At 36.7% G+C, this 144179-nt stretch overlaps 2 protein-coding genes, 1 long non-coding RNA gene and 5 other non-coding genes across 9 annotated transcripts; 6 read left to right on the forward strand and 2 right to left on the reverse strand.

Moving 5' to 3' along the window:
• Positions 1 to 8797: 8797 nt before the first annotated feature.
• LOC149078432 (leucine-rich repeat-containing protein 49-like) lies at positions 8798 to 38323 on the reverse strand. 2 transcript variants are annotated; one of them, XM_089242067.1, is made up of 19 exons: positions 38230 to 38323; positions 31807 to 31909; positions 28492 to 28566; positions 27451 to 27520; positions 26402 to 26686; positions 26173 to 26275; positions 25186 to 25389; positions 24561 to 24627; positions 24286 to 24429; positions 18523 to 18584; positions 17702 to 17849; positions 17510 to 17593; positions 16874 to 17070; positions 16097 to 16234; positions 15741 to 15984; positions 15361 to 15543; positions 14634 to 14743; positions 10256 to 10376; positions 8798 to 9490 (listed from the first exon to the last, which is right to left on the reverse strand). In XM_089242067.1, the coding sequence occupies exons 2-19, from the start codon at positions 31852 to 31854 to the stop codon at positions 9254 to 9256; spliced, it is 2520 nt and encodes an 839-aa protein (XP_089098193.1). In that variant the 5' UTR covers positions 31855 to 31909; positions 38230 to 38323; the 3' UTR covers positions 8798 to 9253. The 2 variants fall into 2 exon arrangements, with proteins under 2 accessions (XP_089098193.1, XP_089098192.1); XM_089242066.1 differs by having other exon boundaries at positions 9110 to 9490; positions 26402 to 26689.
• LOC149078433 (uncharacterized) lies at positions 20255 to 23579 on the reverse strand. Its single transcript, XR_016193892.1, has 3 exons — positions 23140 to 23579; positions 21979 to 22055; positions 20255 to 20399 (listed from the first exon to the last, which is right to left on the reverse strand). It is a non-coding gene; the product is annotated as an uncharacterized LOC149078433 (long non-coding RNA).
• Positions 38324 to 38755: 432 nt separating the features above from the next.
• RpS17 (ribosomal protein S17) lies at positions 38756 to 61638 on the forward strand. Its single transcript, XM_089242068.1, has 4 exons — positions 38756 to 38882; positions 40078 to 40229; positions 60026 to 60197; positions 61548 to 61638. The coding sequence occupies exons 1-4, from the start codon at positions 38880 to 38882 to the stop codon at positions 61608 to 61610; spliced, it is 390 nt and encodes a 129-aa protein (XP_089098194.1). The 5' UTR covers positions 38756 to 38879; the 3' UTR covers positions 61611 to 61638.
• Positions 40901 to 40975, forward strand: LOC149078435 (small nucleolar RNA SNORD24). Its single transcript, XR_016193942.1, has one exon. It is a non-coding gene; the product is annotated as a small nucleolar RNA SNORD24 (small nucleolar RNA).
• LOC149078436 (small nucleolar RNA SNORD36) lies at positions 52603 to 52671 on the forward strand. The gene has a single exon (XR_016193938.1). It is a non-coding gene; the product is annotated as a small nucleolar RNA SNORD36 (small nucleolar RNA).
• Positions 53912 to 53983, forward strand: LOC149078437 (small nucleolar RNA SNORD36). The gene has a single exon (XR_016193928.1). It is a non-coding gene; the product is annotated as a small nucleolar RNA SNORD36 (small nucleolar RNA).
• Positions 54060 to 54130, forward strand: LOC149078438 (small nucleolar RNA snR61/Z1/Z11). Its single transcript, XR_016193943.1, has one exon. It is a non-coding gene; the product is annotated as a small nucleolar RNA snR61/Z1/Z11 (small nucleolar RNA).
• On the forward strand, positions 57655 to 57726 carry LOC149078439 (small nucleolar RNA SNORD36). The gene has a single exon (XR_016193941.1). It is a non-coding gene; the product is annotated as a small nucleolar RNA SNORD36 (small nucleolar RNA).
• Positions 61639 to 144179: the final 82541 nt, after the last annotated feature.

Raw genomic sequence — 144179 nt, forward strand, 5'->3', positions numbered from 1 at the left:
CAGGAAAATGTGCTTGATAATTTCCCTGAGCAAAAATCCTGGAGCAAGAAATATAATTAAAAATCTTGGCCTTGCGAATTTAGAGCCCCCCCTTCACAGAACTTTTTCTTTTGATTTCTATCAAATATTTGTACATCTCCTTCACTTTCGCCAAATTTTCCTTGACTTTCCCTAACTATTTTTCATTACCCTGACTTTCCAGGTCGATGGGAACCTTGCAATGAAACCAAGATTGCTTGATTGTATTGAGAACATTTCCATTAGATATTGATGGAGTAAAACAATCTCATGAATCTGAAGAGTTTGATACAGTGACGTGGCATATAAGTACTTTGCCCATGTGTACCATGCTGTGTTATTTTTGGGGTATAAAGCATTGGGGGAACTGCCAGGTAAAGATCTTATCACAAAGCCTCGTTAGAAAAGTTATATGGCAACTTCTGATTCAACAGTCGCTATTAGCAAAAATCCCCCCCCCCTTCCACAATGATATTTCAATAATTATGAAAACGCAAAGGACTTACTAAAGTTGACTTCCATCGCTTTGCATTATTATATTACTATTTCTGACGAAAAAAAATAAAACAATATCAGCATTTGATACTTTCAGGGAAATTTCTTTAACGCAACAATAAAACTGGAAGAGGACATGCCAGAGAAAGACAGAAAGAGAAAGAAATCAGTGATTTATGAATAATATAATGAGCTGAATCATGATTGTCACACAAAAAACATGAAAACATATTTAGAACAGAGAGAGAGAAATAAACATCGGGGAATGATTTCTTGTTTCTGTAATATTATAATTCTAAAGATATCAACCTGTAGTAAATCTTATTAGTACAGTAAAAAATTCCTCTTCAATTACAGTAAAGTTGAAAGGTTTTTTTTTTTATTCGTTACATAAGTGCAATTTTTTCTGTCACGAGCTGCAAGTGCTCTCTCGTTTATATATATATAGTCTCAGCTTCCATAGCTGCACATTTTTATAAAGCCATTTTCATTTATATGATCAGTTTTTTAGCCAGTGCTGTGCAGGAGAATTTTTCGAATAGTTTATTTTTTCGTAATTAAATGCTATAAGACAGTCAAAAATCACTCTTGACAATTATCTGTACAATAATAGCACTTGAAAGATATTACAATCACTATATAATATATATATATATGCGTGTCAATCTTACCACTGTACATTACTGCCAAGTACAAAGAAAATTCTGTGTACAATCATCCAATGTGCCTAAATATCGTAAATTAACATGTACGAACTGAGTAATTGTTTTTGTGGTTCACAAATCCTATTTTTGTTTTACTGCTAGGTATAATAGGTAACAAAAGTTCCAGGACTTCTAAATTCAGTTATCAACTGGGATGGAAGACTGTAACAAAAATTTATATAAGCAGAGAAGTTGCTGATTAAATTGACTGAATGCAATAACATTATCCAATCAACCTTACAAAGTAGAAAGAGATTTTCTCCAAGCTGCCAATCAAGAGCGTTAAGAACATGTAACTTCAAGCATGTATACTCAATCAAGTACAAGCACCCAAAATTTTTGTTTTGACACCACATGGTACAAGAATGCTGCCTAAGCACCAGTTTGTACTTGGAATATGTCAAGCTCATGCAATGGCGAGCATGCTTTGCCCTTGCATACAGAAGAAAAATGTAAAATGTGATGTGAAGAATGACAAACAAGGTTTGTACAAGCATACATAATACAAATTCATTCAATCTTCATGCTGCAAATGCTCAAACATGATTGTATATGCATGCTTGTCAAGCTTGAAGTTACATGTGTAGCCAACTTCATACCCAAACCAGGATCTTTTTTTTAGATTCAATAAAAATCTTGGAAAATCCAGAACACCTACCAAGATCTCTACTTAGAAGTAACCTTTTCTGATTACCCAAGTTTTCAGTAATCTGAAGAGTTCTCGGGCCTGTTCACCTAGGATTAGTAAGACTCAACTGTAAATAAAATACGAAATATAATTTACCCGAGAAACAAGTGTTCATTTACAGATGACCCAAATAGTTCACCAATTTTGCCAACTTCCCTCTATTTAGCTGCAATATTTACTTTGCTTTGTTTCTTTATCAAATTAACCAAATCGCAACAAACAAAATATAAGGGGGAGCCCAATTTTAAACACTTTCTGGTAAGAAAAGTGTTCCAAACACCATCATGCCAATAAGGTTGCATTGAATACCCACATTTAACCACTAATCTCTCTCCATCTATCTCAAAAGTAACCTGAGATTACAGCCAATACATAGGGGGCTCACCCCATGAATCAGAAATACAAAATGATAGTTCTGCTCCATAAAATATGGGACCTATATTTGTCACACGCCCTTTTATACTCCTGATTCATCTTCCCTGATCGTTATTGTATCATTATTATATATCCCAGATATTGTCCTGGATCAGTGCCTACATTACATATTTATTTTATGGGATGAAAAAGAGAAAGTTTTTACATTACAACCTTCTATAAAAATTGAACCTACCTACTTAATGTAGAGTCAGAGAATACTTGGAACGTATTGTATAAAATAACCAATATAAGGAAAATTGTAAAAACAAAATTAATCAATTGGCAACATAACAATAAATCAAATTTTCACATAGATTTACAATAAAAAAAGAATAATTTGTCAGTTTTGTGGAGCATATTTTTACAAGTATATAAAAAAAATTGCCAAAAACAGCAAAGCTTATTTGTTACGAGTAAGATTTAAGAAGAGATCTTCATATAAAATAAAGCTGCTGTTATTTTCTCATTAATTACAACCACTGTTAGACATGTTAAGAAGCTTGAACAGTATGTGCCCAAACATGGCTCTTTCGCATCAAAATATTTCAAAGATATAATTATATACTCAATTTCAAATTAATGCTAAATTTGAGTCGTCATCCAATGCCTCAAAAAAAAGTTTACAGCTACTATAGCTGATTTTTATCAGTGACAGGGTTGTAAGTAAATAGAATGTACTTGGTTATGGCAGGACAACTGAACAGAAATAATAAAACAAGATGTTTCATTGTTATGTCTTGCATTCAAATTGCAAACATAATTGTATCTAAAATGCATATATCACATCATAAGTGAAAGGAAAAAACAATGCTTGAACACATCAGCGATATCTGAACAAAGGCACTTAAAAAAAAAATAAAACCTTTGCATGTCTATTACAAAAAAAAACCAAAAAAGGAACTTGCATCAAACATTGGATTATGTTCCCTGAGTAAATGTTTTGCATTTAGTTTCACACACTGAACGAACATAAAATTACAAAAAAGCATCAATTGAATAACAAAGTTTTAATCAACGAATAAATTAATTCCATAAACATGTCACAAAAAATATAAAATCAATCATGGGGCCTTATTCACAGAAAATGCAGTGATTATACTTTTATGGTTGATTCACTAATGGACCTATTGAGGTCAGGGGTGTGTGTGTGGCCAACCTTTTCCAACCGTGTCACTATCAACAACAAAACTGTTATAGTTGCCACACTCCTTCCATATTTTAGAAAAAAATATCCTACCGATCCAAAAATTGGAATTAAACTTAAAAACATGTGTGTGAGCTGCTTTTTCCTTTAAAAAGTACTTTTCAAATCCTTTGAATATTGACTTGCAAACAGTTTCCGGGTTATTAGGCCATGGTCTAGGAGATTTTCTTCCTGACGTTTCGCCCATATCTGTGGCAGGCATCATCTGAGGTTATTTGGACGTAAGTCTCCGCGGCAAGCGAGAAAGGCTTCGTACATCTACTGTCATCGACTTGTTCTCTATATGCATTTCTGAGACTTGATTGGCCGCAGAAGAACCGCATTGGTTGGCTTGTGTGGATGTGTTGTGCGCCGATTGGCTGCAAGCAGTGTCTGGCGACGATTGGCTGTCGAGGTCATTTTCTCTCTGGCATTCATTGGGAGCACATCTCGACTCTCTGCGCCGCTGAAGTACCGGGACCCAAGTGTGATGCACCTTCATCGTCTCCTCCTTTCGATTCATGTTGTGGTGCTTGAATATTTCAATGGCTTCTCTATGAAGACAAGCATAGTAGTGCACCTCCGACGATATTACCTTGGTCTTTTCAAATTTAATTTTGTGGCCGGTTTCCCGCATATGTTCTGCAACGGCTGAACTTTCCGTTTTACCCAGGCGGCAGCTCCTCTGGTGTTCCTTTATTCTTGCAGCAGTACTTCTTTTTGTTGTTCCTATGAAGGTGCATCCCACTTGGGTCCCGGTACTTCAGCGGCGCAGAGAGTCGAGATGTGCTCCCAATGAATGCCAGAGAAAATGACCTCGACAGCCAATCATCGCCCGACACCACTTGCAGCCAATCGGCGCACAACACATCCACACAAGCCAACCAATGTGGTTCTTCTGCAGCCGATCAAGTCTCAGAAATGCATATAGAGAACAAGTCGATGACAGTAGATGTACGAAGCCTTTCTCGCTTGCCGCGGAGACTTACGTCCAAATAACCTCAGATGATGCCTGCCACAGATATGGGCGAAACGTCAGGAAGAAAATCTCCTAGACCATGGCCTAATAACCCGGAAACCGTTTGCAAGTCATTTAACGTCGGCCATGAAAGCCTCAGACAATATTCCTTTGAATATTGTCACTAATTCATTGCATGGGCTTGTCAAGTATAGTTGGTGTATAGTATCCTACACTGCATTGACATCAGAAAACGAATATTTTTGCTATACAGAGATTAAAAAAACAGTATACAAAAATTCTCTGCCTTTCGATAAATTTCACTACTTGAAACATTTGTGACAAGCATTCGTGTACCACTATGAGTAAGGGTGGCCAACCTGTGGCATAACCAATGACCTATCATAGGACTATTTTGCTATCTTCAACTATTGTCATTGAAAAAAAACAGATTATGAACTAAAATTAATCAATCATTCAGGTCAGTATCAATTAATATTTTGATCATAATTATTCAAGTTATTCGTATGAGAGAAAGTGTCTTCCAGTGTGAGTCCGAAATTTTCAGTTTGTCATTTTGAAGCCCTTCCTCTTATCCAAAATAAGAAATATTTCTCGAATTGTACATGAGACCTACAACAAATGATCGATCAATCTAAACATTGGATGAACATACCAATGGAAAAAATCTATAACCACTATAAATCCCTTTAAAAAAAATTATGACAGGCAATACCAATCTCCCATCTAGTAAATCCCCTAGTTACAGAAAGGCAAATTTTAGTAAACTGTAAATTCAGAGAAAGGGGAAGGGAAATGCCATTCTGGAATGAATGTCAATTTGGTACAAGATAAATATTTGATTACGAGATAAACCAATAAAAACAAATTCGCACAGATTTCGGTAATTAACAAGCTCTTTTCTGTTGATAAAGAAAAATTTGTTTTTCTATAGCTGAATATTTTTATGGAAAACTTATTCAAAACCACACCATTAAAAAAGTTTCAGCAATTATTCTAAAAAATAACCACTTTTAGAAAGTTTACAGAAGAAATAAACACTACTCTATTTAATTTACATATATACACAAGAAAGGCAGTGAAATATATATTTATATTTCGCATAGCACTTTGTGCATACAATTCACTGCTAATTAATAACAGTCCTCAAAAGGGCTGAACTACATCATGCATGAATTAAATCACAATTTATGGTACTTTAGGGAGGGGGAACTTTACAGACGTGTACAAGATTGTATTTCTTTGGAAGCCAAATTGTACCCCAATCTGATCAAAGAAGAAATTTCCTTCTTGTTCTCATTTCAACCATTCTCCCGAATCAGAGTGTTATCATGTTGTATAAAAAAAAACTGGTAAATGGCATAAATATCAAATTTTCTACTGTTTAATTATATTAATTTTTTAAATCTTTCAATATTTGGCAACAAAATAAATGTCTAATGAGACAAGAACACTCTATTATCATTGTTTTTTTTAATCTCCAAATTAGCACTGGGTCAATGGAATACTATGGTAGAAAAAATATTTAAAAAAAAAATAAAAATGTAGAAAGTGAAAACAAAAATAGCAAAATTGAAAAATACCAACAAGCAATCGGTGCCATTACTTAAAGCAGGGGGTTCCTAACAATTTGTGCCACATGGACACTAAAAATAAGATGAAAGCTATGGGGACCCCGTACCAATTAAATACATACAAACAAAACCTTTAACAGAATAATAAATGCATATACTCGTAATTAATGTAAAAACATTAATTTTTCTTATCCAAGCTCATGGACCCCCCTTAAAATCTCTCCAAGGACATCTGATTAAGAACCCCTGATCTAAAGTATGTATTGAAACAACCTATTCTTGAAAATTAAGAATTCCACTAGGGTTCATTCATCTAAGACAAGAAAATAAAAAATTGAAGAATAAAATTAAAATCCAAAATTTTGATTTAAAAAAATCTTTTGTAAACCTCAATATTATGAACTTGGATAATGATCGCTCAGCTATCATGCCCATACAATTTAAGCTTTTATGTCACGTTGGGCAATACACTTACTGAATATTATAGCTTTACTGAAATATTACAAGAGGCAAAAAACATAGCTTGCCATTTAACCCATTTTTCAAGACACAACTTTTGGCCATGAAAGTTGTAATACCTCACCTAGTATAGTTTCCTGAAATTGTTTAAAAAACGCAAAGCTCACCACATATACTGAAAGTTAGGGTTTCTGAAAATTAAATTGGAACAACTTAGTATCAATTTCAAACAAAAAGAATGTCAAAAAATTATGTCAACATTTTGAAGTTATTACGATACACAACATTGAATTAGTTAAAATAACTAAAATAATCTCTCGCATCAAAGTTTTCAAAACTATATTACACACGGTTCCTGCCCAATAATAGTTGAAATTTCATCTGAAACAATTTCATGACCCACCAGACACATAAACATTAATATGTATAATCATATCAGTTACATGCCTGTCAGCTTAAGCTTACACACAGTAAAATAATTCCATCTCATTCAACAGATCTAAAAATAAATAAATAAACAGAAAATGTCAGATAAAATAAAAACGAATAATTTAAAACACTGATCAACACACAAAAAATGACTAGTATCTCCTATCTTCAATACTTTGAGTGACAAGAGACAAAAATCCTTTTCTTTTATTACAATTAGGTAATAAGATATTATTATTAGTATCTTATTTGTTTTTGGGAGAATTTCAAAGTTAACAGCACACACTGAGAAGTACCTTTATCCACCTTATTTTTTTGTTCTGAACAAATTTATATACATTGTTTATAATGTCCATATACTGTATTGATCTTGAAAAAAGTTTTTTTTTGTAGATAAAGCTTAATGAAATGAGCATACATATAAAGTTTGTGATTCCGCATAATCACCTTCAACCTCTCATTCCTTTTTTGCGTATGAATTTTTAAAACAAGCAGGTGCTTATTTCACTGCTGTTTTTAAACAAGCAATAAATCATGTATAGGAATGATTTTTTTTTGTGACTAATAAAAATGACCATGTGGAAATCTGCATAGTTTTTAAACTTTGAGAAATGGAGGTTAGATCACATTGCAATAATTACATACATATAGGTTAAGGGTTGCATCATTTTTCAATGACACAAATATAAATGTAAAAATGATTTGATTAACAAAATTCATACTTGTGATGACCAGTATCTTAGAGTGCATAATCATTCATTTCCCAAAATTTTCAGTTACTAATTGTTGCTGCATATACACACACTGCAGACAGAATGCTGCAAAAAGAATCAATCAGTTTTCAAGTTCCCATGCACCATGCATTTCAGTATATAGTAGAACATCAATATGCCTTAGAACCATCTCTCATCATCAACTTTTTGAAAATAAATGTCCTCCCCCCCATTTCTTGTCCACAATGTGTAAAGAAATAAGCTATGAGTGTACGAAAAAGATACAAATTTGCGACACGCACACTTGTCACACATTTATCACTTGTATTGGTTTATCTGAGCAGCGTGAAATATAGCAAATGTGTATTGTATTGCATATATTGTGATATACACATTTACAAGTGTATCACAAAATAGACTGGCATGTTCCAGTTTAATAATTGACAAAATTATGGAATACCTTAAACTTTTGCTGTCTTAGAAGCGGTGAGGGGGGGGGGGAATAGAAAATGTTCTATAACACCAAAATACAAAATAATGCTTACATATGCCAAACCAGAATGAAAAAAAAAAAACATTGGTTTGAAGAAAATGCAATGAGCTAATAAATAAATGTAGATGATCATTGAAATAGAAGATAAGCACACAACAAACATAAAATGAACAACACAATTTCAGATCGCAGAAATGCTCCAATAAAATTATAAATTAATCATGTACATACATACATCAAGTCAAGCATTGAAAGGAATACTATAGACAACGTCTCCCTCCCCACATTACAGTAATCATCATTAGATAAGAACTAAAGGCAAGTGGCCATTCAAGTATTATGTTAGCAAATTTTTAGCCATTTTTGATCCCCCGCCCTCCCCTGTCAGCAGCTTAGAATATTCCATATCTTCAAAAAGGGTGCTTGATGATGTAAGCAAACTTTGAATCCCAACTCCCCGTCAACAAATCAGAACCTCTCCCCCAATGCTGACATAATACTTGAATGACCCCTAACTACAACTTGAGGTATTACAATTTTTTCCCCAAGTGTATTCTTAGGGGTGGGGGAAAGAACACTTCATAATTGTAACACTTCAAGTTGCCTGTGCCCTATAATAAAAATGTATTACATTACACCAAGAATAAGGTATACAAAATTTAGTTTAATCACAATAAGGTATTGCAAAAATAAAAACAAAAAAGTTATCACTGGACTTCAATGAGAAATCTTTAGCTATGTTTTCTTCCCATTCTCACATTACATGTCATACAAGTCTTTCATTAGAAGACATTCCTTGCAAAAGCAGCAGTACATAGTAATTAAAAAAAGGTTCTTATAAAAATGCCTTGTAACATTATAAAATGTTTTGCTGAGAGTATGGGTGTAAATCATAAATCGTGCAGGGAAGATAATTTACTTTTTTTTAAATTTATAAATTGTGTACTATATCGCCAAGGCATTTTTAACGATAAATGGACATTGAAGAATAAATTCAGGCACAAAAATCTCAATGGAAAGCACTGGCTGGTTCGAAGGAAAAAAAATCATCTCTTCTTTCTTTCGATTTCAAAGAAGGTTTTGGTTCTTCGATATTTTGATTCAATCGTTAGCATCTTCACGACTCTTGGTCTTGCATTTCTTCACCAAGCTCAGCATGGACAGTTTCATGTGGCGATTGAGGTCGGTATAATCTTCCAAAGCATCGTTGACTATATCTAAAAACATGGACGGCCACAGCCGCTGGAAAAAGAGGCGTTTTTTCAAAGCTTCACTCGAATGGGACAGGTTCTTCTCCAGGATTTTTCTGGCAGACGTTTTGTATGCAGGCTGCATGCACTTTAAAATAATAATAATATAAGCATATGTAAGTGATAAAATGTGGAATATAAATGTTTATAAACTGAGATAGGCATGATTTATTAGCGATGCCATGAGCGCCTATCGCCCCTTTTATGCCAGAACATGAATGTGCAAATTTCCAAAAACTGGGAAATGTTTGAATTTTCTCTACCTATGTTACTCTGTGAATATAATTTTTTTTAATGTTTTGTAACATGTTTTTCAATAAAGAATACACATTCACATTTCTGGCAAAACTTAGATAGCAAAATAAGTTATCCAAGCCCAAGAAGTGATGAACCCCAAAAGTTAAAATTTGACATTCATGTCGTCATAAGGGGAATGACACACAAAATAGAAATAGAATACATGTTATTATCCTATTCTAACTCTCCTGGATCTCTGGAAACCAGGTTTTAAAAGAACATGGGTTCTTAACAAGTATAAGTATACTTTGGGATTTGTAATTTAACTTTTACACAATAATTTTTTTTTTAATTTCGGGTATTTGAAACGCTGTAGTCACATCAGTGACATCACTGATGTGACTACATGATGAACCAACACAAATCCAATTCACTTAAATCTATAATTTTAGCCTCCAATCGAAACCTCAGGGACCTCATTTCTACCCAAAAAACCAAATACCTATCATATTCACTACCCTATTCAAAAACAAATCCTACAAAGTTTTGGAGCTACCTTAAACCTAAATCTGTGGTTATTGCACAAAATAATAGTTGACTTTTCTTGTTTACTTACCTCGAAATCTGGATTATACGTAAGAGTGACTTTCACCACATCAGATGCTAATTGACTGTCTGGTGGCCGTTGCAAACTGTTTGGGGAATAGCCTTTCTCTTTCAAGAAGATCTGTCGAACCCTAAAATATATAAATCAGTCAACACACTAACACTCAAAAGATATAAAATATAATTTTATGTATTGAGAAAACCGGAAGTATACTCAAATTCAGGAACATTCAGTCCAAACAGGGTAAATTCAAATTTTATACTTTTTAGTACAAAATGGTTTAACGAAGGAAGGACGTACAGTAGATGCATCTCCCACAAGATGATTAAAAACAAAAACGACCTTATAAGTTACGGACCAGGGGGTGAACAATCCCATTGTCCTTAGAACCAGTTTTTTCCTTAAGCATGCTGTTTGCCGTAATTTAACAAAAAAGGGAAAATTTCTGCACACTCCGTTCGCCTTTCCCTAAAAAAGGAATTTTTTCCCCTCATATAACAACAGCGATAATGACAAAGAAGCCCCTCTCGTTAGCTCGTAACGACAACTTTTTTCTCTGTAATGGCACCGCGATATGCGCTCAGATGGAAGATATTTCAGATTCATAAAATTCCTGCGTTTTTCCATGATATTAATGCTTGATACATGCATTTAATGTAAATAAATATATATATATTTAGGGTAACGAAAAATACAGCCAGTTATTCGAAGAGTTTGAGCCAAAGATGAAGACAAGAGTTGCTGTTGAGTGGAAGGTAGGTGTTAACTTATGATATTTGAAATCAACTTTTTTTAATTTTTCTTAACATGACATTTCACCCATTTTAAATGAATGTTGATGTTTTATTAATACTCAAGGCTTTAGGGAAAAATCTTACTGACTGACCTCGTAAAATGTGTACACACAGGGCCGTAACTAGGATTTTTGCTCCCCGGGTTAGACATAATTTTGCTGCCCCTACAACTTTAAAATTCGATAATTTTATAAATTTCTTTTGTTCCCACCTAAAAAATAGCCACCCCCTTAAATTTCGCTGCCCGGGGCAATTGCCCCCTCTAGCTCCGGCCCTGTGTATAAATAGCGAGATTGATCATATATGCAAGCTATATTCGTAAATATTAAATTCGTTCATAAACATGGAAAACATGTATTGCAATAACAATGTATTATGTTTGGCCTATATCGATAAGGTCACATTTTATATTTGTGTGTTAGTACATATTTTTGTGCTGTCTTAAAAGTGTTGTCAATTCCCCCCCCCCCCCTCCGGGCCGAGTGATTTTTCTGAAGGCCCCTCTGACCAATTTATATACTTGCTGTCAAAAATTACATACAGATCTCATTTGCACTACTAAACCACACACCTCCAGATTCTCTGCGGAACTTCTAATTAAATTACTGCAGCACTCTTGATAGATTGGTTGCAGACACAGATTGAAAAATTTTCAATATTATCAGTTCTGTATTAAATCTTTTGATATACTGTACAGTATAACCAGAGGTGCCGACATGAAGAAAACATTGAGGGGGAGCTGAAACTTGAGAGTCATCTTGTATATATGGGACTCGAGCACGTATGCAGGAGAGGGAAGGCATATTGCATTATTTTTTCAGAAATTATTGGGGGCTCAAGTGGCCTCAGCCCCCTAGGTTCCGGCACCTATGAGTAAAATATAATATATGTCATTTGCATTGAATGATGCATTTAAAATTGGCCTATACAATTTTATTTTATGCACTTGTTCAAATCACTGAAGGAGATGGATTTCAAGTTTGGGGTTCTTCTGACGATCCATCCCCCCCCCCCCCCGTGAGATATAAGCATTAAACATAATAAATTATAAAGAACAAATTCTTGATATTAATGGGTCTGTAGAGAAATTTGAGGAAACAATAATTGTCTGTACTACTGTGTTACACTTATTAAGTAGGAACACGGTTACAAGTGTTCAATGTAGTTGTTCGAATGGTATAATTGACTTGAGGGTGGGTCATTCATTGGTTATTGCTCCTAGGTATATTTTTTCTCCTATTTAACAAATGCATATATACACACAAAAACAAAGGCTACAACACACGAAATGCCCAACAAGGTGGCTGAAAAATATATATATATATCTGTCCATGGAGAACAGATTGACCCTTAATATAGTACTCAGAGACCACAAAAATTCAAGCACCTGTCATCATCACTTTCAGTATGGAAAATAGATGGTAGCATGTCGAACATGAAACATGCATACCTCAGGTATTGCAATAAATTTGCTAGGGACACAAAAACTTATGTATACACATAACACTTTCCAAGACATGTCAATTAGAAATTCCTCAGAAAAATATTTATCATGTATATTTGTGGTTTAGTAGTACTAGCAGTTTGTTGGCAAATTGTTTTAGTTGACGTTATTTTATTCCATCACACCGCTAATACATTGAAATACGTTTGGTGCTATTATTTATATATTTTGGTGCTATTATTTATATATTTTGGTGCTATTATTTATATATTTTGGTACTTTGTTATATACTATTTGAAATACTTATTAGGTTCTTGCCTATTTACTAAAATGAGAGTCACAAAGTGAAGACATTACATCCCTGTTGAAGACAGAAATCGGTGCTGATGGAGTGTACTTACGTACTGATGGGTTTAACCAGTTTTCTTGGGTAAGTTGAATCTTTTTCATTTTTATCTTCAGAATGTTTTTATGACGTGCACAAAAATCAATACTCAAAAAACATCATACAATTTACCCCCCCCCCCCCAATTTCAGGTAAAAATGTTGAATGCAACAACACAAGTTATGCCCTACCAGTGTAAAACTAGAAATTGTTTGTTTTGAGCAACAACTATTTTAACCAGCACCTATATGCATATTCATACATAGCCACAATCATATATGAGTATGAAATACTGTACACACATTTATATAATAAATTTATACATGATCGCAAGCAGTAAATGAGTGTTTGTTTTCTTTGTGATTGTAATTAGATAAAATGTTTACGAATGTTACATTTTTGTACTACAATAAAACACAGTTAAATTATTAGAATAAGTGTTTTTTTTATTTGCATATGTTATATAATATGTATAAAAATATTGGATCCCGCTTATAATATTCACATTTAGAGTGACTTATTTTTATAGACTCATCAAAATTTTCTGTCCAAAATGTTTTCCTGCTTACAAAGTTTCTCATGACAGTTTTTCAAAAACATAAGCGAGATCCACTGCATTTGATAACTTATGTTGTCAAAAAATTTAATGAAACAGTTGAAGTATTGGAAAGAAATTAAAATTTTATTGCGAGATATGAAGAATGACATATGGCTCTAGTAATATCAAAATATATATTATCAAATACTTGCCAAACATGTATATAAGGGGGGAGGGGGGGGAATAGCTATAGTTCCAACATGTCAAGACTTGATGGACATAAGAAATCTCAATACATTTTCTTCAGTGAGAAAATCATTAATATTAAAACATGAGCATTAAATTCATAGACTTGGAAAATCAATATCTCCCCCCCGACTGAGCATGACACTTGCTGTATTAACCTCTAACTGGTAATATGTCACCAGAAGTTAAAATTATAATCTTTCAGAAAAAATTGTAATTTAAGATTTCTAATAAAAAAACCTTGAATCGTCTCTAAAAAAATCTATATATCTAATAAGAAAATTATTAAAATATCTTATTATAAGAAAGTTATTAAAAATGAGAGGAAACTTGCGCATGCCAATGTAAAAATAATTTTTTTTTTTAAATTCACAAAAAAATAAAGTAAATAAAGCAATTGTTGCCACCATGTTGAAGAAATATTGATTTTTAATATGTAGTAGTAGTTGTGAACTTTTTGCTTTGCTTTACGTTGATTGGTTGAACTGTAGAACCGAAAGACTGGTTTTTCCATCTGCAACCTGCCACGTGATCCTAAGGACAATGTTCAACGTAAAGGGGAAAGTGTGGCTTAAGGAATTTTCCTTAGCAGCTTACTTAAAGACAATTGCGGAACGAGCGTTATATAAGGAAAGTGAGATCGTTTGATACGTGAAAGTTGATATGTTTGATATCATTTCACATATCAGACCCCTGATTTGTGGAAATGACTATTGCTCATGGGTCACAAACCAGTGTACTTATGTTGTGTGAACTGAGAGATGCTTTGTTTATTAATATCTTTTGAGGGCCAGATAGAACCTTTTGGCACATTGTACTTGGCTAGCATGCTAGAGGTTGTACACCTTGATTTAAACTATGCTCCTTTCCTAGAGTGGATTTTATGCGCTTCTTTACATTTACATCATTAGTAAACTTGAAATACAAGCACGCGAAATCGGGAAAAGCTACATAGATTACATAAATAAAAAAATAAAAACCTTGGGCTATTCAAGAGCAAAGACAAACGATACTTCGGCAGCAGCGATGAAGCAGCCAATCCTAAACCTCCGAATATATCCTCTGCTTTCACTCTTTCCAACTGAGTTACCTGTAAAGACAAATGTGTTGAGAACTTATGAATAATATTTAAATTATTAATAATTACTCTTCATTTAGAACATGGTTTTTTAAATTTTTAGTTTATCCTCCCCCCCATTATTCTTCTCACTGCCCCCTCCCCTCCTAAGAGATTTCGCAAGATCCTATATTGTACATTAACTATTATCGCCAAACTTCATTGCTCCCAAAAACACAGATTTTTAGAACAATGAATAAAAAAAATTTCACAACACAATAAAACCTAGTAAAACTCTTTATTAAAATGAGTTTATCCAAGGAAAGATTCATAAAAATGAGGAAAAACTCTCATAGCCCTCGTGTCTAATTTGTCATTTTGTATCAAATTAAATAACATAATGATAAAAAATAATATACAAATTTTTATCACGAAAACTGATTTGAATGCATTGTCTAGCAGAACAAGCAGTTGTTTGTGCTCTGCAGTGCTGCTCCTTTTGATTAATGACTGGGTATACGACTGAGTTAAAATATTGATTATAAGTTTATTTAAAAAAAAAAAAAAATGGATTAAAATTTAAAAGAAATTTTTTTACTATATATAAGTTTGTTTCTTAAAACTATATATAAGTTGGACAAATGACTTACTGTCACATCATTAATAGTAGCTATTGCTGGCCCAAGTCTATAAATTGCATAAAGCCGCCACAAAGAAAGCTGCAGTACAGAATTTCCTTCGCTACCTATGTTAACGGTTTGAAGGCCAGAGATTTGTCCTAAGGCATTTAACTGTGGCAAAGACTCCAAACAAGTGCATTCAAACGTAGCTGCCTGAATATATATAACACAATGAGAAAGAATTTAAAATATAATATATTCTACATTTAAAATAATCAAAACATATTATCAAATGATTCTTTCTGTGAGTTGCTGTTTGTTATTTTCTCTCATTTCAAATGTTGAAAAACAAATTGACTTGAGGAAAGATTACAATTTTAATTATAGACTAAAAGTTGAAAAAAACTCACAACAACATTAGGAAACTGAGCTTTAACTTTCCCTAAAAGATGAGAGATGCTGTCAAAAACTATAAAATGGAAGCACACAGTATGAATGGCAGAAACCGTCTGTGGAGGCCAAGAGCTGCTAATAGCTGCAGCAACTGCACCAGGACCATAAAGCTGCAGGTTCCCGTCTTCCAGCTCTGCCAGGTACGTCAAGCGCGCATCTGCTACTTCAAGCTCCACTGGTGCAGAACTTTTACTTTTCTTGCTGCAATGACATTGTTATTTGATGTACTGCTCTGAAATATACTGAAGGCTGTAAAATAACAAACAATTTATAGCAAAACATATCTGCATGTGGTACAATCAATATTATATACCTTGATCGAGTTGTACCCTCCCAACATTTCTTTGGGGTCCTTTGTTTAGACTTCTTTGATTTTTGACGAAGTCTGCTGCTGCTGATAGCTCTAGGTCTACCGCCATCACACTGATCACAGTTATTTCCTTGCCCACCACTATAAATAGACAAATATAAATATGCTTTATGCAATACAAGCTCAAGACAAAAATAAATTTTAAAATATATATAAAAATACTGTTTTTGGTCTGTTTCAATAATTCCAAATTAGCTATTTAATATGGGAACTTATTAAATGTCTCTGGGATCCTTTTTTGTATAACTCATCAGGCTATAAAAATTTCTTATTTCAAAATAAAATGTAGAAATATATAAAAAAAATGAGCATTTTTAAGAATTTCATAAGTAAAAAAGAAAAATATATGCATATGCTCATGAAATTTAAAAAAAAAAATTGAATTTATTTATTTATACCATTGTTTCCCAAAGTGGGCAATATCGCCCTCTGGTGGGCAATGGAATGGTCCCGGGGGAAGCTACGAGTATAATATAGGATCTTATGGGTTCACTTGAGAGTTGGGGGGGGGGGGGGAAGATGAGAAAAAATTTTGGAAGAAGGGGACATGGGACAAAAAAAACTGATTTATACAATATTGTTTGACCGAGGCCTATACAAGAGGATGCAGTGATGGGATAGGCCTGTAAAACAAAAACTGAAAAGAAAATTTCAAATTTTTTGCACATTAAAAAAATTCAAAATTATTCCTACATTATGATATTATATACAGCTACTAACCAGCAAGAACAAGAAGGGTCCTCCTCTTCTTCGCTGAATAGTTGCACAGAACGAGAGGCAAGCATATGTAAGGGTACTGCTGAAGAAGGAGGGGATGGGATAACTGGGTCATGCTGTACAGATGAGGGAGACTTTGGTTCCTTACAGGCAGCTTCCCACATCTGGCGGGCAGTAGCTTTTGCTTTTTCTTTTGTTTCCTGAGTGAATGAGAATGGTAAAAACAATAAAACAATGTGTCTATATATTAAAAAAGTTATAGCAATAATGTCATGAAAAAATTTACAAGATTCAACATTAAATCTCCATATCTCCAAGATACCAATGCTACCAAGATAAAAATAACCAAAACATGTTTCTTGAAAAATATTAAAGTGTATTTATCATTTCAACTGAATTCAATAGGAGCATGCTCTCTTAAATGTTACTATATTTAATTATCCAAATGTATGGAAAAAATCTATGCTTTTATAAAGTAATTACACCAATAGGAAGTGCATGATTATTTACAGATCTCCAAAAAATAATACATTTTAAATCTTAGCTGCTTCTGACAACAAATGTTTTTATCTTTATGTTACTTTATGAATTTTTAACATTCATTTAATGTTACTTTATTAATTTAGAAGTATAGGTCACCTTGATTTTAGCCAATCTAATCCCTTCTTGTCTTTTTGCTTCCTCTTTTTTCATAACAAACTGAGAGGTACGTTTTTCTTCATCCTATATAAAAAATACTATAATTATAGATATTGAAAATATTAAAGATACAAACATGATCAAAACTAAAATCACAGCTATAAATGATTAATAATAATTGAGATGCCATACCAGAACACGCCTCATATCCAAAAATTTTAGCTGTGGAAGGCGAAACAATACAGAATAACGGTAATTTGGACGCATTGCAAGAGGACAGCCTTCAAGGCTAATCTCTGTCAAGGACGAAATATTGAACAAGCAACCTAAATCTTCAAATCTGCAAAATAAATAAGACATTACTTATAGAGAATAGAGAAAATACAGTATCTCTAATGTTGGTACTGATGAGAGATAATTAATGCTGGTACTGGTGAATTACTTATCAAAACATAACATACTATTCCATAGACAGGGCTGTTTTGCCTCATGGCCATTAGAATGAACCCCCATTCATCATATTTATATGGTTTTTTTTCCGGACTATGCAATGATAAGTTTCAGTAAGTATTTGATTGGTGTTACAGTATAACCTCTCACATGAATTTGCTCAAGTGAGCATACTATACATCAAATTCTGGCCAGTCCATTTGGGATAATATGGTAACTGATTTGACTTACTCTTTTAAATTAATAACAAGCCCGGATAATGTTGCACGGATATATTTAATGTAAAAAAAACTTAAATCGTTGCAGAAAACTTCAAGTCAAGCGAAGTACATAGCTGAATTTAGTTTGGAGTTTATTTTTTATACTTCCTTGATGTAAAAACTGAGACAACTCAACACAAATGAAGATACAACACAGATCTTTATATTGGCAAGTTATTTTTCTGCGTGGTTTATTATGGAAATTAGTGCAATTCTAATAAATTCACATTGAAATATTGGTTTCTTCGTTCCTGAATTGCTCAAATATATGAAGATACACACAAAACAAACAAAGCTATTTACCTTTCAAAAGAATTCTGTGCTAAAAACAACCTTTGTAGAAGAGGCAACATTTCAACTTCGGACTGAAAACACAAAATTACATGTTTTTGTACAAGGATATTTTTTAATGGTAAAATTAATGCATCAGTGGTTCCCAATGAAGGAAGAAAATTAAAAAGAAGAAGCAAATTAAAAAATTAGTTCTTAACAGTGTATGTTTTGCATTTCTTTAAGATCTGTGGAGGGGGGGGGGGGGAGAATACATAGAATACAGAAATATATCATGTTGTGAGCACTTTTGTTAAAAAAAAGAATTGAATTTTCAATTTAATATAATATTTTGCAAGACTAGTCTGCATAAGGACAGCCATTGGTATGCTTTTTCAAACTAGAGTACTTTTAGAGTGATGCTATCCTGGGGGTGAACTATCTCTGCAGTCCTTAGTAACTACTAGTCCTAATGAACTACCGGTCGGAGGACTGAAGCTAAGGACCGCTTCAACTACTAGTAGTTAAGAGGTACTATGTACTACCAGTCCTTAAGGTCACGTGACGTGAAACAGTAGTTAGAGGGGGAGAAAATTTTTGGTTTCGAGAGTAACAGATCTCTAACCAATCGGGATGCTGTTTGAAGCCTACAACTACTACTAATTATTTAATAATCGTTTTTCCGCAGTGGGTTGTGGCAGCGATTTCATGTTTACAAACAAACATGTTGTAAACAAACTTTTTCCGAGGGACTCGCCATACATTTTTTTGTCACCCGTGTTTTGCAATTTTTTTTGCTCTAATATCGCTGGCTAGTTTAATTATTTTGTAAACGTATGAGGACGTTGCATTTTTCATCTTGCGACTTCTTTTTAGAATAAGATTCAGTATATAATAATAGTCAAAGTATTTTTCTTGTCCGAGCTCATGGACCCCACTTTTAGATGATTGAAGAAGCGAGTATATGGGACCCCAGCTGCATATATGTGGGTCGCATACTGATGAAATCAAAATTTAAAAAAAAAAATTCTTACAACAAAACGTAAGATTTTAAATTAAGGTTACCGGCACTAGTTGAGCCTATGGCCGTAATGTGCCTTTTCGGGGCAGACTTTCCCTTTTTTTTTTTGGGGGGGGGGGGGGGGGGGGGCTTCTTCTTGAAAGGGTTATTATGCAAAATAATTATAGAATTTTTGGGCCCCCTATTCACATCGGGAGCCCTACTTGAGGCCCCAGCTGAATACTATTTTTAATATTGAGTGTCACTTTTTTTTAAAGACCAATTTGTTAAATGATTTTTTATTATCCATTTTTATTCCTTTTAAATTCATTGAAACAACGAATTGCAAATTCTTTCTGGAGCAACTAAAATAATAAATTATTGATAATTTTACAAGATAATTATTTTCAATTTTATAATTAAAAGAATTAACTGCCTTGCTGCGTATTGTAGTTCTGTATTTTAAACTATGGATTTCTCCTCAGTATTAAAAAATACTATCAGAACATGATTCTCTATGAATGAGCACTTACCTGTTAATGCAAGTGAATACTTCAATATTTAAAAGATATATACCTCTATATTAAAGATCTTTCATCAATTTATCCGTTTCATATTTAGCTTCCAACAAATAACTTCACCTGCTGATAACTTTCATTTGATCGTATATTTCATTTCAGTTGATTAGAAGATGAATGATTGATTGAAGTTGATTAATAGAAACATGAATTGAATAACAACTTACACACATGATTTGTCATACAAACACATTTTATTTCAAACATATATTCATAGAAAGTTATCATAATCACAATTTATTTGTTGTACTTTTCTTAGAAATCGCACCTTTCAAGAATATAATTTTTTGAGATTCATTAATTTTCATCTGCATCTTCAAATGTTGATTTACCTGAAATTAGAAAGAGGAAGAAAAAAACACTTTTATTATGCTTATCAATCTTTAAATGTACTGTATATTTTATTTCAAATTATAACAATCTTTAGTTGCATAAGTAGAGATAATTCGTGCACAATAGCACTTTGTAGACTCGCCACCATTTTATCACAGTAGGATCCAAAATACATCAACTGTGTTTTACAAGAGAGGCCTGGCATTGCACACAGATGCACTTGTTCATGTCTAGATGTATTTACCTAGGGCTTCACAAATCTTAGGAGCCAACATTGCAAAAAAGAAAATCATACTGACACCTAAAATTTTCTATGCAGATCGCAAAATATTTGGAGTTTATGTCTGCATCTTCCAATATGTGAAGATTATCACTAAGTGCTGAAAAAGTTGAATATAATTTTTTTTTACTTTAGATTATTTCTCCTAAAAATATGCTTGGCTGCGAAGAAATTTGGCCGGCGCCAAAAATGTTTTTCAATTTTTCGAGCCATGTTTCTACCCTAAAATTTTGGTCAGACAGATGAAGTGAAAAAACCTATTGGCACGCAGCTTACTTAATATTTTCACTCCTTTCAGCTTCGCTCTAGAACACATCCTTAGCAACCTCTTGTAGATCGGAGAACCCCTATTTAAATTAACATACAAATTTTGCAGTGTTGTATGGTCTCGCTAGTAAAAAGTATATTATTATTTGTCGTCAACTATATTAATTGTTTTAATATTTCCATTCACAAAATTTGCTAATCAGTAAATATGATAATAACATTTTCAAAGAATTAATATTGCTTTTCAGTTAGCAAAGCTTCTAAAGGTTTTTTTTAATGTCCTCTCCTCTCATTTATACGTATAGCCAAGACAAGTTTTTCAACAGTACATGTTTTTACTTGCACTGGTCAAATTTTGAGTGGTACAGGTAGCCATTAAGAAATCTATCTTAATTTGCTCAATTCAATTATGTCAAAAAGAGTTGTTCTTTCAATAGTATCTGAAAAAATTATGATTATAAAGAAAATTACTCATAGCAAGATATTTCTCGAGAAAAGCCAATAAAGTATGGACTAAAAACAATGCCACCTTTCCCCCCCCCCCTGCTTATTTTGTTTTTGCACATATAAAATGTGTTGCTGAAATTACAATAATTTCAGAGGGAAGTATGTTTCTGTTAAGTTTTATATTGAGAAATATTCAAGTGATTTTACAGTTTACAATTTTTATGAATTTTCTCAACTCAAAATTGAATGTGTATAAAATAGGTAATTTTATTCATCATGCAACATAAATGAGACACTGAAATACATTTCTTAATAAACATGTGAATTTATGTAATACAGCCTCTCCGAAACGCTATTATGTCTGCGATCTGATATAACGCCAAAATTCTTTGGGTGGGATGGTGGCATTAAATCGGGGGTTCGACTGTATATGTTCCACTAGGGTTGTTGATACAAATGAAATCAGTGAAAATGATGCGACATAATGTTAAAATTTATGTTATTAAATCATGCATGGAAATATTTTACATGAAAATAATAATGGAAACTGTTGCTCAAAGTCAAATACAAAGAATTAAAATTACCTTTGTTTGCTCTGGTAGAATTTTTAGGTAACCTTGAAAACCTTCACATAACTTTGTAGCTTCCTACAGCCAAGTTCCTGGGAAACAAAATTTTTCAAGAGTTAGAAAAGTCTCACAAATGTATATACAATATATATATCAGCTGTTTACTAACAACATCGTTAAAAAATAAATGCTTGTTTAAAGTTTAAATGTTAAAAGTTTCAGTTCCATAGCATCTCAAAATGTTATATTTTAAAGTTCTTAAGTATTCGACATGGAAATTTTTTTTCTGTCGTTACCCATACACACAAAATCAAAAACAATTTTTGGCAAAAAATTAAATTTGAACACACACAGTAAGGCCATAACCCAAATACTGCAGTAGTAATATGTTTCAAACACGAATCTGCTTCCTTTCATTATAATATATATACCTCAGCACTAAAAACTGTGCCTGAAATTAAAACTTTGTTTTTTAGTCCCATTGTACGAATTTGATTTTTTATATCAACAAAACAATATAATGATTCCTTATTAAATATTCATCTCAGAGCGAGTTACAGAGTGCAATTTTTAAAGTAGTAGCATATGATTTTTTTCTGAAAATTTAACTTTCACTAAGTATTACAATATTGTTCATTTGAACAGTTCAAAATATCAAATCTATATTTTAATCCTTTACACTAAATTTAGTGCATGAGTTTTACAAAATTTAATATTTAACATTACTGCCAATTTTTACCATGCGTTATTTCAATTTCACCATTACTCATCACAAAAAAATTAATTAAAATTTTTGTCATTTAGGTGCTATAATTTATTATCAATGAATTGTATTTGTAATTATTTATTTACACATGTGCTCAATTCATTTAGACATAATTTTTCATTAAAAAAAATTAATGTAGCAGAAAACATAGAATGTAAAATTTCAATTTGATATTATCGTAATTGAAGATTCATCTTTCATTCGCCATGTAAATATTTTCAATACAACCCAAAATATACATGGGCTATTTGATAATTTTCAGCATTACCAAGTGACATCCATTGCCCTATTGATTGCGTGACATTATGCCCATTTATATTTTTAAATAACGCATTTACCGAGCAAAAAAATATTAATAATATCTCTAACACTTTTCTTATATAGTTCGATAGCAATAAAATAATTCTTACCTCAGTAATGAACATGCTAGCACTTCGTCGTGGCTTCGATCGCCGATGTCAATATACACGTATACGACAGCAGGTTTTTGAGGATATAACGATGAATCACTTCAACTTTGATGACACCGAAGATATAATCCAAGTTTTATCTGTCATTATTATCGTAAAAAAATTTTTAATTCGAAAAAAAAACAGCATATTTCATCGCTAAATATCACAGCGAGAACTCGCGGCCAGAGACGAAATTTCCTCTTTTCCAAGATGGCCGCCGTGAACTACTTTTCTTGCTGCTTTAGGACTGGTGCTAGGCAGTCCTTAGCAGCGGTCCTAAGTAACTACTAAAAAAAAGTCCTTAGCTTAGAGATAGTACCGAAAAGTCAAACTACTGGCCATCTAAGGACAAATCGGGGCTTAACTACTTTTTTTCGGCTAAGGACCGCAGAGATAGTTCACCCCCTGGCATTTTTATTTGTGCTTTATGATTTAAGTGGCCATTTATTTGTATCCTAGTATATCAGTCCTAAAGGTTGTTTCGAATGTTACATTTATATACACAGTATTTTTAACTGTGAAACTGTCTAAAATTAGTTTCTGCTCACAGATGAGCATGAATAAATTACTGCCAAATGTTGGTAGTAGCACATCTATAAGTAATTTTAAGGTCTCTGTGAGCATTTTGTTGTTTGGTGTCTCCCACAGGTGATGCAGGAATTAAGAAGGGTTAACCACTGAACCCCCCATATAAGGCTTGGCTTGTATTTTCATCACCAAAAGCTATACCGCTGACTGACCAAAACACATTTTAATAATTTTTTTGAATAAACAGAATTTTAAGTCAGAGACATTAATATTTTAAAGATGCTTAGGTGGGACATGGTCCATTGGAAATTACTGACATACACCTACAGTTTCTTGCCTCACATTCATGACAACAAATCAATTTCAAAAGGAAAAAGTTTAACAACCATTCATAGGCATAAACATGTATTGTGCTCTATTTGCCTGAGGTCACCACATCAATATTTTATCAAGATTACCATGATGCCTATATAAATATTGGGTTTGAAGCACCCCCCCCCCCCCCACAATATTAACAATAACTTCATGCCTATTCAACATTAATATATTAAAATCAACAATTAATTTGAACCTTACCAGGATAGTGAGTAAATTTTTGCTCAGGTTCAATTCTATGAGCGAATCTAAACCTTTCAGATTACTAATATTGCTCAATTGATTCGATGATAGATTAAGGACACGTAGTTCTCGAAGATGGCTCACATTTGTTATCTCTTGAATCTGCGAAATACATTAAAAAAAAAACAGATTTCACAAACTACTATTCATATGGACTTGAAATATGCAAGAAAATAATACTAATAAGACATTTGAATGGCAACAAATACAGTCAATCTTGGAGAAAAACATACCTCATTCCCACTCAGATCCAAAAAATCAAGATGTACTAGTGCTGTTAATCCTTCAATTGCTTGAATCCTAAAATACTCATACATTAAGTGTTCTGGCATTTAAGACAAGATATTTATTTTCAATAAACATCAATACAAACACAAAGCAAAGCTTGCAAACCAAACTTATGTTTCATTTTGTCTTTGTATTAGTTTTTTCTTAATACACTTGCCACTCGTTTTCATGAACTCGACCAGATTTGAATAATTATTTCATGAAATTAAAAGTTTGTAAAGAGGGAAAGACATTCAAATTAAATGAGATATTCTATTGGGACAAGTTCATAAAATGCAGAACTGTAATGACAGACAAATCGACTCGAATGAATGCCAAATGCAAAGTAATAAACCTGTCAAATTGAAATTTTATGTGATAACCTATAACAGTTACCAGAAATTAAAGAAAATGCATACTAGTGCCATCATTTCTTAGATTTCATTGGGAAAATGATAACAATGTTAAAAATGTTTCAATTAGAAAGAAAAGTAAATATCCTTTTCTATAAGCAAGTATTTCATTCAGCATATGTAATTACAGACATGAAACAAAATAATAAGTAAAAGAAATTTAAGAAACAATGTTCACCTATTTCTGGAAAGAATAAGTACCCTCAGGAAGTGAAGCATTTCCAAACTGCTGATATGTTCTATCATGTTGTCGGATAAATCAAGAAAAACTAAATTTGCCACCAAATGCAAATTTGCGATCTGTGTAATTTGGTTGTGCTGCAAATTTAAAAGTCGGAGTTGATCTTCCCCATCTATTACGGGACATGTTTTCAAACTGCACCTGGTTTATGAAATATAACAATTAAGACACGCAATAACAACAAAGAGAAAGATTTTATGCACTCAATATGTAAGTAAAACTTTACCAGAATTAAACCTAGCCTTTGATTAATAAAAGCTCTCAAAAATTTTCAAGCAAAAATTTCCTAAAGAATCACCTCCTAAAAAAACTTTGTTAATGGATGTATTGCTTGCTTTAAAGTATACATAAGGGTAACACTTCTTTGTTATGACCAGGATGCATTTTTCATTTTTGATATCATTGGGGGTTTTTAATCTTTTTTCATATCCTTGCATTTGTTCTATTTTTTGTTACTTCATGCCACCCACATTAAGATGAGGGATAACCTATAAATTGAAAATAATTTCCTTAACCTTCTAATTGGCGAGAGTACCTCAAAGGTGATTGTTATGATTGCAAAGAATACCTTTTGAAGCAGTAGTAACATTTTGAAACTCATTAAAATTTATTATTTATTGATTCCTTGGTATAAAAACTCATTAATCATAAAAATTATCAAGCACCAGAATGTTAATTACAAAGTAAAGTGTAAAAGCACCTCACAGGTACAATGCACCAATCAGTGTTTGGAAAAGAGATGCACCTTCTGGAAAAATAAGGTTAATGCACAAAAAAAATATCTGAAGGTATCTACTCTGAGAAAAGAAATTAGCATAGTTAATCAACACCAATTTCTTGTTTTTAAAGTAATTTTTGGCAGTAACAAAAATATCAACACCGCATCAAAAGCTATTGATAAGAACAACAATAATCAATACTGACCGGTCAATTATAAGCCTATCTGGATCAAGACTTTTATCCTCAGAGCACCTTCTAATATAAACTGAACCATCTTCTCTGTGCCGTATGGTTACCTTGGATTTTCCTTATTTTAAGAAAAACAATAAAGCACAAGTTATTTAATCAACATAAATTTAATATGCGCAAGACTAAAAACAAACAGCTCATAATAATAATCACTGAAATAAACTAAAAAAAATTTTTTTTTTACCTTGTAAATCACTATGTCTAGATCTGCCAGACAATTTCCTAATATGTGGTGTGTAGGAACGACTAAATGGCGGAGCCGAGTTGATCGGCGAAGACATGGCACCAGATGCTGCCGCTGCTGCAGCACCGACAGTGACATCATCAAGCTTAGCTGCAGCAGAAGATGAATGAGCTTCACAACCATACGAAGAGGCCGATATGGGACTAGAGGAAGCTTGACTAGAACCCCTGGATGGAGAAGGCGACTGATGGCGATGGTAAGTAATCTGAGCATGCTTCAAGTCATCTGCTTATTAATGCAAAAGGAGCAAACATTACATAATTCCAAAATATAGTAATTTGTCATAAGAATATCAAATCTTCAGATATTATACGTTTTCATTACTCAACCTATAATGTGTAAAACTAGTGAAACATTTTCTTAGAACTAAATGAAATTGAGTATTGATTGAAATGAAAAGCCCCGTAATTAATTGATAATGCCTGTCCTACAAAACCAGGGGAATCACAGATATGCTATAGCATGTTGAGTACCTGAATTTTTAAAAATGAAGTAAAAATTTAATGCATGCATTCCACAGCAGTTACTTTTGGTAAAAGTTTCTATAACCACCATGTTCCAGGGACCCAGACAAGTTAGAATAGTGTGACTTCATCAATGACAGTAGACAGAATCGTCAAGTTTTTCTACTTTTCATGTGGCAAATTTAGAACATAGCTTTTATTAGCTGTAAAGCCCCTTATTTTAGCCCTTTTATAGAGATATGTTCTCACATCAGAAATTCTTCATAAATTTTTTCAGTTCAGATAAGAAAGGTTCTACTACAGTTTTTATGGGGCTATACAAAAATTTAGAAAGAAAAAAAACGGCCCATTTTCATGAAAAAAACTGAAATATGTTGCAAAATATGTTCACACGTTTTATATGTTTCACAAAAAAAAAAAATTGCCTGTAACAAAACACACAAGGCAAATTAAATTTTTCATTAAAAAATAGAATGCAAGACCAATCAGAAACGAAAAAATTATTGATTAGTGCAGTGATCTAACCTGTTCTAGACTGAACTTTTCGTCTAGGTGATGCTTTAGATGATTGGGGTTTTGAAGGCTTTGAAGACGTCTGAGGTTGAGAGACAGGAAGAAGAAAACATTGTTAATGTTAAAAAAAAGCAAAAATTCAAACTGTTAGACAACATATCAGTGTTCTCTTCAGAGCCATTCTACTGGGTGAATCACCTGGTCATTTAATCAAATGTCTGGCTTAAATTTCACCGTTAAATTGAAGAATTGCAGTGTGTGTATTAGTTTTCAGTTTGACTGAAGCTATGTTTCCCTCTACCCCCACTATATGGCCAGTAAACAGTTCCGGGGAGAACACTGCACGTGAAAATTAATTTGTGAAGTTACTATGCAGTAAGGTGCAAATCATGCATGCAGTAAAATTAATGGGATTAAATGTCAGTGATGCATAAAGAAGTTCTTGTTATTTAATAGTTATAAGGAAGAAATAAAGCTGTACATACTACCTATACTAAAATACTATTATTTCCAGAAAATAAGTTGTGATTTATACTTCAATAACTTATGCAATAAATAAAAATGCTCTACTGAGTGTTGATGAATCAACAAAACTGGGAATGTAAACCAGATCCAAAAGCAACATGTTTGTAAAGTCTGTTTTGAGAAAATCAGAATGAAAATGTAGCAAGTAATTAGGACACGCCTTGGGGAGGGAGGGATCATAAGTATTTTTTACTAATAAAAAAACTTGAAACATTCATTGTTATGGGGAGACTAGGTTAGAAGTATCAGTTTACTAAATTACATACTTACCCTTGAAAATCAAAATAATAGATTTCATTATCATGAGAGACATTTGCTAAGACAACTTGTGAAGAATATTGATAAATAATTTCATTTAAAGGTAAAATTTTGGTTCGTAGTCTCAACTAGGTGAAGGCCTAAACAAAGGTACACTACTTTTACAATAAAAGTGTTTTTTTAGGTGGCCAATCTATACAGCAATATCAGTGTGTCTTATCTTCTGGAAAACTAAGTAATTGCGAACTACTATTCAGACTATAATGTCACCTGTTTACTCTTCTCACTAGAATTCACCTTGGCTTGAGTTGTTAAATTAGTAGAACCTGAAATCTGCACGTCACCCTTGAAACCAGAAAAAAAAATAGTTGAGTGTGATAATTGCAAAAAAAACTAAAATTATCTAAAATCAATAAACTAAATTACGTCACATCAATATCTGATTATTATGTCAGGTGACTACTTGTAGTATATTTCCAGTACCATTTTACTGCAAATTTCATTTATATATTACGGATATGTTTTTAACATCGGTACCAGAACTTGGACACTCCAGCTGCTCAACCCTTTGCACTCTTTTTTCAGCAAAATTCCTAAGCTATTCAAACAATGCAAAATCTAATATCCAGAGACCTTCCGGTAACTGTGATTGTGTAGGCACTATGAAAAATACAAATTATTAAATACCAACGAAGTACAGAAAAAAACCTCTGGAGAAAAGGATTAAATGCAACCCCTTCCTCCAAACTTTATAAAGAGGCTGAAGCCAGTGGTGTAATCGGAAAGAGGGTGGCAAGTAGATTGGTCCTATTCCCCTAAATGATTTTTGATCTCCAAAAAATTGGATTTTTTTTTTCATTTTCTACCTTTATTGATTAAAATGGAAAAAAAAAAAATCTATTTACATATGCATGCGCCTCTCAATTTCAGTGATTGGGTTTGTACTATTTATTTTAGAGAAGAGAAAAGTAGAGGTTTCATTATCATTTTTGAAAATCGCTCTCAAGCTCTTCAAATGAAATCATGTTCAGAGCAACCCCTGTTCCTGCCTTTATTGAAGGACAAAATCTTGCCCATTTCTTGGTGTAACTTTTTTTTTTTGCCCGATATTGGTTATTCCTGGTAGAGCTCCTTGAAATACCTTTGATAGGTACTTCAGATCTGAAGATATGGCGTTCACCAAAAGCTCGTTCTGTTGTGAAAGGCCACCAAGAGCTTTGATTAAGGTACCTTCTGAAAAAATTAGGCACAGGAACCTATTGTGGTGAGACCACTGAACCTATGAAGCAATAGCTAGGATTCAAGCTCCAAGAAGTATCGCCTTTTCTTTGGGTACATTAGTTAGAGCTTGAGATCCTAGAAATACCACCTTATGTATAAGAGAATTGGCTAGATTTAGAGTGCCTAGAAGGCACTTATTTAGAATGACTACAAGGTTACTAGATTTTTTATAGCCGATTCCTCAAATAAATATAAAGGGTCATTCAAGTATTACGTTAACATCGAAGGGGGAGGGAGGATGGATTATGCTTATGTCATCAACCACCTTTCATAAAGATATGAAATATTCTTAATGACACGTTACTCAGTATGCCAAAAATGAGAAAAACCTTTCGCTAGTTTGTAGGCACCTAAACTAACATTCTCCCTATTTATAAGTCCTCTATAGAGCCACTTTAATGATTTCTAAATGTTTTGCTGATCCAAGTGATCTGGAATTATGTCTGGGCCACTTAAGTGATCTAAAACTGTGCCACACATCACTCAGATGATCCATAATTATGCCCCGGATAACTTGAGTGATGTAGAACTGCAATGGGGGCCGCTTAAGTGCTTTAAAATCTCACTCGAGGGATATCTAAATGTTTCAGGGATTGCTTGAGTGTTATGGTACTCTGTCACAAGTCACTCAAGTGATCTGAAAATGTGCAATGGGCCTACTTGAGCAATCTGAAAATGTGCCATGGGTCGCTTAAATGCTCTGGAATTGTGTCATGGGTCACCTAAGCGATGTGCAACTGTGCTGCTTAGTTCATTTTTACAAAATTAGGTTTGAGTGGGCAGGCCACATCAGATAACCCCCAGGACCACATTTGGTCCACGGGCTTACCATATATGGCTTAGGAGGGGGGTATAAAATGAATTTTTGAAAAATAAATTTTGAGTTATTAACCTTCAAATAACATTAAAACTAACAAATTGATTATAATGGCATATAAAGGTATTTTCTTACGAAATTGTAATTAATATATATATATATATATTGCATTAAAAAATTAATTTTTGATCATCTGTGGGGGGCCACGAGTCCCCCCCCCCCGCACGTATGTCTCTGATTCCACCAATATGTGTTAGGAGGCGGGGAGCAGGGATGACAAAATTTTGCTGACAGGGGGGGGGGGGGAAAGAGTTAAAAATGACTAAAAATTTGCTGACGTAATACTTGAACACCCCTAATCCAAATTTCTTGCCAAAACTTTATTCGTGAAGTGGTTAATGGAGTTATATAGAGTTATTTGTTTTTTCAAAAAAAGAGAAAACTTTACAGAACTACCTATTAAAATTTTTGAGAGAAACAAAATTGCTCTTCAAGATTGTTCTTTTTGATGACACTGGAAGTCTTGCCCTTTCACACCTGAGCCAAAACTGAGTATTAGAAAAAACGTTTTTTGATTGACTTGTGTTTATTGTATGTCAAAAATGACCTTTCAAAAAGAAAAAATAACTTCCAATTAATTCATTACTTAATTGAGATTGACATCTTTACTAGGCCCATTCGAGCTGTGTACACATATGTGTACCTCTGAAGAAAAGAGATGAAAAAATTGTAAATTTTTTTTTCTAAAAACACAAGCAACAACCTCTTTTTTTATTGCTTAAGATTCCATTAGTGGCGACACAGAAATAGTCAGAAATATGAATGTGCAGATTACAAGCAACAACAGAATATGTATAAAAAAAAATTTTCACCTCAAAGAGTGAAACTTGAATAAGTGCAAATAATTCACAGCCACATATTTATAGGTGCGAAATCACAATCCTAAATGTAGAGTGCACATATTCCACTATCTTTAGCAACATTGTCTGTTTTTTAGTAGCACTTACATCTTGGCCACGGCAGAGGCTCACCTGAGCCAACAAGCCAATGAGGGAAAACGTGGTTCAGGACCTGGCGCTTGGCCACAGAGAAAAACAAAGGGCTCAAGCTCATTAAAGCTAAAACAGACATCAGAAGAGCTCATCAGAATAAATTGTATATTGTATAATAGAAATATTTAAATCTGTATATAAATTTTTTTTGTTTTTTAATAATGTGTTTTTATATTCAATGTTCATGTATTTCATATTTTTATATGCATAATAAAGCACCCGACATCGCCCAGCCCCCTCATCCGGGGCAATGGCTAAAATTGACAATGGTCGATAGAGCCTGGGCGGTGCACGGAATGAAAAAAAAAAAGCACTTACATCTTGCACACTTTCTTAGACTAATAAGTTAATCACTAATAAGAGACCTTGATTCCATTCATCCCAAAGATTATCAAAAAACCAATTTTTTCCCCCTATAACAATTTTGATAATTACCTCTTTAGCTGTTTTGGAAGCTTTGTCATGGTTTTTCCGAGATTGCATCTATGCCAACACATCCAGCTGTCATCACAAGACTAGAATTTTTTGGATCACCAACCTAAAAACAATAAAGTTATAAAGTTAATCTCTTTCGTACGAGATTAATTGTGTGCAATCATTTAACCCCCATACAGGGGATTCCAACCCAATATAAATGAATGATAAAAAAAATGTCTGTGAGTGTATCTGAACACTGTTTCGTCACTGTGGTGGTCGAATGATCATAGTGACGGATTCGCATGGCAAAGGTCTCAGTTCAAACTCCACCATTGCCACAGTGGTGGTCGGCTGAAATTGGTTTTCTGTGGTTCCCAACTTCGGGGAGTAAATGTGAGCCATTCTTCCCTTTAAAAAGCCTTGCCACAGAGAGCAACAAATGATACAAATGTAATTCAATCATTACACTCACTTCACTTCTGAAAAATAGGTGTCAGCACTGAAAAATCAAACACACTCCTAGATATGCACTGACTGTTAGGTACACACATTTACACTTCTGGCACAACTCACTAGGTAGTAAATTGCCCAAAGATGGCGATAGACCTGAGTTGTGTTTGAAAGACAGAAAAGTGTATCTGAACATGGTCATTAAAGCAAAGGTTTGAAATGCATTTTTTAAATATGATTTTTTTCCCCACAAGGAATTTTCATTTAGTCATAAAATGGAATGACAGTGAAGAGAGAGAGAGGTTTTACTGTATAGTATAAGGAATGTTCTGGTGGGGATACATACTAAAGTGCATGGCAAATCGTTTTAGATATGCAAGAATCAACTCTTTTGAATTAAGATTTTTCAGATTAGACTAGAGACTAGATTCAGACTACAGAAAACTAACTAGACATTTTAAAGAAACAAATCCTTATTAGGTATAATAAAAATGTTTTTAGAGTAAGAATATTAATTAAAAAGATAAAAACATTTCTGTGAAACATTCAGTTTTGATCCTTCTATTATGCAAAGCATAAAATAATTCTGTCACATACTAATCAAGTAATTATGCAGTATTAAATAAAATCACCTCTGACCTCCTAGGGATAGAAGGCCTCTCCACTGTTTGCCATAAACGTCATTCAGACTACCTAGCAAGTTTGCTACATTTTGAAACACAGCATCCTATTTCGTTTCTTCTTATTTTGGCGTAGAATATTCCTGATTGGCCAACAAATACCGCATAGTGATTGGATGTGGGGCATAGAAATCGGCAATTCTGAGCCCGATCATTTCTTTTCCTCACAATAATGATACTGGCACGAGCAGGGAATTTTTTTCCCCTGAATATTCTGAGGGAAAATGGACTACTTACTTGACGTCACAAGCAGAGTGCGAAGGCCTATCTCCAGGAGGTGTTGCTTAGACACAGATCCAACCCAGCACCCTGTATGTAGAAAAGTCCTCTCCACTTGATAATACAAGATTTCTTGAAAGACTGGTTATATTTTTGGAGATGATTATATTATATATGTTGTATGGCTCCATACATGTACAGCGGCAGCCATCAACTAATAACTCGTGAATGACAGGCCACCAAATGGCGACATGTATGTAGAAAAGTCCTCTCCACTTGACAATACAAGATCACAAGGTTTCTTGAAAGACTTTAGATAAAGACGTTGAGCTATTAAGTGATTGCTACCGCTGTCCATGTACGGAGCCTTTCAACATATATATATATATGCTCAAAGGGAGAAATATTCTGTTTCCATAGCTTAGTTCGTAGAGCACTCATCCGGCAAACGAGAGACCAGGGTTAGTGTCCCGGAGATGAATTTTCTTAATTGTAATCATCTCCAAAAATATAACCAGTCTTTCGAGAAATCTTGTAACATCACCCTGGATCTGTGCTTTTGCACTGACCTAGCCCTGAATGCCCATGAACACTTATTCTGATTCGATAATACCCCACCTTGATTTATAAGTCGTTTATGAAAGATGTGAAATGAAATTATGAAATATTATGAAAAATTATGAAATGAAATTATGAAAGACGTTATTGAAAGATGTGATTAGATAAAGCACGGAAAATCTTTCATCCAGCTTTTGGAATGTAAATATAACTGCTATAGTAATATTCAGTTTTTCCCATATAAATACCTATTTTAATCACTTTATCAGAGCACACTAGGTGCAACATTAGGACAGGTTCGCAATTTCAATTCAGTAGGAGAATTTTTTTTTTCCAGTTGTCAGCTAAGTAACTAAGGATTATGTTAAGGCTAATGATCAAATTGTTGTTAAGGTCACACTATGGTCATATCTGTATGTATTTTGCAGAGGGGCTCAAATTCAGACTCTTAAAGAGGAAGTCTCAGTGTATTATTCAACATCCAAGACCTATGATGCTAAGATAGCCAGGCAATCAATCTGATATTTAAGAATAGAACACTCACAGAATAGCAGTACCACTCGAGGTTTGGCGATATGTGGATAGGTTATGCATCTCTGTCAGCCATGACTTTAATATTTGGCAGTCATCATCACCATTCCATGCAAGTGTTTTATAAGGATTGGTAAGAATGATGATGGCTCCCATTCAAAAAATTGGAAAAAGTAGGACGGGCGGGAAGAGGGGGAGCACCCCTCCCCCCCAGACAACATAGTCATAGCATAATTTAAAAAAAAATCCCTCAAAACTTTTTCTCTTAAAAAGTTTTTTTTATAGCACTATTTCAGTATCCTGTAAGATTGACTGGGTATGAGTGACCACAGATAATTATTTTCTGTCTCTCCTCACAACATATATCTATATATCATTTTTTTTTTTTTCGGAATCTTCCGCAGTCCAATCTGTCAATTCTCTTTGACAATGCACACAGCAAATTATAAAGGCATACATTTTTTTTGAGAATGACACTCTTTCGAGACCACTTCCCGAAGAACAGGGCAAAATGTGCCAAGGTCTGATATAAATAAGTCATGGTGGACCAGGTGGTGTTTTCCTGCATTGTCCATCCGTTTTAAAAGGATTTGTCTAAATTTTAGTGTTCAATGCTAGTGTAGGCCTAATAGTTTTTTGACAAATGAAGCACTTTCATTTCTAGCTTTTTTTTGCTGAGTATTGTAAACATTGTTTATGCCTCTGCATGCCCTGAGAATACAGAAGACAATTGAATGCTACAAACCTAGAATAGGTCTATGTAGGCTGCCAATCTGCCAAATATATAGGCCTATCCAACTGCTTTGTTATAAAAACTGTTGTATCACCTATACGCAAAATGTGCACCATAATTTTGAATGATGAATGTCAGTTCCTGTCCAAGACCATGAAATAGTAAATACAAAATTACTTTTTTTTTCAACCAAGCAGAAGTTTTTAACCACTACTCTACTTATTGAACCCTCAAACTAAGCAAATAAAAAATTAATAAACCACCAAATGGTCCACATACACCCCAACCAAATAACTTTAAAAATAATAATTTCTGCTTTGGCAGAATCATTAATTGCAATCTACATTGGTATTATTTGGCCTTCTCAATTAAAATCAATTACAAAAATTTTGTTGACAGGTTTTGGTAGAAAAGTAGGACAAAAACTAGAAAGTAAAACATTTCACCAAACAGTAGGAAAAGTAGGACGAGTGGGAGCCCTGTACTGAGCCCCTTAAATTGGAAAAAGTGTAAAGTATGGCATTTTGGGGCTCTTCAAAAGTCAGGGGAGCCCAGTGAGGGCGCCGTTAAATCCTCCTCTGGCATATTACCAGAATCATGTTTTACACCTAGGTCTTTTTTTTTTTCCATTACAATATTCCCTTCTTTACCAGATTGGACATTGGTTTTTCACGCTGACCCTTCTATTATTTGAAATGAAGTCCCAGTTTTTACAGAAAACCAAGACTTTATTATTCCGGGATAGTGTTTTTATTTTTTGCCCATTGTTCATTTTATAATATGTTGCTTCATTTTCAATGTTGATCCTGTACCAGGTCTAAGATGTGATGTTTTTAATCTCGATCCTTATTAAGTCCAACCATATTGTTCTGTTTGTCATTGTTTTTGTAGTTTTTTATAATTTTTTCATCATAACAGCCATAATAGAACTGAACCGTTTTCTGAACTTTTTTTTTACAAGAAAGATGTCTGAAAGCATGACTCCCCCTTCACTTCTTGGTAACTCCTGTCATGCTTTCGTTTTACCCACCAAAGAAAAAAAACTACAGCTATAGTATAATTACAAAGGTTTTTAACAGCTGGCTAATGCTGATATATATTTAGAAAATATAGAAAATTCTACTGCCCTCAAGGGGGATCGAAACTACGTGCTTTTTCTTGCAGGGAGAGTGCCCTAGACCACTAGACTACAAAAGCAACCAATATCTAAATTTTTCCTTGGAGCTCCTGTGCACTGAATGGGACCGTACATGGACGGTCATACCTAATTCAGGTCAAAGCTCACAACTGCCGACACTGCTACTAGATGACCACTCGTGTGATTCGGATAAGTCGCCATTGTGGGTTTGATTCTCTGCAAGGGTAGCAGAATTTTCTCTTTGCTACATATACCTCCGCATTAGCCAGCTGTTTTTTTAAAAACCTTCGTATGGATAGCGGAAAAGAAGTGACATCCTCGGATATAGTATAATTCCATTTTTTTCTCTGACAATTTCAATTCTAACCTGTTCAATATTGTTAAAATAGCTAAACGATTAACCAGGCATTAAAAAAAAAACTATTGATGCCCCCTTGATTATATGGATATACATCACCATCAGCTGTGACTTGACAGTTTAATATTTTGGAGTTAGTACTACCATTTCATGAAATAGGTGAGAATGGTTTTAGTTAAGTAAATTGTAAAATCTCAAGCGGCACCGCTATAGGTGTTCTCAAAACTGAGGGAGATTATATCAGGCTTCGAGTACTACTACTAAACCATATCTCATATTTCTCTATGGAATTTCTAACAAGTACATGTTGGAATGTCTGTGTATGTATAGTAAACCTAATGTGAAGTTTGTTTCTGTGTAATTCCTGCTCTAGTGTTGCCAGCTGCCATCTACGTTTTTTGAACTGTTTTCCAAAGTTAAGTGTAATGATTAAATACTTGTTTCGTTTAGGCCTGTTGCTCTCTGTGGTGAGACTTTTTTAACAGGAAGATCAGCTCACATTCGAGCCTTAAAGTAGGGAACCAACAAAAACAAATTTCACCTGACTGCAACTGTGGCGCCAGTGGGATTCGAACACAGGTCCTTAAGATGCGAGACCACCACAGCAGCGCAGGCTTTGATTATCCCCAGTAACACACCAATATAGAATGACATAGAGATTTTGATATTATTAGACGTAGAAATGGTATACATTTGTCGACGCAGTTCGACATAGAGAAAATTAGATTGTTTGAAAAGGGACCAATTATCGTACAAGACATTCTTTTTCGAAACGAAATGCTGTAAAAATTATAGTAAAACTATTTTAGACAAAAAAGATATTTTGGAGATTTTTATTGAGTGAATACATTTTTACTATATCGTTCAATATCGGACACGTAAAAATTTCCGACCTCTTTCCGACGTTTGGTATTCATTCACTGTTCTGACCGATATCCTAACAATATTGTTGTGCTCAGCTGTAACAAGAATTTTTTGCCGCCCCCTACAACTTCAAAATTCGATAATTTTATAATGGTTTTCTTTGCTCCCACCTAAAATCTTGCCGCCCATGGCAGTTGCCCCCCCCCCCTTCTGGTTTCAGCTCTGGTTGTGCTACTGGGGTACACTCCTTTGAAATAAAGGATCCTCTTTCAGCCTAGAATCCCTACTATATAATAAATCCCTTCATATTAGTGATCTAATATGACTCGCTTCAAACCGTACACGCAATAACTGCAATCAAACAGGCACTAGAGTTTGTAGTCAAGTCCAAACAGGTGCTGAATTGCCTATGCACCCAAGCTGTGAACCAAAACTAAGCTTCTCGAACAGAGATTAAATCGCCCTAATTACATTACTATTAAGCTGTGGTAATTAGTGTAACAACAAATGCATTGAAAGCTCTATAAACGAATCAAATCAAACTGAATACAAAGAAATCTTAGAGAAATATCTACAAACATATAGAAGCAGCGCCAATCCATGGTAAACGGACCGCCCTTCCCTTCCGGATCCGTAGGTCCCGGCCCTACATAGTGATGAATAAATAAGGGCCGTTCTGAATTAATTTTAAATAATAGTTTACGATTTAAGGAGCTTTAATTTTGAGAAAAGGAATATGACTATAGCGAAATTATTCATTGAAAGAAATGAAATCAAAGTCGTACGAGCTTCTTACGACTACTTTGGTATCGAGCTTTCTCACGGCTTTACAGAACCATCGACATCCAAAGTGGTGACGGGAAACGATTGTTTGTTAACTAATCGGTGAAGAAAATGAATCAATATTCACCTAGATGAAAGATTTATCAGACGATTAATATATTTCCAGCAAAAGCAGCAGTCATAGGCGGTAGACACATGTCAATTTTCGGCGAACGTGTTGCCAGATACTCGTTGAAATTTTGGTTTCCCTTTTTCAGGTCACTCCAAGTATGCAAGTCAAACACTCTCGAGAGGACGCTTTCGAAAAACCACATACGTAGATACCATTTGTGGGTGTTACTATTTTTGTTTTAGATTTTTCACGAACGATTCTTATTCTAATTACTAAATTCGCTGACCATAGTATAAATATCCCAAATTAGTGAAGTTAGTTAGTTTTTTTCGTATATGAGTTTAATTCAAATAAAAAATGAGTTTATTTCAAATTCATTTTGATTTACTGTGATTTCCAGTAGTGCATTTCCTACCATTTGGCTATTTTCCCAGTGATTTCAGTGATAATCAAACATTTTGCTCATCCTTGGCATTATTTTTGGCAACAATGGCGATTTCCTACGCACCCGTATTTTTGTGGGGGAAATATAGTCAAAAAATACTATACGTTATTGCTGCTCCATTTCGATTTCACTATCCTCTGTGAAAAGTTTACTTCAAATTTATTGGCAACATAGGTACCATTATTGTTGATCAGATGCTGTGAAAATAACGTTGAGAGAAATGGTAAGTTATGAATCTAATTTAATCGCTATGAAACAAGTGAAATATTGAATACATAATTTGTTTTCTTTATAAAAGGTCTTCCATAATTCCTTTTGTAATATTTTTACCTCAATTAGGATGAGATATATGTTTACTTGAGATCGAAATAGTTGACAACCCAGAGGCATGTTATAGTGCCGTGAGCAATGTATTTTATAATAATGTGATTAATTTATTTGAGAATTATTGTTTTTATGCTTGTAAGAAATAATACTCATGTTGACAATCATGCAAATGTTCACATTGCAAGGTAATGGTTTATTTACGCCGTACTAAAGTACAACGTTATTGCAATATTTTTACCCGCTGAAATAGAATTTTACTTAATACGCAATACACTCGTTGTTAATTGGTAAAAGTTTTAGTTTATTATACGTTCACTTATTAAATTTAGCTTAAGTGTCGAAAACACGTGGGTTTTTTTTTTTTGTTAACTTGCTGCAGGGGTAGGTGATGTATTTATACGTGTTTTATCCCATGTGCCTTCACAATACAGTCAAATCGGTGTAACATAACCCTTGGGGGACAGTAAGAAAACTTAAAGCGAAGTCACAATCGGTTAATTATGTTATCGTTTAACTTCTCTCAACTCTTAATAACATCCGTTTTTGAAGTTGATGGATGGTGTGCAAGGTCCGGCGAGATTAGTCACAAGAGGCCTTGACCAAGCGAAGTGGTTGCAAAAATATTATTCCTAGTTCATGTATCATTAGTTTGTCTCCTACTGTTGGTCATGTGCCCAGTGTGGTCATACTTTGTTTTTGTATTCTGATTACAAGTAATTTTAATCGTTAATTCTAGCGAGTGTCACCTACACAAAGTTGTTTCCTGTGTCTATAATCATTAGCTCAACTCAAGACTGCTCAAGAAACTTTGTTGTCTCTAGTCTGTGGTATAATCTCTATCTCAGGATTCCTCGTGAATCAGGAGCTCACATTTCCACCAAGATTCTGTGGCATTATCCCTTGCATTGCATTGTATATCTAGATGAATTACACATTAGTTTTGTAATTTATCATAAGTGCATAGTGGCCATAAGATGTATGTTATCAGTGATTTTAAATCAGTTTATGAATGCTTTCTACTGGAAAAAGCCAAAGCATCCTCACCAGCATAAAGGTTATCTTATGTAATATTTTTCCATTTATTTAAATAGGGTCGTGTGAGAACAAAAACTGTGAAGAAAGCGTCTCGGGTGATCATCGAGAAGTATTACACACGGCTCACCTTGGACTTTCATACCAACAAAAGGATATGTGAAGAAATCGCTTCCATTCCCAGCAAGAAACTTAGAAATAAAATTGCAGGGTAAGTATAAATTTTTGTCAAAGTTTTTTTAATCCCTTTAGTTCCTAAAGCAGAATATATTTACGGTGTATGTTTTAGAATAATCAGTGCTAACGCAGAACAATCTAGGAATTTTAAGAAAAATGAAAACATTGGTATGGGAATTTTTACTGCAGCACATTTTCAGTCAGCCGAGGGTTTGTTGCAGAACAATGTAAAACATTCTGCCCCCAAAGCAGAATATGCCGAAATGTGCAACGTACGTCGCAAAACATCCAGTGCTGTTGAAGAGCAATCTGAAAGAATTTTTAAGAAAAGTGTAAAAAAAAACCGCTATTATGTAAATGCAAATTTTTACTGCAGAACATTTTCAGTCAGCTGAGGGCTTGTTGCACAACATCACAAAACATTCTGCTTTAGGGATCTAAGTGTCTGGTGGTAATTGAAAACATGTTTACCCTGGTGCTGTCTTAATGCATAGACCCGCCCAGGCACTGCTGAGACAGCCCTGGCTTACACCGTTTATATTAAAAGTTAGTGCACAAAGCTGTATATATTTCTGGTCAAACATTTCTAATTCTCATCTCATGGCAATTTAAGACCAAATATATATATTTAGAATGAATCTTAAGAATTTTCAGTTGTATTTGGTGCAGATATTATGCACCGAGATATCTGGCCATCCTGGATAAAGCATATGATGACAATTTGCTACTATTGATGTCGATGATGCAAAATCACAACCACCAATACCTTTGTCTGATGCTTTATATGAATCTAGTAAAATTGATGTAATTTGTTGTTAAAGTGGATTTTCTTATTGAATATTTTGATTTTTAGCCTGTGGTATGTAAAATAAAAAGTGTATCAAAGACAAAGTGTTGAGCATATGATGACTTTTTGCTACTATTGATTTCCATGATTTTAATCATAACCACCAGTATTTTTGTCTGATGCCTGAGCCATATCAAGTTTTTTTAAAAAAGAATTAAATGTGTGTACATACATAGTGCTGGGTGTGTGTTCTGTGTACAGCAGAAGACTATAAGCGGAGGTGACTTTGACTTTTGAAGCTAATAATGGTTTTATTATAATTTCTAGCGGTATCTAAAATTATCCGAGTTGGTAGCGTGGGCGATCAGCATGTTGTTCGAATTCAGATTCATCGTTTTTTTATATTTATTTTCATTGTGATTATGTTTGGTATTTAGTATTATGTCACAGGCAAATTTTAAAATTGGCAGTGACATAACATTAAAAGGTTTCCGAAATCTTTATTTAAAATTTTTGAAACCCCTCACTATGACAGAATTATTCTTGGAACATTCTTGAACAGCGAAAACAGAATTATATATATATACATAGTCTTTTAAAAGATATAACAGTCCCAGTGATGGCGTTTCTGTTGTGTCCTCAACGTTTTTATAAAGCTTATATTTAGCGAAGCGTGTGATGATTTTTTGCTACTATTGATTTTCATGATGCAAATTATAACCACCAATGTCTTTGTCTGATGCTTCTTTGAACCCACGAAGAAATTCCAAATACGCAACTTGTTGGTGTTTTATTGTATGAAATAAATCAATGCTAGAACTTTGATTTATTGTAATTTATTCAGTATAATCATGATAGAGTGTAAGCATCTTTTTGGCTTGGTAGTTCACGGTTCGTATGGGTCGGGGAAAGTGGCCCATTTTTATTTTATAACATCATAAATATTGATAATTCGTAAAATATTGCAATATAGACTATAGACTCTGTGGAGGAGGAACGAGAATATCGTAAGTCTGCTTGGAAAAGCGTATTGCTATTGCTACGACCTTATCGTAACTGTGTCTAGTGTTTCCAGAAACATAACCACGCATCGTAGAAAGCCATGGGTACAAAGCTGTGTTGCGATAATTTCGTAAGGATGACGCGCATGTATATTTTGATTTCCCACGTGGGCATTTTCATTTGAAAACAATGTGTTATAAAAAAAAACTTGTGTGGGTGGATAAAAACCTGAATCGTCATTATGCTGATTGGATCGAAGCAGTCGAAAATGACCCGTAAAAGCATGATGGCAGCTTTGCTGCAAAACTCGCAACATGGGCAGATAAGTTATCCAGAACCATGCCAAGCATGTTAAATCAGGAGTTCATGAACAATCCCCTGATTGCTAAACTTCTCTGTTCTAGCGCTTACGCGAGTGCAAGCCAACTGTAAAGAATTTTGATGCGGTGAGTGAGTGAAACCAACTACATCTTTGACAAATTATGTCACAAAGGAAACAACAGTAAAGGCTTAATCTTGTGGTCATTGAATTTGCAGAAAAGGGAAATCTTTCATTTCTCAATTGTGTTTCATTTTTCTTCATCAGGAGTATTTGAAAAGTATAAATGCGTGTAAAAGTCTACGATTGTGATGTCATTATGATATTGTGATCAAAATTATTAATTTTATAATTATATATAAATAACTTCATAATATTATACATTTTTTGTAAATTTTTATTAATTTAGAAACCATTCAATTTTTTTATTTAAAAACTGGAATTTTTATGAAAATGCGTAGTTTAAGTTTAGATTACTATTTTATTAGTCTAAACTCAGATTCAGGGAGTTTGGTATTTACTGGTTTTAGCTGCTTTTTTTGTGTTCCTTCAAGTTTACAGGGGTGGGAACTCTGCGCCAAAACTAATATCTTGCGCCATCCTGCTCCAATAGCGTATTTTTGCATTTTTCTGCACCAAATAGCAAATTTTGCTTCCGAATGCCCGGAATTTCAGAAAGGGCGGCAAAAAATTTTTGTTCCTGCTAGCCATGAAACGTTTCTTTACGAGAAGAGCTTGTTTTATTCCACTATACTTGAACTATCGGCCCCTGATTGGGCTTTCCATCGCGAAACCCCGATATTGTCCGTGATCGTGGAACTGAAGATGGTTTGCAATGCCTTTCAGCTTTAAAGTGCAAATTCGAGTGTTTCCGTTTAAAAAAAAAAAGTCGTCACTGGAAGCAGCAGAAATTATTGTAGTCGATTGTCATTGTGTTAAATCCAGATGTTTCGTGAAAAAAAAATTTCATACTAAGTTTGTATAGAGCACAGCTATAGAGAGTACAATCTTTTTTCTTTGGCAATTTCCATTCTATCCTGGCTCTTTTCTCTCTTTTATTATATTTTTTGGTAGTTTGTACGTTGTACCGTATACACCTTTTTTCAATGTGTTATATTGTTTTCCTTGTTGAAATATCTTATTTTCTCAAGTTGCACTTTTCATATTTCCATTTTATTAATTTTTTTGCATATTAGCCATTATAGTTTTAATACTGCAGTCATGTTTTTATTGAACCCAGAGATACTTTGCCCTCACCTTTTTATTTAAAAGTCTAGGTTTTTATTTCTATTCCATAGAGTGTGTATGGAAAGGGACACATTATTTAAGAGTCCCAATTTTTTTTTTTTTTTTTAATATAAATCCAGTATCTAGTCTAGGGTGTTATATTTTTAATATCCATCCCATATTTGGTCTAGAATATTTTATTGTTTTTATTGTCATTTTTTTGTTTTTCACAGTATTTCTTTTTGGGAATTATGGAGTTTCTTCTTCTGCAAGAAAGAAGTGGACTCTGTTCCTTTCTTGGCGAAAGCCTATAACAGGGGTGCAAGAGCTGTGCCAAACTGCGCCGAAACGGTTCTCTTGCTACATGGTGCGCCAAGGCGCCGAATCCCTGCGCATTTGCGCCAATTCTTGTTTGTGGTTCACGGAGGTACCGCTAATGCACTGTAGTACGTCAAATACCCTTAATTAAACAAAAATCCGCATGAAAATGTTGTTCACGGGACGCGTTCTTTCCGAGACACGGAAAAAGATACGGGGGGGGGGAGAAACTTCAATTTTTTTCCCACTTCCCACCATCTACCACAATCGCGTTATCTCGTGACCTTGGAAAGTAGTTATACTACCTTGAAGTATAAAGTCATAAAGTCCTGTACTGTTATTGGTATAACCGGCGTGCTATCAAAGTCCCTGAATAAATATGCTGAATTTTCGATTTCGGAGACCGTTTTTTCTCCTGCTGGTTATAGGTTATATACTGAAAATAACGGTAATTTCGTGGCTGCCACCTTGCGTTCTAAGACGGCATGCATCGAAAAGAGGATTGGCTTACTCGTTTAAATTACCGAAATTTTTCGGAGATCGTTGGGAAAAAATAGAATCTGTAAAAACTCCAGCTAAAATATTCATAGTTTTGTCATCTAGCCACTATGAGGTCATGTGGTTATCGTCGGCGGTTGCCGATCGTAACAATTTCACATCGCGAAAATCCGGATTTGGCGAACGGGGCCGGCTCGAGAGAAAAAAATCTCTAGCCATGCAGAACCTTTTTTTGGCGCTAATGACCACGTTTTTTTTGGTCGACAAACCTTTTTCACCCTTTCAACTCCATTTGGCACCCCTCCTTGAGCGGCGCCCAATAAGGCCGCACGGTCCGCCACTGCATTGGTGGGGGAGGGGCATGCTCTTAACAATAGTCAGAGGAAGGAGTTTGTACTAGGGCATGCTCATTTTACATAACTTCTGTGAGATACCTAATATATATTAATGTCCTACTTTTCCAAAACATGTTGGAGAGAATGAAATATTTTCACCCTTTCTTGTTTTTCGGACTCCCTCTCGTGCATTGCTGGGATGGTACATTACTCCCTCACGTATTGCTGGGATGTTGTTTAACATTGTATCACCAACAGAACTATTGATTATGTGTGATGAATGGGTTGCACTACAATCCAAACAATTACAAGAAGTGAAATCAGTTCAGAGAATAGATAGATATTGGGCAGACATATTCAAACTTTGTAACTTTGAAAGCTGCCCAAAGTTCAAAATTTTGCCAGTTTTGGTGAAGACTTTTTTTATCTTCAGCACATGGTAACACAGACAGTGAAAAAGAGAAAGACAATGACAAGATGTTTGTCATTGTTAACAAATAAATAAAAGTCTGTTCGAACATTGAAAAATCTGTCCATGCAATGCTTTAATGTTCAATGTAATAAGACATACAAAATCTTATGTTCAAGTGCATAAAAAATTGGAAAAAAATAGTCATTGAGATGCTGTACTTCTGAAAGCGAATCGTGATTTGTAATCTATTAAAATGCTATTAGGTTGAGAAATTCTTTAAGTAAATAAGGTATTTATATTTTTCTCATTTTTTGCATTTTGCTTTTAAATTTAATAATTCCTTTAAATTCTGTGAGAAGCCAATTTTTTTTTTTTTTTTCACGGAAACTCTTATTATATTCTGCACGCACTTTTTTTGCTATATCAGGAGGAATAAGATTTTGGTGTTCAAGCAGCAGAAATTCTTGCTGCCTAGGTTTTCAGTATGCATGTTGCTTAATTTGAAAAGAGTAATAATTTATATTCGTCATTTCAGTAATAAACGTTTTATTAATGACAGGTAAGATAATTCAGAAAAAATTTAAATGGATTTTAATTTGTGAATGGAATTTATTTAGAATTATTTGTTTCAACCATTTTTGGCAAAACTTTTCACATTTCACGGAAAAATTACTCCTTATATTGCAGATATAGTTCGTGTTTAGTTCTGCTCCATTTTCAAAATTTCTGCTCCAAAAATGAAATTTGCTGCTCCGAAATGGATGAGGGACACTTGCCCCCCCCCCCCCCCCCCCCCACCCTGCTATAACAAGTTATGCTTTTGGATATTTTTCCCCCAAAAGGGATTATACTATAGCTATTCAGTTTTCACAGTATGTTTTTGTAGATCAGAAAGGGGGTATTCATTGTCTATGATGAGCATAAAATTTGTCAGTTCTGCTGCTGAGATCTGATGTTAACTTTTGTATCTCTGAGACTTGTTCATTATAAAAAGCAAAATCACAAAACATTTTTTTTAACTGATGTGTATACAGATTTATTCATTTTTTTTGTATTGTTTTATAAATTTCCGTGTTATATAAATGCCTTCCAAACTTCTTTGTCTCGTCGCCTCTTTCAACGGAAAAAAAATTTCCATCACTTTCTCACTTAGGCCAGAATTACACTATAAAAGTTTTGTCAACCAATAAGATCACCAGTTGCAGTTACTCGAATGTAACATGCACTTATTGGTTAAATTTTTCAAGTTTTATAAAAGATCTTTTATCAGACTTATAGTGTAATCCCGGCCTGGAGCCCTAATCCACAGGGTTCAATTGTATCTTTAGCTTCTATTCTCCTTCACTCTGGTTCTGTTCAATTTCTTCTCTTCCCCCCCCCCCCCCCCAGGGGCGATATCATCCACTTTCAGAAGCAGTACTTTATAGCAGCGGTTTTCAATCTTTTTGACTCGTGGAGCCCTTTCAAGTAAAAAATTCTATGCGGAGCCCCAATAGACTATTTTTTTAATTATTCATTGAAGTTTGACTTATTTTTACTATTTAAAAATATTGATAACTTTTTTTTTAATTTTATCAATTTTTAGTTTCCTAGAGTGGCTGCAGAGTCCCTGGAGAGCACAAGGAGCCCCCAAGGGCTCTGCGGAGCACCTGTTGAGAACCACTGCTTTATAAGAACCTCTTATCTTCTAATTTCTTTTAACGTATGTTTTTTGTATGTCTGTGATGAGTATAATTGTCATTTCTGCTGCTGAGATCTGATGTCAACTTTTAAATCTCTGAGACTTCCTTCTTATAAATTCTCATGCTCGTGCTCTCTCTAATAACCTTCCAGACTTATTTTTCTAATTGATTTTTTTGCAAGAAGTCAATCTATAGGGTCTCCTGTTGTATTTGTAGCTTCTACCACCCGTCTAGTCTGTTTTATTATCCTCTGCCGGAGGCAATATCATGCCTCCAGCATGATGCAGAGCAGTGTTGCCTCTGGCAACATTGCTCAGTAAGAACATTTTATCTATCAATTTGCATTTAAAGTTTGAAGCAGGGGCCTCAACCTTTTTACGGTCATGAGCACTGCCTGTACCCATCATCAAAAGATCACTGTTACTTATGCATGAAATGAGGATTTCAATCCTCGAATGCATTATGTAAAAGGTGTTTAATTGATTGCATTGAGCACTGGGTATTTCAGGGAACACTGTGTGCCTGGTGTAAAGGGTGTGTTTTTGTGAACAAATTGTCTGTGACGAGTACAATTTTGTCAGTTCTGCTGCTGAGATTTGATGTAAACTTGCATTATATCTGAGACAGGCTTGTTCATGATCGAAAGCGAAGTTTGCGCCCATTAACCAGGTTTTTCTTTCATATATGCATCTTGTATAGGGGCTTATCCATGGGATCTTGTGTTGTATCTGTGGTCCACTACCACACTAGTTTGTTCAACTTCTCCCAGAAGGTAATATTATACTTTTTAGGGAAACAGTTGCCAACTTTCCGGATTTCACGACATTCCTCAGGGCTTCCAGATTATGAATTGAAATTGCCGGTTTTCAATTATTGCCAGCATCTTAAAACTTATAAAAGCATGAAGAAAAGAGATCAAGATTGCAGTTTTTGCTGCAAAGTTTTTATTTTTAGAAAGTGATTTCCATCCCCATTACATGCAGACCTGCCAACTCTCCCGATTTAGGCTGGAGACTCTGGATTTTTCATCCTTCCTCCCGCTCTCCGGATTTGTTAAAATTTCTCAGGATTTTGGCAGAAACTTAGATAGATTTTACGTGAGCTTTCACGCTGTCGTGGCGTCGATGATTACCGTTGTCGTTAGGGAAAACACCCATAGAGGACAGCCGTAGTCATTTCCATCGAGCAGCCGTAAAAAAGTCTCTGACCGCATTTAACTAACTGGCAAAGACGCGACTTCGTTTTCGTAGCGTTTATCAGCAATCATTTATCAGGGGCATGACCTTGGTTGCCGAAATTCCTGTATAATCGTATTTCATTAACAGCCATGCGGTAAATAGGTTTTTTTCGTCCGCAGCTTTGTAATTTGAATTTTTTTTAAATCGTTTCTCGCGATTAAACATCTTCGGAAAGAAAATGTAAAACTTTAAGCTATATAAGCTAAATATAAAGCTTTCAAGAATTCATATGCCCAAGATTATCAATCACTGATAGCATCCACGAAAGGAAACACTTATACTTTATGAACATTATGTAAATGTGATTTCTCTATTCTGCATGGACATGGGCGGAGCATTGCTCCCCAACTGTCAAAGGTGGAGTCGACTGATCTAATGTATATATGAGCTGACATCGTCATCGTGTCTCCCCCCCCCCCCCCCAGACTTCCAAGTCAATCTCCGCCTATGTGCATGGAAAGACTGACATGCAATGCAATTAAATTCTTCTCGGGGGCAACGTAGAATCTGCCTTGGGGGGGGGGTGTAACTTTTTCTTAATTTATTATAAAAAAAATCTATTTTTTTTTTCCATGCACTTCTTTTTTGATCGTGTCTATGAGTGTCGGGGGGGGGGGAATCTGGATTTCAAAAGTTGGCGCGTCTGTACATGAAAATTCTCTTGTAATTTCACACCACCCAGATTTAAGGTGCAGTAGCCTGTATGAATAGGGTGTAACAAACATGGCCAGTTCGCACGTAAACTTTATCAGGGTTCGTATGGTGCTTGAAAACTCCTTAAAAAGTCATTAATTTTCATTTCTTTTTTTAAGGGTCCTTAAAATCCTTCCAGCTGTTTCTAAAAAAAGTTGACTTTCCCCCCCCCCCCCTCGATTTTGTCCTGAAAATCGGATTGTGGTAACTGCAGCTCCTTATTCAAATTATCGGGCTTTTCATCGTAAAACCCTGATCATATCCTTGATCGTACAGCTGAAGATGGTTTACTCTTAGTAAGAAAGTCGACACTGCAAGCAGCAGAAATTACAGTGGTCGATCGTCATTGTGTCAAATCCCGATGTTTCGTGGGAGAAAAAATTCATTTCATGAATAAGCGCTAGTCCGTCGAATTATGAGTGTTAATTTGTAAATTTCGCCAAATGATGAGTGTTAAATCGCCAAACATTGTGTTGCATGTCCTGAAATTTGCTCTCATTTTGCAACAATTTCTTTCTGAGTATAACTGAAAAACAAGAAGGAAAATTGAAAAACTTAATTTTAAGGAATTTGTGTATGTGTTGATCCACTTTGAGCGAGAGATGAATAAAGAGTTGCTGCAAATATATAATTTTGTAAGAAAAATCTTTTGTCAGCTGTTGATTTTTATTTTGAATAATTGGGGAGGGGGAATGAATATCACTTATAGAATTTTTGTAATTTATGTGATGCTGTTACGAGTTATATTTTTGCATGAAACTTGCAAGTTTTAGATTACTTTAGTGACAACAGAAAAGTATGTATGTAGATTGATTATTTTAGGAATTCTTATGATGTTGGGTAACAAATCAAAAGTTTTAATTTCTGCACCACTTCTACATCTATATTTTTGAGAAGTGGGAAAATTTGTTTGGCAAATGAAAAATAAATTTGCCCCGCTCCATTTTTTGCTGTAAAACTTATAAGTTATGGAGTTTGCCATGACTCCTTAAAAACTGCTTGAAACTCCTTAAAAAGTCCTTAATTTTTGTTTAGGGTATTTTGTATGAACCCTGTTTATGTATGGTGTTTAATCGGAAAATGGCGGGTAGATAATTTGATAGCTATATTTTCTTTATTATTACTCTGACCATGGCCCCCACATCCTGAAGCAGGGCCCCTAGGCTGGGATCTTTTACGGGGCCCCCTTTATGAGGAATTTATAGTGTGAAAAACAAAAAATGATTAAAATCCTCCCGTGCCCCAGGGCTGGAGCCTTGTCAGCCCACCCCTTGTGCTGGCCATGACTCTGACCATATTCCAGAATAGAAATTACAAAAAAAATCTGGATTTTTATACCGGAAAATATGGAACATTGTCAGTTGTGAGCATAGTTCTTAATTTATTATTGAAAATTGTTGATGGGTGGGAAATTGAGGGCTTCTACAAATCTGTCAATTAAAATTATTTCGCGAAATGAAAAAAAACCATTCCTATAGCAAAAATACCCAGTAAATATAAAATTCATGAAAGCGCTGTTAAAGAAACTGGACATTTCTTTAGAGTAGTCAGGCACCAAATGATACCGACAAACACTGCTATGTTTTGTGAAATATGGGTAACACGGTACCTCTTATGTATTATTACTTATTTTAACTCTAATTATGCCCATAGAGCATTTTAAACATTCAAAGGTACATTTGCTAGACTTTTTAAGTAAATAGCCAGATTTTCTCATTAGTTATACTTTTATTTACTGGAGGTTGGGGCATCGTTTTTTTGGAAATGCTGTTCTTTAAGAATGGCTCATCCATCAACAATGTGTCAAATTCAAAGAATGTTTTTATAATTAAATTGTCTGTGATGAGAGTAACTTGGTCAGTTCTGCTGCTGAGATCTGATGTTGACTTCTGAATCTGAGACGACTTCTGTATAAATTCTCATGCTGGTGTTCTATAACAGCTTTTCAAACTTATTTTTCACAGGAACTTCTACCCTTCCCCCGAACCAATCTATAAGACCTGTGCTGTATATGTAGCCTCTACCACCAGTCTGGCCTGTTTTATTGCCCTCTGCCAGGGGTAGTATTAGGCATTTTTCGAAACACTGTTCGGTAAGAACATTAACAACTGCTTTTAAAGTTTAAAGTAGAGGTCTTCATCCTTTTTCCAGTAGCGAGCACTGCCTTTACCCATTGTTAAAAGAAACCCCTTGTGGCAAGTTTGCCATACAAATGCATGAAAGGAAAATTTCAATCCTTGTATGTACTTTGTACAATATGTTTAATTGGAACATTGATCAAGTGCTCTGGAGCATGAAATTGAACTGGAGCATTGAGCACTCTGGGTAATTCAGGGAGCACTGTGTTGAAGGTACCTGGTGTAAAGGGTGGTTTTTTTATGAACAAATTGTCTGTGATGAGTAATTTTGTCAGTTCTGCTGCTGAGATTTGATGTAAATTTACGCATGTCTGAGACTTGTTCATGATTGAAAGCAAAATTTACTCCTATTAACTAGGTTTTTCTTTCAAATGTGTATTGGGGCTTACCAATGGGATTGTGTTGGATCTGTATGGTCTACCACGCTGGTTTGATCTACTGCTCACGGGGGTGATATTGCACTTTTTTGGGAGACACTGTTCTTTAAGAATGTCTTATCTATCAACAATGTTTCAACTTCAAAATTTTTTTATAATCAAATTGTCTGTGATGAGTATAACTCTGTCAGTTCTGCTACTGAGATCTGATGTTAACTTCCGAATCTCTGAGACTCTTGTTCTTATAAATTCTCATGCCTGTGCTTTATAATAACCTTTCAAATTTATTAATTTTTTTTGGGAGAACTGCCTCTCCCAAATCCAATCTATGGGATCCTGTGTTGTATTTGTAGCTTCTACCACCCGTCTGGTCTGTTTTATTGTCCTCTGCCGGAGCAATATTGCCATTTTCAGACACATTGCTCTGTAAGAACAGATCTGTCGACTGTTTTTGAAGTTTAAAGCAGATGGCGCCAACCTTTTCCCAGTCGTGATCACTTTCTGTATCCATTATTGAAAGATCACCTTTGCAGCAAGTTTGCCACACAAATGCATGAAATGAAGACTATTTCTATCCTTGAATGCAATTTGTACAACGTTTAATTTGAACATCGATCAAGTGCTCGGGAGCATGTAATTGAACTGGAGCATTGAGCACTCTGGGTACTTCAGGGTACGTGTTGAAGGTACCTGGTGTAAAGGGTGGTTTTTTATGAACAAATTGTCTGTGATGAGTAATTTTGTCAGTTCTGCTGCTGAGATTTGATGTAAATTTACGCATGTCTGAGACTTGTTCATGATTGAAAGCAAAATTTACTCCTACTAACTAGGTTTTTCTTTCAAATGTGTATTGTGTATCAGGGCTTACCAATGGGATTGTGTTGGATCTGTATGGTCTACCACGCTGGTTTGATCTAGTGCTCACGGGGGTGATATTTCACTTTTTTGGGAGACACTATTCTTTAAGAATGTCTTATCTATCAACAATGTTTCAAATTCAAAATTTTTTTATTATCAAATTGTCTGTGATGAGTATAACTTTGTCGGTTCTGCTGCTGAGATCTGATGTAAACTTTTGAAACTCTGAGACTTGCTGTTAAAAGTAAAATAATAAAACAGATTTTCTTTCTAATATATATCATAAGGTCTTATATTGTAAGACCCTTATATGATACATGTTAGAAAGAAAATCTTGTTGATTATCAACTTTTGGGAAAGTGTTTTTAAAACGATTGGTGAAGGAACACCTTCTAGTATGTAGAATACTTAGTTCCTGCACCAGCCTAGTAGGCAGCATGATTTTTGAGATTACTGGTCACTTTTTCTGATGTGTTCTGATTGGCAGACTTTTTTTACAAAAAAAATTGGTCTCTTTTTAAATTTGCTATGATGTGATCTTGAATTTCTTCACCTGAAAATTTTGTGGAAGAAAATATAGCTACTGAGCAATACATAAGTGATGGATGGAGCCTATTTAAAAACTTACGTTTTAATCATTGAGTCCATTCGGAGGCTTCAATTTAAAAAAAAAAAATGCAGAAATGGATTTGGCATGATGATAAATTACATAGTGATGTTTTGTGATCTGTGTAAATTAGCTCTATCTGAACATTCGTTTCTGCATACAAATAATATCTCATAGCTGCCAAGTCTCCCAAATTTCTACTATCTCCCGGACTCCCGAAAAATTTGTAATCTCCCAAATTTCACCCGTGATTGTAAAAATACCTACATTTAAGAGAAAAAAATATTCCCCAAAAATTTACCTTAAAAAAACTTGCTTCATTAGCATTGTGTAAATTGTCGCCATTTCGCCAAATCACAAAAAAAATCCATTTTTGGGGAGAAAAAACAATTAGCCTATCATCAATCCAGTCTTTTTCGAAATCAAAAATTGGCACAATCGCATGTATCTGCTTTATCCATATGTCCCGTTTCTGGCCCGCCTGAGATTTTTTGGTTTGCGAGAATTGATTTTTGAGAAGTATTTAACAAGCATTTTTCCTAGAGTTAGAAATCCTCCACGCGGATTGCCATAAACATCATTCAGATATTCTAGCAGGTCTGCCACATTTTAAAACATAGCATCCTATTTCTCTTCTTATTTTGGTGTAGAATCTTCCTGGTTGGCTCGCAAATATCGCATGGTAATTGGATGTGGTGCATAGAAATTGGCAATTCTGAGCCTGGTGATTTTTTTCTGCACAACTATGATACTGGCACGAGCAGGGAATTTTTTCCCCTGAATATTCTGAGGGGAAATGGACTTGCTGACAACATGGCCAGCATGCAGGTGCATTAAAGCCAAGATTTAACCTACTGGTTGACCATGATTGGTGATGGCTTGCACGGTGTCAGTTTTTGCAACAAGAAAATATCCCTGAAATTTCCCTTTTGCATTTATTTTTGTACGGAATTTGGATCTGTGTGAAAACCTCCCGAATTCTTGTTCTTCAGAGTTTGGCAGCTATGATATCTTGGCAGGGGCGACTTGAGGGCCACACCAATGCTCTAGGAGCCAGATCTTGGGGAAAAAAGAGCATAATTGACCATAGAAATATCCAACTGTTTATTTAAAAAAATTGAATATCTATCTAGGTTTGTGGTGATGTATTTTTTCAAATTGGTCTCAGTCAGTGTGTGTTGATATTTTTAATGTGGCTATTTTAATTTTAAATAGCTTTTTCTTTTTGCTGTGATGTGATACTGAATTTCTTCACCTGAAGATTTTATGGGAGAAAATGATTTTATTCCTGAGCAATAAATAAGTATTGAAGTTTAAAATACATGTATCAGTTTTTTTTTCCCTTTTATTGATTTCAATGCTGAGTGGAAGTTTGTCAATGATGAGTAATATTTGTCAGTTCTGCTGCTGATGAACTTGATGGATAACATAACTACTCTGAGATCTGTTGTTTTATGCTGGTGTACATGTGGTACGAAGTAGCATATATATTCGAAATAAGCAAGCTTATTGAAGAGCATGCTACTGAATCGCAGGACTGTTTTTTGTTCTTTTAAACGTGCGGTTAATGAGAAAGAAGCTGATAAACACGTCTAAACACATGTGTGCGGGTTCTACAAGCTAGTTTTGTCATTGCTGTGTAACAATGGTTCTGAGGTGATTTAAAAACTTTTGAAATTTATTATTTTTGATAAAAACATTGAGTTGACTACAATACTAATTTCTCAATGACTGTTCATTTTTGTGTAGGAATAATTGATCAGAAAATATAGTACAAATAAATTTTTGTGACAATTTTAAGTGTCAGAACATAGCTCCCAGCTTTTATTACTTATTTTGGCTTAAAAAATGTAAATTAATTGAGATGTGTGGAAAAGTGGTGGGTCCCAAAGCAGATTGTGCCGAAATCTGCGACGTTCGTCGCAGAACAATTTGGAAGAATTTTAAGAAAAAGTGCAAAAAACACATGTATGGGGACATTTCTGGTCAGGCGAGGGCTCGTTGCTGAACAGTACTAAACATTCTGCTTTGGGGGTGGTGGGAATCAAATTTTCATATTCATTCATGAAAACTGACACACGTGTCGCATTTATCACATCTATTTCTTACATGTGAAAAATTACTTATCCTTATTCATCCGGAGTATTGAGTATGGCAAACACACAAAACAATGCATAAATCAAAAGTATACCTATAACAAGCAAGCCTCTGGTTGCTTGTTATAGGTATACGTACATGTATACTCTTGGCGAGCATACTACTTAGTAGCAAATAAACCTGCCTTTTTTAGTAGCATGTGTATAACGGGCCAGATTGTCAATTTCATGAAGCTTGTAGACTTATGACCTTGTAAAACATGTAACGATGCAACTTTTTTAAGGTAGTCTGGGCAGTAACTAAATAATGTTAATTGAATCGGCAGTTTTAAGAAGATCAAGTTTTTGAGAAATTGAAAAACTATTGGGGGTGCATTGACATAGCTGCCAAGTCTCCCGAATTTTAGCTTTATCACTCGACCTCCCGAAAAGTTCTTAAATCTCCCGAATTTTTAAGAAAATCACAAAAAATCCCTAATTGTCCCTAAACATTCCCTACTTCATTAAAAAAAAAAAAAAATTCCCGCTTATGAAAACAATCCCTAAGGAATTTCTTGTGGGGCATGAACTTTTCCCCTTTCGAAATGACGTCACACGTCGTAAATGGGGAAATTCCCTTTTTAAGGAAGTTTTGCAAACCCTCTGATGGTAACAAGAAAGTTGTTTGTCTTATCGCGCAGGGAAATGGCTTAGCAGCCAATAGTCCTGGATAATAATTGAAGATTATAGTGGCACGCGTATGGTCAAAATTTCTTTTGAAGTTACCTTCGTGCGATATAACAAAACATGAACACTGATAAGCAAAAAATATTTAATCAATTTTAAAGATACTTATTCTGATGAATTTGCTTTCATCAAACGTTCCAGAAGAGGGCAGACTTTTTCTTTTTGTACAAGTTGTTTTGCGGACATAAACATTGGTTATGAAAAGACTGCCATCATCACTCATGTGGAATGAAAAAAAACATCAAGCAAGTGTCACAAAAAGTTGGTGTTCTTCAAAAATTGTTGCTTTTTTCCTTTATCTTCCGGTGATTTTGGGGTCATTCGCGCAGAAAGTTTGTTCGCAGCATTTCTGATTGAACACAATATTTTTACATCATTGAAGTTTTGGCCTCCAATTTCACTTGTTTTTCGCGTACGAATTTTATTCCCAAGGGTTTAACTTCCATGTGTGTAAAATCCCTATTTTAATTTGACTTCAGTTTTTGAGTAGGGATTTTATTCCCTATGCTTTAACTTTTATGTTTGGGAAATCCCTATTTTATTTGGAAAAATCCCTATTGTATTTATTAGGGAGTGGTTTAAGCATAAAATACGGGTTTGCGCGAAAATCTCCCAAATTTTCATTTTCAAACGTTGGCAGCTATGCGTTAACTTCTTAAACCTTACACTTTTTCAGGGTCCTGTATCTGCCTCTGGGGACTAGTTTGTGTTTTTTCTTACCATTCACGTGTAGAGCCTGATTTAGTTCTTTTTGCTATCGCCAAATAATGAGTGTAGAATTCTCAAAAATTCTCCCATTTTATAATAATTTTTTTCCAAGTATAAAAAAATTGAAAACTTGACAAATTTTAGCCTATTTAAACTACTGTTCCAGGCAGCAAATAGTGCCCTCAGTAAGCAAAAAATGTGTTCTCTTAAATAGACTGGTGTGAAAAATTTTATGATGGCCGCCATTCAGACAAGGTGTCAAATTATCTTGAAACACCAAAAACAAACAAGCTGATGAAATGATGTTTTATAACAAAAGACAGTGCAGTTATATTTTGAAAAGGGGTGGGGGTATGCCGCTGTGGTGGTCGAGTGGTTATAGTGACGGACTCGCGATGCGAGAATCCGGGTTCGAACCCCACAGTGGTGGTCGGCTGAAGTTGGTTTTCTGTGGTTCCCAACTTCAAGGCGCAAATGCGAGCCGATCTCCCTGTTAAAAAGTCTCGCCACAGAGAGCAACAGTCCTACATCGACAAATCATTCAATCATAACACTTCACTCATAGTTAGAAAAAAAACTGGTGGCAGATGGCAGCACTACACATAACAAACATTACACAGAAACAAACTTTACATCAGGTTGCACTACACGTACACGCACATTCCCGCATGTACGGGTTCGTTGGGGGGGGGGTTCCGCGGGGTGGTGCATTTGGGGTGTAGCAGTAGTAGGTAGGGCCTCCAAAAAATGGCTCGGGGATCCATGATGTTCTTAAGGCAGCCACCTCGTTGGGCAATTTGCCTGTTGTGGCGTTGTATTTGTATAAATATTCTAAAGTATAAATTTGTAAGTTAATTTCGCTCTTCCAATTTATAAATAACTGTTCCGAATCCTATATTTTGCTGCTCCAAAATGGACTTCGTCACTTCTCACCCCTGAAAATGACTTTTTACAGACTTGATTGATTACCATCTAGATAAAAGAATGGATAAAAATACTCCTAGCATATGTTTTTCTGTGCCAAGAGACATTGATTTAATAGGATTGGATCATATGATGTATAACTTGAATGACTTTTTGTGATATGGTAATTGGCTCTATCTGATCATCTGATTCTTGAAAATAGCTGTTTTGGCAATGTGAGAAAAAGTGTGTTCTGTATAAAAAAAATCGCATAGGCATTATATTTAAAGATTTGTCTATGATTATCATTTGTCAGTTCTGCTGCTGAGACCTGATGTAAATTTTCACTTCTCTGAGGCTTGTCCGTTATTAAAAAATGAGGTGTCGTGATCTCTCTTACATATACTATGTTCTGGTGTTTGATAACTTGGTAAATTTTTAGCTGTAGTGTTGATTAGTATAAAAATTTAATTATCCACTGAGGTCTTTGTTTTGCGGCACTAATTGAATATGAAACCACTTTTTTCTCTTGCTTGTGCTGTGATGTGAAGATATTGAATTTCTTCACCTGATGATCTTTTGAAGAAAACCTTTTTCTCTGAGCACTTGCATATATGATAATCATTTTTTCGGACAATCTAATATGCATCAATTTAAGAGATGCAGCTAATCGTCTGTGCTAATTATAATCAAAACGACGTGGCGAATCCCAGGCATTAGATTGCCATGGCAACTAATAGAATTGGTATCCACTTAGAACTTTGTATGCATGTTTAATAAATTGGTATCTAAGGACAAAACCAAGTTTTCAGAATTAATGTTGTCGTTTCGTAAATGAAAAGGAGTTCCAGAGATGTGGGGAGATTATTTTTGGATTTTTTCCCTTTTGTGGGGAAAAGAAATTTCCCAAAGACTGAAGAATTCAAATGAGTGCCTAAAATTTTATTTGTATCAAGGGAAAATACGAATACAGTGATCTCGGTTATAAGGCTCTGGTCAAAGATATGGGTAAATAATATTCACTTGTATGCCTTTCTCACTTATGCTTCTCTTTTCTTTGTTCCGTGCACAAACGCAGAAGTGAGATGTCACTATAGTTGATAAAAGTCAAGAAAACTAAAAAAAAAAACTACAAAAATTATTATTCAAAATATTCTTCTGGCGTTTTGGTCAGGGAAATGATCAAGCTGATTTTGCTGGAAACCTTGAAATAGCAATGTTCTCTGTTGGTTTGACCATGCAATGAAGGTCTTTGAGAAATCTTACGATACAGATTAGATTGAGGTGTGGAATATATGTGGGCATGAAAATATATATAGTTACGAGAACATTCCTTTGAATATCCGCATCACTTTATGCTTACAGGCTGGAAAAGTTTTTTCCCAATTTTCGTTGTCTATAATGAGTTTTTGTCATGTCAGTTCTGCTACTGAAAAGTCTGATGTACAAATATGGCTCTGAGGCTGTTGGATTTCACTGAGATGTATGGTCTGAAGGCCATTTCGCTGTACCTGACAACTGGGAAGGAATTTTTCCAAATTTATTGTCTATGATGAGTTTTTTCATGTCTGTTCTGCTACTGAGAAATCTGATGTAGAAATATGGCTCTGAGACTGTTGAAGTTGAATGACACTGTTCAAAGGTTCTTATTTAATTACTGTATTAGCCGGCATACTGTAAAACAGTCAGGGTGTCCAGCCTGTCTGGCAATTTGAATCCCATATTCTGGAAAATTAAGTGGGCTTTTTCAACCAACTTCCAGTAATCCGTCGCACCTTGGTCTGATATGTGCTGGATTAGCGAGAGTCTACTATGTATGGACGCTAATCCTTCGTTTTATAAACTGCATCGAGATAGTTCAAATTTCATATTATTTGCTTTTGCTATCATAAATCTTGGTTTTGCATAAAATTAGAAAAGGTCGTATACTAAGATACATTCTCATAGATTAAGTGAGGTAAATAGAAAAATCGATAGATTGCAAAGTATTTACGTATTCTTTCATGTGTTTGAAATTTAAATTAGAAAAGCAAGAAAAGGGGAAATGTAAAGCAAAACATGATATTTTAATACAAGTGCGACAGGATGCTTCTTCAATTTCTGAGTGTGCAAAAAAACTTCAAAACACTGTATCTGTATTTCATATTATACTGGGGATAATCAGGTTACGTCAATAAGTATATGCTCAATTTCCATTATCGTTGTGATATTCTTAGACAAAACAAGAGTTTGCTAAAGTGAAAAATACTTTATTTAATATAGATGTAGGTCCTCTCAATGTGTCACTTGATTCTCATTGAACCTTCTTTTTCCGGTGTGCCGGGAATGGACAAGACTCAGACATTCAAAAAGTTGGTGTCTTTCATTTTTATGCCATGCCGGGGGAGGATACAATTATCTTTTACTTTTATCATACCTGGCAACAGGTTTTAATTTTATAGTCAGTGATGATTTTTTTTTGTCAGTTCTGCTACTGAGAATGTTGACAAATGGGTTGCTCTGAGACTAGAAGTCTGCAGTCAACTACACGGATGTTCATAATTACCTACCTAATTACATGCCCAAGAAAACTTTTTTTATTGATAATAGAAACTCTCCTAAGTAATGAATTGTGGCAGAGACTTTGATCTGCTAGCTGAAAAATATTCTACTGTAGTAAGAAAAACATGAAAAGGATTTCTTCTCGATTCACACGGTCTGTGATTAGTATGCCTCTGTCAGTTATGCTACTAAGTAGACTGATGTCATAGGGTTGCGATCTGAGACCTGAAGCTCAAATAACTAAAAAAATGTGTATTCATCGTCATGGGTTTCATTATTTGATATATACATTGATTGATAATAGATATAGATTTCATACTTGGTGTTAATTTGGGGAAAATTTGAATTTCTTGTTTCCCTCATAGGTTCGTGACGCATTTGATGAAGCGTATACAGAGAGGTCCCGTGCGTGGAATCTCCATCAAGCTGCAGGAAGAGGAGCGTGAACGAAGGGATAACTACGTTCCAGAAGTGTCTGCTATTGATATGGATGTCATTGAAGTTGATCCAGATACTGAAGAAATGTTGAAACAGATGGTAATTTTTTTTTCTTCTCTTTCCCTGCGTTCGTTGTTTTGACAATGTTTGTTGTTTGAAACAGGTTTTTCTTGAGTATCACACTAGCGAGTCATTCTGCTTCAAGATGCGAATGGGTTAGTTTTTGAAATGTTATATATGAGAATTGAAGATAGATGCAACAAGCAGTTTTGTTGGCAACAAGATCCGCATTGAGTGTGGGTCTATACAAAGTAGTCATAAAATAACTTGGCTGATATAAGTCCCAAACAACTGCAAAAAATCTACAAATGAAATTCAAGGTATAGGTGTTTCAGATTACGCGCTCAGAGTGAGAAGAAAAGCGAAAAACTGGCTTTTTTACTATTACTGTCTCAACGTTTTTTCCCCACCTCTCCCTAAGGGGTTAGTGCACCAACCCCTTGATGGGATCTTTCTTTCTCTGGGTTCTGTGCCGGCGTTTGTGATGCTACTGGTGCTGCTCTAATTCCATTCATGGTCTTTTGCCGTGTGGATCACTTAGCAATGCATTAAAGTGAGTGTTGCTATTTGAATATGTTGGAATTTTGTTGCTGTGACCCTAGCCATGAGGGCTTTTTTTTTTTCAAACGAGCACAACTCTGGTCTATTGTCATGGACAATTTATTGCCTAGTGAGTTGTGCCGGAAGTGTGAGTGTGTATCTAGTGTTGTCTGATTTTTCAGTGCGGTCATCTATATTTCAGAAGTGAAGTTTAATGTCTGTATATTTGAACTGTTTGTAGGCTTGTTCTCTGTGGAGACACTTTTTTAAAATGTGAGATCGGCTCGCATTTGCTCCCACATAAAGCCCGCTTCGGCCGGCCACCATTGTGGCAACGCGAACCTAGAACCCTGCAATGCGAGTCGGTCACTATGTCCACCACAGAGGCAACCTTGAGGGCTAGAGTTTCGTTTTTCTCTTCATTATCCAGTGCATGATTTGAGAAACCTGTATCTCTAATTTCATTCGCATTCGTTGATTCTTGTGGCCTTTAAAGTCTTGTATGTCTGCAGGGTTATTTTATGACCATCCTGTATGCCCCCCCCCCCCCACTATATTTGCGATTGTCTGCAACATTTATTTTATTTAAATGCTGCCTTCCATCAAATCGGAAGTGATCAATCGGAAGTAGCAGTTGCATGAATTTATGGTGTTTGTGGGTCTGCCTACTCATCTTTAAGATTTGAGGGCAGAATGGCTCACTTCTGTGATTTGATAATCATGTGGCCATACATTGATCTTATATATTGACAATTACAATGATCGTGAAAATGCTGATCAAATGAAATTTGTACTATATTGATAAAATAAGCCATGTTCATGAAACATTTTTCGGTTTTTATTCTCCAGGACATTGGCAAGATCCCCGGACTTCAGGTTGCAATGCCGTTCGCTGGTGGACCAAGGGTGTAGATCTAGATAATAAACAACTTTATATCAACCACTGTTTTTTTTACTTTTTATTTTACTTTAGCCATGTATTATTGGTATTTAAATTTTGGTAAGAGTCATTTGAATATATGAAGTTCCATTCAAAATGCTGAAATGAAAGTGTGAGAAGCTTTCATTTTAAATTAAGCTCATACAGCGGCCTTGTCCTTTTTACCACATGCACTATTTAAACATGAACTTTTTAGCATATTTTGACATTTACACCTGACTATTTTGACAATGACTGGCTGCAGAGCGCCAGACCAACTAGGATCTCCATCTTAGGAATCATGGATGGCGTGGTCCTTAGCATCATCAGTGAGACCCAAGATGTGGGCCCTAGTTGGTCTGTTATTCTATATCAACTGGGTTGTGGTCAGACGAGTGCGGTGTGTGTTGAAAGATGCTGAAAAGTTAGTGTTTTAGTAGTGCAAAGGGGGGAGGGGGGAGGTTGCTATAAAGGGGCATTGCTCGCTCTTCTAATTTTCAGATTTTCTGAGTTATTTCTGGTGGCTTGAATTCTTAAATTGCAAAACTCATTCCAGTTCACGTCCTTTATAGGAGGGCTAGACAAATCCCAGGTGATCGTGGTGACTAAAAATGGGCACTGAAAATTTTATTTGTATATCTATTAAGTTGCAGGCTGAGAGCAGCACAAAATGTTTGAAATTTGTAGCAGCGTATCTGGCAATATGAAAGTGTCCTGAAAAAGTCAAAAGCAGCATTATTTTGGATCTTTCTCTTTGGGTAGAAAATTTTTAGTGCCTAGATTTTTTTGAGATTTTTACCAGCCCTACTTTATAGGATAGCCTGTTGTGAAAACACTAACTTGATTTATTTATAGTGCATTAAGAAGTATCAAATGTTTAAAATTCTGTGTGATCGTTCAAAAGAATTTTGCATTGCCTTAATTCCCCTCTGCTGTAACCGGTTCCAAACATCTCGTGAGAAATAAAAATATGAATCGCCTGATTTTATTTTCGTGATGCCTTTGGTGTCCCAAAGCTGAATATATGAAAATCTATAAATCATGCCGCAGAGGAATCTCGAGGGAAATAACTCGGGTGCGCAAAACAGGTCGCTTGTGGATACACAATATTGTTCGTTTTGCCATCTGGTATGTAGATGTACAAATTTTTGGGATTACCAACATGCGACGAAAAGCTGTCCGTGAGAAATACAGGGCTCAAGTAGGTTGATACCTGCCACTGCTAAAGACTGGTCTTGCGCTTTGTTGATTGTCATGGCAAACGTTGAACGAATCGGGAACTGTAATCGATTTAAATTGAATGGCATTTCTTCAGTGATAATTGGATGGAGCCATTCAAGTATTACGTAAGCAGATTTTCAGCCATTTTTGACTTTGGATTTTCACGTACGACCATTTCACGAGTGTACCGTGAATATCGGGAATCGGGTAAAAAATTAAATCTACGACATCGCTGCGGCCGGAAAAAGATCATGCGAGAACGGGACCAACGACGACTGACGAGAATCATTAAACGTGACAGACGTGCAACCCTTCCGCAAATTGCTGCAGATTTCAATGCTGGGCCATCAACAAGTGTCAGCGTGCGAACCATTCAACGAAACATCATCGATATGGGCTTTCGGAGCCGAAGGCCCACTCGTGTCTGCACGACACAAAGCTTTACGCCTCACCTTGGCCCAACAACACCGACATTGCGCTGTTGAGGACTGGAAACACGTTGCCTGGTCTGACGAGTCTCGGTTCTAATTGCTTCGAGCTGATGGACGTGTATGGGTATGGAGACAACCTCATGGACCCTACATGTCAACAGGGGACTGTTCAAGCTGGTGGAGGCTCTGTGATGGTATGGGGCGTGTGCAGTTGGCGTGATATGGGACCCCTGATACGTCTAGATACGACTGGCAGGTACGTAAGCATCCTGTCTGATCACCTGCACCCATTCATGTCCATTCCGACAGTCTTGGACAATTTCAGCAGGACAATGCGACACCCCACACGTCCAGAATTGCCACAAAGTGGCTCCAGGAACACTCTTCTGACTTTAGACACTTCCGCTGGCCACCAAAATCCCCAGTGCTGTTCAGAAGAGATCTCCACCCCCTCTTACTCCTACGGTTTTATGGACAGCCCTGCAGGATTCATGGTGTCAATTACCTCCTGCACTACTTCAGACATTAGTCGAGTCCATGCCACGTCGTGTTGCGGCACTTCTGCGGGCTCGCGGGGGTCCCCTACACGATATTAGGCAGGTGAACCAGTTTTTTTGGCTCTTCAGTGTAGATTCATTTTTATATATATGGATTTCCGTTGGTTCCGGTTTCACATCATATAATGCGAAAGCAATATCCCTATGTTGATATTTACATGCCATGTACTACGCAGCAGGAAAAAAAACTAATTTTTATTCTTCTCAGTGATTCAGCAGCTTCAGCAATAATTAGCAAATTCTTCATAAATTCATTTTTTAGATGCAATTATGTCCCGTATTTAGAACCATATTTTTCCCGTATTTTTTATTGTTTACATATGGTTACCCGAAGGTGGTCAAATTTTCTATTTTAAACCATGAGTTTACAATTCAATTACAAAAATGCAATAATTTTTCAGTCAGTTGGAATAAAGTTACCAAGTCTACCTGCGGATCACCACCTGTGCCATCGTCGTGAACTACTACTGGGCCGAGAACCACAGGTTGAAAAATGCTGCTATAGACTGGGAGGTAGTATAGCAATTGTAGTTTAGTTCTTCAACCCCCTCCTAGAATGATCCAAGAACTGAAAACAACTTTGCTGGAGGAATAGACCAACTGTAACTCCTAAACAGTCTGATTTCCAGTATAAAATCACGTTGTGTGACCCGTATGACACAGTAAGAGGACACTTTACCAGGACTATATTAGCAAGGGCTCTCTCGCCACAGAGGGCACCAGGTCTACAACGGCACAAATATTCAAAAATTACACTTCATTCGGAATTTGAACTATAGATGGTGCAATTAAAAACTGAAAAACAACACTATATAGCTCTCAGACTGTTAGGCACACACACACATACTCGTACTTCCGGCACAACTCCACCGGTAGTAAATTGCCCATGGCGATAGACTGGAGTTGAACTCGGTTTGGAAGAAAATAAGGGCTGTTTCATCTCTTTGAAGTGCTTGCCGCTTTGGCTCAGTGGGCGTGGTCTCGGAGCTGCTGTGTAAGTAACATCCCTGATAAGTTTTCGCTTTTTTTCTCGCAGACCATATCAGCTTTTAAAACGTAGGGAAACGTATCGAAGAAGATTTTATATTTTAGTGGCGTATTTCAAAGCTTTAAGTAAGATTTCTCGATATAGTGGTGTTTTAGCGTCACTGCTATGCGCGTGTGGTATTTTTATTATCTTTTTATAACATAGCTTACCCGTCGCGCGTTGTTGCGATCTCAGAAGCAAGGAAATGAGAAGGGAAAAAAAACTATGCCAGAAACCTTCGCGGGAGTGTACTCAACAACTTCCCAAAGTTTCATGGCGATCGGATGAATGGTGTAGTAATGCATAACGGACAAACAGACAGACGTACATTCGTTTATATATATATATATATGTGTTTTGCTTTCGTTATTATCTTTTTTGTATCGTATATGAATGTGCCTTCTCTATGTGTGTTTTTGTAATGAAAAAAAAACCGTCTCGACAAAACGTTGTAGGCGGGTAGTATCGAAAAGTGCACTCAGATAATTTTAACACCTACCGTTGTTTTTTAAGCAGTTTTTGATTTATTTACATACACTAGGCCGTAACCAAGGAGAGCGGGTCAATTGTCCCGGACGCTGAATTAGAATGGACGTCAAATTCACCAAAAGCGTGCTTGCCCCAGCTAATAAAATATTTAATCAGGGCCGCTGTCCCGGGCGGCAATTTTTAGGTGAACACAAAACACAGTCATAAAATTATCGAACTCCGAATTGGTGGAGGTAAAATCATGTTTGCCTCGGGCGGAAAGACAATACAAAAACCCTTGTTACGGCCTTACTCTGCACTATACACCGGGAGTTTCACAAAGGACCCCTAACTTTGAAAGTAAATAACTCGGAAACGGTGATAGATAGAAGCATGAAACTAGTGGTATGTTTATTAAAAAAAACCGTATGGAGATCCTGATATAGAAACCTCAAAGTTTTAGGTACAAATTGCCGCAGGTGGCATTACCATAAGTAGGCTGTACAGCCCTCGAACAGCCCTCGTTGCATTCACATCAAAAGTGATTCAAAATGTGCACCTTTCTCACAACACACATGTCGCAAACGAAGAATGAAATGGCCAGTGACTCTCTGTAGTGTGTCACCGGAAATCGACAGTTTATCGAGTGTTAAAGGATTGTTGCGGTAAACAATGTCCTTCAGTGTGCCTCATAGAAGTAGTCGCAGGGGGTGAGGTCGGGTGAATACGGAGGCCAGTCCATGCCTTTTCCCTTAACTGTCGAATATAGTTCAACGCGATAACTCTATCATCGAAGTATTCGTCCAGAAAGTAAAAAACGGCTTGTGTACGGTGAGGGCGAGCCCCATCTAGCATGAACCACGCAGTGCCTGGTCGATCGTCCAACGCTTGTTGAGTGGCGACAAATTGTTTCAAAAGTGCAATATACCGGTCAGTTGTCAACGTCTCTCGCAAGAAAAAGAACCCTGTGATGCCAATGCAGGAGATTGCAGCCCAAACGGTAAGTTTTGGGCAATGGAGTGGTCGTGCGTGAGACAATGTGGATTTTCGGTACCCCAAAATCGCCAATTGTGTCTGTTAACGACACCATCCAGATGAAAATGCGCCTCATCTGTAAACCATATTCGGGCGACATCAATACCAGAACCATCAATCATGTTGAGCATCTCGTTAGCGAAATCCTCTCGTTGTCGTTCAGCTCGAACTGGTATGGCGTGCCGGCATTGAATCTTGTACGGAAACATGTGGAATGTCTTCAGCAGGATTCTGAACGTGCTGGATGGCATGATTCCGGATTCAGCTGCAAGTCTGCGGACAGATTTATTCGGATGACGCTCAATAACTGCAGCAAGTGTCGTTGCATTTCAGGTGTAAGGGGCCATTCAAGTATTACGTAAGCAGATTTTCAGCCATTTTTGACCCCCCCCCCCCTTGTCAGCAAAATTTCGCCAGCAGCTTAGAATATTTCATATCTTCAAAAAGGGTGGTTGGTGACGTAAGCAACCTTCAAATCCAAAACCCTCTTTCCCCCTCCCCCCTTGATGCTGACGCAATACTTGAATGACCCCTAACTACGGAGTGGGTGGGACCCACATTTCCGACTAAAGGTCCGTTTACACGAGGCAAGTGCTTTAGTTGGCAACTTAATTTTAACTTACCGATTCTTCTTGAAAGTGTCCACACGTAACTGGCAAGTAGATGCTCTTTCGTAACGATGGATGAAGATGATCAGGTAGAACTTACGAATACTGTGATCACAGCCACATTATATGATATTTTTTTAAAGAATATATAAATTTATTCACTTTCACTTACCAAAGAGGGGTATAGTTATGTGATACACATTAAGGACTATGTATATTCTGACTCCAATTGAAGAAACGGTTGATAATATTTAAGTTCATTTAATTTCAAAAAACTATTTACATAGGTTAACAATATTAATTCCACATAATAAAAAAGGAGAAACTATATCACTTGCGCGAGAGCAACACACTGAGCAAGAAGTAGGTCACGCAAGGGAAACAGTTCGCTTGTCCCCTTTTTTCGCCTCTGCCCAACGCCATCTATAGCTAGTGCCGCCCGGGACAGCGGCCCTGATTAAATATTTTATTAGCTGGGGCAAGCACGCTTTTGGTGAATTTGACGTCCATTCTAATTCAGCGTCCGGGACAATTGACCCGCTCTCCCTGGTTACGGCCTAGTGTATGTAAATAAATCAAAAACTGCTTAAAAAACAACGGTAGGTGTTAAAATTATCTGAGTGCACTTTTCGATACTACCCGCATACAACGTTTTGTCGAGACGATAACGCCATCTGTAGTTATAGGAAATGTTGCTCTACCACCCATGCAAGGGGGCGAGAGATGACACCACAGGGAAAAAAAGAATACACAACATATTATAAACTTAAGTAAGTCATCGAGAACAAATATAAGATTTCTCTATTTCTCCTGTAAGTTGCAAATATCGATTATATGACAGTTTAATCGAAGTTAAAGAGGAGATAAATTATGAATTATGTAAGCCGAAAATACGGGAGAAGATTCTTAGCATTCGTAGAAATTCTAAGGGTTAAAAATTATTTCCAAATTTTCGAAATTATTATTATTTTTTAATTTGATCTATAGAGATGATATCTTTATGTTAAATATTTGATCATGTATTTCTACAACAGATGGCAGCAAATTCGTTCTGGACGAGAGAAATATTCGAAATTCCCCCCCCCCCCCCCCCCAGTTTTTAATATATAAATCCTCCCCACCTGATATATATTTTTGAATCTTCAATTTTTTTCAACTCCTGACATCACGTCGACAGAATATTCCATAGCTTTTTCCCAACATCGAATAATTTTTAGCTTGTTCGTTAAGGCAATTTTAAAAAAAATTCTATAGTTCAACAAACATTCATGGCGAAGATATTTTTCAACAAACTTGAAGATTGTGTGCTCTGGCCACCTCACCATCCACTATTTCCGCGGAATTCTAGCGAAACTTCAGGAGACGACAGAGTATGAACAGGTTCACGCTTGAGATCAAAATAAACCCCTCCGTGAGAGAGCAAAAACACCCCTCCAGCGCGGCAGGTCACGCCCACTGGCGCATGCGCATAGGTCTACTTAACCGGAAAAAATAGAACCGTTCGTATTCACTTACCAACTAAATCACTTGTGCACTTGCCAACTAGAGCCCTGTAAACGGCCCTTATCGTCTGCATACATTGTATCGTACTTGGCAACGTTGCCAACTAAAGCACTTGCCTCGTGTAAACGGGCCTTGACGCATCGGTCCAACACCACCTACAGAACAAGGCCTCCGCACGAAGCTTGTGACGTCAATGAAGAAAGTCATTTCTCGTATTGCCAAAAAAAGGTATATCGCATGCATCAGCCTGCTATATTCAATGGCAATAGGTGCTCTGCGCGGAGGCCTCGTTCTATAGCTGGTGTTGATCGGCTGCGTTGCCTGTCTGTTGAAATTTTTTGAATAGCTCACGAACTGTTTTCCCATCTGGGCCTTTTGCGATTTGAAATCGCGTTTGAAAACTTCTCCTTGTGACAGTAGGGCTGTGATTTAATCGGTGGTACTCCAACACAATAAGCACACATTCCTCCATGGAATACATCACTTTCGGAATTTCTTTCACTATACGCTAATAGCAGTCACGTTATAGCAGCGAAATCTTCGACGACTGATCGTTCTCGACATCTGAGCTCTAGGAATCTAATTACTTGCGGCGACATTTATCGGCGCAATTTGTAACTAAAACTTTGAGGTGTCTGTATAGAGATACGTAAATTTCGCAAAAAAAAAAAAAAAATATTATAATAATGAAATTCAGAAATTTTGCAAAATACATAAAACATAGCTGAAATTAAAAATTTCGCATTTAAAAAAAAACCTGCCGTATTATTGGAATTTTTTGTACAACATTTATTGTATGCGGGTGATATCTTGACGTGTTTCTCACAAAAAGACCTACATTTTTTCAATAATTTTTTCATTGCCGGAATAGTTATATTTCTCATCAACAGATGCAACGGAATATTAATCTTTAGCGCTACCTGTTGAGAATAAATGTAAGTATTTTGGCAAAAACATTTTTTTTCTCATTTAATAAAAAAATCTTGTCTTTCTGCGCAAAACTGTATCGTCTATGCTTTTCGAACTATTGGATTTTTACTTGTTTTTATTACTTTGTGATCTTCTTATTAGTGGCTTTGATTGAACAAAATTGTTGTAAATCAACTCGCGGCCACTGTTGAAAAGCTCTGCTAATTCAAGTGTATTATTGATTGATGATATAAAATTCGTAGGTATCAGAGGAGTTATTTTTTCTGAGTTTTTTTAAATTGTACAATACTGTCAACTTCAAAGGGAAAAACCGTTTGCATCTACTCAAAAAATTCATTAACGTTTCCAAAAATGCTTGCATGTTGTTGAATATGTTGCGTTTTCTAATAAATTTTCATAACTTTTCGGATATCAATCAAAAACTATATTCATATTATTTATTATAATATTACGTATTTCAGTTATGTGCCGCATAAGCTTATTTTGTCCATGACAATCTCAAAAGGGTCTATATGCTATTGCTATATGTAACATTTTTTTTGTGTAAACTAATTAAACTAATTCCAAGGCCTCGCTTATAGAGTACACGTTGATTATTACAAGCACTTCTCGATCTCTCGCTCACAAGCACTGACTAAAATTACGAATTTCCCACTTAAGACAGTGTAAATTACCTAGATTTCGCTAAAAAGTAGTAAAAAATCAAATTTTAGCATTTATTCGTCAAAATTGGCAAATTTCGCATTTATTTAGGGAATTTCGCATTTATTTCGTAAGTACGAAATTTACGTATCCCTATGTCTGTATCAAATTCTTACGGGGTTTTTTTAATAAACATACCACTAGTTTCATGCTTCTATCCATCACCGTTTCCGAGTTATTTATTTTCAAAGTTACGGGTTCTTCGTGAAACACCCGGTATGTAGCGGTGCTGGGAAAAATATTATTTTGGAAAAAATTGTGTTGCGTGATGGTTTCTTTTTTTTGAAAGAAAAGTGACGCCATCTGTTACGGAAATTGGGGAAAATCATATCATCAAGGATGAGCGCACAAGCATCCTCCTTTCTCAGTTTTTGAATCTGATATGAACCGTTAATTTGATTCACATATTGTAGGTCTGCCATCTAGTTAAAAAATTAAGCATCACTCTGGTGGTGATAAATGAAGATCTGAATTTTTTATTCAGCTCGGTTCCTCACGACCAAGGGCAACAAACTGAACTGAAAGTTAAAACTAAAAGTTCGGTTATTTTATCAGAGAATAAGGAGATGTCCAAAACAAAGTACCAGAAAAAAGCAGACGACAGCTACTGAAGTGGCTTTTCATTCATTTCGGTTCCTTCAAAATCAGTCAACAAACTAAACTGCAAATTGGAACTGAAAGTTCAGTTATTTTTTAGAGCATAAGGAGGCATCCGAAACAAATGTACCAGGGAAAAAGCAGACTACACGTGAGATATAAGTTTTTACAATTGTATTGTTATTTTTATTAGAATTATAATGTTATTGACTGTTCGTAATCTATATACAGTCGAATACCGTTTTAGCGAAATCAGAGACGGCACTGCCCTTCGCTAGATATTACTCCTATACATGAACAATCGGGCATCTTTTCCCCGTGAATGGCGTATTTCTAAAACTTGTTGCCAACGAAATTTTCCAATTTCTATACAATCATACACGACGCTTGCTTTTCTGCTGCTCCTTCACAAACAATGCGAACGCCGCTAACTTGAAATGTTTATCGTTAGCGTATCAATTACCCGCTTTGTTTTCATCGCCATTTAAAAAAAAAAAAAAAAGGAGCAGAAGGAAATCGTTTAATAATCGAAAATTTAGATTATTATTTGTATGTAATGGTGTGCGCGATATTTTCTCTCTTTCGCTTATAAAAAAAACACAAACTCTGTCTGTCTGTCATCCGGTAAGTTGTTAGGATGCTCTTTGATGATTATTAGATCTGCTGTCAGAGCTGTGATAAAATCAATTACATATTCTCTATAGAATCGATTCCCCACCAATCCGCGTCCTGTTTATTAATCGCTCTCCGAGCACATGAATTTAAAATTAAGTTAGTAAGGACGCGCTTTTTTTTTTCCTTGTATCATCGTGATTTTATTTATATATTTTTTAGTTTGAAGTTAGGATAGAAAAATGGATTTGCCCAAGAGACGTAAGGATCTCTCTTTGAACGAAAAGATCGCGTTATTAAAGCGTTACGATTCGCTTCCGGAGATGAGTCAACGTAACGCCGCCCTGAGGTTGGATATTTCCCAGCCTCTTCTCTGTAAAATATTAAAGAGCCGCGAAGAGCTTGAGGATAAAGTTAGGAAGAATAAGTATCTGTGTCCAGAGATGAACCGAAACGCTAGGGGTCATCACCACTCCGAAGCCTTTTCGAGGGTCTCTCAGAATATCTTGAGTCAATTGCCAGAGGACCTTTCGGTGCAAGTCATCAGGCAGAAACACAGTTTCGCTATAAGTGACAGCTGGAACGCCGCTCCCCCCAACGAGAGACAAACAGCTGGTGACATCCTCGCCGTCGAGGCATGGGTTAGGGATGAATGGCCAAAGCTCTTAACCAGATACACCCTCAAAAACATCTACAAAGCCGATGAAACCGTCATCTATTACCGTGCCTTGCCAACCTATACCTACCTGTTTAGGAACGAACTGATGGACGGCAACGAGGTAGCGAAAAAGCGTTTGTCCGTTATGTGTTGTGTTGATATGTTGGGTGGTAAGAGGAGACTTTCGGTCATAGGTAAAAATGATATTGAGGGTGATTGTTCGCTCAACCTGCCCGTCGATTACACTCCAGTCCCCAACCCGACAATAACAGCCGCGATATTTAACGAGTGGTTGAGTAAATGGGATAGCGAGTTGGAACACGACGTTCTACTCGTGGTAGAAAAATCTGCCGTCCATGCGATAAGTTCTTCATTAAAATTCATCAGAGTACTTCCTCTGTCGGCTAGCATCATATCATTAATTCAACCATCGAGTCAGGTAATCGTCAAAGAATTGAAGTGTCATTATCGCGAGAGTCTGAGATTAAAGGCCTCGGAAAACGAGCAAAAGCAGCAGCAGCAGAGTTTGAGTGAAATGTCAGAAAAGAATGATCTGCTTGAGATCCTTCATCTTTTAGGTTCAGCATGGGATAGAGTGTTAGCGGACACGGTACGAAAATCTTTCACTAACTCGTCGAAGGTCACGAAAGACATGGAAAAAAAATCGCTTCAGCTCATCATGCATGCCGATGGGCTGGTGAACACGGATCTGCCGCTGGACATGAGCGCCAGAAAAACCAGGGTATTCGGCGCTCCTCAGCAGACAGAGAGTGTGCCAAGCAGGAAGGATTCCAAACCATGTAGATCCGAAGCGGCACGTGGCAGCAAAGCTAGAGCAAGTTCCGCTTTCCCGGAGGATTTCCGCATGTCACGTCCAGGAGCGGATTGTAGCTCAGGTGAGTCTCGCACCGGTGATTTTTAGCTTGCACCGTAAACTTGTTGGGCTTCACGGCTGAACAAGAGTGATTGAAATCTCTTTGAGGTGGACCCTTCTCCCTCCTCTTTCACCCCCCACCCAACTCTCTTTCACTTATATACACACACACACATTTAACGGGTCACATATATTTTTTGTGGTCAGTGAATATGTGTTTAGACTCGATTCGTGCCATTTATTTTTCTATATTTGGTGGCGTTGTGGAATGTCTTCTTTGAAACTGTTCTTCCCCTCATGCATGTAGAAACACTGATTTTGATTCGGCCGCACCATTTCTATATATTTGCTGATGTTGTGAATGTTATAATCCTTTGTTTATGTCTGCCCTATCATTTTCTCTTTTATCTGTGGTATATATACACCTCTGCCCCAAAGCAGAATATGTCAAAATCTGACGTATGTCGCAGAACAATCAGTGCTACTGCAGAACAATCTGGAAGAATTTTAAGAAAAGTGTAGCAAAGAAACACTATCATATGAGAATTTTTACTGACAGAACATTTCCAGTCAGCTGATGGGCTCGTTATAGAGTAATTCACAATATTCTGCTTTGGGGAGCAGCGCTGTATCTTAAGCCGGGTTTTCCTAGGAGCAGGTTTTCTGTGCCGTGAATCATCCAGCGCAACACACCGTCCACTCACCAATAAGAAAAGCTGTAAGAATTTTTACCTTCAGAGCGCCACAAGCACACAGCAGTGCTTTACGTCGGGCAATTGGCTGACTGCTTCTAGAGGAATCAAATGTGTCGGGTGGTGCTCATTTTTTACCAATCTTTTCTTCATTTTGCTCATGTTTTCTTTCCCCTTCCCTTCAAACCGGAGCATGCAGATGACAATAGTTGATGCCACGGCCATATATTTTATAGCCACTCTGAGCTGATGCCCAGAGCTGGGAAAACACAAATGAGTAGCATGATTATGTTTAGTTAATCAGTTTCTGCCTACGCAAAGTGGTCCAATTCGGTTCACAAGGTGCAAAAAAAACCTACTCCTAGGAAAACCTGGCATTAGGGTATGATTATAGTGCACGTGTGGTTTCTGATTGGATAAAAACCCAAATTTAAACTTTTTTTTTAGCATGAAATTCAGGTTTTTAACTAATCAGCGATGACGCAGGTTTCCAGAATCGGAAGCAAGCTCACACTATAATCGCAACCTTAGACTGCCATAGCATGCACTGAGCACTTTTTGTTTCAAAATTATTTGACTTGAGGCAGAAGGTACGTATACGGAGCCACAGACGTTTATCAGTGTAACGCAGAAGAGTTATATTGACGTCACTCTACTTTCCGCATCTTTTGAAGTCAAGTGACACGGGACATTATACAATGTACAGCAAATTTTATGAATTTCTGTGCTCAGTTTATGTACGTGGGCTTGTCATACCTTTTGGAAATAAATGAAATAAATAATTATTGCATCTATTATAATTAGCACAATGCAATTTCGCTTTTATTTTGTCATGATGTTTTGTGTGCGCACAGGGTTGTGCATGCTTCATTCACTGATCTGCCACCCCACTCAGCAAGCTCATCATGATTCTCCCCCGCCCCAAATATAAGTCACTGAAAATTAATCAATTGTTATGATGGCACTTGAGCCATGGTCCCCCCACAACCTGTAGCCGGGGCTTCTAGAGTGGGACTTTTGGTGGGCCCCTCTATAGTGAATTTATAATTTATAGCATGAGAAAACAAAAAATTATGTGAATCGTTCCGCACCTCCCAGGCTAGAGTCCTATCAGCCCTTGTGGAATCCTAATTTAATTCATCAATTCTTAAACATCTGCTTGTCACCGATGCGCATGCGCTCTCACATTAGACACACACAGAAAGTGACGTCACTTCTTGTTCCACAGTACACCAAATAAATGTCTGGCTCTGTGTACGTATCTGCAGCGTTGACTTAAACTCAGGACGTGACAAATCCAGGTTTCTATGGTGACTGAAAAATGGGCACTGGTGCCTAAAATCTTATATATGAGTGATTACTAAATCTGAGTCCTAAGACAGCACAAAGGTTATGAACATTATGTTGGCATGACTACCAACATAGAAATGTTCACTGGGTAAGTTTTCAATATGTGGATTTCCACAGTGTTTGGCAACTTTTTTTTCTTAATTGCCAGACCCTTATTTGGCTAGAGTTACAGGCGGGATGATATTAAACATTGTAATTAACCTAAAAAAAAATGTTTGAGAACATGAATAAGGGGTATACAGCACCATCTATAACAATGTTGTGTGACCAATCATTGTTGTGGCTAAATCACAAATTTGGTGGCGAAAAAGTAATTTGTGTATTGGAATTCGCCAAGTCCTGGAGAAGTTTTAAAAAAATTTTATTCTGGGTTGTTTTTCCTTGAAAATGAATTATGCCTGGTACGTAAATTTTTCTTGATTCGCCAACCACTGATGTAACTTGTAGTGTGTTAGTGGTTACCCAAGGGAACCTCCAGTGTCAGACAGTTCCTGTTAACGGACACTTTTGAAGCCTGCATGGGACAGGACTTCAATAATCTATTTTGCTATACAGGTTGCATAGCTTTCATGGGTGGGGTATGGTGTTTTACAGGCAAACCGTTGATCCTAGAGGCATACTTCCAATTGGAAAAAGTTTCCAAATAATGTGCAATACTCAGATATGTTATTCATTCTGCAAGAGGTTGTATAGTTATAAAAATGAAAAAAAAAGTAACTTCTTATACTGTCCCAGTGTGCTTCAAAATCCAATTAGAAGGTTGTTGCCCCGTCTCTCCTGATGCCAACAAAAAAAAAATTCTATGTTTCTAAGTGCAATATTCATTGAGATATTAAAATTCGAAAAACTGGAAATTTGGGAAAGAAAACACTTTAACACTGTTTTCTTTCCCAAATTTCCTAATTTTCTAATTAGATTTTGGGACATACGAGGACTGTGTAAAAAGTTTTTTCATTTTAATAACTCTACAACCCCTTGAAACATGAAGGACATTTCTGAGTACTAAACGTTGTTTGGAAACCTTTTAGAAGTATGCCTCTACAATCAATGGGCAGAGAGTTCACCTGAAAAGACCATACCTTACCCATGTGTGTTATGCACCCTGCGTATAATACACACTCCCTGATAAAGGAAAGGAATTGCAGTTCCATGGATGTTTGTTATTGAAGGTGTCATTGTACTGGAGGGTTCAGCAAAACTCGGCCCCCCATGGCAACTACAACAATAGATACTAGCACCCATATGTTTTAATGTGGGCATTTAATAAATTAGAGCTTAACTCGACAACTGTAGATTGCACTAAAACACTGTAAATGCTATCAGTTTGAAAAAGCGTGCCAATGGTTGTGCTCATAAATGACCAGTGCCTGTATTTCTTTGCCATGTGTTATATAAATGTACATCATTGTCAAGCGGTTTTTCTTTGTCCCCCCCCCCCCCCCCCCAAGCAGTGCCTTTATTTCTGGTCATTGCAAAGAACTTTTGAAGTCATGTCAGCATGTCTATCAACATGGAAAGGGGTCACTAAAAGGAAAAGTCAAAGACAAACTATTTTGAATTGCTTCTCGCAACGAAATAGACTTCAAAATAACCATGCTCGTTAAAGTACCATATTTGCCATTATATTAAATTTGACGTCTGGGGGATTGATTGTGTCTCCAAAATGTTACATGAATTTGTTTTTGTTCAAGATTAACATCTTTATTTTGGAAGATATTTTCTGTTGTGGTATGAATGTCCTGCAAGAGTTATCAAAAGCTTTGAATGTGCCAGAAAGGATTTTTTTGTTTCGTTCAGGGAACACAAGTCCCAAGATGATGTTATTGAAGCGAAAGCAAGAGCAAATCACGCCTCAAGTCCTCACCAGCGAGAGTAGCAAGCCCGTAGACAAAACGAGTACCTCGCTCGTCCCACCCATAAGACAGACAGCTTCAATATTCAAACAGTCTGTGACCATCGTGAAGCCTCAGAAGAGCACCGTTCGGACCGACATGATGTATGGTGTCCAAGAGAAACCCAAACAGGTTTGTGTGTGTAGGAGAACTTGAGAACGATCAAGATCTTCAAATGTCTGATTTCTTATCTAGTGATGTTTGTTCCAATGAATTTACGATGAATCCGTATTTCTATGTTTCAGAAATTGCCTTTTCAGATTGTTCGTTACCTTGTCTTGCCTATGCGAATAATGCTTAGTTGAATAATTATAAAAGTTTCATTGAATTTTTTTTTTTTTCAAGATGCCTGCATTTGTTAATTTAGTTTGAGGAATTTGTCAATTATGTATTTCTACAGCTATTCTGGGAGAAGAGGTTGCAAGGATTGAGTGCCAGCGAAGCGAACGGACGAAAAATAGAGTGTTTTGAACTACCGAAGAAAGTTCGTGCCGTCGGCCTCCAGCTGTCGGATGACACTCTGTTGAGAAGCATAGCAACGGCCCTCCACCTGAACAGTCTTCCGATAACAGGGCAAAACAAGCCAAAGCCCTTATTGGACAAGAACCCAGGAGTCTATATCAACCCGAATCAACCGTTGGTGCTGGTATGAATATATTTTTAAACACACTGTGTTCCCCCTCCCTCTTTTCTATATGTATTTCTTGCATCAGGGCTAATCCCTGGAGCCGGGTTACAATTGAGATCAGAAAATCAATATTGGCACTTGAAATTTTCTCTGTATGATTGCCGAATTACAGTCTTAGGATGACAATGCACCGTTATAGTACACTCCCTGTTCAATTTTCGGATTTCTGGAGAATAATTATTTTGCAGACAACGATGAGGAAAGTACACATGAAATTTTTTTGCTTAGGTTTATTAAAGACAACCAAAGTCCCTTTCTCCAGTTCATGGTTAGTTTCTTTCAACTGACCACATTCAAAGTTTCTTTCAACTGACCACATTCAAAGTTTCTTTCAACTGACCACATTCAAAGTTTCTTTCAACTGACCACATTCAAAGTTTCTTTCAACTGACCACATTCAAAGTTTCTCAGCTGGAAAAATTTTACAAAGGAAGCATATCGTATGTTATAAAAACTATTGTAATTCATGATGCACATTAGACAGCTTCATTCCAACTCCTCATAATTTCTGAAATGTGGGAAAGAAAAACTGAATTTGTCCTGTTTCTAGACGTCCCGTTGGGACATATGATCATCGTACTTACAACCACGACTTTTTCAGGTATAGTATTTTATTTATATCAATACACAGAGTGAAACGCATAATGTAATGACTGATTAGTTAAATTGCAGGAAGATATTTAATTATCAATCAGTTGTTATCAGAGACACTGAGTCCTGATGTAATCGCATTAAGTGCCGTGCACCATATTCTGCATCTGTATGTAAGAAAAAAAATTTAATGATAATAAGGGTCATGAATGTGATAGAATATATTTGAAGGGTATTCGAGTTTGGATATCAGGTATCTTTTTAACATGATAACTATTGGCAAAAAAGTCTGCCAGATTTTCTATTTGGCCAACCAGTAAAGAGTGGAAATGATTGCCTGTGTGCTGTGATTTTTTTTCTTCGGTGTGTTCATTTTACTCCTGCTATATTGCAAGATTATTTTACATACCTTGCTTCAAAAAATAGCCTCTCTAGTGTCTTTTGCTATCGAGCACTCGAAAATGCTTCAGGAAGCACACCATGGTGCTCAAGATGTTTGTCTAGTACAAAGTCTTCCTTGCTCATTTTCCTCATCGAATTCACTTCTCAGGGAAAAAATAAATCATTATCACCCCCCCCCCCTTCCATGGCTAATTCTGCTCTCGCAAGATCCAATGTTATATCTGTAGCTTCTACTGGGTCACCTGGTCAGTTCCATTGTGCCCCTCCCCCACACACACACAAGGGGCAATATTGCCCATTTTGCAAACACTGGCCTACCTTCATAACCCATAAAGTTTACCCGTCGTAATCTATGAACCAGTTTGCAGTGATGCAAAGCACTTTACAACACTCAATTTTTTAAATAGATTTATGAAGTGTACTTCAGATAATAATCCGAAACTCAGTCAATTGAGGCTTAGGTAATCAGCGTCCTATTTTAATAAATTTGCAGGATTTCAAAACTGCAGGATTAAAAATCAGTGATTGTTATTTCAGGGTGTCCATGTAACTGATGAGGATATTGAGGAACAAGAGAAGAAGGTTGAGCATGCCCGACAGTTGTTGAAAACTGCTTTAGAGGAGCATAAATTTTGAGCAGTATCGCCGTAAGTCATTTTCAATTATTATTATTTGTTTTTTTCCCCTTCTGCATTTAGCTTACATTTTCAGTCTAAAAAAGTACTATATTTACCCCTTCTAAAATCACAGCACCCCCCCCCCCCTATTTCATCACAGCACAGTAAAAAATAACACAAAACAGCCACATTCATTGGTGGTTTATAATAATAATAAACTGGGAAGAGAAAAACTCTTATCGTTTTCTGTTATATATGCTGTGCTGTGCTGTATACATAATCGTATACCACCTTGAAAAGGAAAACCCGCATCTTTCCTGCTGTCAGACTTTGAGCAAAAGCTGACTCAGCCCAATGACAGTTGATCAATAAGTTGGAGGAGCGACGGAAAACATGTTTGACTGTAGAAACAACTTCAACGCAGTAGCTGGGCACAGGATTGCGAGAGTGTTTTAAGGCAGGGTTGTCAAATTTGCTCCCTGGGTAGATACCCATTTCCCCCCCCCCCCCCCCCCCCCGGGCTGGGTTTTTTTCGGGGAAAATGGGTTTTGTTAGGGAATATTGTTTGTTTTCGAAGAAAATGTGTTACTTTCAGGTTAAAATTTTAGTTTGAGCTTAGTTTATGTATTCCAAAAATTGCTGCATAGTGCAGTGTTTAGAATATGTATATTTTGTAATATTTTTTAATGATTTTTTAGGAACAAAAATGTGATGATAAATAATTTCTTGTAATCACAAACACCCTTTTTATAATTCTTCTACCTTTTTTATGTAAGCATTTAGGTATGAGATCCACATATTAAAATATTTTACAAGAAATCACAAACAGAAAATTGTAACCATGGACAGTCAACCATATACCATCAGGTATATGGTTTAAAAAATATACCTGATATATGTGATAAGCATACCTACAGAAATTTATTTATAATACGCAATAATTTTTCACACACACAAATCTTTGTATAAATAAATTGAAGCATCTTTGAAGAAGCGAACCAATGTATGTAAACTGAATTTTCATTCAAAAAATATTTACATGTTTTTGCAATACTTTTTTATAAGTTTTATACAGGTACATCAGACTTTCATAACTGAAATATCGAGACAAAAATAACATTATCTTATAATGAAAAGAAAATAACTGTGGGATACTTGAATTGAACATTGGCAACAAACATCTTCAATTGAAACAGAACAAAAAGTATAGTTTTTCTTATGTGAAAATAACTCTTCTAATAACACCTAAGCAGAAAATAAGCCTTAGCTTGATTTTTCAAGATGCTGGTAATATAATCCCGACCCAGAAAATTTGCCTGTTAAAATCGTCAGCCAGATCAAGGCATTCTGTAGGTCTGTTGCTATACATGGCAGGTTTCTTGTATAAAGTGAAATTAATGTATAATAATGTTATTGATATTTATGTTTAATGATAATTCAAGTTATTCTGTGGTTTTAAGTTCCCAAAAATGGCTAATTTGGACAAGTGGAAAACACCTCCAGAGTAATGAATCCTCAGAATGACTTATCTCCTCCTCTTAGCCAGATCATTTTTTAATTATCACTGCTCCTTTAAAAATATTTCAGAATTTAATTTAATGAAGTAGGGATATTCTTTAACAGTGAGGAATTTAAGAAAAAGAGAAGCATGAGAGAGACTTTAGCTCCTGAAAGTTTGGGTTCAATTATAAAAAAAAAACTGTGGTTCTGGTTACATAGCTAAAAGGTTTTATTTTTGACTTATCAGGACACTTTTGGTTACATTTTCTGTGGGGTCTGAAAAATTTGGAGAAAAAAAAAATTCAGGCACCATTCTGATTTCTCAGAATTTTCATTATCTCCAAATTCATTTATTTTACCACAAACAATTTTCTTGCTGCAGTTCTGCATACAACTGAAGGTTCAGATATAATTACACAGAAGTGGGTGTGTTTGTATGTGAACAATTATTCCCTTTACTTATAATCATGGTCAATTTTATTGATCAAATACATAGTTTAACATTCACCAAAAATGTATACTTAGACATAATATAAGATGTACACATAAAGGATGTGCATTAGGGTGGGTAGAAAAAAAAATATTTTATTTGCAAATCACTATAGTGCGGAAAAGTAGCCTCCTTTAATAAAAAGAAAAATGACGTAAAAAAATTTAAAATCGATTGACATCTTCCGGTCATGCATCGTACTTGAAGTTTATGAAAATTGACAAAATTGAACATTTTTCTTAAATTTTTTTAATATTACTTAAAATTTGATGATCAATGTGCAAAAGTTTCTTATGCTTATTTTATGGTTAGTTGAGTATCTGTCTCACTGCTTAGACTCGTCCCTCACAAATTGAAGGGTAAAAGTGGTAAGTGCCAAAAGAGAAAATATTGCAAAATTGCAAAAAAAAAAGCTTTTTGCAAGCTGTAAGGGCGTTCATATTTGTGAGCTCTTTACACAACCTTTTGAACTTAGAGGACTACCAGGCACTTTTCACAGTGAAAACATTATAAAGCATTGCTCATTTGGCACTTTAACGTGAAAAACTGTGTGTAAATTTAAAGTCCCTCCCCCCCCCCCCCCTGCTTACAGCGTTTCTAGTTTTACCTTTCAGTTACTGCCTCCTTCATTTAAAGAAATATTTGCCTTTTAAGCATTTTGATGATGCAAAAGATTTTGTGTCATTGTCGCGGTCTGCATTACTCTGTTACAAAGAGATAGAAAAGCTAATTACTTTGGCATGGGCAGTTCCTTTAAATTTACGATAGTGGTGATTATGTAGAAAGAGTAGTTAGTCAGTTACATGAGAAATTGCTTTTAGCAGTATCGAAATGGCTTTTGCTTTGAACACCCCTTGCCTCACAATCAAACATGAATCCATCACTGAATTAACATAGAAAACATTGTCTCACAATTCTATATCCAGAAATTTCATGCATGTGCAGTCTTGAAATTTGAGCTTCAAAATGTGAAGCACCGCTCTGTGTGATTTTCATTCTTATTTCACAGTGAACTTGTTTTTCAGGATCATTGCATCAAGGCTGGAACCGATTGCCGCGAGAGCACCTATGTAGATTTATTTCGACCCCCTCCCCTAACATGGAGTGAAATCTGTGGGGCATTAGTTGTGAATAACATATACAGACAACCTTTTCATTTCTTCTATTTTATTTACACGTAAATATGAGTTCAATGAATAATGAGTATTGATGTCTTTTTTGTTGGTTTTGTTATTTCATGTTAAAAAATTGATGTAAAATGTTGGTATTTTGTTTAATTTTGTTGGTTTTACTTTTTTTTGTTTTTGAATGCTATGAATGAACTTACTCACAAAAATAGATTAAATGAATTTTTTGCTTTTGTTTTTTCTGAAATTGGTGGATTTCTACGATTATTTTGCTATAAACTGTGACGATGCAACTATTATGATATGTACTCCTGAATCTGAGCAACAGTTGAAAATGGGATGTTCATATTTATTTACATCTTTATAAAATTGTATCATTGTAATATTGTATGAAATTGTTCGGAAATTTTTGCGAAAGGAATATGTTCTGATGTTGAAGGAGTAAACTGGACGACAAAATTTTTTTTGAGAATATGATATGACTTTTTTTTTTGTTTGACTAAAAAGTTCATCTAAAATTATAAGTTTTGTGAACTCACTCACAGTGAGCACAGCCCTCACTTAACAAGCTGCAATCCTGGAACCCCCCAAGCATTTTTTGTAACCCTCTTAAGATAAGCTTTTAATTAAAAATCTTCGGTACAAGTACACAGATGAAAATCTTCTATAGCTTTATGGGGGCTTACACGTCAAAGGCACCACTGACAAATAATGCTAAAACAGATACCTGAATTATTTTTGTTGTGTAAGCTTTTTGTATTTGGCAGGTGTTATTCAATACCGAACCATTGCAGCAAAAACTCACTTTACAGTCATTCATTAAGGTTTTGTTTTCGAAGGTATCATTTAATGACTTCTGCCAATTGAGTACAACAAGCTTGTTGTTGGTTTGTGGTGATCGAGGCGAAATCTCAATGCAGTTTTTAACTTGGCTTGTGCTAAAATTGTATTAAAGTTGAATTCGTACATACACGACACTATATAAATAATTTTCTTTCTCACACCCAAACAGAAATTAGTGGCTATTCAGTGTATAATGGCTAGCGAACGAATTGTATAGAGAACTGTCATAAATTCTCTGTGGGACTTATTTACTCACAATAGATTGTTTCATAGAGATGGACTTATTGAATTGTTTTTCATTCAGTAATCGATACATGTTGTGGTAATGTTATGTTGTAAAAAATCATCTGAAAAATTCAATAACGGTACCTCCTCAATCTTACATTTGTTTATGTATGGTATGCATTTATATTTCTAATAATGATATAAATATGAGTTTTTGTGTTAAATATTCCACTTTTTGTAGCGAGAAGCTCTATGTGCGTGAAAAATTAAATTATTTTAATTCAAAAAAACATTGAGTCCATTTTTTGGTTTTTGGTACCATATGAAGTGTTTGTTATGGAACTAGTTTTATATATAGTCCCGCTGAAGTGAACACTGTTGGTTGATAGGAATGTAGCTTAAAAGGAAAACGTTTTCACCTGCACATTTATAGCTCTTATTAGCAATGTGTGTTGTAGCAGTGGTCTCCAACCTTTCCCGCAGTAATGGCAAAATTAAAATTTTCAAGGAATTTAGCTTCAAGTTTTCTGAATAAACTGTTCGTTATTCAACAAACTCTTCGGCGATTGGTTTACATCTCTTCGTGAGCCCAATGCAATCTTGCCTCGCAGCTGCTATAAATATTTGTTCATATTTATATTGATAATTATAACATAAGTTATAAGTTGAAATAATTTTACCCCCCCCCCCCCCCGGATTTCAGTCAGAAGAAAGAGAGAAGTAGTAAGAGTAAGAATTTATTGTGAAAAAAAGAAGACAAAGATTTTATGAAAAAGTCGGGATGGCCAATTACAGGAATGTCCTGGGACAATACATGTTACATGCTCATCTTAGTTAAAACCACACAGAGACAATGTCATATTTCATAGCAGCAGTGTTACCAACTACAAAAAATTAACAACTATAATTTTTAAAATGTGCATAAGGATAAAGAATCGTGATCAACTAGAAAATGTTTTGTGACAAGAATTTCAATTACGTAACTTAGTTTGCTTTGCAACTAGATGGGTAATTTTTCCAACTAAATGCTGAAAAAGACCAGATCAAGCTAGCAACACTGTAGGGCAGACAACCCACTGAGATAATATTTTCTATATCAGTGTTTCTCAACTGACATCAGGTGAACTGTTAACCGTTTTATTTTTACCCATTTATTCCACATTAGTTGTGTGTATGATCAGGCTTCCACTCACAGAAACGAAATCAAATCAACCGGGGGTCGTGGGCTTCTAAAGGTTGAGAACTACTGCTCTGTATTTCTTAGATGATAGCAGGGCAACATCAATAATTACATTTATTGACTATGGAAAGATAGCCTCTGACGTTGTATGACCTTCATGATGAAAAGAGGGTTCATTCTTCAGAGGGAAAAATGAGGGGTGGGGGAAGATAATGAGAACATCCTCCAAGGTTAGTGCAGGAGTTTTTTTTCACCACTCATTTCTCCCTATTGAAAAATGAAACACCTCTATTCGTGACGAAGGCGTACATACAAGGTCATAGGCCAGCTACATGGTCACACTATACCGTTATAAACGCGAGACATCGATGAGTTGGAACCCCTGCTGCCACCTGTCAAGTAGAAACAAAATTACAGTTGAGGCCCGTTATAGCGTCTTCCTCTTTCAATCCTGATTCAGCGCTAGAAAAGTTCACTGAACAACGGGCAACTCGAGACTACCGGCCTCATCATTACCTACCAAATCACTTGACGATATTGGGATCATTCGCGAAAAATTGGGTGACGAAATTCTTCTGCTCATATCTCAGGAAGTGTCAAAAGCAATGGTATCGTCAGATTTCATGGCAAAGGTGCCTTCGATGATATCACTCCGGTTTTAATATATCTAATATCTTCCCGTCTAGGCACCAAGCCCGCTGCTCTGATTTGTAACAAATTGTTTTCCGCTTTATCTCGAGCAGTTTGCAACGAAAATACACATTGGTGTCATTTGTTAACTGTTCCGAAGACAAAGTCGATAATAATGACATAATTTCATTATGTCAGATGAAAGTACAGTCGGATGAAGTGTACAATGAGCCGTACTGTGCACCAATTTGTTCAACATTGCCAAGATTGGTTTTTCAACACTGCATGTTTCTTACTCGCTGGTCATTAACAGGACTAGGCCCGTAGCCAGAAATTTCGTTCCGGGGGGGGGGGGGGGAGAAAAAGTGATAGAACAAAAGATTTGGCCATCTTTTCCCGGTGATTTTCCTATATTCCGGGGGGGGGGGGCCAAACCTCCGAGAGTCCCCCGCCCCGCTACGGTCATGAACAGGATACGAGTAAAACCGTTTTACTCGCATTTAACGCTGTTCTTTCTCAACTTTTTCCTCCATTTTTCGAATTCGAATATCTCTGTGAATGTTGCACTTTGAAACATGGAATTTTTTTTTTGTTGAAATCAGGAGGGACAAGGCAACATCTTTCTAACTGGAAGCTAGAGCACAAAGGGATCATATAGAAATTTCGATTTTCTTATTTTGTTACACACTGTACTTCCACTCTCAAAACTGGTACAGGGTAATTTTACAGGAATGGGAAACAGTTATGGGAAGTTCTGCGCCTCCCACGCATGCTGCAGGTCAGCGCGAAAAGTATCTGCGTGCCACATCACATTCTGGTTACCGTGGGGTTCTGGAAGTTCGCTTCTCAGCAATCAGGCAAGGAAGAGACGAAGAATTGATATGGATGGTGGTGCGAACTTTTGGATTGCTGTTATAGAGTCGAGTTGTAGCCGAGAGTTCAAAGCGTGATTTAGAGCAGTGGTTCTCAACCTGGGGCCATATGGCCCCCTTGTGGTCCTGGGATATTCTAGGGGGGCCACGGGAGGAAATCAGAAGAAAGGTGATCCACGACAGGTGGTGAAGGGAGTCATAGAGAGCTATGAAGAGAAAAGCTTTGAAAGTGAAACATGGTTGAAAAATATTACTACTTTCAGAATTCATCAGATCCGTCCATAGAACCAGGGTTATCTTAACCCTAGGGGTCTTCATGTCTATAATGGAGGGAGGGGGACTGCAGATATGGATCTGGTACTATGATTTTCATATGTAAGCTGTTACTTCCAGCTAAGTATGGAGGGCCGCCAGAGCAACGGTTGATGTGTGGGGGGTCAATTTATAGTGCACGTTCGTTGGATCGTACCGTATTTTACACAGACCGCTTTTTACCTTATAATTTGACTCCTGCGAGAGATGATAATCTGCCATTTGAATCCGTGCTTAGCCAGGATTCCAGAGATTGATTTGATTTATTAAAATTTAATTCATCATAACAAAAATAGAAAGTATCTCACTCTTGGATGGGGGGGGGGGGGGGCCCTGGATAGGACAGGGGATCCACGAGAAAATAATGTGCTTCATAGGGGGCGGGGGCCATGAGCTTAAAAAGGTTAAGAAACACTGATTTAGAGCATTTAAAGCAGCAGCAAAATGCGGACGCTTAGACGGTGAAACAACGCCATAGGAGCCGTTCAAGTATTACGTAAGCAAATTTTTAGCCATTGTTGACCCCCCCCCCCCCCCACCACCACCACCACTGTCAGCAAAATTTCGTCATCAGCTCTGCCCCTCTGAATCCTAACTCATATTTTCATAAAGGGTGGTTGATGACGTAAGCATTATCCAACCCCCTCCCTCCCTCCCCCCCGTCGATGATGACGTAATACTTGAACGGCCCCATATGAAAATTATGCCGATCGAACGCTGAATTCGGAGAACGAACCCATGTTCGTAAACAGGCGTACTCAGTATTTTCTCGAGGGGGGATTCTTATTTTTTTTCATTCTGTGGAGGGGGCGGTTTACGTTTTTTTCTGCAAAATCTATATATATAAAATTGATTTTCTATCTGTCTGTCTGTGTGTGTATGTATGTTCTCTATACAAATCTACAATTTTAGATAGATCGTCGCCAAATTTTGCATATATACCAAATGGGACCCGACTTAAACGATAGGCTACTTTAAATTCTTGTCAGAGCAGGGCAAATGCCCCAAATGGGCAAAAAACTGTCGGGCAACAATGGTTTTCGGGCCTCAACAATCACTTTCGGAACGTTTACTTTGGTTACCGTGGTTCCCTAGCAATGCGTTTCAGACGTGCATATGCCTTTACAATGGTTTGTCACTTCTTTAATCCTGCTAGTATATGTATATGTATAATAGTTTATGCCTTTATAATGGTTTGCCAATACTTTCAATACTACACAATACTACTATTCAATACAATTACATTTCAATACTCTCAGTAATGAGGATTTTTGAATAGACGTCATAATCATCGTCAGCATCGCTTTGAGGGTCAGGAAAAGGGTGAGACTCATAGAAATCACTGTTAAAATTGCCGATTTTACTGTAGAAATGCTAAAATTTGGTGGGGTTTTCCGCCACATCAATAATTTTAAAAATTGTATAGAATTCCCGATTTCTGAAATATTGTGTTTGCTTAGCGGTATACGAAGCCCAGGAGATTGAATATGAAGTAATTAGCCGGACCTACTTTTGAGTTGGGTATTCATGTAATAACATTGATTTCAACTTTTTATTTATATCTTCTCAAGCATGAAAAATTAATGTCTCCGTATTATCTTCTGATATTCAACTGCATCAATTCATACAGTTTAGGTTGTTTTAAAATTAATTATGGGCCCATAAAAAGTACATCGAAAAAATTCCACAGCTTTAATTAAGCATTTTTGAAAGCTGAAACAGGCAGATCGATAACTTGAAGCTCGGGGGGGGGGGGGGGAATCGAAATACTTAGCGGCCCTTAAAAAAGAAAAGAAAAGTATATATTCATTTCTATGTTTCTTTAAATATAGATTTGTTTATTTCATGAGTCGCACAGGAAGTCGCCATATTGGTTAACTTAGACACGGTTTGCATGTCCCTCAAAGAAAGAGGGAGATATCACGTGATCCAAACAGCCTCATTGAAGAAAACCCGGGCAGAGCCGGGTATTATTGCTAGTAACATTATAATCTTGGCTCAAGAAGGGGGTTAGAACCCCAACCCCCTTGCGTACGCTTATGTTCGTAAATAAGGTGAATAGATCTTACCGAAGCTTGTTTCCGTTAATGTTACAGGAAAGAAGTTCTGAGCGTCCCACTATGCAGGCCAGCGCGAAAAATGTTCTTGCCTAATATCATTCTGGTTACCGTGGGGTTCTCAGCAGTCTTCTCAGCAATTGGGCAAAATAGAGGCAAAAAATTGATATGTTAGTTCTAGTTGAGTACCATTCTAATTTAAGGGGCCCAATATTTTCTTTTGCGCCCAGGGCCTCGACTGACTTTAATACGCAACAGGTTGTAGGACTGTTGCTCTCTGTGGCGAGACTTTTTTAACGAGGAGACGAGGCTCGCATTTGCGCCTCGAAATTGAGAACCACAGTAAACCAACTTCAAGGATGACGTCACTCTCCGCTACCATACGAAGGTTTTTAACAACTGGCTGTTGCGAAGATATATTTCGGAAAGAGAGAAAATTCAATAAAAACCTTCGTATGGTAGCGGAGAGTGACGCCATCCTTGTATAAGTCGCCATCTGGTGGCAACGTCAGCAGTTGTGAGCAAGGGCGTAGCCAGGGGGGGGGGGACTTGGGGGTCTGGTCCCCCCCCGAAATGTGAGAAAATGACCGAAAAAAGGGGAAAAGATGGCCAAATCTATTGTTCTGTCACTTTGGTCCCCCCCCGAAATGAAAGTGGTCCCCCCCCCGAACGAAATTTCTGGCTACGCCCCTGGTTGTGAGCTTGGCCTGAGTCTGGTCCGGCCGTCCATGTACGGTCCCTTTCAGTGTACACGAGCTCCAAGGAAAGATTGAGAGATTCTGTGCTTCTGTAGTCTAGTGCGTTCACACGGAAAGTGAAAGGACGTGGGTTCGATTCCCCGCAGGGGCAATTGAATTTTCTCTCTTTCCGAAATATATCTTCGCAACAGCCAGTTGTTAAAAACCAACTTCAACCGATCATCTCTCAGTAGTAACGGTGGGGTTCGAACCCGGTGCGAGTTCGTCACTATGACCACTGGACCACCACAGCGGCCCCCAGAGATCCATTGAGCCTCGTCCTCCCAAACTGGAAAGATTTTATTTCGATGGGGCTTACAATGGCTACATTGCTCAAAATTCTGACAATTTGTTGTTAACATACGTTGGGGGAAGGGATGAGTTAGTATCAGTTGTAGCACTATTAACAGGGCCGGATTAACCATTAAGCAAAATAAGCGCGTGCTAGGGTATCAGCAGAAAAGAGGCACTACTAAAGCAGAGGGAACTAAGTTAATTGCGAACAACTCGTCTTAATGCTCAGTTTTTGCATTGAGATTTCACTGAATTTCTATAAAGTAAGCCAAGAGCCATCTCAACAGCATCATAGGTCCTTCGGTCAAAACTAATTTTTCTGAGGGCCCTCCCTCCTTCCCATCTAGCTATAAATATCTGCCTACAAAGTTGCATACTTACGTTCTCCAAAATTTTAACCATATAAAATTGTAATTAGGCTTCACCGGTACCATTCTAGGGGACACAAGCTAAATGATTTTTTTCTGGCACCTCCCCCCCCCCCCCCACTTAAAAATACAAGAGTACCTGCTTACCAACTTACATAGTTATTCTCGAAAATTGTAAACAGATCTAATAATTATCACAAGGCCCCGGGTCATGCGTTAAGTTTAAAAGTAAAGGGGACAGGGGAGGGGCACCAAAATCATTTGAGTGATTTCGGGCCTTCGTATGGGTTAATCTGGCCCTGACTATTAACTATATTTGCATGCGTACATCTGACCGTCCGTCTTCTATGCCCGAAAACACCAATCAACATCATAGTTGATATTTCTCGCGTAATCTTTTCTCGTGCTATGACTTTACAATCTTTATAGTTACATATACAGTAAAACCTCGTTAAGTCGTCAATCTAATAAGTCGTCACTCCGGTTAAGTAGTAATTTTTCTTCCAGCTCTCATAGACAACAATGTTACTAAACCCTCGTTTACTCGTCGCTAATTTCGGTTAACTCGTCAATATGAAAAAAAATTGAGAAAGAGGAACAGACTATTTTTATGGCTTCCATTAAAAAAAGAGCTTGTTAGCAGCATTGCCATATGCTTAAAAGTCACCATAAAATCCTATTTACCCAAACGGAACAGTTTAAATAACGAAAGTTACGCTGGGGAAGTTCATTCGCCGACTAAGGTTTTTGGAACGTCAGGGACTGTTCAAGCTAGATCTCATTTCTGCATGGGCTCTACTGGAGAAACTGCAAGACACCCAAGCTCTGTCGCAAGAAGCAACGTAAGCACTTCGCCCCCCCCCCCCTCCCCCAGGTGGGTACCAGGGCATCTCCGGCAAAACCAAAATTTATCGATACGTCAAAGATTACACATAGTGCACGGAAATCAAAAATTATATAAATCGAAAAATCAAATTAATCAAGTCAAAGTGCAACGCGGGCACGGATAATAAATAATCATACTATGATCATCATGGGCTCTACTAATTTAGGGGATTGAAATTTAAACAAAATATCTTTGTTGAAAAAAATTAGACATTCTTTCTTCTGTTTACTTTTCCCTGCCCAGGGCCCCTTCACCAAGTCAAAAGTGTTCGAGATTAGTTTGTAGTTGTATCATATAGTGTGGTACCCGAGTGGCGTGGGGGTAAGATGCTCGTCTACCTCCGTGAAGGTTGTTGTCACAGTCCCGGGTTCGAACCCAAGGGAAGATCTAGATAAGATATTTTCCCTAACAAGCTTGAGGTGGCACCACCGATAGACAGCGCCTTCATTTCCAACCCATCTCATTAATGGCAGTAAATTGCAATGTATGGCCAGAGTCGGTGTAATTGTTTTTTTTGCCGCTGTGGTGGTCGAGTGGTTATAGTGACTGACTCGCGATGCGAGGATCCGGGTTCGAGCCCCACGGTGGTGGTCGGCTGAAGTTGGTTTTCTGTGGTTCCCAACTTCAAGGCGCAAATGCGAGCCGATCTCCCCGTTAAAAAATCTCGCCACGGAGAGCAACAGTCCTACAACGATAAATCATTCAATCATAACACTTCACTCACAGTTAGAAAAACTGGTGGCAGATGGCAGCACTACACATAACAAGTATTACAGAGAAACAGAAAACTTCACGTCAGGTTTCACTACACGTACACGCACATTCCCGCATGTACCGATTCGTTGGGGGGTTTGTGTGGGTGGGGTGCATGTGTGGTGTAGCAGTAGTAGGTAGGGCCTCCAAAAAATGGCTCGGGGATCCATGATGTTCTTAAGTCAGCCACCTCGTTGGGCAATTTGCCTGTTGTGGCGTTGTATTTGTATCATGAACTACTGATGAAGAATTAAAATACTAAAATTTTTAAATTTGATGTGTATGTAAAATTAATGCACAATAGAGAGTTCTATTATTAAGAAAAGTTATTTATAGCTACTTATAGCTTTAGACTAATACTTGCTCTGTAAGTCTAAATTAAAAATTACTAGTATAAATCAAAGTGTACAGTACATTTCACCACAATAATTTAAGTAATTAGAGATAAAAAATTGTTTATTCTTTCGCGATCTATAAATTTTATTAATATTGTTCATACTTTAATAAATTTCATATTACTTTAAATTTATACGATTTTCACAACATTGCGCATTGAAACTGACGGCACTCCGCTTAAGCCGTCATAATTTTTCGATAACTTGAGGTGACGACTTATCGAGGTTTTACTGTATGTCCCATGGGTAGTTTCGTTCCCATTTGCATGATTTAACCCGGCACCATGGCCCCCACAAGGGGTGGGCTGACAAGGCTCCAGCCCTGGGCCCCAGAGAGGATTTTAATCATTTTTGTTGTTTTTTCACGCTATAAATTCATCATAAAGAGGGCCCCGTGAAAGTCTGGCCGGGAGGGGGGGGGGGCCGTAAAAGATCCCAGCCTAGAGGCCATGCTTCAAGATGTGGGGGCCATGCCCGGCACGGTTACTGCTTGTTTCGTTAGTACACTTTGGGTAAAACACTAATTTTATGCTGTTTTTTTTTCCGATTCAAAGACAAACGGGATTCGTTTTCTCCACCAACGACAGATGGCAGCACCAACATTGCCGAATCCCACCTTTGTTTCACTTTTATTGATAGGATTTTGTTTAATTTTTGTTCGTTCGAGGTCATCGTGCGGCCGGAAACGCTTAAAACATACACGATTTAGAAATAGCCTCCTCTGGTAAAGAGGGTGAAGGGAGATGGTCCGTCCGTCCGTCCGTAAGCAATATTATGGAAGACTCGCGATTCAATCAGTCATTTATTTGCCTGCGCAGCAACTGAAATTTCCGCGTAATGAACTCCCATTTCGTTTCTTTTTCTGCCCCCAAAGGACGGGTCGTTAAATGTACGGGGAATTAGTGTCGATGGGTGTTTGTTCGGACTCTCGTCCTAAAATCTCTGGTGGCCAATAACCGTATAAAGCAGGGAGGGCGGGGGGGTAGGGGGTATGTGTCAACCTCGATTGGACCCTGGGCTATTTGCTTCAAAACGACCTTTCTAGCGGGCCACCAATTATTAAAAATTATAAATTTAAAAGAAATCTGCCAATTAGTAATTAAAATTTCATTAAATACTAATTGAAGTTTTGTTAAATAGTTGTTTAGATTAAGGAAGATGCATTTTCTCAGGGCCCATATGCATCTGCCCTGTGCGATGTTGCTCCGTACGAGCTGGATGAAGAAGATTAGAAACTGTTTGTATGTGATAGAGTCGGGTGTGCACGTGTATAACGTGTGTGTGTCAGAGTAAAAGATATTAAAATACACATCCCGAGCAGAGACAGAGAGTCAGTATAAATTATAGCAATTGAAGCGTTTACTTCAGAAACCCCACGATTTCTAATTTTGAGATAATCAAGGGACCGTTTAAGTATTACGCCAGCATTGATGGGGGGGGGGGTTGTTGCGATTTAATGACAAGTGGGGGGGGGGCTTTGGATAATGCTTACGTCATCAACCACCCTTTAGGAAAATATGAAATATTTTTAATGGCATCTTACTCGGTGCGCCAAAAACGAGAAAAACCTTTCGATAGTTTGTGGGCACTTGAAGTAACATTCCCCCCCCCCCCCCATTGGTAAATGCCCTACAGAGCCACTTTAGTATATATCTCTAAATGTTTCGTAGATCCAAGTGATCTGGAAATGTGTCCGGGCCGCTTAAGTGCTCTAGAACCGCGCCACGTATCGCTCAAGTGATCCGCAATTACTTGCCGCGGATCACTTAAATAATCTCAGAATGTGCCGCGGGTAACTTGGGTGATATAGAACCGCACTGGGCGCCGCGTAAGTGCTCTAAAACTACGTCACATGTCACTCAAGGGATCTCTAAATGTGTCACGGATCACTTAAGTGTTCTGGAACTGCGTCCCGGATAATTTAAGTGATCTGAAAATGTGCCACAGGCAGCTTAAATACTCTAGAATTGTACAACGGAGCGATCTGTAAATGTGCCGCTTAGTTAATTTTTACAAAATTAGGTTTGAGGAGGGCAGACCGCATCAGATAACCCCCCCGGAGCCATATTTTGTCCGCGGGCCATGGGCCTTTATGCGATTTATCATTATATGGCTTAAAGGGTGGGTCGCAATAAATTTATTAAGGATAAATTTTGAGTTCATAGCCTTCAAATAACATTGCAATTAACAGAAATTGATTACAATAACATATAAAGGTATTTTCTTCTGATATTTCAAATTAAAAAATATATTTTTTTTGCATTAAAAAATAAATTTTTGATCGTGTGCTCCCCCCCCCCCCCTACAGTAGATCCCTATACATCGCTATATATGTATATATATGTATATAAGATATCAATATTCAGATTCCTTTGATCGTTAGGGTTGCCATAGCTAAGCATAATAATTATGCTTAGGCTATGGCTATGGTTAAATGGCCGTAATTATCACAAAAGATACGCCAACGTGGCAATGATCCCCCGAATCATAGAATCGAATATAGGGGCCTGCCAAAGCCAGGCGAAAGCCCGAATTTCGGACATTCACCGTGATCAACTGCGCTAGCCAGTTCGAGAAGTGGCCAACTTCGGGCCTTGTAGGCAGTTACTAGCATATATAAAAGAAAAAGAAGGATGTGGATGTGCGAGATGTACACGCCGGACCAATTTCGAAACAAATTGGCATTTCTTTGGCGGAGAGAAGAAAAAAATTGCGACTTCGTCTGTGTCCCGCTGTATGAACATATTACTCGTTATTTGTCCCTACTTTAATGTGCCGGAGATGATGGAGGAAAGCCTCTTACACATACGATGGATACGAGACGCAGTTTCCTTTGGCTGAATTGTCGCTTTACACGCGCCATAAAATTTCTAAAACTCGTATACTATATATATATGTATCCGAATTTCACGGTTGCAGAGGAGCCGGAAACATTTCATTTGAGTCGAGCTGAGAATGTCCATTTTTTGGTGGAATATTCATTCCTTTTGTTTCATCAGAGAAAGGGAAGTGAGGCCATTTATACTGGCTTCCGAAATGGCCAAAGACGTTCTTATGTATGCTTTCCTGAATTCTTTCATAAAAATGAATTCTTTTGTTTCCCGTTTTCCGAATTTAATGGCGTATGATGTGCGAAAATATTAACTGAGAGAATCCCGACGGGAGCGTGGGGGAGAAGACTGAAAATGTTTATTATTGCCACTTTGAGGCTACGCTGCTGCTGGGCTCTTCAACCTTTCAGATATTAGGGGACCAAAAAAAAAATGTCTTTGAATCCCGAGGGCCAACATGTCGTACTGCATTGTCTAGATTCATTCCGGGGCGTCTTGATGGGTTGGCCGGTCCCAGAACTGTGGAACTGTGAATCAAACGGGAAGGGTCCTACGTTATTTGAGAATTTTATTTATTCTGAGATTGTTTTTCATTAAATACGAATCTTCATTAATTCTGAAATTATCAGAATTCTGAATTATCACGTGAATCTTCATTAATTCTGAAATTATCAGAATTCTGAATTATCACGTGAATCTTCATTAATTCTGAAATTATCAGAATTCTGAATTATCACGTGAATCTTCATTAATTCTGAAATTATCAGAATTCTGAATTATCACGTGAATCTTCATTAATTCTGAAATTATCAGAATTCTGAATTATCACGTGAATAGAGAGATATAGATGGCTTCTTTCTCAGCCAGAGATATCAAGGAAACAGTTATTTTCCCGGATATTATGCTGAGGTGAGCTCGGAAAGAAAAGTCATCACGTCTCCGCCGGGACTCGAACCCAGGCCTCTTGCATACCGGGCAAGCATGCTACCATCTACACCGGGGGCCATTTCCTGAAGTTAAGAGAGGCTACTAATGCCTCTACTTCAGCGCCTCACGACACAGTGCGTGAAATTAGGAAGGCAGATTCATGTGTCTCCAGTGGTGTAGATGGTAGCATGCTTGCCCGGTATGCAAGAGCGCCTGGGTTCGAGTCCCGGCGGAGACGTGATGACTTTTCTTTCCGAGCTCACCTCAGCATAATATCCGGAAAAATAACTGTTTCCTTGATATCACGTGAATCTTCATTAATTCTGAAATTACCAGAATTCTGAATTATCACGTGAATCTTCATTAATTCTGAAATTATCAGAATTCTGAATTATCACGTGAATCTTCATTAATTCTGAAATTATCAGAATTCTGCATTATCACGTGAATCTTCATTATTCTGAAATTATCAGAATTCTGAATTGTCACGTGAATCTTCATTAATTCTGAAATTATCAGAATTCTGAATTATCATGTGAATCTTCATTAGTTCTGAAATTATCAGAATTCTGAAATTATCAGAATTCTGAATTATCATGTGAATCTTCATTAATTCTGAAATTATGAGAATTCTGAATTATCATGTCAATCTTCATTAGTTCTGAAATTATGAGAATTCTGAATTATCATGTGAATCTTCATTAATTCTGAATTATCATGTGAATCTTCATTAATTCTGAATTATCATGTGAATCTTCATTAATTCTGAATTATCATGTGAATCTTGATTAAATCTGAATTACCATGTGAATCTTCATTAAATCTGAATTACCATGTGAATCTTCATTGATTCTGAATTATCATGTGAATCTTCATGTTCACTGAATATGAATCTTCATTAATTCTTTAAATATTTCTGTCAATAATTCTGAAAAATATTTCTTTCATGAAAACGCTAGAAATACTTTTCAATAATTCCGAAAAAATTTGTTTCAGTAGTTCTAGAAAAAATTTGTTTCAGTAGTTCTAAAAAATATTTTTTTTCACTAATTCTGAAAGTATTTCCCATTGAAAATAGGAGTTTCAGTAATTTTAAAATAATTTTTTCTCATAAAATATGAATTTCCATCAATTCTGTAGAATTTGAGGGGGGGGGGGGAGGACTTCCGTGAGCTGAATCTAATAACTATCTCTGAAATTACGTTTTAATTAATTATATGTTATTAATTATTAATTCATCTTTATTAATATTCTGGAAATATTTTTCAATAAAATTCTGGAAATATGTCATTAATTCTAAAAATATTTTTCATTAATTTTAAAAATATTTTTTTCATGAATTTAAATTTTTTTTTCATTAATTTAAAAAAAAATTTCATTAATTAAAAAAAAAAATTTCATTAATTTAAAAATTTTTTTTCATTAATTTTGAAAATATTCCATTCATTTCTTTTACTAATTCTGAAAAATATTTTCCATTGGATATGGGATTTTTTTAAAATTCTTAAATTATTTTTTCATTAAATATGAATTTCCATTTATTCTGGAGAATTTGCTGGAACTTTTTCTCATTCATTCTGAAATAATCTTCCTCATTTATTCCGTGAACTGAATGGAAAATATTTATTTTTTAATCCGCTGCGGAAATATTTATTTCATTAATCCTGGAAATGTTTTTCATATTCATTATGAATTTTTATAAATTGCGAAATACTTTTTTCCCCCAACAATTCTGAAATTATTTATTTCAATGATTATAAAATTATTTCTCATAATAAATAATAAGATTTATATGATAAAATAAAAAAAATTGTAAATTATTTTTTCATTAAATATGAATCTTCATTTAATTCTGAAATTATTTCTCTCACTAATTTTAGAAATATTTTCCCTTGAATAATAGTTTTATTAATTCTGAAATTATTTTTTCATTAAATATGAAAATCTTCAGTTAGTTCTGGAAATATTTCTTTCATTGATATTCTGTGGTTTCATTGATTCTAAGAATATATCTTTCACCGATTCCGGAAATATTTCTTTCACTAATTCTAAAACAATATTTTCAATTGGATATGGGTTTTTTTTTTAAATACTAAAATTATTTTTTCCCTAAATATGAATTTCCAATTTATTCTGGAGAATTTGTGGGAACTTCCGTGAACTGAATGCAGTAACTTTCCCTGAAATTATTTCTTTCATTAAATATGAGCCCTTCATTAATTCTGGAAATATTTCTTAAATAATTCTGAAAAATATTCTGTCAAAAGTCTGGTAAATATTTCTTTCATTGTTTCTGAAATTATTTTCCTTCGGATATGAAATTCATGAATTCTGAAAATATTCTTTCATTAAATATGAATTTATATTAATTCTGGGCAATTTGCTGGAGTTTTTTTTCATTCATTCTGAAATTATTTCTCGAATTTTTATGAATTGCGAAATGTTTTTTTTTCCATAACTATTCTGTAATTGTTTCTTTCAATGATTATAAAATTGTTTCTCATTCAATCTAAAATTATTTTTTCCCATTCAATCTAAAATTATTTTTTCCCATTAATTCTAAAATTATTTTTTCCCATTAATTCTGAAATTATTTCTGTCATTAATTCTGAAATTATTTCTGTCATTAATTGTGAAATTATTTCTGTCATTAATTCTGAAATTATTTCTGTCAGTAATTCTGAAATTATTTCTGTCAGTAATTCTGAAATTATTTTTTCCCATTAATTCTAAAATTATTTTTTCTCATTAATTCTAAAATTATTTTTTCCCATTCAATCTAAAATTATTTTTTCCCATTAATTCTAAATTATTTTTTCCCATTAATTCTAAAATTATTTTTTCCCATTAATTCTGAAATTATTTCTGTCAGTAATTCTGAAATTATTTCTGTCATTAATTCTGAAATTATTTCTGTCATTAATTCTGAAATTATTTCTGTCAGTAATTCTGAAATTATTTCTGTCAGTAATTCTGAAATTATTTTTTCCCATTAATTCTAAATTATTTTTCCCATTAATTCTAAAATTATTTTTTCCCATTAATTCTGAAATTATTTCTGTCAGTAATTCTGAAATTATTTTTTCCCATTAATTCTAAAATTATTTTTTCTCATTAATTCTAAAATTATTTTTTCCCATTAATTCTGAAATTATTTCTGTCATTAATTCTGAAATTATTTCTGTCAGTAATTCTGAAATTATTTCTGTCAGTAATTCTGAAATTATTTCTGTCAGTAATTCTGAAATTATTTTTTCCCATTAATTCTAAATTATTTTTCCCATTAATTCTAAAATTATTTTTTCCCATTAATTCTGAAATTATTTCTGTCATTAATTCTGAAATTATTTCTGTCATTAATTCTGAAATTATTTCTGTCAGTAATTCTGAAATTATTTCTGTCAGTAATTCTGAAATTTTTTTTTCCCATTAATTCTAAAATTATTTTTCCCATTAATTCTAAAATTATTTTTTCCCATTAATTCTGAAATTATTTCTGTCATTAATTCTGAAGTGTTTTTTGAAAAAGTAATTTCGAAATTACACTTCTTTCACCAATTCTGGAATATATTTTTTCCAGCATTTCCATAAATTGCGTAATGTAAGAATTTTCCCCGCAAAAAAAAAAAGAAACTTTGAGGGCTACAAATGGCCTGCGGGCCATGCGTTGAAGATCCCCAAAGTCAAAATTTTCACCACCGTTTCGTTTGATATTTTCACCCCGCAATATGAAAAGTCTTATTCGGAATAATATGGTGGAAAAGTGTTCCTATAGGGTTGGTTGGTAAGATTTATAAAAGGGCGTCGGCCCTGACGGCGCCAACGCCCATCACAGGGAAAACACACACCAAAAAAAAGAGAAATAACACCAATAAAAATGGGGGGGGGGGGGAGACAAGAAATCACCAAAAACGAACAGTAGAAAAGCTCGGCAAGATTCCAAAAAAGAAAGCTACCAATCCATAAACGATTTTCTTCTTCACTCTCCGCCATTGATTGAGCTCGATTCTTTGGGAATAACCACCATCCAATAATAATACGTAATAGTAAGAAAAAGAAAGCGAAAATGCTGCTGCTGCTGCTGTTGCCATTCTGGGGAGGGTAGAAGCTAAAAATAATAGTTGTAATATATTTCCTTGACAATGGACGAATATCGGGTTAGTATTAATCACGTCGAGTATGATATGAATAGAAAAAAAAAGAAGGTGGGGTGGTGGTTGAATTTTCGGGAAGTCCCGGCGGAGGGACCCTTGCCTTCCAACAGTCCCTTCGGTAGGAAAGGAAAATGCCAGAGAGGCTTGTTGTTGATAATCGTCTGCTTTATGTTCTAGTGGGAAATTACTTAAATGAAAAGGTTTCTCTCCCCCTTTCCTCCCAGACTGACAGAAGTAGTCGGCTGTAAATATATATATGCACATGCGCATGATTGATGGTCTGATTGGTTGAATGGGCGATTTCAACATGGGCGCTTTCATCAGCGAAACAATCAGAAGTATAGTGAATTAAGGATCAATCTTCGTGCCAGAGATGCGATTTACTTACTGAGAGCCTCACCTTGGAAGAAAATGGAGTCGATTCTTTTTCGTGGAGAAAGAAGAGCACTTTGAATGAAGTTATAAGGATTTTTCGTGTCGTGATCAAAGCATTTTCTATCGCAAAATTCCAATCAGGGTCTCCACCGCCATCACTTTTGTATCATTGTGTTCATACCCAGTTATAGCACTTAAGAAAATCTCCTATCACTAATTGAAGTAAGAACACGTTTTGTGTGAAAATGCGTAGTGCTCAAAAAGGCAATGAGAACTTTCATGCGTGTGAAATAGATTCGATAAGTTTATACTTCGGGCATCTTGATATCACTAAGGTAGAATGGTGTGATACCTACTGCCGTCTTAATGCATGAGCCCACTTAGACATAGTCTGAGAGACTCACGTGTTTGGGGGGGGGGGGGAGTGGAAGCTTCATAATGATGAGACCTGTATAATTTTCGAAAGTAAGTATGTAAGTTGGAAGGCAGGCATTTCCAGCAAGGTAGGGCCCGTGAGCTTATGATACTCTTAAGACGACCCTGATGACACCAGAGTCAACTATATCGAACTGAATTAAAGACAAACGGGGTTATAATGTCCTCGGTTATCGCAACACCTCGGCTGTAACGTCGATCAACGTTGGTTCCGATCCGACTTCCATACATGCGCCTCGCTTTCAACGTCGATAAAAATGCAGCGACGACGCGTTTTTCCCAACACTTTCGCTTTGTTGACGATTTTCTCAAGGAATTCTTGGAACGTGAGCTCAACATGTCAGTGAAATGTGTTTTTGCCTTTTTCGAATGATGATTATGACAATAAAAAATGGTATTTTTTTAGAGACTGAATGTCTATTACTGTTCACAATTTCCATCCATTGTATAATATATTAGATCTTAGAAGCAGTATAATAAAGTACCTCTCTGGGGATCGGGATCCTTAATTGTTCAACAATGTGAATATAGATTCTCTCTCATTACCGCTTTTGACATCTGGAAAGTCGGAGCTGTGGGTGCTCGAGCACCAGCAATATTTTGTATATCGCGTCAAAGCGCCCTTAAGACTAATTCTGAAATCATAGTTTCCTACGTATATAACTCAAGTCTAGCACACACAAGTCTAAAACACTTCCGACGCTTCCTTCAATGCTGCCGTTTTAACCCCTTGCCGGAAGTGTGGGTGCACCTAACAGTCCTTATGCATATCTATTTTTGTGTATGATGCTGCCCTCTATATTTCAAATCGTAATTGAAGTTTAATGATGTACCGTTGTGGGATCTGTTGCTCTCTCTAGCGAGATTTTTTTAATGGGGGGGGGGGGGATGGTGGCGGCGGATCGGCTCGCATTCGTACCTCGAAGTTAGAAACCACAGAAAACAATAGTGCTATATCTGTCAGTGGCAAATATAATTATTCTGGCAGTAAAATTCGTTGTAATTAAAAAAATTCCACGATTTTTTGTACATATTTATGAAAACCTCATCGTGAGATACTGTCAGTACGTTTAGAATATTTGAATTTTTCTTTGACTTTTGGGTCAATTGTTACATTAATGTAAGTAATCAGCATCGAACCAGTACAGTGGGAACCTCCCCAAACGAACACCTCTCGTTAACGGACTCCTTTTTTGTGATCCCCGGTCCCGTGGAATAGGGCTTTAATGTATTTCACTCCCCGTTAACGGACAGTAAAATCGGGTAAACTCCAATTTTTTTTTTCGAAACTCTAATTTATTCATTTTTGGTCACAAACCGAGAATTTATCATAATTAACTAAGATTATGTTTAATCCAAAGCTCGTGTTGGTTGATAAGATAAATCGTCAATCAATTACATAATTAACTGAATATAACTGGTCCAGGATGGTGAATTCGAAAGGTAATTATGGTTTTGTTAGATGATACGTGTCAAGAAAGCCAACATTACAAGACTGATAATGTTATTATGAATGTTTTTACCTTCACACTTATTTAAATTCAATTTTTATTGCAAAATATACATTTGTAGTGCGCACGAATCATGTATGAGTAAAACGAATTAATTGGTTTGATGAAGAAAAGCAAGGTTATGAATTTTTCCATATTTATCAAACTTTCCATTTTTATCTGGGAGTTATGCATGATCGGCAGTAAAAGTGATAAATAAAGTGAAATTTAATCAAGCTTACTTTATCGATTGGTGATTATGTATAACTACCGGTGTTGTCAAAGTAACATATACATTAAAATGTATAGGAATCAATTACGACCGAAGAGCCAAACGTCGTTAAACGTGTCAATTGTGGAAGTCGTATAAACGAGGTTTTACAGCATATTGTACCTCCCCAATTAGCGGACGCTCCCCGTTAGCGGATAAATTTTTTGGTTCCATGGGTGTCCGTTATCAAGAGGTTCTATTGCATCTTAGAAAACTCAACCTCCGTAAAAATGAAACGTTAGCGAGATATAGTCAGCCCTCGGTTTACGAACTTAATTCGTTCCTGGAAACCATTCGTAAACCGAGTTGTTCGGAAAACGAAACAATTTCTCTCGTAGGAATAAATGTAAAATGAATCAATCCGTTCCTGGGAGAAAAAAATTTCTAGTGTGGATATTTACAACAGCTCCCGTGCATAGTGTAAAAACCAATGAAAATCAACAAACTAACACTAAAAAAATAACCATATAGGTATGAACAGGGCCGTCTTAAGGATATCATGGGCCCCCGGGCCAAGGGATTTTCCTGAAGCCCTTAGACAGAGGCGATGACAAAGAAAACATTGGGAGGGGGGTCTGAAAGGTGCTGGCCGTCTCATATACACGGGACTCAAGCGCGTACGTAAGAGAGAAAGGTAGAGGGCATTGATTTTTCCAGAAATTATTGGGGGGGGGGGCGTTCAGCCACCCTAATGGACTCAGCTCACTAGGTTCCGCTGCCTATGATCTTAGGGACGAAGCCTTCAAAATCGCTGCCAGCCAAATTAATGGTTCTGTAAGACACTTGCTGCCAAGTTTTGTCACTAAGAATTATGCACTGTAGGGTATTGCATGATAAATAATGTTTTCAGAATTCTTTGAACGTTAGTTAATTCCATACCATATATTATTGCAAATATCTTTGAAAAAATTCTTTGGTGTTGAGCTTCTTGAACTTTTTTAAATGGCCTTAAATGGCCTTAAATGGCCTTTTTTAAATTAAATCCATGGGATGGAGAACAGAAGTCATATTTGGGTGATGGGAGCTCTGAGGAAATTTAATTATTCAACCGACTCTTCTGTCAATAAAAAAAATATCGATATGTGGCCACAGACATCAAAAATATGATTTTTCGAGATTTGCATGTTTGTAAGGCTTGTTTTTCACCGGCTTGTGTGTGTTCGTAAACCAAGAGCAGTTCGTAAACCGAATCTTTTTCTTTTCGTTCAAATACAAATACAACAGCCACAACAAGCAAAATACCCAACGAGGTGGCTGAGAAAAAGATACCCATAACAAATATGGATGTCATATATTTCTAAAATACAGCAACTCAATTAAAAATGCAATTATATAAACTAAAAACTATATATACGTGATAAAAATGTTATACAATGCCCATAAAGAATTATTATGTGGTTGTCTTATTCTAAGTATGGATAGCTTCTAGACCTACCCCAACATGTCCATCATATTTCTTTTTAAACGTGTCAATTGTGTTAGAATTAATGACACCTGGAGGTAAGCTATTCCATTTATTAACAACCCTATCGGGGAAAAACTCCCAGCGACACCACAAACTAGAATTGTCCCTAACCAATCGATATCAATTTCCTTGTCGCCGCAGTTGATTGATGCCCCTTACGAATCGATACTGGTGTCCCGTTGTCGAAGCAGTTGATTGACGGTGTATTAATAACTCATGCTCCATTTTATCCATCCCGTTGAAAATTTGAACACTTCGATCATATTCTCCCCCCCCCCCCCGACACAAGCGTTCTTCCAGTGTAAACATATTCAAAAAATGAAGTCTGTCTTCATAGCTTAAGCCCCGTGTGTCATCAGAAGCACACGTGACCCTTCTCTGCAAACCCCCCCCCCCCTTCAACCAAGCCGTCTGTAGATATGGTCTCTATAAAACCTTACGGCATGCTCCAATCCAGGATAAATTAAGCCCAGGAAAAATGTAAGGATCACTTTAGGGGAACGCAGAGACCTTTTTAAGAATGAAACCGAGCATTCTGTTCGATTTTTCGACCACCGTACGCTGAACAATGTTGAGAAAAACCTAAAAGCCGCTCATCAGTAAGAATATTCAGATCAGTGATCCTAGTTGCATCCAGAATATAATAACACCATTCAACTTGTAAGTTCGTAAACCGAATTGTTCGTAAACAGAATTGTTCGTAAACAGAATTGTTCGTAAACAGAATTGTTCGTAAACAGAATTGTTCGTAAACAGAATTGTTCGCAAACAGAGCCGTTCGTAAAACGAGGATGTCGCAAAAATCAAGTTTAACTGTAATTAGAATCTTTTAAAGTCCTAAAACGGTCTTTTTAATTAAAATAGCCGAAACTACGCTTTGGACAGCTTGACAACGCACGTCACTTCTTGTTCAGCTCTAGGCGCATTCGCATTCACGTAAAGACTTCTCATCAGTTTTTCACATTTTCCGAAAAATACTCGAATAAGCGAGTTTCTTTCTTTTTTCTTCTTGTAAACTTAAATAACTCTCACATTAATTTTCGATTTACTGGAACTAATATTTTTCGGATCAAGCCGAGAGAAGTTTTAATATTACCGTAATACATAGCGTACAATCTTTCACAACACATACAAACACAAAAATTTGATCTAATGTTTCCTTCCGTGTTTAACTTCAGCGACAGCTGTGTTTGAAAACCCAAACAGAAACCCAGAGAAAGGGAAAAAAAAAAAAGGTTCAGCTCAGTTCAGCCCTGTTTCCTTTTTTTATTTCCCAATGTAGCAGACGCGACGGCAGATCTCCTCTCTCATATATAAAAAGACTTTTTTTTATTTTTAATTTATCGTTACATTTGAGGATCACCCTTATTACATAACGGTTTATGACTGAACTGGAAGAAGAGGGGTGGGAGGCCTATCGAGTGAATAGAGCGGTTTACAGAGGGAATGCGTGCACCGTAATTAAGGCCATGCACGTGTTGTGTTTGCTTCTCTTTCCCTCCCGTCTTCTACTACATAGTTCGTGATCTCGCGAGATCTCGGTCTGTAGGAGGGAAAAAAAAGAAATAAAAACATTTTTTTTTCTGATCTCTATCACCCATCGTTTCTTCAAACTCGTAATTAGAAGTAACTGCAAACATACTTTAGGACAGACCTATTTCTAGTGATTTTCGTGGTATGCAGGAAATTAAACTTAGACATCCGTGTATGACACGGAAAAACTGAATGTTAACTTTCTCATAAAAGACCTGGATTCGATTAATGGAATTATTCGGACTTATTTTGCCCCAAAACTGAATAGGAGTATCCTTTGCCTCCAATCAGAGGCTCCTAGAAAGGGGAGTGGACTCATGGAACTCCATCTTTGAAAAAAAAAACCCTTTGGCTTTGCCGTTACAAAGGACGTCAAATCGTTAAACACAAGCATAATGTTAACATAAATCGTTAAACATAAGCAAGATAGGGAACGGAACAGGCTTTCTACAGCGATGATACTGACGTCACACTTCACTCAAAGATGGCAGATGAGTCGTCCTGGGGTTTCAAGGAGCTCTAGCTAGCAATCCTCGACACCCAAAGCTGAATTTTCCGTCATCTTTGAGCGAACCGTGAAGTCAGCATCATTTCTATATAGACAATCTCTGCTCCCTATCCTACTTTTTTTTTTAACGATTAAACGTCACTTTGAACAAAAACTGATTTTGCTGCTCCAAGATGGAGGATGATGAGTCCACCCTCTTCTCTAGGTGCACAGCTTCAGCTATAGCAATTATACTGACGTCACAGCACACTCAAAGATGGTGGGGTTTCAAGGAGGTCGATCTATACGTCAAACTTCGCTCAAAGACGGCGGATAAGTCAGCCAAGGGTTTCAAATAGCTCTGACACAATGTAATATTTTGGAAGGGGGGGGGGCATGTTTGTGTTTCTAACAGCAAACTTACATAAACTATCTGTGTTTAAACAGCAGCAGCACAAAGCGGGAGATTATCTTTTACTTCTTTCAATACGTTGATGCAAACATTTTTTTAGCACGTCAACTGGTGAAGTTTTTGGCCCACCAACTTTTCTGTTTGGCGCACCAGTGAAGATAAAAAATATTCTCTCGTGGGCTATGCTTCTGCCAATGATTATGATGCCTGCCACGTTGTTGCATGTCTTTTCTTCAAAGTGGCCCACCAGTTTGAATTTCTTATGAAATGACCTGCGTTGATGACCATATTTCCTTCCCCCCCCCCCCCCCCCCACTATATGCTTTATTGACGTATGATTTGGGTTTCGACAACGAATTCACAGTTTTTGAAATTTTAAAATGATGTTTTTTCAAAGAACAAAAAAATTTTTCTTTACCGAAAAATACGAGACGAATCACAACCATAACTATTCGAATTTTAATAGCAGAAGACAAAGCAGAGAAATCAGACCTATTTTTCCCTCAACGCTAGGATGACATATTTGTTTCACGCGGTAAAATTCATTGTTGCATAATTTGGTTTACTATAAAATAATACGATTTAGAGGTGCTGAAATAACCTTTCGCAACACAATTTCGAAGAATCCGAATTTCTACTGAAACAAAAGAGCTAAATAATGTTTTTAAAAGAAAAAAAAAAGATGTCCCGTAAAATATGGAGACGAATGGCCACCCATAACAATTCTGATTTTAATAGCAGACGGCAGAACAGGAATCAGATTTACCTTCCCCTCAATGCCAGGATCGCATATTTGTTCCACAATTTTTAGTTGTTTTATACAAACACAAATACAACGCCACAACAGGCATTGCCCAACGAGGTGGCTGACTTAAGAACATCATGGATCCCCGAGCCATTTTTTGGAGGCCCTACCTACTGCTGCTACACCACACCCACCCCCCGGACCCCCCAACGAATCGGTACATGCGAGAATGTGCGTGTACGTGTAGTGAAACCTGACGTGAAGTTTTTTTCGTTTCTCTGTAATGCTTGTTATGTGTAGTGCTGCCATCTGCCACCAGTTTTTCTAACTATGAGTGAAGTGTTATGATTGAATGATGTATCGTTGTAGGACTGTTGCTCTCTGTGGCGAGACTTTTTAACGGGGAGATCGGCTCACATTTGCGCCTTGAAGTTGGGAACCACAGAAAACCAACTTCAACCGACCACCACTATGGGGTTCAAACCCGGATCCTCGCATCACGAGTCCGTCACTATAACCACTCGAGTTGCGCACATGATATATACTATAGTCACATGATATGCGTTACGATGAATGAACATCTACGATTTAGAAATATTCAAGCAATCTCTCTAAAAAAATAAAAGAAAAACCAGAATTTTTACCAAAACCACTGAACAATATGAAAAAAGGTGTCCCCTAAATGCGGGATGTATGGTAACACTAAGAAATCAGTAAGAATTCAAATAGCAGACGACAAAGCAGAGAGAGAGAGATAAGTCTTCATTTCTCTTCCATTCACATTCATTATCCATTGCATTCTGGATAGTGTAACCTGCCAGCTACGTTACCAGTGACGTCATCATCTGGAAATGCAAGAAATCGAATTGTGCGTCAAATCAAAACATTACCAACACGTACGTAACGTGAAATGTTTTGACTCGTAGAATTCGGTATTTAGTTCTTGAAGCTTTTTCAGGAGGTCACTGGGTACAAACATCACCCTCAAAATAGAGGAAAAAAATAAATGGAATTAAGAGGGGAGAAAAAAACAGAAACACAGTTTCAAGTGCGAATTTTCTCGTAATTCAAGGTAAAGCGCGAGAGGCAGGAAAACAAACTAAAAATATATTCCTCAAGAAAAAATACGCAAGGTCTAAAAAAAATTCTAGAGTCTTGATAAAAAAAGGTCTCGTGCCTCATCCGCCATTTTGTATTTTTTATATGCATGTATATATAAACATACATGCTTTCAAATCTACATTTTTCTTCCGGTTAAATCACATCTGCGAAATACATCTTTTAAGATTAAAATTTTAAAAAAGAAACAGCAGAAAACGGAATCATTATGCGAAAAAAAGGGGAGGCAAATAACGATTCTGCAGACGATGATGATGGGAAGGACTAAGGAGTGGGGAAGATCCAAACAACGAAATCGAAAATCAGAAGAGGAGAGGGGGGGGGGGGAAAAAGAAGACATGGAGGAGGAGGACAAGCAGGGGGAAAATATAGTAGGAGGAGCATGAGGATGAGGAGGAGCTGCGCTCTCTTGCTCCCGGTGTTCCCCGGTAACTATGGTAACCACGGGTTTTCCCCATCGATCCCCTTCACCGTTGTAGGAACAAGGGGAAAAGCGAGGTTCGCCTCCTCTCTTTCCCCGCAACTCCTCTTCTCGGCGCGCGTGTGCTGCCCTTAGCTTCATAACCGAGAGTTCGTCGACCTGGATCGGGAGTAGAGGTAAGAGAGAGAGAGAGGATGGATTTTGGCTAGGTGCCCAGGTGCACGCTCTTCCCCTCCTTTTTGATCATCGAGTTTTCTTGTCGGAGGCAACTGAACTAGAAACAATCTCTGTTGCCTAGATGGAAGAAACGTCATTGAAAAAAAAGAAAAGACACAACTTTCTACGCATTAATTGAATAATTATTCATGAAAATAATTATCTTCGTAACAATAACATTTCCGAAAGTCACTGATAATGCTTTTTTACGTATCTATTATGTTATTATTAGAGCCCGGATTATATGCGCTAAAAAAAAGTGGTAAATATGCTCTGACTAAAGCTGAAATATGCTCTAAAAATGCTGAAGTATGCTCTAAAAATGCTGAAGTAGGCCTATGCTCTAAAAAAGCTGAAAATGCACTAAAAATTAATGTAAATCTTCATCTAAAAGTGCCGAGATATGACATGAAATCAAAAATGTGAGCAAAAAATTGGAAGTTTCGGGCTAAAAACTAAAAATACACGCAAAAATGAAAAAAAAAAAACCTGCATAATGCTAAAAAATGGAAAAGTTCATAAAAATTGTTAAAATATGCATTTAAAAATTCTGAAATTAAGCTTTAAGCTTTTAAAAAATACCAAAATATGCATTAAATAAACATTATGCTCTAAAAACTCTCCAATATGCTCCCATAGGATTATTGGAAAATATACATTAAAGGAAAAAAGAAATGCAATTTAAAAATGCTGAAGCTTCTCTAAAGAGGAAAATATTCGCGAAAAAGTGGAGGGGGGGGGGGGAACGTACGGGAATTTTTTCGAAAATGCAGAAATTCGGCCTACACATTGAAAATAACTACACACAAAAAAAATGTCAAAAAAGTAAAAAATGCTGAAAAATGAAAAATATATACAAAAAAGAAAGAAATGTCCAAAAATTGAAGAAAAAAAACCTCGCATATTAAATGTCACTGAATTATGACGAAAATATGCCCAAAAGATGAGAAAACATGCATTTAGCAGTGCAAGAATATGAATTTAAAAATGCCTAAAATTGTGTTCTAAAATGAACAATACTCTCAATGGTGAAGAAACATGATAAATTTGAAGAACGAAAAAGATAAAAATAATCTTGAAAACATTAGTACAATGTGATAGATGAAAAGAAATGCTAAAAATATGCGATATCTTAAAATTTCGTTGAGTTTATGTATTATGTACTAATTGCAAAAGTATTATGCACTAAACTACAAAAGTATTATGCACTAAACTACAAAAGTATTATGCACTAAACTACAAAAGTATTATGCACTAAACTACAAAAGTATTATGCACTAAACTACAAAAGTATTATGCACTAAACTACAAAAGTATTATGCACTAAACTACAAAAGTATTATGCACTAAACTACAAAAGTATTATGCACTAAACTACAAAAGTATTATGCACTAAACTACAAAAGTATTATGCACTAAACTACAAAAGTATTATGCACTAAACTACAAAAGTATTATGCACTAAACTACAAAAAGTGCTAAAATATGAAATTGCATATGCACTTATGCATTTGCATGTAATCCGATCTCTTGTTATTATAGTGTTAGTTTGGGAAATTCAATTCTTACAAACATAATATATGTTGAATTCTAAATACTGTACTGCATTCCCCCCCCCCCACATTAGCCGGCATGCCGGGAAAATAGGAGGACACCAACTTTTTGAATGTTGGTATTTGGTCCATTCCCGGCATACCGGGAAAAGCGGAAGTCTAATAAGGATCACAGAATTAAAATACATTCAAAAACCGTTATGAATTTATATAAATTACTGAATGAATGAGCAAATAAGAATGAAATAATAGGTCCCCCTCCACTGTAGCAAACACGTGCTTTGCCCAGGAATTCAATAACGATAATGGAGAAATTAAGTATTTACTTATTTGTCTAAATAATTATCGCACTGAATTATGCATATTTTTTCGCATGTTCAGAGATCGAAGAAACATGCTGTAGCTAAACATCATGTTTTGCAGTGCAATTATTTTGTTTTTCGCTGTGCTTATTCCAGTTTTTTTGCTGCACATGATTAAGTAATGCAAAAATCCTTCGCAGTCCTACACTTATACAATATTTCCCTTATTACTTCTTTTCTATTTCTCTCAAAAGAATCATAATTCCCTCTCTACTTACGCAATATTAAACTTATCTGATGTACGCGAACGAATATGCTTAGTGTCCAAAATTTTTTCAATTATTAATAGAATTTGAAAATTTCGTGGCACCAAAAGCAAACATGAAGCCGGAGACATATGAACATAGTTTGTAAAACAAAAAAGAATCTTAAAACCCAGAGAACAGACAGAGTTGAAATCAACCAATTCAATCGATTTTTTTTTTCAATGCAGATTGTTTAAGAATTATCCAGAGCACGTGACTCGGAAATACGGGTATTTCCGGCATGCTGATCTCCCTTAAGCCGGGTTTTCCTAGGAGCAGGTTTCCTGTGCCGCGCGCAACGTGATTCGCCCAGCGCGACACGCAGTCCACTCACCAATAAGAAAAACAGCATGACTGTTTTCCTACAGAGCGCAATACTCCTGCCGACAGCGCTTTACGTTGGGCGTTATTGGCTGACTCCTTCTGGAGGAGTAAAATGCGTCGTGCGCCGCGGTTTTGCCGATATTCTCTTCACTCTTGTGTGTCTTCTTTCCCTTCCCTTCAAACCGGAGCATGCAGAGGACAGAAGCTGATACCAAAGCCATATACTTTATAGCCGCCCTGATCTGATGCGCGTCGCTAGGAAAACACAAACGCGTAGCGTGATTATGTAACACGTTTCTGTCGGCGCGAAATAGTCTAATTCGGTTCACGCTGCGCAATAAACCTATTCCTAGGAAAACGCGGCTTTACTGTTTCCCGGCATGTCAGTTTGGGGGAATATGGTAATAAAAAAGATTAAATCTTAGAACTGCTATAATCTATGGCAATTTCAAGTATAAAAACTGTACAAAACAGTTGTTACTTAGGAGAAATAAAGAATCTACAACAAAATCACAAAGACATTGTTTATAGGAGGAGAAAGGATCTGCAACGAAAATCCAACTTTAACAATTACAATAACAGTTGTTGCTTAGAAAGAAAAGAATCTGTAAAAAAAGTTCAACTATAACAATTACACTACAACAGTTGTTACATAGGAGGAAAAATAATCTCTAACACCAACACCAAAATAGTTGTCGCTCAAGAGAAAAAAAAAAAGAATCTGTAACGAAATCTGCGATTATAACAAATATGCAACATCATTGTTTGCTTAGGAGGAAAAAGAATCTACATACAATGAATCCAACTATAAAACTATACATTAACAGTTGTTGCTTAGAAGAGAAAAGAATCTGTAAAAAATGTTAACTGAATCAACTATGCAACAACAGTTGTTATGTAGTAGAAAAATAATTTGTAACAACAATGTAAAAAACAGTTGTTGTTTAGGAGAGAAAACATCTGTAACAAAAATCTAACTTTAAATAACTGTACAACAACAGTAGTTGTTAAGAGGAAAAAGTAATCTATAATGAAATTGAACTACAATCACTAGGTTGTAGTTCAACAACAGTTGTTGCTCAAGAGAAAAAAATCTATAAAAACCATTCAAGGAGAGTTGATGCTTAGGAAAGAAAAGAATCCATAATAGCTAATGCAAAAAAACAGATGTTACTGCATTACAAAAAAAAAATCTATAACAAAATCTAACCAAAATATTTACACAATAACAGCTGTTTTTATATGAAAAAAGAATATAAAACAGAACCCAACTATATATTACAACTATGCAACGTTGCTTATACGAAAACTGTAGAATTTATAACAATCTAAAGATGCTAACCCTTCAACGAGAGTTAAATTTATCGATTAAGTAATTAAATCGATTTAGAAATCATGCAACGCCTTTTTCATGTTATTTTAATTTTTTTTAATCATAGTTGTAAAGAGATTAGATAGGAGAAACTGTCCGACAACAACGATGTTTCCTCTTTCCTTAATTTGAATGAATTATAAATTATTTTTATGCAAAAGATTATTACTTTAATTAATTATGTATATTCAGAAGTTTCTTTATCCCCGTCTCAGTGATACGACGATGGTAAATTTTAACACAATTGACACGTTTAAAAAACAAATACGATAAACTTGTTGGGGTAAATCGAGAAGCTGTCCATACTTAGAAAAAGACAACCATAAATGCATTTTATAGGCATCGTATAATATTTTATGATGTACTATCTATAATACCCGGAGCTACCCGGGTTTTTCTTCAATTACTGGGAGGATTGAAAAAGTGACAAAACCATTATTGAAGGCATACAAACTATTATACATTTACACTGATTGGATTAAATAAGTAACAGACCGTTGTAAAGGCATATACATGTCGGAAACGCATTGGTAGGGAACCACGGAAACCAAAGTAAACATTTCGAAAGTGATTGTTGAGGCTGAGAAACCATTGTTGCCCGGCAGTTTTTCGCCCATTTCGGACATTTGTCCAGCTCTGACGAACTTTTAAAGTAGCCTATCGTTCAAGTCGGGATGGTATATATGCAACTGACGACGATCGATCTAAAATTGTAAATATGTATAGAAAACACACACACACACACGCAGAAAATCAGTTTTATAGATAATTGAATTTTTAATGAATTTAATAATTTGAATTTTAGTTTATTATTATTTTTTTTTCAAACCGAGCACAACTCAGGTCTATCGCCATAGGCAATTTACTACCTAGTGAGTTGTGCCGGAAGTGTAAGTGTGTGTACCTAACAGTCTGAGTGCGTATTTAGTGTTGTGTATGATTTTTCAGTGCTGCCATCTATATCTCGGAAGTGAAGTGAGTGATGTGTAGTGACTGAATATTTGTACAGTCGGCCCCCGTATTCGCGGGGGTTACGTTCCGGGAGTGACCGCGAATACGGAAATCCGCGAATAACAGAAACCATAGGTTTTTTATTGTATATCTCGTTTATTGAATATCATGAGAAAGAGCAGGGTGACGCAGAGGTAGAAGGGAATGTAAAAGAGGACGCAGCGATTGTTGGCGATGTTTTCTGAAAGAATGTTGTTGTTGTTGCCATTTTTCTGTTTGCCGTGTCTTCATTATATCATTAAGTATGTCGGAGTATGTTGGCAAGGCTTCCTCTACTAATTTTTCTACATGTGAAGAACGTAAAATAGGGGGATTTATGTTATGAAAATAATCTATTGCTGATTTCAGCTTGCGAATCCCTTTCACTATGTTACTTGTGGTGAACTTGTCTTCTACTTCTTTATCTCGATCTTCTTTATCTGGCACTGCTTCAGTTTCAGTAACAGTTAGCTGCATTAACTCCTCCTCGGTCAACCCAATATCAAAAGAACTTTGAATAGCATGTATTCACTGACAAGGTACCTCCTGACTTCCGAAAACGCTCGCGAATTCGCAGATTTGAAAATGATGGTGGGCTTTATCATGTACTCATACGCATTTGCGCAAAACAACATAGTAAGTTTATCTCTACTTGCCTTAAAACCAGGAGCTCGCTTTCTCCCTGTTGCTTAACTTCTTTGCGGCATTTTCTTCCAAAATAGTGTAGTTTCGTCAGCGCTAAACACCTGGTGAGGTGCATAACCCATCTCTTTAATAGTTTTCTACAAATTTTTCGAAATTTTCTAGCTGCCTCCTAGTCGGCAGAGGCTTGATCGCCAGTGCTTTTTACGTTGCGCAATCCGAATCGTTTCTTAAACCTATGAAACAACCTTTACTTGCATAAGATTCTGATGGAATAGACGTTTCACCAGCCCTTTCCTTATGGAATAGTAAAATTTTTCGCATTTTCTGTTATAATATTACAATCAATTGAAATACTTTTTTGTGTCAGTCTTGTACCCACAAAACACAGCATTTTCTGTACGTGAAACACATGGATCCCATAGGTGCTGCAAAGTTTTGACTGCCACAGGTGCGGCTACAGCTACGACTGAACGAATTTCAGATTCCATTTTCTTGATATAACTCACCGAACATTCGTTGATTCCGTAATGGCGGACCACAGAAGGTACTGACTTCGCCAAGCAGCCAATATATCAAATTTTTCTTGTCAAGTTTTCATTTTGATTTACCTTTTCAAAGCATTATCAGTAGCACTAGAAAAATGAGCCATCCTAAACAAGCACAACTCAAATTTTGTAAATAAAACACGTGAACGACGATTGCTGAGTATTTTAGAGAAAAATTCCAATAAAGGAAAAAACCGCGAATACTGGGGGCCGACTGTACTGTTTGTAGGACTGTTGCTCTCTGTGGCGAGACTTTTTAACGGGGAGATCGGCTCGCATTTGCGCCTCGAAATTAGAATTTTAATTGCTGTATATTAGAAATATATGACATCCATATTTGTTACGGGCATCTTTTGCTCATCCACCTCGTTGGGCATTTTGCCTGTTGTGGCGTTATATTTGTATATTTTTGTTTTTCTTTTTCCTCTTATCAATACATAACCCATTGTGAAATTATTTATCTTCCAATTTACTTTGTTCTTCTCTCTTCAAGAATGTAGTCATCATCTACAACCGGGTCACACAACCATTTTAGTCCGTGGTATTTTCGCCGCTTGAGGGCCAGAAACCTGTGTATCTAGAGGTGACCACAAGACCCGTATTTTACGGGTTATTAGCCATAGTTTTAGCCATTCTAAATTTTTTACAAAGGGCCTTGTTTTTTTTCAATGAGGCTTTGCTTGAATTTTTATACCTTAAATGAAATCAAGAATAGAGATTATTTTAGGATATTAGAGACTATATTATGATAACTATGACTCTCTTAGAATTATAGTAATTTTTTTTAAATACATATATCCGTGTCACATATTTATCAAACAAATGTTTTTTTCTTTTTTTGGTGAATTACATTTCAATTCATTGCGACTTGCAGTAGCTCTATATTTCGCGTCGTTGTATGTTTCAGCGTCGTTTTTTGCAATTCTAGCGATGACTGGCAACTCTACGTACTTTTGACAATTTTGTTGACTATAATTAGCAAATTTACTTGACTTTGACAACTGTTTTGGCTATAAATAGCAACTTTATTTGCCTTTGACAATTTTTTTTTCTGTCATTGGTAAGTTTATTTTCATTTGACAATTTTTTGGCCACAATATCCAACTTAACTTGATTTTTACAATTATTTTTTGGTTATAATTGGTAACTTTACGTACCTTTGACAATTCTTTGCGGAATATTTGGTAACTCAGTACTTATAACTGCGACAATTATTTTTGGCCATAGTTTGCAATTTTACTTGCTTTTGTCAAAAGTTTTTGGTTATAATTATTTGTGATGTCTCGTACAGATCGCGATTTTCCGTATTTTTATCGAGGAGATATGGTCAGACTGAGTATAGACCATATTGTTACTTTTCTACCGGAACAGCTTTCGCGGGCCGAATGGAACACCTTGGCAGAACGCATATGACCCGTGAGCCGGATATTGTGCACCCCTGATCTACTCCCTCCCTCCCTCCTCCCCCACCCGATGATGAATTTACAAGTTATCGTTATAATGAGATTTGATAGAGGACGGGTTGCCACACATCAATGGTAAATAAATTGAAGCATTCAATAAATGTATCATAGCCTCTTCGATCGATCCATCTTCACAATAAACAATCCATATTGAAATAAGGAAATCGATAAATGCGCGAGAAATATTTTCCTGTTAATGTAGAAAGTAGATAGACATGCAAATGGATTGACGCCATTTTTCGGAACACCTACTGTACTTATTTTTTTGGCTTTGCTGTTATTGTTATTTTAAGTCGTTAAACACGTGTGTGGCGATCCTAGCAATAATTAGAAAAAAGGAAAATGGCAGCACGTGTCTGCTGTAAACAACACGTGCCTCCCATAAAAACTTCCTATTCAGTGGCGTACATGCGCCCATTATCCCCCCATGACGATTTTAGTTATTCAAAGTTTCTTTCTTACCTCATTGTTAGAGCTTATCTGTGCGCAAAAATTAATGGTGGATATAAAATTTTACGATGAATTCAATTATCAGTATTATGGCTAGATTTACAAAGAATTTCGAGTTTAATTTTTTTTAATTATAAATTTTATAATTTTTTTTTAATTTATTTATTTTTACAGTATTTTCAACGAAACTTAATTTAATGCATGATCTCTACTAGAATCGGGGACAGAAATACTGTAATTTGCATAATTCTGTTTTTATCAATACTGTAATCTGTAAATATTAGTTTCCTGTGTTTGAACTGTTCATTGGTGTTTCCCATGAAATACATTTTAGCAGACCACGCTGTATCATTTCTCACCAGGGGATGCTATTTACAAGCAATTTTTGGCGATTTCACTGACAACTGGCAACATTTTTGGCGAGAATTGGCGATAGTCCGTTCTCAGGATCTCAATTTGCCATTTTTTTGTCTCGATAAAATATGGTCACCCGGATCATGGTGAAACAACAAGTTCATGCAGAGTATTTCATTGCATCTGATTATATTTTTTCGACGCAAGAAAAGGTCTTAAAAACGTCAACTTCGGTTATGACGACGAAATTCCGAGGGGTCTTCGATGTCTTTATAACCGAGTCTGACTGCATTTGAAATACAGGGTGTCCCATAAATCCACAAATAGTTAAAAAATGCAAAAAATTAAAAGAAGTTGTATATTTGAATGTTGTTTGTGAAAAAGTTATTCTCACACGAATGGGGGGGGGGGGGGGTTTGGTACTACAAAAAGGTTTAGTTCAAATTGTTGACGATAGACTACACGAAAGCAAATCATTGGAATTATGCAAATCAGAATCCTATAAAATGCAAGGTGTATGCTTACAACAGCTCATCTCTGAACTTTCCTGTTACTGGCGCTTACATTAGCCCCATTTACATGTGCAATATTGCGATAGCATTCGAAGTTCCGACATGACGACTTTTACCCTTAGATAGTAACGAAGGAGGAGGAAATATTCACACCCTCTTCTATGGGGATTTTGGCAGTGCATACCCCTTTCCCACAATTCTTTACGATTTTTCCCCATTGCGGAGTGAAAGAAACCGGATTTTTCATTTCCTATGTAAACGTTTCCTATGATATCATGTGCTTTAATCGTTGATATTCTATTGAGCGGGATCGACTGCATTTACGAATTTATGGGACACCCTGTAGGTCCCGTGTGAATTGCATAAGAAAATTCCTTCAAATTTAGGTAATGGAATCCAATGTAAATTGCAGCAGCACTTAGGATCCGAGGGGAAGGAGATCCTTTAAATATTCCTAAAGTTCGATAAAACTCTCTACCCTCCATCGCAGACAGGCTAAACGAACTGGAAAACCTTTCATTTCCCGGAATAACTCCAACATCCCCGGAGAAATAACGTAAAAAAAAAAGCCAACCCAAGCCATTCCAATCACTCCAGTCGTGACACCATCCAGATATCCGATTCCGAAAGGGAGGATCGGGAAAATGACACTTCCTTCCCACACACAAGGAGGGGTTGACCTTCTTCTTCTTCCTCCTTTAATTCGAACGGTGGAGAATCTTTTTCGAATCCAGAGACATCACTGTACAGCTCTTCAAGGAATTCGACCCCACCGACACCCCTTAACACTATCCGACGACCGAAACGGTTACGATACAATCAATCAATGTCTACGACCACATTTCATTGATACTGTTGGTTCTTGTAAGACGAGGAAGATCGCTTTGACCTTCCCCCTAATCAAAACTCTTCTTGAAAGTTCTTCCCCTAAGAGCAAACTTTATGAATCGATTGGCTTTAAAAGACCAGAAGATGATCGTCGATTCCCCCTCAGAGTTTTTCTGGAAAAGACAACAGATAGATAACCAGAAGCGGATCCGGGAAAAGGGAGATGGGGGATCGCTCCTCCCAAGAGCCGAATAATATGAGAATTTGTCTGTCCCGTAAAAGACGGGATGATCCAACGAACTTATACAATAAGGCAGCTCTCACGACACATCGCTCCGGATTCGTGCCTGCCTCCACTCCTTTCGTCCAGAAGATGTCTGCCTCCGCTTGACTTGCAGCTTTACTGATGCCTTACTTGAGATGCCTTTCTCCACTTAATTTGAAGCTGAAGATCTCTGCTTCCATTCCATTTGCAGCTGAAGATCTCTGCTTCCATTCCATTTGCAGCTGAAGATGTTTGCCTCTACTCGATTCCAAACTGAAGATGTCCACCTCTGCTTCATTTGTAACAGAAGATGGCTTTCTTCGCTTAATTTGAAGCTGAAGATGTTTGCTTCCACTTCATTTTCAACACACTGAAGATGCCTTTCTTTCTCCACTTAATTTGAAGCTGAAGATGCCTTTCTTTCTCCACTTCATTTTCAACACACTGAAGATGCCTTTCTTTCTCCACTTAATTTGAAGCTGAAGATGCCTTTCTCCACCTAATTTGAAGCTAAAAATGTCTGCCCTGCTTCATTCACAGCAGAAGATGCTTACCTCCACTTCATTCACAGCAGAAGATGCTTACCTCCGCTTCATTCACAGCAGAAGATGCTTACCTCCGCTTCATTCGCAACTGAAGATGACATTCTCCGCTTCATTCGCAACTGAAGATGACATTCTCCGCTTCATTCGCAACTGAAGATGACATTCTCCGCTTCATTCGCAACTGAAGATGACATTCTCCGCTTCATTCGCAACTGAAGATGACATTCTCCGCTTCATTCGCAACTGAAGATGACATTCTCCGTTTCATTCGCAACTGAAGATGACATTCTCCGCTTAATTCGCAACTGAAGATGACATTCTCCGCTTAATTTGAAGCTGAAGATGTTTGCCTCGACTCGATTCGAAACTGAAGATGTCTTTCTCCACTTAATTTAAAGCTGAAGGTGGCTGCCCTGCTCCATTCGCAGCTGAAGATGTATGCCTTTGTTTTATTCGCAGCTGAGATATCTGCCTCCCTTCATTTGCAACTGAAGATGCCTTTTTCCGCTTAATTTGAAACTGAAGATGTCTGCCTCTACTCCATTCGCAGTTGGGATGTCTGCTTACATTGAATTTGAAGATGAAGATTTCTTCGCTTAGGTAATCTAAAGAGTGACGATGGGAGCGATCACTCTACCCAAGAGCCGAATAATATGGAGAAATTTGTCTATCCCGTAAAATACGGGATGAACTAACGAACCTACACAATAAGTAGCCCCTCCCGACACATCGCCTTGAATATAAGGCTGTAGATGACCGATAATTATTGACTTTATAGCCGAGTCATTGTAATTACCTCGGTTATAATGAAAAATTATAACCGAGTTTGACTGCATATAGACAGAGAAATCGGTAAATATCTTAATATACGGGTATTTTCCTACCACTTTCCGGTGATGAAAAATTAACTCTGTCTCTGAGAGAGAGCTAAATACATCTGAACGCGGAATTAATTCAAACACTTTCTTAAAAAAACTCTCTTAAATTAAATCGAGTAAATATCGTTCTGTGTAATTCAAGATAATCCTCTCGATCGAGACACGATAATATCCGCCTTAAGAATGCTCCGACTGTGAAAATCTTGTGTTAATCAAAGACTCAATCGGCTTTCATAATGTCTCGTTCTGCTTCGGGATCGGGATTCTCGAGAGTTGTTCGAGTGGAGAAAGGATTAAAACGTTTATTTAAGATGTCGATGAGAGCTTTGTAGCGAGTATAAACGACGGGAATGAGGGAAAGAGCACTTAGCTAATTATCATCCTTATAGATTCGGAATCCAAATAGAATAATTTTACTCATTTTTTTCCCCTCCTTTTCGCAATACATAGTTTGAATTGAATTGTATCTATCCTTTTCTCCATTTATTTCTTCCAAAGCTCTGCTTTCTTAAGGTGTTTTTATATATACCTACTGCGTGTGCCTGCTTCGCTGTGTATTTTATATTTTGATTTCGTTTACAATCATTTTTTTTAAATTTTGTTTTCTTTCCATTTTTATTATTGAACAACGTAAACGTATCAACTTTTCTCTGCTACTTTACCAAACACCAACTCTGCCATTTACTGCCATTAGTGAGATGGGTTGGAAGTGAAGGCGCTGTCTATCGGTGGTCGCCTCGAGTTCATTAGGGAAAATATCTTATCTATATATCCTCCCTTGGGTTCGAACCCGGGACCCTGACAGTAACCTTCACGATGGTAGACGAGCACCTTACCACCATGCCACTCGGGCACTCCTTTTCTCTGCTGGTATTTTGGACGAAATTTTCTTCCATATGTTGTCTTTCTGCAGCAAATGATCGTCTGCTTTTTGTTAAAAGGGTTTTTGTTTTAGATTATCGTCTGCAATTTATTCTGTGTTGCCTCTTTGCACCAGAAGTGCTGTTTATTTTATGTTTTTTTTTGTTTAACCCTCCGTCCCCCGTCTGCAGTGTATTCTACTATAGTCTTCTAAAGTAAATTATCGTCTGTTCTTTATTAAATGGGTTTTTGTTGCAGAAGATTATCATTTGCAATATATTATATGTTGCCTTTCTGCATCAAACTATCGTCTGCAATTTATTATGCGTAGTAAGTTATCGTTTGTTCTTTATTTTATGGCTTTTCTTTTTGCAGAGTGTCAACATCTGATATCTGCAATATATTGAATGTTATTGATTTGCTGCAAATTGCCGTCTGTCATTTATTTTAATTTTTTTTTGGAGACGACTATTGTCTGCTCTATATTTTATGACTTTTTTATAGATTATCAATTGCAATTTACTCTGTATTGTCTTTCTGCACTATAATATTGAGTTTTTTATTAATCCTACAACGTATGGTTTGTTTTCCATTGTCGCGGTGTATTGCATTTTGTCTTTCTACAGTAAATTACCATCTGCAATATATTCTGCGTAGTAAGTTACCTTCTGCCCTTTATTTTATGACTTTCCTTCGCAGAATATCATCATCTGCAACTTATTGTATGTTATACTTTTGCAGAAAATTGTCGCCTGCCATTAATTTAAAGTTTTTTTTCAATAAATTTAATTTTTATATTTTATGATTTTTTTTATTAAATCGTCTGCAATTTTTTCTGTGCCGTCTTTTTGCACCTGAATGTCGTCTGCTACTTGTTTTTTTTTTGTTTCTTTTCCATCATCTGAAGTGTATTTCTATTTTATCCTTCTGCGGTAAATTATCATCTGCTCTTTATTAAACAGGGGTTTTGTTGTAGAAGATTAGGCTGGCAATGTATTCCATGTTGTCTTTCTGCACCAAATTATAATCTGCAATTCTAAGAAGAAAGTTGTCGTCTGCATTTTATTTTATGCCTTTTCCTTGACAAAAGATCCTCATCTGCAATTTATTGTACGATATCCTTTCGCAGCAAATTACCGTCTGCCATTTATTCGAGTTTTTTTTTTTTTGAAGTCGTCTGCTCTGTATTTTATGATTTATTTTAGATCATCGTCTGCAGCTTATTCTGTGTTGCCTTTCTGCACCTGCCTGCTCTTTATTGTATGGTTCCCCCCATCGTCTGCTATGTATTCCATTTTGTTCTTGTGCAGTAAAATATTGTCTGCTCTTTATTTAATAGGTTTTTTGTAGAAGATTATCGGCTGAAATTTATTCGTATATTCTATGGTGTCTTTCTGCACCGAATTATCATCTGCAATTTATTATATGTAGTAAATTATCATCTTCTCTTTATTTTATATCCTTTATTTTGCACAGGGTCATCGTCTGAAATTTATTTTATGCGTTATTTTTTCGCAGTGAATTGTCGTCTGTAATTTATTCGACATTAATAAATTCAAATTTTCAATAGGAATTATTTTCTTCAATTTACCATGCGTTGCTCTACGTTCACATCAAGTTCACGCCGAAAATGAAGATGATATTGAGTTTCACGCCGTCAATTATCATTTTTCTTAAGAACGGAAAGGAGAGAAAAGAAGTTTCTAGTTTCATTTTCTTCAAACAAAAATTTTGCAAACTGCATTTCCGAGCTTGTTATTTTCTTAAATACACGTATCCTGGAACGTCTTTCTTTCTTTTCCTGCAAGTGCGGAAAGAGATGAACCTTTATTTCACCACGGAAATAAAACAAGAAACATAAATTGTGTACAAACATCTATAACAACAACGACGACGAACAAACGAACGAAACGGAGATTCTCGTTATCGTCTGCAATTGAATCACACTAGTCACGCGGAATCACGCGAGATCTTGTTACCATGGTTACTTAAAAAAAAAAGCCCTCCTCATCTATAGAAATCTCTTTCAAAACAAGATGAGAGGTGGTACCAAAGAAATCTGTAGGAAAAAAAAAAAGGGGGGGGGGAGGGCATAAAGGTATATGATGTGTGTGTATAAAGAATGGGGGGGGGGGAGAATGTATTAAAATTATATGGTAGAGGGGGAACAAGACGCATTTGAACTCAGCCTGAAAAATTTCAATCGCCTCTCATTTTCATTTCAGAGTTTCACCCAACATCATTCAAATTGAGGTTTTCTGGAAAGGGAGAACCATTACCTGGAAGTCCCGGGTAAAAAAAAAGGGGGGGGGGAAGAGGGAGAAATCCCGGAAGTGGATTTCTCTTCCCCATCTCATTGGGTTCTTCCCTATTCCATAATGTTTCCCATTCAAGTCCAATCCTCCATCACAAACATCCGTTGCTTCCAAGCTTTTCCATCCATTTCTGTTCCCGGTTCCTTTTATAGGCTTATACACAAAGAATGTGTGTGTGTGTGGATGCTTAATAACCACGCCTTTTGTTCAGGTTGTTAGCTGGCCTGATATAGGCAGTAGGAGGGGAAGGGGAGAAGAGCGTGTCATTAGCAGGCTTATTCGTGGTTGAAGGGTGCGGGGCATGATTCGTAGGTGATCTCAACAACGGCCGCCATCTTTGTAAGTTTGCTAGTGCGTAAGTTGAAAAGCGAAACGAATTACAGTCAAATTCGGTTGTACCTACACCTCGGTTATAACGTCAATAATTGGCAGTCCAGTCAAAGCTGATTGCTATGGAGAATAACGTTGATTAACCTTGCTTATAACGTCAATGAAAACGCGACGATCTCGAATATAACGACACATTTTTCGTCGCGTAATTTTGGCACATTTATTTATCTTAATAAAGGTGATTAGACATTTCTCTGTAATTTTGCTTTTCCCAACGATGTGATAAAAGTGTCCCGTTTTGTTTTAGCGAAGCTTATTTTAATTCATTATGTGCTCTAAAATCCTTGATATAATAATTTGCTAAAATTCATGAAATATATTACTATAATGAACGTTACTATAATAATCGCACGTATTTGCCATGTAAAACATTGCAATCACTGCAGATCTGTTTTAGCACCGTATTTCTCACCAAGGGCTATTTAAAAGCAATATTTATCATTTTCGCCGACGACTCGCAATATTTTGGGTGGGAATTGGCGGTGTCCGTATTTATGATTCATATCCCCCGATCAAATATATGATCACTCTAACAATAAAATATAGGCTGCGTACACAGTGTTTGATTGCATCTGATTATATTTTTTGGCCAAAAATGTCTTGAAGATATCACCTTGGTTATAACGACATAGTTCATGGAATCTCCGATGCCGTTAAAACCGAGTTTTACTGTATACGGCGCATGATGGAAAAATGCTTTTTCTTATTGATGAGTTAGTTTCTTATGAGAGTGACAGAATTTCTTTCCAGGTGGACGAGAGAAAATGTCTTTCTCAAGGACAAAATTGAATACACAGCAAACAATGGGGGGGGGGGGAAACCATAAAATAAAGAGCAGACGACATTCTGGTGCAGAAAGACAACTCAGAATAAATTGCAGACGATGATCTAAAATAAAAATAATTAAATTAAATTTAAATAGTCTATAAGGTTTTCGCGGCCATCATTTGATAAAAATTGTTTTTTCGGGTTCGAAGACCGTCGTCCGTTTGAGTTTGTTCTCAACGTTTCCCCAACACTAGTGGTTGGCATCATCAGGAGAATTGATAAACTGGATCAAAGTCAAGTTTTCCGGAAAACTTGACTTTGATTAAATTTATTAAATAAAACTTGAAATATTTTACAAATTTTCTGCAAAAGGATAACATACAATAAGTCGCAGATGATGATATTCTGCAAAAGAAAAGCCGTAAAATAAAGAGCAGACGATAGACGACAAGTTACTACGTAGAATAACTTGCAGAGACATTATAGAATACATACCACCAGACGATAATTTACTGCAGGACAAAAAAAGAGAATACACTACAGGCAATGAACACAACAGACCACACAATAAAAATATATAATCTCCACCAGAATATCGTCAGAAAACTTATCTCTAGAAAATTTGTCTATTTCAAATACATGCTCAAAAAATGTTTTTGTTCCCGTGCTCTCGAACTCATCGAGACGGCCTTGACTATTACAATAGTAAACTATGGGGATAGATAACTTAATTGTGCTGACTAATGAGTGACTGAAACAGTGTGCAAACATTTCAGTGGCTAAAACAGCAGACAAATATATGAATAACCTAAAAGAGTAACTTAGAGAGCGAGAAACCAGGTAAGTGAGTGACCAAAGAGGGACGTAAAGAATGCCTAAAGCAATGCAGTGTGTAACCTAAAAGTAACCAAAAGAATGACCTAGAGAATGTGTAAGTATGGGAGTGACTCGGTGAGACGAAAAGAGAGCTCTAGAGAGTTTGCAGTTGAAGTGACCAAAAGAGTGATCCAGAGGGTGGGAAATCATGTGAGTGACCAAAAAAGTGATCCAGAGGGTTGGAAATCATGTGAGTGACCAAAAGAGTGACTTTGAGCTATGAAGTTAAATTGAAGGCAGACGTGTGTAAAGTTTTCACGTTAATGAGGGGGAACTCATTATTATAATAAGGCTATGTTTTGGCGAAGTAAATTTTTTTCATTTATCCCGATAAAAATGGAATTATACTCTCTGTTCATTGAACACGGCTTCAGTATTGAAAACACTTGGAACGCCAAGGGAGAGTTTTGGCTCGTAATTAGGGAGAAATGCCCCAGTTCCATCATTTACATTATTTTGCCATATAAACAGTCTGTTCAAATATTTCTCAAAGTGTGCGTCGCGGCTCCTAGGGGGCATCGCCAACCTTTGTCAGAGCCGTCGCCGCGAGCTGAAGATATTGATTTGTGTGCTTATTTATGCTTTCTAGTTGTTTTTTTTTCATGAGTGTGTGTATATTCTGGGGAGCCGCAGTGAATCATGAATTGGGCAACGGAGCCACGGGTGACAAAAGTTTGAGAACCACCAAGTTGGTTGCTCAACCTTTAGGAGAGTGTTGGCCACTTCATTAGATTGAAAAAGTGTCGCGGGACACTTAATTAAATGATCTGGAACAGCGTCGCAGGTCACTTAATTAAATGATCTGGAACAGTGTCGCAGGTCACTTAAGTGATCTGTAAATGTGCAGCAGGTCACTTAAGTGATCTGTAAATGTGCAGCATGTCATTCAAGTGATCTGGAAATGTGCCACGTGCCACTTGAGTGATCTTGATCTGTGCAGCGGGAAACTTAAGTGACCTCTGAATGTGTTGCGGGACGCTTCAATGACCTGAAACATCGTCGTTTGTCACTCGGGTGACATGAAAATATGCCACCGGTCACTGAAGTGGTCTGAGAATGTACTGCAGGCCACTTAAGCGATGCGGAACTGCACTGCAGGTGACTTGAGTCGTCTGGGAATATGCTACGGGCCACTGAAGTGACGCGGAACTGCACCGCACAGGTCAGTTTAAAAATCTGTTCATGCACCGCTTAGTTCATTTTTACAAAACTACATTTTAGGTCACGAGAAATATCAAATGACTTTCCAAGGACCACCACGTTTGGCCCGCGGACCATAGGTTGAGCATGTACCGTTTATAGTATTCACGGGGTTTTTTTTTTAAAGTTTGTATCTTTCGTGTTAATTTGGAAGGCTTTGATATGATGGAATCACTGGATATTCGATTCAGGAAAAAGGTATCGATTCTCTTTTCAAAAAAAAAATCGGAAAACCGAAAAGAGGGGAAACCATCAAAACGGCCGTTGAAAATAATTCCGAACATTCTAGAAGAACCCATCAATGTCCATAATTTCGTTCGTTTTATTTCTGCGTCGTAAAAACTCTCTAAATATCATTCCGTTATGGCGGAAGGTGAGGAGGGAACCGACCCCGAGCATCGAACAAGAAAAAAGGAACGTCACGTGATCACGAGCGACCCTGGATATTATTGATTTTCGCTACTTAAACAACAGAGCCACCTACCGGGAACCACCACCACCACCACCATCACCATCAGCGTCATCTCGTGCTGTTCCCATCGAGGGCTTTCCTCCCTCCCTCCCGGTGCCCTTCACGTCCAGCTTCACATTCCCCCCCCCCTTCCTCCGCTGTTATTATAACAGACACGAGAGCAGACGAGAACGTTCGCCTTGAAACATCTTTACGCGATCGTTACTCTCTACACCTCGAGCCATATAACCCCCCGTCACGAGTATTTGTCGCTTGTTTAGCGCCCCCTACATACGCCTCATAAAAATAATAACAATAATAGATATTGTCCGTCTTTGCTGCTACCCCCCGTTTTTTTTCTTTACCTCGCTTAATTGACAAGATTCATTGAAATAATGATAAGGTAATGATAAAGGTAAAATATTTTAGTTGTTTGTTACACAGACACAGGGTGCATAGAAAAATCCTCCAAGAATACAAATAACTTGTAGACTTCAGGTATATATTCGTTCATATCGCAAGGGATCGTTGTATGTTGCAAGTGGGCAACATAAATTTCGTCGCTCTTATCCTAATTTTAGCCTCCACCCTGCCTCTAAGTCACTCTTTTGATCGTTTACATGCTTTCACGCACTTTAGGCCACTCTTTTTGATCGCCCACCTGTCTAGTGCCTCGCTCTGTATACCACTCTTTTGGTCAGTGACATGCTTTTAAATTCTCTAGGTCGCTCTTATGATCACTGACATATTTGCATAAACACTCTCGGTCACACTTTTGGTCATTCGCATGTTTAAAAACTTTTCAGGTCACTCTTTTGATCGCTCACCGACCTGCTGCGTCGCTCTTTATGCCACTGTTTTGGTCACTGATATGCTTGAAAACACTCGAGGTCACTCACATGCCTGCAAACTCTCCAGGTAATTTTTTTGGTCTCCCACTGACCGGGTCTTTGCTCTCTATGTCACTCACATGCGTGCAAACTCTCTAAGTCACTTGGTCACTCACTGACCCGGTCTTCTTACTTTTAAGTCACTCTTCTGATCGCTCGCATGCACTAAAAGTCTTTTGATCACTCACCTCATGCAAACTATTTTGATCACTCACCTCATTCAAACTATTCTGATCACTCACCTCAGGCAAACTATTTTGATCACTCACCTGCATGCAAACTTTCTAGGCCACTCTTTTGGTCCCTCCCATTCTAGGCAAAGGTCGGTTTATGCCGCTTGTGGGCGCTGTCCACATTTTTCCACCTTTCACCCATTCTATTAATTCTTTTTCGACCACTAATTCCTCAAATTCACCGCCCTGCTATAGCCTGGTAAGCCCCCCCCCCCCCTTGTAAATACGCTTTTGGGATGTAAAAATAACTCTTTATTCGGTCACCCTGTCCTCAAAAGCCCAATTAGAAAGTTGTTGCCCTGTCTCACCTGAGACTAACAAAAAAAAAAAGAAAAAAATCCATACTTCTAAGTGCAATATTCACTGAGATATTCTCGAATCCAAAAACTCGCTAAAAATGAGGGAAAGAATAGCATAATGAACTTGCCAGTTGTGAGTTTATGCTGTTCTTCCCTCATTTTCAGCGATTTTTGAATTCAAATGTCTCAAGTCGCAACGTATATAGAAACATAGAAATTTTTTTTGTCGACCTCAGAAGAGATAGGGCAAACAACTTTCCAATTTGGTTTTTGGGCACAGGGTGCATGTACAAAAAGTTAATTTTCATATTTTAATAACTATACAACCCCTTGCAACATGAATGACGTATCTGAGGTCTACACGTTATTTGGATACTTTGTCTAATTGGAAGTATGCCTCTAGGATCAATGGTTCGCCAACAATTTGCGGCAAGGGGGACTTTCCGGTGCGCCCTGTATTATACGTTATAGCATGTTTAATTGTGTTTTATAATAATTATTATTATCATTATTGATCAGAGCTCTTTCATCAAGAAAAGTCCTTTAACGCAGAGGTTCTTTGAAATGAGGGACTGCTTGTTTTTTTGGAGAGAAATCCGGGGCTTCAAGTTTTTCTAGTTTGTGGAAACGTTGCCAAATTATTTTGTGTTTCCGACGCCACTCGATTTCATGTCAAGAGTAGCAAATGAAGAAAGACGCTAACAGGGCCATTATTCCCGAATTGTTGATCTTACTTCACCTATAAAAAGGTATATGGACTGATCGGCTATCATGTGACGTAGGCGGGGCCAAGTTATTTCTCGTAGCGGTAGGGCGATAAATACCATTAGATGATAATTTTCTCAAGGTTTCAAAGATTAACGTTGCCGTTCAATTTCTATTAGCTTTTGCTAAAATTGTAACGGAGCTGTTGAAGCTTTTATTTCTGATTGTTGAAGTTTCTGTTTCTGATTGTTGGAGTTTGTTTCTGATTGTTGAATTTCTATTTCTGATTTTGTTGATTGTTCTATTTCTGATTTTGTTAATTGTTGTATTTCTGATTATTGAAGTTTCTATTTCTGATTGTTGAAGTTTCTATTTCTGATTATTAAAGTTTCTATTTCTGATTATTAAAGTTTCTATTTCTGATTATTGAAGTTTCTATTTCTGATTGTTGGAGTTTCTATTTCTGATTGTTGGAGTTTCTATTTCTGATTGTTGGAGTTTCTATTTCTGATTGTTGGAGTTTCTATTTCTGAAGTTTCTGTTTCTGATTGTTGGAGTTTGTTTCCGATTGTTGAATTTCTATTTCTGATTTTGTTGATTGTTCTATTTCTGATTTTGTTGATTGTTCTATTTCTGATTTTGTTGATTGTTCTATTTCTGATTTTGTTGATTGTTCTATTTCTGATTTTGTTGATTGTTCTATTTCTGATTTTGTTGATTGTTCTATTTCTGATTTTGTTGATTGTTCTATTTCTGATTTTGTTGATTGTTCTATTTCTGATTGTTGAAGTTTCTATTTCTGATTGTTGAAGTTTCTATTTCTGATTGCTGAAGTTTGTATTTCTGATTGTTGAAGTTTCTATTTCTGAAGTTTCTGTTTCTGATTGTTGAAACTCCTATTTCTGAAATTTCTCTTTCTGATTGTTGAAGCTCCTATTTCTGAAATTTCTCTTTCTGATTGTTGAAGCTCCTATTTCTGAAATTTCTCTTTCTAATTGTTAAAGCTAAGTTTCTTATTGCGTTGAAGTAACATTGGTGAACATTTTCGAATGTTACAATCCCACTGTTCGAATTTATATCTTTGAAGTTGTAAATTCATTGGTGAAAGGTCCATCTCTGAAGTTCGACATTAATTGTTGTTGAAGTTTCTATTATTGAAGTTTGAAACCTTAATAGTGAATTTAATACGCATTTTTAAAGTTACAAACCTGTTATTAGAGTTTCTACTTCTGAAGTTGTTTTTCCATTATTATTCTTTTTATTTTTGAAGTTGTAAGTCCATTTCTAAAATCAAAAGTCGATTTCTGAAGTTGAATATCCACTGTTGAAATCCAATTAACATAAGATTAAGATCCAATTAAGCCGGTAAATGAACGATTGTGCTTTTATGTATATTAATGTTGTGTCTCTATATGTTGGTGATGTTTCTATATACAGTATGTGTGTTGTTTTCAATATTTGTGTTGTTTTCAATATTTGTGTTGTTTTTCTTTCTGTATATTTATTTTGCTTTCTATATACTTATGCTGTGTTTCAATGTATTGTATTGTGTTATTACATGAGTGTTAAAAGTGCAGTAACAGAGAAAATAGTCGCCAATCCTGCTTTTTTTCTAGTCAAATTCGTATTCAGCATACCTAATTACATAAGAAATATTTACAGTAGTATTAATATAATAGATACGTCGATATAATCGGGGTACAATTTTGCATTTAAATACGTGAACATGATACGTGAATGCAATTTTGCATTAAATAGTGATTGATATACACTGATACTTTGGCTAACGAAGATGATTCGTTAAGGAATCACGTTCGTTAGCCAAACCAGAACCTTCGTAAGCCGAAACGTGATTTTTCATAGTTTTATACAGAAAATCATTTAATTCGTTTCAGGTTTCGCCCAAAATTGAAAGATAAGTTTCTTTAAACAAAGGGGAAAGCTGAAAAAAAGGTAAAAACTTCCTGAAGACTAAAACGAACAGCTTCAAAATTAGATAAACGAGAATTTACAAGGAGATGAGAAATAAGATCTTTTGATTTTACAGTAATGTACGCACACACGCAACCAAACTAAAGCTGGGGCTGACGCAACCCAGTCGAGTTTGTTGCTGTCCCTATCCATTTGTGATTTTGCCAGTTCATTTATGTTTCTGATACATGCAGATACATAAGATAAGCTTTTGAAAGAAGCACATTCTGAAAACATAGTCTTTTTTTAAATTTATTTTCTATTAGCTGAATATATCGTTTTACATGAAATGATTCAAAAACTTACAGAAAGAGAAGTGTAGGTGCATCTGGAAAAAGATTCCGAGATGGACATGAGTTAATAGGGCTCGAGTGAGAGTTATTCTGATGATGATTGGTGTTAGAATTCAGCTCTCGACCTGCTGTTTTATATTAGCTCGTGCATTCATATAAATGAAAACGTTCGTTAGCCGAGGCAGGAAAATCACGAAAGAAAAACTTCGTTAGCCGAGGTACCACTGTATAACAATATTTCTGAAAAAAACCTGTCTTCTCGGAAGAAATTGCGATCAAACTGCAGGTGTGTGTGTGTGTTCCTACACGCAATTAAAAAGACATTCTCCTTAATATTTCTAAATTGCTCCCAAATATGTACAAATGAAAGCCATGTGTTTCGCAATATTTGGTTCCCTTGGTCCATCGAAAGAAATGAGCTTGATACGTAAAAGCAGGGTAATTTTATCATTTTTTGTTTCTCTGTATGTAAAGTGCCGAAATTAGACTTGCAGGTGAGTCACCGGATGCCAATAAATTCTAAATAGCATAATTTTAAAAACCCATCGTTTGGTGATCAAACCCATTCTTCAAAGATAGAGGATATGTTTCCATATGGTTAAAAGTTTTAAATTGACTTCCAAAATCTTTGGCAAAGTTTAGATCTAAAGCTGTTCCTCAGTTTCGAACCTCAAAAATCAGCTCAGCTTGACTGCATGTGGTGTTTTGATTAAATAGACAAGACAAGGACAGGAGACCTTATCGTCCTCCTCATGCCAGAAGCACGAATATGCAATGTCCTTAAAAAGAAAAACGGGGGAAATGATTGAAATTTGAATGCTTACCCTACCCATGTTACTCTATTGAAGTTATTTACCTAAAATGTTTTATAACATGTGTTTTCAATAGGGATACAAGCACAACTTGGATAACAAAATAAGGTATCCAACCAGCTGATAAAAAAGAGAGAGCGCGGGGTGGGGAGAATGTACATTCGTGCTTCTGGTATGCGGAGGACAATATACAGGGTGTGTTTTAAGTGCTAATACGGCTTTTATCATCAACCGTCCGTCATAGAGGTAGTATAGTTTCAATTTAAAAAATGGTCAAAAGGCGTTTAAATACTACCCTGTACCAGTTTTCAGAGCGAAAATACGTTGTGTAACAAAATAAAAAGTACGGTCCCTCTGCCCTATAAGTTACCAACTACAAATTAGAGCCTTTTCGCTCTTGAGACCAACAAAAAAAAAATTCCAAGTTTTTAAGTGCAATATTCGCTGAGATATTCGAATTCCAAAAAACGGAGAAAAGTTGGGAAAGGGCAACACACATAAATGAGGAAAGGAGCGTTGTCCTTTAGTTTCAGCTGTTCTTTCCCAATTTTTCTCCGATTTTGGAATTAAAATATCTCAGTGAATACTGCAGTTAAAAACATGGAATTTTCCTTGTTGGGCTCAGAAAAAAAAGGGCAACAACTTTCCAACTGGAAGTAAGTTAAAAAACAAGGGGACAGTATAAAAATTTATATTTTTTATTTTGTGAAACTATGTATTTTCACTCTAAAAACTGGTACAGGGTAATTTTTGAACGTCTTTTTGAGCATTTTGTATATTCAAACCGTACGACAAACGGTTGATGAGATAAAAGCTGCATTAGCACTTACACAGGACACTGTATATTTGTACTTAGTTATGGCATCGTAATTAAAGTATTGTTTTCATATCAACAACAATCCCCCCATAACGCTTATGAAATGCGCTGAATTCAAGAATCAGACACTTTTCACAGAACATCACGTAACTCCGAAATCACGTAAGTCGGGGTACGAAAGTATTTTTGTTCATTACACAGAACGGATTTTAACGTATTTTTGTTCGGATGCAATTGTTAAAGGAAAAATCGGCGCAAATCCCAAATTCGTGGCGAGAACGACGTGAAACACGTAAAGGTTGCTTCTTTGCAACGTGACTTTTATTGCAAAGAAGCAAACTTTACGAAATCGGTAAAAAGTCTATTGTTGGGTATTTTCCGGGGGGAAAAAACGACGGAAATCGATAATACTATTGTTATCATGTCCCCCCCCCCCCAATTCCCTTCATCTCGCGAGTTCTTTGTCCTTCGCAGCCATCTTGGACATAAATCCGACCTTGAAAATATAAAGGCATTGCCGCGAGGCTTTTTCACGGTCAAACATTGATCAGTCGATCTGAGCATGCTCGGGATTTTCCCACGAGCAGGAGATGCGCCGCAGATCCCCGGCTCATGGTGGGGAGTTGCTCGAAAACCGGCTAAAAACTCGACGATATATTTCTCCCCTTTAGCTTTTAATTTAATTAGTTTATGCTAATTACGGTGCCGCAATTGGCTATAAATTCTACGACTTATTAATCGATTAGAATCGATGCTCGAGGAAAATGAGGAGGAAGCGTTGGTTGATTTAATTTAAGCTGGAATTAAATTCTGGATAGGGATTTGATCCTAGGATTTCAGGAAGCCGGGTGGTACTCGCACACTTAATCTTAGATATTAGGTACTCTCTGAAAATATTTGCCTATTTTATGTCCAAAAGATACGTGTTGCCGTGTCGGGAATTTATAGGCAATACCGTTTGCCATGAAAAGATCGAGCGAATGTGTGAAAAATTGAGTGAGTGAGAAAGTTATCAAATAAGTGAGTGAGCAAGTAATCAAATGAGTGAGTGAGCAAGTAATCAAATGAGTGAGTGAGCAAGTAACCAAATGAGTGAGTGAGCAAGTAATCAAATGAGTGAGTGAGCAAGTAAACAGCTTAGTGAGTGAGTGAGCGAGTGAACAAGTAATCAACTGAGTGAGTGAGCAGGTAATCAACTCTGAGTGAGTGAAAGTGTTAGCAGTTCAGTGAGTGAAAGTGTTAGCAATTCAGTGAGTGAAAGTGTTAGCAATTCAGTGAGTGAAAGTGTTAGCAATTCAGTGAGTGAAAGTGTTAGCAATTCAGTGAGTGAAAGTGTTAGCAATTCAGTGAGTGAAAGTGTTAGCAATTCAGTGAGGGGAAAAGTGAGTGAGTGAGCAATTCAGTGAGTGAAAGTGTTAGCAATTCAGTGAGGGGAAAAGTGAGTGAGTGAGCAATTCAGTGAGTGATTAAGCCAGCAAGTAAGTGAGTAAGTGCTTGAAGGAGTGAGTGACTGAGAAATTGAGTGAGTTAATGAGTAAGAGCAGTGTTTCTTAACCTTTTTTTGTCCGTGGCCCCCCCCCTTTGAACCATATTTTTTTGCTCGTGGCTCCCCTGTCTTACCCAGAGTCTTCGACCCTCATCTAGAAGCAAGATCCTTTAAACGTATTGAATTGATTTTTTCAGTGAATTTATACTGTACGAAAATTTTGCAAATAAGATTGGTCTCCAGACCACTGGCCTAGAATGTATTGAGCTTCCCGCTGGTCCGAGTTCTATTCAGAGCCGTCTCAACGTCAGGGGTTCGTAGGCAAAGTGATGCTTTGGTAGTCCCATACTTAGCTGGAAATAAACAGCCTACATATTTCCTACTTATTTTCAAAATTTATTGTACTATATAAAATATCATGAGGGATGGGGTCACTTATGGACATGTGACTCCGCCCCGGGCATGACCCCTCACAAGAGTGGGACTGACAGAGCTGCAACCCGGGGCCTGATATGGTTTTCATCACTTTTTGTTTATCACACTATAAATTTAATGTAGAGGAGGGGGTCTGTGACAAATCTAGCCGGGGGCCAGCAAAAAACCGCATCCTAGAGAACCTGCTGCAAAATGTAGGCGGTGAGGCCCAGGTAGGCTCATGCCCTAAGACGACCCTGTTTTTATCGGTGGTTTTGTTGGATTCTGTAAGTGTAATCATTAAAAAAAAATGTAATTTAATGTAATCATTAAATTATTTTAAAAGCTTTATTTCTTCACACCTAATTTTTCTTCTCAGCACTCTGCAGCCCTCCAAACCACCTGCCATGGCCCCTTTCTCCATTTTCTTCCGTGGCCTTCTTGAAGTATCCCAGTACCACTAGGGGGAGCCATATGGCCCCCGGTTGAGAACCACTGAAAAGGATGAACAAGCACTTGAGCGAGGGAATGAGTGAGCAATTGAGTGAGTAAATGAGTGAGCAGTTGGGTGAGTAAGCGATTAAGCCAGTGACCGAATGAGCAAATAAGTGAGCAAGTGATTGAAGGAGTGAGTGACTAGCTCAATTACTCACTCACCAACTACTCACTCGCTCATTCATTTGATTACTTACTCATTTTGCTCACACACTTTTGTTCACTCTTTCACTCACTTGCTCACGCATTTGATCACTCACTCACTTACTCCCACATTCGGTCACTCACTATATATATGTATATATTATTTATTTATTTATTTATTTATTTTTTGCGTTTTAAACATACCATTGATACACATGTATTTGTCTATTATCAAACTCTTATTGCCACGAGTAGTCCAGTTACTCCTCAGGCAACCTCACTAGTAGGTAGATACTAAATGACATAGGGTGACCATACGTCCTCTCTCGGGGACAGTTCCGATTTTTTTCTATTTATTTGGCCGTCCCGACTTTTTTGCTATCAAAGTTATTTATTAAATTATTTTATTAAAATTAATAAATATATGTATATATTTATTACTATATAAATATATATTTATATTCAAAACTATAAATATATATTTATATTCAAAACTATAAATATATATTTATAGTTTTGTGTAGCACTGTCACACCAGCTCGAGTTCCAGAAATTGTGTTTTCGTTCTGCTTTTTCTGCCGGCACGAGGGAGGCCTCTATTAGCTCTCTATTAACTTTTCCTTTATGCAAGTATCGTAGGGCAATGGTTCAAAAACTTTTGTCACCCATGGCTCCCTTTAATAGGTCGTGGTTTATCTGTGGCTTCCGGTAATAGTTTAGTGGATATGTTTCCACTCAAAAAAAAAAAAACACTTCAAAGCATAAATAGACACACAAATGAATGCCTCCAGCTCGCAGCGACACCCCTGATGAAATTTTGACGATGCCCCTGCGAGCCGCGAGGAATACGAATAGAATTTTTGAGAAACACAAGATTCGGAATTCCCGAATCACCACAAACGAACTTATTTTGAAAATCTTTTCAAACAGGGTGGGATCCGAAACAGGTATTTGGGGTGTTTTTGTAAATTTTGCACCATAATTATCAATTTCGCCGTAATTTGGTGATTGTTTGGCGATGATTGACGATATCCCGTATTTTACAGTATTTGCGAACCAAAAATTTTCAGTATTTTTTTTTCTCGAGGAAATAAGGCCAGCTTAGGATGACACATTATGGTAGTTTCTAGTTCAGGAACCTTTATTGGTCCTCGTGACTTGTCCGCTCTTGTCCACATATTTCGAGTGGACCCCGAGGGACAAATCCGTCATCTAGAAGGTTGCCGCCAAGGACAGTTCAGCCTACGGCAATGACGGGAGGTTCAATTTCATGTAGTCATCTACATGAAATTACCCCATCTCCCTGGGGAGGGGAACGATTTCTGTACTTTTTCCTGGGTAGTTAGTTCTGTTTTGCCATGTTCCTAGATGACGGATGATGAACTTTCGATTCAGAGCTGGGGTGGGACGATCAGCAGTTCTCGGATAAGTCCTCGTTGCCATACAGATGAAATCTTTACCTTTTCTTAATGTATTCATTTATTAGAAAAGTTAATTAAACATGCGTGTTTGGTCCTCATAGGAAGACACTTCAAATGATAAAATTGCTCAAAACATCTACCATGAGGCTGCACGTCATACCTTCAATTAAATTGTCATGATTGGTTGATTAGGGAGCCTAAGGTAAAACTCACTCTAACGGCAAAAGTTTACATCACGATACTCATTAAAACAGACAACTAACTGCTGCGTGCTTAGGGGCCATTCAAGTGTTACGTCAGCAGAATTTTAGCCATTTTGACCCCCTTGCCAGCAAAACACTTATCCCGACCCGTCAGCAAAATTTCGTCAGCAGCTTAGAACATTTCATATCTTCAAAAAAGAGTGGTTGATGACGTAAACAACCTTCAAACCCAACCCCCGTCATCAAACGTCAGCAAATTTGAACCCCCGATGCTGACGTAATACTTAAATGACCCCTTACTACCGCAATATCGCTAATTTACGTCGTCCGCGGCGCGAGATCGCGTATGCGTTTCGTGACGCTGCTTACGTCAGATATGGTGAGCGAACCCACGAACGCATTCAACGATCAACTGACATCCCACCTTTCGTCTCCTCTGGACTCGGAGCCTACATGCGTTTTTCGCAATTTTCACCCTCTCAACGTGGTTTGCGGTATCATGTTTCATTGCAATTTTTGTTCCTCTTGATGCCTGCTAACAACCCTCTGAGTTTGTCAGCCCATTACCAGAACACCCTGAATATTTCATACTTACTCTGGAGTAAGTATGAAAGTACCAGATCTCATCGTGTAGGCCCCTTATGGATATGAGTACCCTCCCTCCTTCCAGGCCTGTGACCCGATGGGTCTATGAGTTAGGATAGTTTTATGAAAAGTTCTGCGAGAAAAAGTAGTCACCATATTTCTCTTCAAAGCTTTATTTCTTCAGATTTGAATTTTTTTCAACAGCTCTCTATGGCCCTCTTTTAGCTAACCGTCATAGTTGACTTTAACCCCTCCCCCCCCCCCTCATTTGTCATGCTTTCTCTTCCACTTCATTCTCACCCGTGCCCCCTTCCCTTAAACCAACTGCCATGGTTTTACTTCTAATCGATATTCGCCCCTGCCGCCTTAACAAACTACTACTACTACTTTACAGCACACCAACTTAAGTCATATCGCCATACAGCAATTTACCGCCGATAGAGTTAGCTCGGAAATGAAGGCGCCATCTATCGTTGATTGACTCGGGTTCGTCGCGAGAGAACTTATTTATTTCCTTTACCCTAGGAGCGAGCCTGCAGAGCTGACGGAAGCCTTCATAGTGGTAAACGAGCATCTTACCACGGCACCACTCGGGCGCATCCAGCCTTAACCAACTACCCCCCATAGTTATCCTTTCAACTTTATTTTCACCCGTGGCTCCCCTTTAATTGCCCGTCTCTGTTTTCCCTTTCCACTTTAACCGAACTCCCCTCAACCACTTTTATTTTGTCACCTGTCATAGCTTCCCTTCTATTTGATTTTCACGCGTGTCCCCTTAACCACCTGTCATAAATGGTTCCCATCCATTTCGTTTTCCCCAGTGGCCCCCCTCCAGGGAAGGAGCTCAAGGGGGTAGGTGCCCTGTGGTTGACAACCACTGTTTCAGAAATCTCTTAACCCATGGTTAAACAAGGACCCTCTCATGTTAATATTTGGTCTCCCGTATCCTACATGGGACCCCTGGATCAGAAATTTCTGTTGGTCCCATTTCTGCTTACTAAACTGTTTTTTTAGTAAATTTAGAAAGTTAAACAACATTAACACATAATACATATATAGGTTCCTGGTGGGGGGGGGGGGGCTTAGGATCGAGCCCCGTCACCTCCCTAGTGTTTGCCGTGTTTCATTTTGCTGTGTGCGCGTGTGTTTTACCAATGACATTAATACCGTGGATTGACGCTTTGTTTTGGCGTGTCTTCTATAATCTGATTTGTCCGTCTCGCTTGCACGTCAAAATGGCGTCGAGGTGATATTTTATTAGATTCTCTTCTCGCGTTATTTACTCTCGGACCAGGGTCTACTTACAAGTAACGAATGGCCGATGTCTGGTGTTCGAAACACTAATCGAGCCATCAATATTAGCGGACACGTCACGGTGTGGCTTACTTCTCCAGGATTCATCTCACTCTAAACGTGATCGATTTCTCGCCAACTTCTCAGATTAGAAACACTCGTCTTAACGCGTCCCAACGTACGTACGGTGTCCAACATACGTACGGTTCATTTTCATTTGTGAAATTATTGATCCAATTTAAAATTTGTGCAGTGTGTGTTGAGTGTGACTCTTGGAGCTTTGAACAGCATTCCAGATGGCAGCACGATTCGAAAACCGATTTTTTTTTTCTTCCCGAGTACACAGTGTCCCATAAACTCGTAAATGGTTTAAAAAACTCATAAAAATTGAAATTGGTACATTTGAGTGTGTGGTTCGTTAAAAAGTTATTTTCATGAAGGGGGGGGGGGGGATTTTTTTCGATACAGGGAAAAAAATAGTTAATTTTTTTGTTGATAGAGGGCGCTCCACGAGCTGAACTTACCGGGAATACGAAAATAAGAGTCCTGTGTGTAAAATGCAGGGTGTACGATTAAAAAGCTCGTTTCTGAATTTTCCTGTTACTGGAGCTTACATAAAGTTTGATTGTGATGTTGACATTAGTGGATAATGCAATATTGATAAAGTTGTGTTGCTGTTGCTGATGAGTCTTTGCGAACGTTTCGGACACAGAATAGACTGAAGAAAGGTTGAGACCCAAAATTCCTGGATTTGGTTTCGTTCAGTGCCCTCTATCGACAAAAATGCGAATTATTTTTCCCTGCCCACCCCCCGTGAGAATAACTTTTCCGCAAACCGCATTCAAATGTACCAATTCCTTCAATTTTTTAAACTATTTATGAATTTAGGAGCCACCCTGTATGCCTCCGAAGATGGGGGACGGTACTCACACATTGACCTCCAACACGGATGTTGCTAGACGTGACTGCAGTGTGTGTTTGGTGAATTCACCGTCACGCGATAAATTAATTCGTCGAATGGAAAATTAACCGACAACATTTCGATCGCCGCTTGTAGTTTTCAGTGACTGACCAATCAATGAGAAAGTGAACGAGAATGAGGGAGTGATTGGGTGAACTCTCTCGCTCATTTTCTCGGTCATACGTTTGGTCAGTCACTCCGTCACTCGTTTTTTCGGTCATACGTTTTGGTCAGTCATTCCGTCACTCGTTTTCTCGGTCATTTACTTACTTTCGCGGTCACTCGATCTGTGATTTGCTTACTCACTCATTCGGTCACGTGCTCGCTCGCTCTTCTCTTGATCACTCACTCAAGAATGCACGTGGTGATCGAACTGTTGACGAATGTTTTTTTTTATTTCAGTTATTTAACCATCGATGAATTTTTCTTTTCTCGGTAAATTTTCACTTCGGTGAATGTTCCTGTTGATCAATTTCGTCGTGGTGCATTGCTGTCAGTAAATTTTCTTCCGATGGATTGTTAGCGTTGAATTTCACATCGACAAATTGCTGCCTGTAAATTTTCCATCGGTGAGCCTAACGGTAAATTTTCCATCTTGGGACAGAGTGAGAGCTTTGTGGTTGTAAATTTTCCGTCCACGAATTGTTGTAAAAATTTTCCGTCCATGAATTGTTGTAAAAATTTTCCGTCGATGAATTTTTACCTGTACATTTTCAGTCATTGAATCATTGCCTCCAAATTCCAATCGATGAATTTTTATTTGAGAATTTCCCATCGAAGAATTGTCGTCTTAGAATTTCCCATCAATGAATTTTTATCTATAAATTTTCCATTAGTAAATTTTTGTCTATGAATTTCGTCCTTGGTGAATTCCCGCCTGTATTTTTCATCGAGGAATTGTTCTTCTTTGTAAACTTTCCAGTCGTTGAATCGCTAACGGTGAATTTTCCCATAGATCAATTTTTGTCTATGAATTTTCCGTTAATGAATTGTCCAAATTTTTCATTAATTGTTTGTTGTCTAAATTTTTCGTCGATGAATTTTTGTGTATGAATTTTCTGATAATGAATTCCCCAAATTTTCCATCAATTATTTGTTGGCTAAATTTTCCGTTGATGAACTTTTGTTTATGAATTTACCATTAATTGTCTAAATTTTCCGTCTATGTATTTTCCGCTATATAATGAACTAGCTGATACCCGGCGACGTTGCCCGCCCCGTAAAAAATTTATATATGTATAGCTTATTACATATATAAATTTACATTATTACTTCTTAATCAAAAAAATTTCTGCATCAAGAGAAAATTACTTTTATATTTAAATATTTTAATTAAAATCTTCAGGCAATCGCTTGTGAATACACAATATTTTTTCTTTTTCCATCTGGTGTGTAGATGTACAAATTTTTGCTATTACCAACACGCGAACAGGTGACGAAAAGGTGTGAAAAACAGGGCTCAAGTAGGTTGATACCTGCCACTGCTAACAACTGGCCTTGCACTTTGTTTATTGTCATGGCAAAAGCTAAACGAATCGGGAACTGTAATCGCTTGAAAGTGAATGGCATTTCTTCGGTGATGATTGGGATACGTGGAATGAAGACGTCTTTTTCTTTGTAACATCCAGTTAGAATCGTTGCTTCAATGATGCAATTGTGCAATTTCTTCACGCAGAGTCTGTTGCCTTTCGGTGTCTCCAAATTTCTTAAAAGCATTATAGGTGATCCGACTTTGAGGGTCATATTGTGTGGTGGCACACCCGGAATATCCAAAGAGTTCAGAAATTCTGCAGGATACAGAACTGTCTGCGCTGTGTCTGTGACAGTGTCAACCGATTTGTAAGATGTGGAGTCTCCCGGAATAAAGGATTAGGATTTTTTCGTTGATCTTGTTCACACTGTCATTTTTCGGTGCCAGAATCGCACTCTCACAAAGCCACTCATGGTTTCGGTGATTTTGTTGAATGTTTGGTAAGACGTGGTCTGCAAGTTCTTGAACTGAGTTTATATATATAATAACTGGCAAAATCCATTTGGGAACGTTATCAGTCCAGTGCTTGGGTCTACGGGAATTCTTCCATTGCCAAGTTTGATCAACTGATGTGAAAATGATAGCAGTGCTGAGTCATTTTGCAGTTGAGCTCGCATGTTGGTGGATAATGATAATTTTTTAGCTTCATGCCAGAGTGTTGATGTCCTAACAAACTCGAGGCGACCACCGATAGACAGCACCTTCACTTCCAACCCATCTCACTAATGTCAGTAAATTGCAATGTAGCGATATGGCCATGGTTGGTGTTTGGTGAAGTAGAGTGCTGATGATTTGAGGCAAGCATTGAGTTCATCAGCTGGCGTTGAACATTTTTATTCCCAGTTTTATCGCCGTAGTTGTTCTCTGTTGTTAGTGACGTCAGATGTCCAGCTTCTGCAGCGAATATTATTCAAACTCCTTTTAAGCACTTTTTAAATTGAAACTATACCCCAACGATGGGTGGTTGATGAGATAAAGACCACATTAGCACTTACAGGACACCCTGTATACATGCAAGCAAATATATCTGGCGCTTCCAGGGTTACTTCCAATTACTGGGAGTATTGGAAAAGAGCCAAACCATTATAAAGGAATAAACTGTAATGATGGCAGTGTTAAAGATGTGACAAACCATTGTAAAGACATATACACGTCTGAAACGCATTGTTGGGAACCACGGTAACCAAAGTAAACGTTCCGAAAGTGATTGTTGAGGCCCCCAAAACCATTGTTGCCCGACAGTTTTTCGCCCATTTCGGGCATTTGCCCAGCTCTGACGAACTTTTAAAGTAGCCTACGGCTCAATCCCGGTCCTGTTTGGTATATATGCAAAATCTGGCGACGATCGGTCTAAAACTGTAGATTTGTATAAAGAGCATACATACATACATACATACTTTCACATTTATATATAAGACTAGCTGATACCCGGCGACGTTGCCCGCCCCGTAAAAAATTTATATATGTATAGCTTAATAATTATATCTTAATGAAAAATATTTCTGCATCAAGTAAAAAAAAATTACTTTTATTTTTAAATATTTTAATTAAAATCTTCAGGCAATCGCTTGTGGATACACAATATTTTTGTTTGTCTATCTGGTGTGTAGATGTACAAATTTTTGCTATTACCAACACGTGAACAGGTGACGAAAAGGTGTCCGTGTGAAAAACAGGGCTCAAGTAAGTTGATACCTGCCACTGCTAACGACTGGCCTTGCGCTTTGTTGATTGTCACGGCAAAAGCTAAACGAATCGGGAACTGTAATCGCTTGAAAGTGAATGGCATTTCTTCGATGATAATTGGGATACGTGGAATGAAGACTTCTTCTTTTTTCACATCCAGTTAGAATCGTTGCTTCAATGATGCAATTGTGAAATTTCTTCACGCAGAGTCTGGTGCCATTGCAGAGTCTCGGTGTGTCCAGATTTCTTAAAAGCATTATTGGTGCTCCGACTTTGAGGGTCAAATTGTGTGGTGGCACACCCGGAATATCCAAAGGAGTTCAGAAATTCTGCAGGATACAGAACTAAATGTCTGTGCCGTGTCTGTGACAGTGTCAACCGATTTGTAAGATGTGGAGTCTCCTGGAATAATTTTTAGGATTTTTTCGTTGATCTTATTCCCACTGTCATTTTCTGGTGCCAGAATCGCTCTCAGAAAGCCACTCATGGTTTTGGTCATTTTGTTGAATGTTTGGGAAGACTTTGTCTGCAAGTTCTTGAACTGAGTTTATATATATAATAACTGGCAAAATCCATTTGGGAACGTTATCAATCCTGTGCTTGGGTCTACGGGAATTCTTCCATTGCCAAGTTTGATCAACTGATGTGAAAATGATAGCAGTGCCGAGTCATTTTGCAGTTGAACTCGCATGTTGGTGGATAATGATAATTTTTTAGCTTCGTGCCAGAGTGTTGAGGCGACCACCGATAGACAGAACCTTCACTTCCAGAACCATCTCACTAATGGCAGTAAATTGCAATGTAGCGATATGGCCAGAGTTGGTGTTTGGTGAAGTAGAGTGCTGATGATTTGAGGCAAGCATTGAGTTCATCAGCTGGCGTTGAACATTTTTATTCCCAGTTTTATCGCCGTAGTTGTTGTTCTCTGTTGTTAGTGACGCCATATGTCCAGCTTCTACAGCGAATATTATTCAAACTCCTTTTAAGCACTTTTTAAATTGAAACTATACCTCAACGATGGGTGGTTGATGAGATAAAGGCCACATTAGCACTTACAGGACACCCTGTATACATGCAAGCAAAAATATCTGGCGCTTCCAGGGTTTTTTTTTAATTACTGGGAGTA

Source organism: Pholcus phalangioides, unplaced genomic scaffold, assembly GCF_987345545.1.
Source record: "Pholcus phalangioides strain wild (caught in Gottingen) unplaced genomic scaffold, Ppha-v1.0 ptg000014l_1, whole genome shotgun sequence".
Taxonomy (NCBI): domain Eukaryota; kingdom Metazoa; phylum Arthropoda; class Arachnida; order Araneae; family Pholcidae; genus Pholcus; species Pholcus phalangioides.

Excerpts from the sequence above, each read along its gene's own strand:
- LOC149078432 (XM_089242066.1), bottom strand. The coding sequence starts at position 31,854 with ATGCAATCTCGGAAAAACCATGACAAAGCTTCCAAAACAGCTAAAGAG. Across the intron at positions 17,850-18,522 it reads GCACAGAATTCTTTTGAAAG|ATTTGAAGATTTAGGTTGCT; the intron begins GTAAATAGCTTT and ends TTTATTTTGCAG. Across the intron at positions 9,491-10,255 it reads CGTATAATCCAGATTTCGAG|TGCATGCAGCCTGCATACAA; the intron begins GTAAGTAAACAA and ends ATTATTTTAAAG.
- RpS17 (XM_089242068.1), top strand. Across the intron at positions 40,230-60,025 it reads CTTAGAAATAAAATTGCAGG|GTTCGTGACGCATTTGATGA; the intron begins GTAAGTATAAAT and ends TTTCCCTCATAG. Across the intron at positions 60,198-61,547 it reads AAGAAATGTTGAAACAGATG|GACATTGGCAAGATCCCCGG; the intron begins GTAATTTTTTTT and ends TTTATTCTCCAG.